Genomic DNA, 144,179 nt, shown 5'->3' on the forward strand with positions numbered 1-144,179 from the left:
GTTCAACCTGTGGAACGGGAGGAGGGCCAAAAGAGACAATCCCATGATCAAGCTCCACAACCAATTGGGCCAAGCTACTAGATCCCGAAATAACTTCTTGCTGCCCCAACTCATCTAGGACTTCAAATCTATTAAAGGTATCCTCCTCCTGTCTCTCCATCATAGTCCTCTTGTGACCTCTATTACGATTGTGAGCCTTAACCTGTATAAAGCCCTCAACATCCTTTTCCTCTCCTAAATTTGACTTCTTCCCTTTATCAACCCCAAAATTGTGACGAGGAGGGGGCGGAGGCTGCTGATCGACCGACTTGGCCTTCGGGCACCTACGCAACAGGTGACCATATTCATGACAAAGTCGGCACCGGAAGGGAAGGATCTCATAATCAAGTTGCTGCACCCAAGAATATGGCCCTGCGCACATTTCAACTTCATCTGGCAGTGGTCTACTCAAATCAAGCTCCACACAGATTCGAGCAAAAGTCATGACCTTCTTCCCAAGGGTTTGGGTTGAGGACCCTACCGGTTTCCCTAGCATCGAAGCAAGCATATGGAAAACATCCTCCCGACAACACTCTATTGGAAATCTGGGTAGCCGAACCCACACTGGAACCCGATTCGGAAGCTCCTCAGAAGGGTTAAATCCTGCATGCCATGGCTTGACAAATAGCCCAACCTAGTTGTAAAAATATGGCCCTCCTTCAAATACCCTATTACGATCTGACATGCAAGTGAATGTAACCATGAAAAAGTTGTTCACAAGCAACGTGACCTCCATTTCACCCTCCGGCTCCCAGATTCTCTGAGCCCAATTTTCCAAAAATTGAAGGGATACTCTTAAACCCAGAAATTTACAGTACAACGAATGCTTTGAATAGTACTCCACATCCTCAGCAATCATCTCGTAAGGGATTACCAATTTAGGTCTTTCTTTACATCTCTCCAGGCACCCGTTAATCTTTGTGATCCGGGAACTGCTGAATGTGTTCGGTACTGCAACCCCAGAATTCTGAGCAAAAAGGGCATTATCAAACACCCTCTCCCCTTGATTTGGCGGATGCATGTCCTCCGCATCATGCAAAATGATGTCCGGTGAAACCCTAGATGGCTCACCCCTCGACATCCTTCCCCCAGCCTGGATTAGACACCGTGGGGGACCCCAACCCAGGCGCCGCACAACCCCCGGTCCTCTCTGCCCGTAGAACAACCCAAGAGCCGAAATCACCGGGCCAAAATGGCGTTACAGGCCAAACACCAGCCCTCCCGCCGATTGCAACCTTTCCCCCCACAGGCGCACGCTCAAAAAACCTTGAACAGAGCTAGGGCACGACTGCCCTAGCTCGACGACCTCGCACAGACGCCCATCCACCAAGCCATCTCCGTCTACCTTCAGTTTCACTTTCACCCACTAGTCAAAGGTGGAAATCCTAATTCTTACCCCAACCCCTTCTAAAATCCTATAAATAGGAGGGAAATTCAAGAGGCAAAAGACCAAGTTTTAAGCATCTGCACTATAGGCACATTTTGATTCATAATTTTAGCAATATCATTCTAGCAAGTTCATAGCATTTTAGCATTGTTTTTATGTCATTTATCATCACTTATTGCATGTTAGATCATTGTATGGCCATTGTCATAGCATTTTAAGAGTTGTTATTTTCATATAATCTGCATTATAGTCATAGATCTTGCATGCATTCTAGTAGATCTACATTCTAAGCATACTCCCATTCTAGAACTATCACTGAGATGCTAGTCTGAGAGCTTTCTTAGCAATTATAATTAGGGAACACATGAGACGCTTGTAGAATTTACATTTTGATAACCATTTCTTAGGTCTAGTCTAGCTCATTGTCAATCTATTTGCATTCTACATTAAAGTTTCATGAATACACGTTTACATCGTGTACAGTTCATAACAATTTTTTTATAATATAATTTTTACACACACTTAAACTTTTCCAATATAATGAGTTTTGACATTTGTTTATTTTTTAAAGTTTTATAACTTTTCTAATTTATATTTTATATTACTATATTTTTGTTTTGTAAAGTCACTTTTAACAAGATTTTTTGAACATATAAAAATAAAAATAAAGAAAATAAATTAATTTTTAAAATTAATTTAACATACAAATTTTTTAAATATAATTTAAATTAATTAATGAATGTATTAATTATATAGTAGTAAACTATTAATAATAAATTTAATAAATTAATATGACTATAGTTTTTTCTAATATATATCATACATAAATAATAATTAAATTGTTTAACAATATTTCTTACTATAATATAATTTTCACTTATTTTCAAAAATTTAACACTTTTAAAATGTATATATTAATTAAGGTATTTTTACTACTAAATTTAAATAGATTTGATTTATGAATATAATGAATTTTATCTAGCTTTTTTAATCTCTATCTTCTATTAACATTCTAAATATTATATGTGATTTTTATGAACTGTAACAATTTCTAAATATCAAAAAAATGTTACAATTTATATAAATTTAAGATTTAAAATACACCAACTAAAAATAATATACTATAAATAAATTTTAACATATGATAAGTTATTAAATTTGACTCATATTATATTTAACTCTAGTCCCATTAATTTTGAACTAAATTTTTTATAAGAACATTCACAATGAATCATTTTTCAAAATTATGTGATGATTTGACAACTATTATTAATTATACTAATTATACTGACCTAAGTGACCAAGAGATGATAGAAGTGACCAAGAGATGGACTGATAATGTTATGGTATGAGCGTGGGGCATGGGACATCCAGTGACGACGACGATAGTCATGGTATTAGTTATATTTAAAAATCAATATACTTTTCATTTCTTCAATTGTTTGAATTAAGAATGTTATTTGTTTATTGACAATTTAATCTACTTCTATTTTACATGTTCACTAGTTGCAATGAAGAGACAAAAACATTGTACTATCCAATTTTGCACACTTACTTTTACTTACATACAATGTTTCTATAAAACATTATGCATGTTTCTAATGGAAATATACAATTATATTAATACACTACTATTCAGCTTCAAAATAAACTTTATTGTATTTGCCGTAGGCAATATACTATTGTAATCAGTTATCTATAACTAGTGATTATTCTTTTCTACTTCAACCAATCAAATGCAAGTATTTCTACTTTCAAGTTTAAGTTTTGAATTTTGTAATGTTTAAACGTATGATTTTTAACTTTGAAAATCATAAAAAATATTTTCTTACAATTTGATTGGCTCATATATTTGGGGTGTTATAGGAGCGGATTTGTCGGAACCACTACCCAAAATTTTCGAATGAAATATTTATTGAAGTTTAAAACCAATATAATAACATATGATAAATTTCATATTTGATTTTTCTACCTTAGAGCTACCAATTCTTTTCTAGCATTTCCCTGATAAGGTTTAAATTCAATAATAATTAAAATTCTTCCTATTTCAATTTTAAATTTTAATGTTTATGTATGATTTTTAATTTCTAAAATCATCAATTTATTTTACTTGGTATTTTGAGTCTTACTACTCTATTGATATTCTTACTATTATAACTAACAATACTATTATAACTGACAATAAAACATATTATAACTAACAATAAAACATATAAAATAATTTGTATTATAATAATAACATTACATTAATATGAAATGTTAATTAGATTAAATACTATTAATATTATCACAATTATTGCTTTCTAACTATTAAATTTTTAACTTTCAACTATTAGAACTTTAGGCAAATACATGTCACTATGTGGCACTTGTTATTATTTCATGACTAAAAATCTTATATATCATAATAAAATTATGTTAGACTCTTTAATGCTCTATTCAATTTCATACAATGATAATATTCATAAAAATATTTTATCCACTTAATTACAAGTGCTAGTAATTATTAAAATAAATTCTTGCGAGTTAAAAGCATTTAGAAATTAAAACTGTTCGAGGGAAAATCCAGCCATTCCGGGGCGGCCCATTCCTTCCTATATTCCACGGAGCTCCCGCGTATCTCTGTTTTTCAATTTAATTCTTGATATGAGATGCAATCTGGATTTAATAGATTTAATAGAAGAGAACTTGAATCGAAGCCATTGAATTTCAGTGAACCTATTGAAGTTCCGATATCCTAATAATCTACAATACCCATGATGGGTGAATCGAATAATAATTTAACAAAGAGAGTACAATCACTGGGATGGCTTACAGAATCAGCCACTCTACCCAAAAGGCAGAAGGCTATAGAAGGAGTGGGCGTGTCATCAATAGTTGAACTGAGGGCTCAGCTCTATAATACGCAGGAGGAAGCAAAACGTGCGAAGGAAGGTGCCTCTGATAATGCCGATTTACACCGTGCGAGGAAGAAGCCTGTGACTAATGATGTCTTCTCCAATAAAAATTCTGGTGTTGAAGTTCGTTCTCACAGGTATAGATTTCTTGCCCTTAACTAGGTTTCATAAAATTTGCATTATACCTTTATCAGATTTGGTATTTCAATTTTAAATTCTGAATCTAGGATGTCTCAATGGGCTTTTAATTTGCACCCATTACTGCAATATTTTTTCCACAGTTCATGTTTCTGCTCTTTAAACCCTATAACCACGAGATTGCATATTGACAGATAAATTACCACTTAAAATCTTGCTAGTTTGGAGTGGAGTAGCATTTAACTTACACCCTTTTCATCAAGATTATGATAATTGATTCTTAGATTAAATCCACGCGTCACTGTGATTACCCAGGGAGCCCTCGGCCTCACCACGTCAGAACAAACAGAAATAAATTTTGAATCCATGTATGAGGAATCTATTTTTCATCAAAACTCCCGGGGAACTACACCCAGAAGTTGGCATAGACATCATGCTTTGTATGCCTTTAACTCGCATGATCATCATCATGGCATTTTCTCTGCCTTAAAGTTTACAGGGGCTATCTGTTTAGAGTTGTTTTTTGTTACTCTTTTGGTCTGGGACAATCGATTTTGTTAGTTATGGTGTTAACAGCGTTACAGTGGTAGTATGACCAATTTTTTTTGGACGAGTTTTCTAATAGTAGGAAAAAGCAGGACACAAGTTTTCCTGGCATAGGTGATAGTGCAAATTTCAGGATAATCACAAAACATGTCATTTTATGATCACAATAGATATAAGTATGAATGCCATAATTGCCAGGCGTGTTATGGTGATTTTTGTGAACCATCTCTTGGGATTTCTAGTAAAGCCTTGCACATTTGCCAGTGGTATTTGTTAGGCAATGATGAATCTCTATGCCTGAAATTTTGTTGTAATGCTTTTTTGTATTTGCGATGAGAGTCAAGTTAAAAAGACCCACTATTTCTCAGCTAAGTTCAGATGAGTGTATATAGAGTGTAAAGCGCAAAATAGGCAAAATGGCTTTAAGGCTGAGTCACATGCATTCTTTGTTTTTTAATATTTACAGCATTGTTTAGAGGATTTGTTGTAGAAATGCCTCAAATTATCTGGTTCACTACTATTCCAAAAAGGATTGAGGTATGTGTATCACTATGCTCCAAGTTTTGGGGACATGGATGGCAGGGTGATGGGGACACAACCCAAGCACAGAATGGACACAACAGAAAAGGGGAAATTATATTAACTGAGAAAATAAGCTAGTACAACAGTACAGAGAAAATAAACTTCAAAACATGCCCTAAGGGCTTACAATAGCATAAATTTGGAGATAATTTCTCCTTTCAGTACCTCCTCTCAAACTCCACTCCGAACTGCCTTTTACAATGCTAGAAATCTCCTTAAATAGACCCCGGAGGGTTAAGGACTAGGAGTACATTCTAGAAAGTGCTAGTAGGCATCCACCGACCAAATAGAAGATTCCAAAAGCTGCGTTAGAAGTCGGAATCTTGAAGAATCTAGAAACGGTAATCGAACTTCTGGGAGGCATAACTTTTGAACCGTAGCTCCGATTGACGAACCGTTTACATTTTCGAAAAGCTCTCGAAGCGCTCTATAGCCCTATGGACGAGCGAAGCTCGTCCCCCATCTTTCGGCCCTTTTCGAGGTCATTTAATGCCCCTAACCTGACTTTGAAACATTTTTAGGAGGTCTCCAAAACTCGAAAAACTGCAATAACTTTCAAACTGTGGGGCCTTTTGACCTGATTCTTTTTCTGGAATGCTTTAAATTACAATTACATTCATCTGGCCAATTCACACCTTCTAGTTCACCAAAATGATGCCCCAATTACATGCTCCTATTTTTTCGGGATTTTTTAACACACTGATAGTGGAACTGTGAGAGTTGAAACCTTTATTTGACCCAAATGGGTGTCCAAAAATGAAAACACATGAAACAGAAACTAAGTCTAAGTACATTTTTTTGGGTGACACCGGATTGCCCTTATACCTCTGGATGCTCCTGCATCAGACACCCAGGGTAGATTGAAAAGTGACCCTGTCACTTTATGAATGGTAGAGGAAATCCCAAATGGGAAACCTCAGCTGCTGAAATCCAAGTTGAGTCCTCGATCGGTCGTCCTTTCCATTTGACCAAATACTCTTCATACTGCCTGTTTTTGGTACTCCTACCCACACGATGATCTAGAATGTCTTCTATCTCCTCCTTCTTAGAAGCAGGAATTGGACATGGCTCTAACACTAGCTCCTCATCTGCACCATCATCATGATACTCTGTTAAATTTGCAATGTTGAAAATGGGAGAAATGTGAATACCATCTGGCAGCTCCACTTCATATGCATTTCCTGAGTCATGTTTCTTCAAAATTTTGCAGGGGCCAAATTTCTTCATTTTCAGCTTGTTGTAAGTACCGGCTGGAAATCTTTCTTTTCGTAAGTGCACCATGACTAGATACCCTACTTGGAATTCTTTATGTCTTCTCCTTTGATCAGCCCTAGCTTTATACTCTTGATTCATCTTGGTAATGTGTGCTTGAACCTCCTCATTTAGACGCTTGATATGTTCAGCAAATTCTTCCGCTTCAACGCTTGTCCTCTCCCCTTGCTCTATCTTCCTCAATTTTGGTGCAGTCCTTGGGCTATTCCCATATACAATTTGGAATGGTGATTTTCCAGTACTCCTATTTATAGAGTTATTGTAAGCAAACTCTGCTTGTGGTAGAATCAAATCCCATCCCTTGGGCTTATCCCCAACTAAACATCTCAGCAAATTGCCCAGACTTCTGTTTGACCGTCAGTTTGTGGGTGATGCGTGGAACTGAATTTCAAGTTTGTTCTCAACTTCTTCCACAATGTCCTCCAAAAATACCCCACAAATTTAGTATCTCTATCAGAAACTATACTCCTTGGAAGACCATGTAGTCTTACCACCTCTTTGAAAAACAAGTCTGCAATATGGACAGCATCATGAGTTTTGTGGCAAGGAATGAAATGTGCCATTTTGGAGAACCTATCAACCACCACGAATACTGAGTCATTACCCCTTTGTGTCCTTGGCAATCCAAGAACAAAATCCATACTTATGTCCTCCCATGGCCTTGATGGAATAGGCAATGGCTGATATAGGCCAGTATTGTGACTAAACCCCTTGGCAATTTGACAAACCTGACAACTCTGTACAAACTTCTTCACATCCTGTGAAATTTGAGGCAAAAATAATGTTCTCTAAGAATGGCAATGGTCTTATCTCGACCAAAATGTCCTGCCATCCCTCCACTGTGTTTCTCCTTAATCAGATTTTCCCTCATGGAACTCCTTGGAATGCACAATTGACTACCCTTGAACAACATGCCATCCTGAATCAAATAGTCTAACCACTTGGTTCTATCTACAACAACATGTTCTTTACAAGCTTTCCATGCTTCAGCAAAATCAGGATCCTCGGGGTACAATTTCTTGAGTTCATCAAACCCAACTACTTCAACCTACATTACTGTAAGCAACAATTGTCTCCTACTTAGTGCATCTGCAACCCTGTTAGATTTTCCACTTATATGCTTCAACACAAATGTATAGCTCTGCAAGAATTCTACCCACTTCATGTGCCTCTGATTCAATTTACCTTGACTATTTAGGTACTGTAATGCTTGATGATCAGTATACAAAACAAATTCCTTTGGCAATAAATAATGCGTCCATTTCTTTAAGGCTTGAACTATTGCATAGAACTCTTGATCATAAACAGAATACTTCTTCTTTGCATCATTCAATTTTTCACTAAAATATGCAATAGGCTTACCTTCTTGGCTTAATACAGCCCCAATAGCGCTGCCACTGGCATCACAATCCACCTAGAAAACCTTTCTAAAATTTGGAAGTGCCAACATAGGCTGTTCTGTCACCTTCTTCTTCAGCAATTCAAAACTTCTCGCAGCTCCTGCAGTCCATTTGAACTCTATTCTATCCCCTCTTATTGTATCAGTTAGGGGTGCACATATGCCACTGAAATTCTTAATAAACTTCCTGTAAAAACTAACCAGACCATGAAATGATCTTACCTCAGTAGCAGACCTTGGAGTAGGCCATTCCAAGATGGCTTTTACCTTCTCTGGATCCATTTTGAGACCTTCAGGTGATATAACAAACCCGAAATAGACTAACTCCCTTTTTGCAAAGATACACTTCTTCAGATTAATTAACAGTTTCTCTTCCCTTAGCCTTTCAAGGACACTACGAATATGCAGTAAATGTTCTTCCAAAGTCTTGCTGAAAATTAAAATATCATCCAAATAGACAATAACAAATTTTCCCAATAACTTCTTAAGTACCTCATTCATGAGCCGCATGAAGGTGCTTGGGGCGTTCGTCAATCCAAAGGGCATGACTAACCACTCATAAAGACCCTCCTTGGTCTTGAAGGCTGTTTTCCACTCATCTCCTTCTCGAATCCGTATTTGGTGATAACCACTCTTCAGATCTATCTTTGTGAAGTACTGAGCTCCACTCAAGCAGTCCATAAGATCATCCATCATTGGCAAAGGAAAATGGTACTTGATGGTTATCCTATTTATAGCTCGAGAATCTGTACACATCCTCCACTCTCCATCCTTCTTTGGTGCAAGTACTGCAGGTACTGCACATGGACTCAGGCTCTCTCGAATCAAGCCCTTCCTCAACAGCTCCTGAACCTGTCTATTTAGCTCCTCTGTTTCAGTAGGAGTCATCCTGTGAGCAACCTTGTTAGGCAAACCAGCTCCTGGAATCAGATCTATCTGATGACTAATTTGCCTTACTGGTGGCAATCCATCTAGAACATTATCAGAGATAATATCTCCAAATTCCCCTAGTAAATCTGAAACTTCAAGTGGTATTTCACTACTACCTTCTTTATCTTTTCTAGGAATCAAAGCATAGCACGTATGCTGATGTTTCATGCCATCTAAAAACTCTCTTTCATCAACAAGACAAATCCTAACACTGCTACATACCTTTTCACCTTCCTTTTTCATGGGCTTCAATTTGTGGCGAACTCCATCCTTTGTTAGAGAGTATGTGTTTGCATGTCCATCATGTACTTGCATGTCTATCAAACTGCCATGGTCTACCCAACAATAGATGGCAAACATCCATCGAAATAACATCACAGAGAACTTCATCATGGTAACTCCCAATTTTGAATTTCACCAAACATTGTTCAGTTACCAGGACTTTATGATCATCTTTTACCCAAGCAATCCGATAGGGCTAGGGATGTTTCTCCCTCTTGAGCTTCAGCTTAGAGACCATCTCTTCTGATACCAAGTTATCAGTACTACCACCATCAATGATCACATCACAACATTTATCCTCACACTTGCATCTGGTATGGAACAAACTCCTCCGTTGTCCTGGTTCAATCTCACCACTTAGTAGAACTCTTTCATTTACCAAGGTCTCTCCTCTTTCTGCATCCTCTGAATGTGATGATTGTGCATCCTCATCCACATGAGCAACCCTAGCTTGGCCCTCAGCTCTCCTATCTGTTCTTCCTTGTCGTTGAGGGCATTCAAAGGCACGATGACCTTCTTCATTGCAATGGAAACAGGTACCATGGAAGCCGCCTCTTCCTTGTCCACGTCCTCTACCTCTTCCTCTCTAAATTCCAAAGTCTTGATCATGGGAGCGATTGAAACCCTCATTCCTCTGGTTCTTGCTAGTACCCACATCTTCATTTTTCTTTTGGGTTTCATTGCGGCCTCCAGATGATCTACCGCTTCCCCTTCCTCCTTGACCGCGCCCTCTTTGTCTTCCTTCCAACCTTTTATTCAGCTTCTCTTCAACTCGTAGGGCAAACTGGTATGCCTCTTCAACGCTGGTCATTCTTACCAGACTTAATTCCTCCTGGATGCTAGGTCGCAACCCACTGATATAACGAGCAACCTTCTCCTTATTTGCTTCTACATGCCCTGCTCTAATCAAGAGTCGGTAAAATTCCTCTGTATATTCTTGGACTGATCTTCCTGCTTGCTTTAACCCATGCATCTTCTTAAACAAATCAAGGTCGTAGTCCATAGGAATGAATTGCTTCTTCAATTTGTCCACCATGCGATCCCACCTTGTGATCTTCTCCTTTCCTCTTCTGTTTCTTTCCAATTGAACCTCTTGCCACCAGATTTTTGCATGGCCTTTCAGTTTGGCCTTTGCAAACTTAACCCTATCTGGGTCCCTGATATCCTCATACTCAAAGTATTCTTCCAGTTCATTGATCCAATCGATCAACTCATCTGGTTTCAGATTTCCTGAAAATACACCCACTTCAATTGTGGGTCTTTTCCCAAACTTAGTAATGGCCCTAAAAAGCCTTTCCTCTGCATGATTCAGAACTTCCCCGTCAAACTCCCCTTCTGGTCCAATTTCATCTTCTTCGTTGTCATCTTGACTTTCATCACCTGCAGCCACAATTGTTCCTCTACGGAGCTCCTCCTGCAATGCTTGTACCTGCCTTTGGAGGGTTCTAACCTCCTCAGGATTAATAGCTTTGGCCCTTCCACCACGCTCTCTTCGTGGAGGCATCTTCTTAACTCAAACCCACAACCACACAGTCCTGGTGCAAACTGCCTCACAATCGGCGCTCTGTCTACACACTCAGGAAAACCAGCTCTGATACCACTTGATGGGGACACAACCCAAGCACAGAATGGACACAACAAAAAGGGGGAAATTATATTAACTGAGAAAATAAGCTAATACAACAGTACAGGGAAAATAAACTTCAAAACATGCCCTAAGGGCTTACAATAGCATAAATCTGGAGATAATTTCTCCTTTTAGTACCTCCTCTCAAACTCCACCCCGAACTGCCTTTTACAATGCTAGAAATCTCCTTAAATAGACCCCGGAGGGTTAAGGACTAGGAGTACATTCTAGAAAGTGTTAGTAGGCATCCACCGACCAAATAGAAGGTTCCAGAAGCTGCGTTAGAAGTCGGTGCAAATCTAGAAGAATTCAGAAACGGTAACCGAACTTCCGGGAGGCATAACTTTTGAACCGTAGCTCGGATTGACGAACTGTTTACATTTTCGGAAAGCTCCCGAAGTGCTCTATAGCCCTATGGACCAGCTTCGCTCGTCCCCCATTTTTCGGCTCTTTTCGAGGTCATTTAATGCCCCTAACCTGACTTTGAAGCATTCTTAGGTCTCCAAAACCCAAAAAACTACAATAACTTTCAAACCGTGGGGCCTTTTGACCTGATTATTTTTCTGGAATGCTCTAAATTACAATTACATTCATCTGGCCAATTCACACCTTCTAGTTCACCAAAATGATGCCCCAATTACATGCTCCTATTTTTTCGGGATTTTCTAACACACTGATAGTGGAACTGTGAGAGTTGGAACCTTTATTTGACCCAAATGGGTGTCCAAAAATGAAAACACATGAAACAGAAACTAAGTCTAAGTACATTTTTTTGGGCGACACAGGATTGCCCTTATACCTCTGGATGCTTCTGCATCACAGGGGATGGCGGGACATGTTTCCAATATGGGGTACTTTGGGCAATTTTTAAGGTGCAGTAGGGCACGGTAGGGAATGGCTATTTAAAAATAGAGAAATTTTAATTATTTATATCATAAAATTGTTAAAGCATTAATCATAGACATTGTGGAAGCTTAATACATAAGATTAGACTTGAATTGAGATATCACATGAGCATTGACAATCAAATTAAGAAAACTCAAATGCTTTTGTTGTCAATGTGCATGCATATTATACATGAATCATGACAAAATGCTAAAATGCTCTAGGTTTCAACAATAAGATCACAAAGACATAAAAAATATATGGCTTTCCCTAATTAGAAGATTCAATTGGTAGGTCTGTATCAAAACAGGAGCTCGAGATTGAATCACTCCTAGTTTAAAGGGCTATCTTAGGCAAAGGAACCCCAAGTTCCCAATTTCCCAAATCCCTGAAATGTTTCAGAGATGGGGACAGGGATACCAAGGTAGGGGATGAGTTCCGGTGGAGCACATGATCATGGAAAACCAATGATCAAAATCATGGGGTACTGAATTTTCTAACTTTTAACCAAATATCCAGTGTAACCCGGGTCAAAACCTCGGTGCACCCGGTGCGGGTGCGTCACACACCCGAGTACCCCTGTCGGGAGTTTTCCCGCTGCCGCACCGGTCAAGCACCCGGGGGGGACGCAGTGCTTGGGTGCTTCCAGGGTACTTGGGCGTGCGGGTGCTTCTTGGTTGCTCGCAGGGTGCTTCTTGGGTGCTTCCTGGGTGCTTGCGGGGTGCTTCCTGGGTAGTCACTTTGATATGGCTATGATACATTATTATTATTTCATTGTTTCATGCTATTCGGCTCATTGTCATCATGAGCATCTTTATGATATATGATATTCATAGAATCATATTTGAAGAATGAATTTTGAATCTTGCAACTTGAACTAAGTTAATTTGTTAAATGGTCATTAGTAATAGTTATGAGGTTTCAAGTTTCAAGTTTGAACTTATGGTTTGTGAATCACATTTCAATTTTCTCTATTCATTATATTCAACTATATTTGTTATGTTAATGTTATATAATATATTGAAGTATCATTTCATAATTAGCATTTTCACTCATATATATTATATATATACTCTACAACCCCCTCCCTCCACTCCCCCTTGTCCCCTACCCCCCCACCCCCCCTCCGCTCCCTCACTGCCGCACCCCCGCCATCTCCAAATTGGGGCTATTTTTTTCCCGCACCCGAATCTCATCCCGACGGCCCCCACACCGCCGCACCCCCGCGCCGGGGTAACACTGCAAATATCTCAGTAACTCAGCTTTTAATCATTTATAAAATTTGTGAATTGTAACAATATTTGATCTATAAAAAAAGGCAACACTTAGCTGTAAATTTCATAGCCCACTCTTCTTGGAGCAGAGATCTTCGTGGTATGATAGTGCAAGGGAATTTTGAGTTCTTGCGTCCCCCTGTTGACCAGGCTGAGTTCATCTCCCTGTTGGTTGAGTTCATATCTAAATCTTCTGAAATACCTGAGGGTATGTATCATGTTATTTATTAGACATGGAATATTTCAAAGTTGTATTTTTCCATGTTTGAAAGGTGAAGTTTCAATATTCGAGTTTTTGGACGATTGATAAATATGGAGCCTATAAATTAGCTTCTAGTCTTTGGCTTTTTCTCCAGGGTGGTGGACATTTAGTGTGTGGCTGGCTGTCTTTCCGGCCTCCGGTTGTTGTCTTTGCTTTTTGTTCTGCTTTTCCTTGAACACTGTTTGGTGTTCCTGCTGTTGGTTGGTCTCTTTTGTTGTACCTTGGCAGTCCCTTATATCCTCACGGTCTCTTGTTGAACATCAATAAAATTATCTTATCTTATCTGCTGAAGGTCTATGTTTTACTAACTCATTTTGTAGTGGTTCGGGGATTTTATGTTTGTTCTTTATATGAAATGGGATGGGCAGGATTCTAGAAACAGCGTAGAATTCGGTCATTATATTCCTGAACATTTGGTCATTTCTTTTTTGTTTTCATAGGTATCTTCTTCTAAAGATATTTTATTTTTGTTATTTATATGAAATGGGATGGGCAGGATTCTAGAAACAGCGTAGAATTCGGTCATTATATTCCTGACCACTTGGTTATTTCTTTTTTGTTTTCATATGTATCTTCTTCTAAAGATAATTTAGACTGGGTTACCCATTGGCACAAGTGGTGTTTCCATATGAAGTTCACTTAAGAAATGTGCTAGCTTGTATAAGGTATCAAACTGGGGTACCCACTGGCATAAATAGGGTGTGCATAGAAAGTACACTTTACAAGTGTGCCAGTTTGTATAAGGCATCACTATCACATGATAGGATGGTGAGAATTTACTTATGAAGTTATGTCCTCCATGCCCTCCATGAAGTTACAAGAGAGAAGATAGGAAATACAGTTATGAAGTTATAAGAGAGAAGATAGGAAATTCAGTTATGTTAATGTGATGAACGGCAAAATTCTATATTCTTGTAATGTTTAAGATAACAACGTGAGATTTACCAAAGTTAACTCCCAGTCTTTAATACCACTGCTTTTGCAACTCCTCACTTCTATTGCATAAGTTTTTAATATCAAGAACTTATGGAGAGGGATTGATCATCCAAAAATTCATTGGCTGGACAGAAATCAACCTTTGCCATCTTCGAAATGCAAAATGAGAAGCTTAAATTTGTCATGACCATTGATTTAATCAAATTAGATCTTTGATGTTAAAGGTAAAAGGTTTCTAGAAGTCATAGTGATGGCAAAGCAATGGAAGATGTGATGCAGAGTGCCTAGGAAACTCAAACAATCTCATAGAATCTAACCGATCCAATCTCCTTTCAATGAATTTTCACTGTCCTAGAGGCATAGTAACACCAATTGAATGGATCTACAATGACCCAAACATCAATCTTATGGAGGCAATTAACAACATTAGTTATCTATCGTTCATAATCCATCATAACTGTCAATGAGATCATTATTAGGATTTGGCAAACATCTTATGCACAAATAACACTAGTCCACTTCAAGGTCATCTTCACAACATAGTCACTGTTTCAAAGTTTAGGATTCAAACCTATTAGTTCATACTGTCAATCATCTATCAATTCACCATCTTTTGTCATGTAACCTTTTCCATTCTTCATTGCTTCTTGAGACCTACAATCATCATTAGTTCACAATGTAGAAAATGCATTCAACAAGCAAGAAACTTGGTTCACGGTTCCCATATTCTGTTATACAAGTTGCTGCTTGCAATAGTGATACTGTCTACACACACCTTTGCATAGCACTCCATGACTTTGCATTCAAAATCCAAGAGATTCAGTATATCCATAGGCTTCAACTACACTTGCAGGGCTAATCTTGTTGCTATTTCGCAAGCTTGCATAAAGGCGACTTGCGAAATAGCAAAACAACATGCTTCAAGGGACCTTTTACACTGTCTCGAGTCTTGACTGTTTACAACAGTAAATAGCATCTTGTTATCCTATCTAGAGTGACTTCTACACCGTACAGGAAATGTGTCCACATTCATGAAAATCTTCTTCCATGTCACTGAATACAAAGTAAACTTCATCCCACTAACAATTAAAACACTCATTTCGATGGTTACAAAATTAGTACTATGACTTCAAGATTTTATATCATCTCTTCTTTGATACCTCTGCAAGTCTGTGCATGGTCTTCTAATGATGTTTGGACCTTTATTGACTCTTAAAAACCAAGACCAATTCATCCAAAGCAAAATGATGGACGAAGAAACAAATTGACTGTCTAAAGCTCAGAAAATGCACATATGCTGTCCGCTAGGGCATCACATTTCTTCCTTCCAAAAACTTTGAATGAAATACCAAACCCAATAGTTAGCACTTGGCCCTATGAACATATTTTAAAACAAGATAGGTTTTAAATTTTTCCATTGGATAAATCAAGAGAAAATTCTAACCCTCTGTCAACTAGTCTGAGAATGAGGGTTTGAGAGCAGTTTACAAAGAATCCATTTAATCTTCTACTTCTAGCCAAGGCCAAGTTTCCAGATGGAACCAAAACAATACTATGGCATTCTATTCATCCCTAAATCATTAAATGAGTACATGCGATCCATTTACATTGCACGCGAGCAAGAAAATCAGTCTGAGAACGTGACTGTGTCATAAAATGCTCACTAAAAACTGTCTTTCATTAAAATAACTTACAAACAAATCACAACCTTCATTTATTTACATGGAGGCAGTGTGCCTTACAAGCCTTCCATCTTATTTTCATAGAGTCTTCAACTCCATTCCATGCCAAATTGTTGTGACTGCCTCCTATCTGCAGATTTGGAGAGACAGTCAGAGGTGGAATGAATACAACTTTATTTCAAACCTCCAACATGCCTCCTTCTCAAACTTGACCAAAACAATGCTATTTAAGGACTCTTCAACTTCTTGTGAGAGTTACAACCCAACTGACCTTACAACTTCCCATTTTGCTTGCAACTTTTTGCAAAATTGCAATTTTTGCAACTTTTGTCATTTTGGACATTTTCCAACCAGTGACTTAACAAACTTGTGTAAACTATCACAACACATCTAAATGGACATTTTATAGCCTTTCACATCATGGCTACCCTTTCATGAACAGTTTTACAACATTTGACCATATGATTAAACTCAGACCATTCAGGACCTACTATGACAAGTTGTGCAGCTTTGTAACAAATAAATTTCATGTGGACTTAAAAGAGACTTCCAATTTTTCAAATACATTCATTCGACTCAAATATGATTATTTTGTGGCCCTATACACTTGGTGTGCATATACCTTGGGTGCTGCTGCACCATACTCCTCAGCTTGAAAGTTTTCCAGGTCTCTCGGAAATGGGGTACAATGACCTGCAATTTTTTTTGAGTGAAATCTCCGCTTTTTGCTTCATTCATCTTTGGCCTTGCCTCTATATTTCTCTAATTTTATTCTCTTTCAGACTTCTTTCATTAGGGATGCCTTTGCTACACCTTCAAGCAACGCTTCTAGTGACTCCATCCAATGGAGTTTATATGGCTGCCATCCATGGTGCTGCTACCACTCACATGTTGATGCAGGAGAATTCCCAAGGGAGATGTCCTAGCCTCCAACAATTAACCACACAGTGGACTATAAACAATAACACAAAGATTTAGATCCAAAACAATGACAATTCTCATAATAGAAACATAAGATTTACATTCAACATGCTTGATTGTAAGGCCTTTTGGGTTGCGGCCAAATACAAAACAATTACCATAACAATTATGCAAGACTGCACAAGATCCAACCACCAGCTAGCCCAGATCCACAATCTTGTAGAAAACCCCAAGAAGAATCTAAACTTGTGCTTGCAAGCTACCAAATAACCTTTTTGTTTCCCAAGCCCATACTTAGCTACTAGCTTTGCTAAACTTTGCTCCTCTCAGATACTCCATGCTGAATTGAATACTGAATCAATCAGGAAACCACAAGACCCTCTACTTATACTAAACCAAGCCACAAGTCAGCCTAGCAAGTTATATTAAATAAACACTTACATTAAATGAACTCTCAAGCCACAAGTCAGCTTGGCAACATACATTAAATACTTGAAATAACTAAATACCTAGGACAAACCCCAAGTTTACAATGAATAACTAACTCTTATGACCAAATAAGAGCACACACTCTTAGACATAGGTCCACGTGCCATCCAACGATCCAAATCCAAGAGCGCATAAGCCAAATCCCATGGATCAAAGCTCGCGGAACAATCTCCAAGGTCTACCAATAAATCAGAAACACGTTACCAGCAACCACCGAAAAGGCTCTTACTCCAACATGATTACTCCAATCACTATGCACACTTAGGACAAGGTTCCCGAATGTGCCTTGAACACATTCCCAACTGTGCGAACCATAAGTCCACAAATCTGAGCTCAATGCTCCTGCATACAGGATTGCTGAATACCTACCTTTGGTGTGAATAAAATATGTTCTTAACAGCTGGAAGAACATCTTTTGGGATTCAACGCATAAACCCGGAATTGGTTCTTCACATGCATGTCCTCCATGGACATTATCCACTTATGCACTCTTGCCTTTGTTCCACTTCTGCAACTCCTTTCCTGCAACTGTTAACTGTTTTCTCTGATGCTTCACATCCTTCCTCGATGCATCATGCTGATATCTGCCCCTTTGAGAATCCTTCAACTCAACTTTTGTACCAAAACTCAGGTTCCTTCTACCAAGCTCTGTATTCTGCAAAGGAATCAAGGAATGCTTCCTGCCACCCTTCTCAACAGTAAACACGTCCTTAACACAATCATGCACTACCCTATGATCATACTGCCAAGGTCTACCAAGTAATACATGACAACTACTCATGTCCACAATATTACACAACACTTGTCAACATATTGTCCAATCTGAAAATTAACAAGATACTGCTTCCTCACTTCCAAAGCATGTTCATCTTGCAGCCAATTGATCCTATAAGGACAAGGATGTCTCATTCTCCTTAAACCAAGTTTCTGAACCATTTCCTCAGCATCTAGCTTATTAGTTTTACCACCATCCACAATTACATTCCAACATTTGCCTCCAGACTTGCAATGAGTCCTTAACAAATTCCTCCTTTGACAAGGTTGTAGTTCCTTCTTACCAAGCAACACTTGCCGAACCAACAAGTTCTCCTCCACTTCAAGCTCATTTACTGAATCCACATCCTCATTTACCACAACTCTTTTATCACCAGCCTTCTAGGAACATTCAAAAGATCAGCAACCTTCTCTGCATCTGAAACAAGTACCCTTAAATGCACCTCTATCTGTTCTTTTCCTCTGTTCAAAAGGTTTTTGGTTGATCCTCAGCAATCTGTTTACCTTCATTGTTGGTTCTTCCCCTAGGAATTACCTTGATGTCTTCTCTTCAACTTCTCTTCTGTCCTTAGAGCATACTGTTAAGCATCCTCCACATAATCAATCTTCAACATGCCAATTTCATCCTGAATATTGAATTTCAAACCATTAATATATTTTGCCACCTTTTCTTTAGAAAGTTCTCTATGTCTAGACAAAATAGTCAACTTATAGAGCTCCTCCGTATAATCTTTTATAGACATCCTTTTGTTTCAAAATTATGCAATCTTTTAAACAATTCAAGTTCATAATCAGCAGGAATGAACTTAGCCTTTAGTTTTGTCATCATCAATCTCCACCTAGTGATCTTCATTTCACTTTCCTCTTTTCTATCTCTTTGCAATTCTTTCCACCATAAAGCAACATGTCCTTTCAACTTAGTTTGTGCCAACCTCACTAGGAACTCCAGTATCCTCTAACTCAAAGTAGTCTTCCAACTCACCAATCCAATCAATCAGGTCTTTAGGATTGAAAGTACTTGAGAAATTAGAAGCATCCAGCTTGTGCTTCAACTTCAACTAAGCTCCAAATCTATCCAACCAACTAGCGCTGTCTTGTTGTGAAGTTTTCACACCATCGACCCAAAACTTTGGGGAACCCCTTTGTTTCAATCGCCTCGGTGATATATAATTTTTGAAGTTGTCCAAAAATTTCTTGTCTTAGAAAATTTTACTTCTTGGACGCCTTCGGGTCAAGAGGGACGAGGTTAAATTTATTTTTCACCCGGTTTTAAGCTTGATTTTCCAGAACGACTAATGTTATCCTTAGCTGAACAAGTTTCAAAGAACAACACTTGGCAAGATAAAATTGTAAATTTTGTACTCATACGATTTTTTTCTGAAAATTTGGATATAATTGTATAAACTTGAGAAATTTTCAAAAAATGAAATTTTTGTTTGATTTGCGTTTTTTGGAAAATCTTGAATTTTTTCAGTAAAAAAATAATTTAATTTTGTGATAGTGAAATCAAATTGTAGAATCGATTTTGGATTCTAGAGAAATGATCTATTTTTGTTAAAAAATTAAAATTGCATAGCAAAATCGATTTGGATTCAATTGCAAAAATTGGCATTAAACGGATTAAATCTACCTTGAAGATCTTAAAATATTTAAAGAAATTAGTAATTTAAAATTGAAAAAATCAATTTCGGCTTGCCAAATCCGATTTTTAATGATATATTAATTACTAAATCGTCATTAAATGAAAATGTTTAGCATCTCCAAGGCTTTATTTATTTTATTTTTGCAATTTTGGTCTAACCGGCAATTTAAAAATGCAAATTTCATTGTGGCAAAATTAATTTTTGGCTTATCATTTAATTGGGACTAGAGTGTGCACTAATTAATGTTTTTTGTTTTTTTTCCTCTCCTAGGTGCAAATTGGCCAGCTAGGGAAGGCAAGTGAATTTGGTATAAGAAGCCTCTCCTTCCCCTTGTTTCCTCATTCTTCCATCTTCCTCTTCCATGCTTGGAGTAGCTCTTCCTCCTTGGACAATTTTTGGCAAAGGGCAGATTTGCATGTCGGAGCAACTCTTCTTCCTTGGCATTTTTTTTATAGGGCAGTTCTCGACGATTTTTATAAAGCAGACCTGATTTTCCTTGCCCTAGATGACTCTTGATTGATGTCTGATTTCCATAGAGAGCTGTGAATTTTGTGGAGCTGCGAATTTTGTAGAGTTGCGATTTTTGTGGAGACGAAATTTGTGGAAATTTGATTTTCTTGAGGAGTTGCGATTTTGCATCAGATCTGGATAGTATTATTTGGCAAAGGAAATAGGTGATTAAAGGTTGATTTTTTTTGCACACGAGCAATTTCAAGTGGCCAAAATTCTGATTTCTTCAGCTAGGGCATCAATATTTGTAAGGGGCTTGAAATTCTTAGGTCTGATCCGAAATTCAAAAAAAGACCCGACCATTGATAAAGGTAAATTCAATTCATTTAGAGTTGAAAGTGGTCCTTAAGTGGATTTCGCTCTTTTGTTCTTATCTAGTTTTGTTTCTCTTGGTTTTTCTTGCATTCATCATCTACCACTTCATCATCCCATCTTAGGTTGAAGATTGGAGATTGATAAGGGTAGAATCCATGATAGGACATTTGAAGAGGCAGAAATAAGCTAGACCACCCTAGGTTGAAGTTGGGAAGTCCATCCTAAGGGAACGGCGAGGCAAAAATAAGTGTTAGTCCCACTCTAGGTTGAAGATTGGAGATTGATAATTGCAGTGATAGGACTTGGCGAGGCAGAAATAAGTTTAGAATCCATCGATAGAAAGAAGGTTGGAGATCGATAAGGGTAGTCCATATCACTTAGATTGAAGGGGCAAAAATTAAGTGTTTAGGATGATAGATATTAGTGTAAGCAAGAACCATAAAGGAATAAATACTAAGAAAGACAAAGAGGATATGATGCTCAAAACAACTTTCTTCTCGAAAATGAGGCGAATAATCGATAACAATGTCGGTATAGTAAATATGATACAGGTAAAGGACAGACTAAAGAAATGACAATCCCCCATGGCAAAGAAGATAAATAGAAGTGGAATTGTACATGCAACAGCTTTTCCTCCTAACTTGCCTTGTTCAAAATTGGTTATGGAGTGCGCATCTAGGTTTGATCTGATCAGTAAATCCATCATTTTTTATGGAGGGAAAAGGGTGTTGGCCAGCATTGGCGGACATGCAATCGAAAAAGCATGTAACATTCCCCAATACAAGAGCATGATAGTAGTGATGATGGATTAGGCAGCCAAATCATTTTAGGATAACCAGGAAGCTTATTTCACACATCTAAAACAAGATTGGCTACACGAGGGAAAAAAAGGAGTAACCAAATCATCGAGGCTCATAGTGGTGGATTTCAAATCAGAATATGGTGATCTCATTGTGTTTCTTAGCCGGATCATTGGCCTAGCTCAAGGTATGCAATTCGAAAACTGAATGTATTTCTTTATTGATGAAATTGAAAAAGGGAAAAGAAGAATTGATTGGGCTAGGATCATAAGTGAGAATCTAGAGTTGCAACTTAGAACCATACAAAACCAAAAGCAATTCTACATGGGATCCTATCTGTTTTACCTAATTGCTAGATTGTATAAAAGTTCGAGACTTAAGGCCTTAGGAGAAATTGATAGTGGGCCGGGGCAATATTTGGTGCACGAATGCTATCCACAACTTTATTTGCACAACAACAAAGATTACAAAATGTTTTGTGACGCCTTTGCCATGAAGACAATAAGGGTATTACAAGGGACACCTGCTAGGAGACTCTCATCTGAAGCAGAAGCAAAGATAAAGAAGTATGGAAGTTGGTTCATCCAATTTCCGCAATTCACATACATTAGAGTAGCAAGAAGCACAGTTTGTCCCAAGAGACTTCCAAGATACCCACCCGACAAGGTAGTTTTGATGAAATTGGCTAGGCAACTTGAGCATTATGGCAGAATAATGAGACTCGAAGGTAAGACAGGCATTACCTTCTCATTCAAAATTGGCAATGATAGTTGCCCCAATCGTGTCACCTTTATAGCCGCGGAGAAGGAATTGGAATGGTATCATCTAGGATGGTACAGAGCAAGGCAAGGATTCGATCCTAATGATCTTATCAAGGTATCTCACGGAAACGCATTTAAACATGTTCCCACTATAGAAGACTTTTGGGCCAATGCCAAGGATGACTTTCATGTGAGAAAGCTAGCTTTCTCAAGGTTGTTGGTGAACATGATGAGAGATATCAAATGGAGAGGCCTATTCCCGATCAACTGAAAGATGATGGAGATGTGCTGAGAGAAGATTATGATACAATAGAAGGAACAGAGTTGAATCCAGTAGATTGGGATGATCATCAGGATCCTTCCTTGGAAGCAGTCATAAGGACAGTAGATTTGCATACTGAGTCGTGGTATAATGAAAAGTTAAGGAAACTACAAAGTCAAAGGATACCCCTTACTTATGAGAAGATGAAGCCAAAAGAGGGTCCAGCGGAATTAGTCGGATAGAAGGGTAAAGGAAGTAGTTGGCAACAAGAAACAGTTAGGAGCAAGAAGAGAGCTTTGGAGGTTGAGAAAAGTAAAGAACATCCAGAACCTCCAGCAAAGAGATAGCATGCAACATCGTCAAGGGAAAGTATAATTGAGGCTAGAGGCCAAGAAGATAACACAAGTGAACAAAGGACTGCGGTAGAAGTGAGCTCTGATTCAGAGTCAAGTGGTTACAATAATAGCACCGAGTACTCTCCTCTCTTAGAAAATCAACATGGAGATGACATGGTAGTTACTAGTGAAGAAGGAGATGGGCCGATTGATATTGAGGCAATAAGTCAGACACCTGAGGCCATTGGTGATGCTTTGTTAGTCAAACCGAATCCAGATTTGGGGAGATGCACCACAACACTATGGTTAAGGCAAATGCTTATGCCCAGAGGCAAGGTAGTAACTGCCGGAACAGTTGAAGACATCCAAGGACTAATAGAAAAGGGTGATAGCAAGAACCAGAAACAGATTGCAAAAACAGTGGCAAAGGTGATTAGGAGCGATAGTGATGGTCACCGAAAGGTTCAGATTGCTATACCAACAGTCAACAAGGCATTGGATGAGATTGCGGCCCATGAATACAAGATAGTGGAGCATCACTTGGGAAGAAACATAGATGACGAGGAATGTGAAGAGATCCAAGAGGGCATAGTTTCAATAAGAGAAAGATTGAGGAAGGCAAATGAAAGGATCATAAAGTTGGAGGTCGAGAACAAATATTGGAGAGATTGCTAACCTATCCAATAGTTGCACCAAGCAACCCTTCCTCAAGACAATGGGAGCGACCTAGAAGAGATATCGGCTCAGCCACATGAAGTCAGGCATTGGATCCATGATACAATCCAAGATGGGCGAAATTTCTTGCCTTCCCTTATCTCGACATTCCGATCATTAGTGACCGTTAGAAACAAATTTAGAGTATTTGAAGAGGAGTGGAAGGATTTCTTTCCAGTCGAGGATTTAGCTATTCCCAGGCTACAAGCGTTCATTGGGCTACCAGAGACATATTTGGAAAGGGCCAAGTTGGTTGATGAAAGAGGATTGAGTACGGTTGAGTCTTGGTTTGTTGCCTTGACTGCCAGATTGAGAACACTCGAGGAGTTATGTTGGAGAAAATTGTTGCATAAGATAATGCCAAAATCGCTTTTATTTCTCATTGTTGTGACTTGCACGGTGATTAAGAGCTTTGGTATTGTTGCATGGTTTCTACTTCCACTAGTTAGAATAAGATTTCCTTTAAAGTTGCTAAAATAGATTTCATTTCAAGTTGCTAAGCAAGGTTAAGAGTAGATGGATAGTTGCATGGTAGCATTAGTGGATGTTTGATAGGGATCAATAATTAGGCCACTAGCATCCTAGCGGCTTGTTGGGAAGCCTTGTGTGGTAAACTAGTTCATTTTCCTTTGAATCATTGCATCTATGAAGGTGGAGCCATTGGTTAACTTTCATTAGATTCAATCCTTGTGCATTTGCTAATTTTTCCATTCACAGGAGTAGGAGCAGAATAGCAAGTAGTTAGGAGTTTGAGTTTTGAAGAGGAAAGTTAGAAAGGCGTAAGTCATAAGAACATTCACCCTCCATCAACATCACCTTCTCCATCAACATCATTTGGCATTCACATCGAACCACTATCACCATCATTCCACCAAAGACCAAGTTATCTTCGAATGAATAACGTAAGCCCGCCTACGTGATTACCAGCAAATCACATCGATATACCGAGTTAGTATCCACAGGTGTAAGGAACATTGGAGTTATTCTCATATCCCATGAGAATTAACTTTTCAAGAGAGGAATTGTGTATTTGATGCTCCGTATCAAATATTCAATTGCTAATATGTTATGTGGTATAAAAACTGACATCAACATGTCTTCCATAGGTCTCTCCATCCGATCAGCTCTGTCTTCACCACTAGATCCAACAACCTCAAAGTCTTCAACAACTTCCTCATAACCATCTTCAGTACCCACATTCTTGGCAAACTATAGCTCTCATCATCAATAATCATTCTTGGCAAACTATAGCTCTCATCATCTCAGCGACCATATCATTCTTGATCAACTCCATCTCATATCTGAAATTTGCTCTAATCTTCTCTGAAATCTTAGTCTCGATTGCATCACATAGATCTGCAATCGCCCTAGGGTCCAATCTTCTCGGAGGCATTTTCCAACATCTTCTCAAACCCAAAGCAACAAATCCACAAGATCGACTTGCTCTGATACCACTTGGTGCAGTGTAAGGCAGGAGAATCCCCAAAGTAGATGTCCTAGCCCCCAACAATGAACCCCACAATGGAATATAAACAATAACATAGAGATTTAGATCCAAAGCAATGCCAATTCTCATAAGAGAATCATAAGATTTACATCCAACATATCCGACTGTAAGGTCTTTGGGGTTACGACCAAATGCAAAGCAATTACAATAATAGTTCTGCAAGACCTCGCAAGATCCAACCACCAGCTAACCCAGTTCCACAATTTGATAGAAAACCCCAAGAAGAATCTAAACTTGTGCTTGCAAGCCACCAAGCAACCTTCTTGTTTCCCAAGCCCACACTTAGCTACTAGCTCTGCTAAACTTTTCTCCTCTCAACTACTCCATGCTGAACTGAATATTGAATCAATCAAGACACCACAAGACCCTCTACTTATACTAAACCAAGCCATAAGTCGGCCTAGAAAGTTACATTAAATAAACACATATTAAATAAACTCTCAAGCCACAAGTCGGCTTGGCAACATACATTAAATATATGAAATAACTAAATACTTAGGACAAGCCCCAAGTTTACAATGCGTAACTATCTCGTATGACCAAATAAGAGTATGCTCTCTTAGACATAGGTCCATGTGCCATCCAACGATCCAAATCCAAGAGCGCATAAGTCAAATCCCACAGATTGAAGCTCACAGAAACAATCTCCGAGGTCTGCTAGTAAATCAGGAACTCGTTACCAGCAGCCACCAAAAAGGCTCTAACTCCAACACGATTACTCCAATCATTATGCGCACTTAGGACAAGGTTCCCCAATGTGCCCCAAACACATCCCCAACTGCGTGAACCATAAATCCACAAATTTGAGCTTGATGCTCCTGCATACAGGATTGCTGACTACCTTAGGATACCCCTGCATCACATGTCCACCTCTCCATGCTGCATCGACAACTACCTTGTGCCTCATCAGGGAGTCCCTTCCTTGCCTCTCACCCCAGGCCTCTTGGCAACCAATTGACCATCTCCTATGGCCCTTGATAGACCTTCAGTGCCTGCCTTTTTTTGCAGCTAGATGTATGAGCACCTGCAGCCATAAACCATTAACAAAAACTACTTAACAAAATCTTCTTGGGCTAGGTTTTGGAGTGAGTTGCCACTCCTCACACACCCAAGATTTTCTAGCTTTGATACCATTTGATGCAGACCACCTAGGAAACCCAAACAATCTCATAGGATCTAACTGGTCCAATCTCCTTTCAATGCATTTTCACTGGCCTAGGGGCATTGTAATGCCAATTTAATGGATCTACAATGACCTAAACATCAACCTTATGGAGGCATCTAACACTGTTACTTATCTATTTTTCATAATCCATCATAACTGTCAACGAGATCACCATTAGGATTTGGCAAACATCTTATTCACAAATAACACTAGTCATTATGCTTCAAGGTCATCTTCACATCTTAATCAATGTTCCAAAGTTTAGGATTCAAACCTATTAGTTCATACTGTCAACCATCTGTCCATTCACTGTTCCCATATTCTGTTATACAATTTGCTGCCTGCAATAGTGATACTGCCCACACACACCTTTGCTTAGCACTCCATAACTTTGCATTCAAAACCCAAGAGATTCAATATATCAATCGATAGGATTCAACTACACTTGCAGGGTTGATGTTGTTGCCATTTTGCAAGGGTGCATAAAAAAAACTTGCGAAATAGAGAAGCAGCATGCTTCAAGGGATCTCTTACACTGTCTTGAGTCTTGACTGTTTACAACAGTAAATGACATATTATTTTCCTATCCAAAGTGACTTCTAAATCATACAGGAAATGTATCCACATTCATGAAAATCTTCTTCCATTTCATTGAATACAAAAGACATTCATTGCACTAACAATTAGAACACTCATTTCGATGGTTACAAAATCAGTATGACTGTCCTCTCATGACAGTTCCAAACAATGGCTTTAAGATTTGATATCATCTCTTCCTTGATACCTCTGCATGTTTGTGCATGGTCTTCTAATGGTGTTTGGACCTTTATTGACTCTTAAAAACCAAGACCAATTCATCCAATGCAAAATGCAAAATGCTGGACAAAGAAACAAATTGACTATCTAAAGCTCAGAAAATGTACATTTGCTGCCCACTAGGGCATCACATTCTTCATTATGTCAATTTTTTTTGAATGAAATTCCAAACCCAATAGTTGGCCGGATGGATATGTTTCAAAATGTAATGGACACCCCTGGATGTCCCATAAAACTAAACCAATTTGCTGAAATGAATTTTGTCAAATAGTTTGCATGCAACCTCTTAAAACCCCTTATAACTCTGGAAATCAAACGTTTATTTGTTTGTTGTGTTTCATGCATGGAATTGGTATCATACAACATAAACAAGCAAGAAACTACAATAATATGCAAAGTGGAAATGAACTGCTGCTAATAAAATGTTATTTTCAGAATTCATAAAACCAAATACATGGCAGATTTATCAACTCACTAATTACTTCAGCAATATTGTCATAATAGTCCAGCCCATGCTTACGAACTTGCTGCTACAATACTTTGTCCTCCAATCAGTCCACTACCTTCATAATACCATTCCCTCCAAGCGGCATAAGCGTCGGACAAGTAGTGAAGAAGATATGAGCAAAATATCAAATCTGCCTGTAGCCGGAAATGCAACTAAACTGCCTGATAATGAAGCCAATAAGAAAGAATTCCAAAGGCCAAACTCCAAGGGAATGACGTCTAGAATGTTACAAGAGAGGATAGACGTCCTCAAATGCCAAGAACAAAGCTGCAACTCACACACCAATTTCTTCTCATATTCAACCTGTCTAATGAAGCCACAAATGCTTCCTTTTATTCTATTCCCACGGGTCCCCTCAACTCATATGGGCAATGTGGGATAAAAGATGTGTAATATAAAACATATATTAAAATACCCCTTATGTCTCCCTTGGGTACACATCACCATAAAATAAATATTAAAGTAACACTTTAATATTTTACAATTAAATTAGACGTTACTTTAATAAAACTTCAGGCATTAAAATGTATTAGCAATCGGACTCCGAATAATGCGAGTGATAGCTCATCAGAAAGCTCTCACCGAGGAGTATCGAATCCAATCACCAAAATTGACCTGCACTGTGTCCTGCCGACTTACTAAAAATAGTAAGTATGCTTGAAACTGAGTAAATCAACTTCGTTTTGGCCCAAACTGGAAATGACTGGGCCAAAACACTCCAAGATCCCATTAAACCTTTTGTTAGCCCTCGGGACCATGTAGAACAAGGCTAACGCGCACACACTTGGTCAACTGCTAAAATGGGGACATTACAGTCTGCCCCCCTTGAAATTGCTTGTCCTCAAGCAATCTCAGTCCAGCCTGCTGAATAACCTGCTCACTCTCCCATGTAGAATCTTCCTCCGGCAGGTCTTTCCATTTGACCAAATACTCCTTCACTATCCTGTTTCTAAGCTTCCTCTCTCTGGTATCCACAATAGCCTCAGGTACTAACACAAGCTTCCCCTCCTCATCCAAAGGGGGTAAATCTGCAGAAGGCACTACACTCTGACCAATGGCTTTCTTAAGCCTGGACACATGAAACACATTGTGCACTCGATTGCCCTCTGGAAGCTCAAGCTCATAGGCGACTTTGCCCACTTTGCGAATCACCCTGTAGGGACCATAAAATCTAGGTTTCAACTTTTCAGCTCCGCTCTTCTTGAGCGATGACTGTCTATATGGTTGTAGCCTCAAGTAAACCATATCCCCTACCTCGAAGCTACGCTCTATTCGGTGCTGATCAGCATACAATTTCTGTTGATTCTGGGCCTGTTGTATATTCTCTTTGAGCACTTTCAGGATGTCCTGACTATCCTGCAATAATTTTTTGGCTTTGGGCACTCTACTGTCCCCCAAAACTAAATCCATGAAGCTAGGTGCTTCATAACCATAGAGTGCCATGAAAGGAGTCATCTTGATGGACATATGATAAGTGGTGTTATAACAATACTCTCCCATATGCAACCATCTGATCCAAGCCTTTTGTTGTGTAGTTACATAGTTCCTCAAATATCCTTCCGCCCATTTATTCACAATCTCTGTTTGCCCATCTGTTTGCGGATGATAACTAGTGCTAGGTGTAAGATCTGTACCACACAACCTAAACAACTCTTGCCAAAAAACACTCATAAACTTACTATCCCGGTCGCTGACAATGAATCTGGGCAGCCCATATAACCTGAATATCTCTTTAAAGAAAAGATCTGCCACCTGTGCTGCTGTGTAAGTGGACGGAATAGCAAAGAAGTGAGCAAACTTCGTCAAGCGGTCCACCACCACATAGATGCAATCCCTTCCCTGCACTCGTGGTAAACCAGTGATGAAGTCCATCGAAATACTTTCCCATTTCCTATCAGGAATGGGCAAGGGCTGTAATAAACCTGCAGGAAATGTGTGTTCTCCCTTATTCTGTTGACAAACCATACACTCCCTAACATACCTCTGAACATCATCCTTGAGCCCTTTCCATGAAAACCGCTCTCGGATCTGCCTGTAGGTCTTGAAGACCCCCGGATATCCTGCTGTGGGTGCATCATGAAATGCCTTCAATATCGCCTCTCTCAAATGTGATGAAGGAATCAAATAAACCCTGTCCTGAACTCTGATCAATCCATCTATCACCTCATAGCGATCATCCTGTATGGTACCTGAAATCAATCCAGAGGCCCAAGCATCTCCGACATACTCTGCTATAATCCGATCTCTCCAATCTCCTGAAATCTCTGCCAGAGCACATAAGTGAGGTCTCCGAGATAAGGCATCAGCCACCACATTTTTCTTACCTTTGACAAACTCTATGTCAAAGTCATAAGCCTGCAATTTAGTCACCCATTTTTGTTGCCGGTCATTAAGATCACGCTGGCTCATGAAGTATTTAATACTGTTGTGATCAGTCTTGATCACAAAATGTCCACCTACCACATATGATCGAAATTTGGCCAATGCATGCATTATGGCCAACATCTTCCGGTCATAGACAGAATAACTTTTCTCAACTCCTCGGAGCTTCCTACTCTCGAATGCAATGGGATGCTTCTCCTGCATCAATACTGCTCCAATCCCATCACCTGATGCATCACACTGAAGCTCAAAAGGCTTTGTGAAATCCGATAGAGCTAGAACTGGACATGAAGACATTACCTGCTTGAAATGCTCAAAACACCTCTGTGCTGCCCCTGTCCACACGAAGGCTCCTTTCCTGGTAAGATCTGTCAAGGGTGTAGCAATCTGTGAGAATCCCTTAACAAACCTTCTATAAAAACCACATAAACCAAAGAATCCCTTAAGCTGTGTAAGGTTTGTGGGAGTAGGCCACTCTACAATAGCTCTAATCTTTTCGGGATCAACCCGAACGCCATCTGCACTAATGATATGCCCCAGGTAAAGGAGCTCAGTCATGCCAAACTCACATTTAGATTCCTTGGCATACAATGACTCTCTCTCCAGAATAGATAACACCTCCTCCAGATGATGTAAGTGCTCCTCCCAGGTCTTACTGAAGACCAAGATGTCATCAAAGAAGATCAAGACGAATCTCCTCAGCTGCTTCCTGAATACCTGGTTCATACAACTTTGAAATGTAGCAGGTGCATTGGTTAGACCAAATGGCATAACCATGAACTCAAAGTGGCCATAGTGACATCGGAAGGCTGTTTTCTCAATGTCCTTTGCTCTCATCCTGATCTGATGGTATCCGGATCGCAAATCAATTTTGGTGAAGAAGCATGCCCCATGCAACTCATCAATCAGCTCATCAATCCTAGGAATGGGATACCTGTTTTTAATTGTTTTCTTATTCAGTGCCCTGTAATCGATGCACATGCGCATTGTCCCATCCTTCTTCTTTACCAATACTACTGCTGAAGCCAAAGGGCTCTTACTGGGCCTGATATGCCCCATCTCCAACAAATCCTTAATCGCCTTCTCTATCTCATCCTTGTGTTTCTTAGGATGACGATAGGGAGTAATCATAACTGGTTTGGCTCCCTCCTTGAGCTCAATAACATGTTCCATCCCTCTGTCAGGAGGAACCCCATGAGGAATATCGCTAAATACTTTAGCGTGTCTATCAAGTATCTTCTGGACATCTAGTGGATGACTCTTTTCTTGTGGCTCTAGTGAAGTTGGCATAATGTGGCACTCTGTCGCCCACTCTATGTCATCATGACGAAAAAGTCTCTGCATTCTCCTCAAGGACACTATTCTGCAACCTCCATCTGAAAGCCCTCTAAGTACCACAGTTCTCCCCTCATGCTGGAATCTCATCTCCAATTTCGCTAGATTGAGTGTGAACTCAACTAGTGAAGCCATCCATGTCATGCCGAGGATGACATCATAATCTCCCATGTCCACAACATAGAACTCATCTTCCAACTCGTAGCCATCTCCAAACCTGATGCAAAGATTAGATATCTTTCGAGTGCATAATAACTTATCACTGTTAGCCACCATGACTCTAAACCCATCATGCTCCTCTGTCTGTAACCCTCTCCTGGCTACCAACTGTGCATCTATGAAGTTATGTGTAGCCCCAGTGTCAATAAGAGATATCACTTTTTGCCCCTGGATAGTACCCCTGACCTTAAATGTGATTGCCTTTTGGGCCCCTGTCAAGCGTGCCAACGATCTATAATCCTTAGGAATGTTGCTCTCCTCTATAGTGTTACCCTCATCTGAATCGGAGTGCTGATCCTCCCCTTCTGACTCTGACTCTTCTGCTGAAAAATACTCCATTTGATTTGCCTTAGCCTTGAGAGAACATTTATGAGATAAGTCCCAAGGCTCTCTACAATGGAAGCACAGCTTCTTCTTTCGAAGTTCATTCAAGGTTTCATTGTCTAGTCCTTTTGATCCTTCTTTGGGTTTGCTATACTCTTTCTGAAATGATTTTTTGTCTTTGTCCTTGCGGTAGGAAGAATCTGTTGAATGGTTTTTTCCTTTGTATACCGAAGGGGCTAAATCTCGTGCCTTTTTAGTTGCTTCAGCTAACGTGAGTGGATCATGTCCCTTCACCCAACCTCGTAATGGATCAGCAAGACCATCACAAAATAACACCACCAATCTCCTAGGAGACATATCAGTAACAAGTACAGACAAGCGCTGAAACTCGGCAATGTAAGCATCCACAGAACCTGACTGTTTTAACTGTGCTAGCTCCTTGAAATGTAACTCGGGATCCTTAGTGTCAAATCTCCCAATCAATGTTTCGGTGAATTCCTCATAGGATGTAATCTGATTATGCCCCAAAGTCACCATGCCATGATGCCACCATTCATGTGCAACGCCATCCAAGTGCATAGCCGCATACTTGATAGCCTCCTCCTCAGGCATAGGATTAAGTTGCAAGTATGTATCTACCTTCTGCACCCAAGCTCGTGCAGTCATCTTCCCTGAAGCATCATAATAAGGTAAAGAAAGTTTTCCAACTTTCTTCCTCAGCTCAAAGTTTTGATTCCTCCCTCCTGCTTTAGGCATGTGTCTCATCCTCAAGTCCATATAATCTCTAAGAGAAATATCCGCCTGAAACTCTGGTCCACTAGCCTCCCAGTCCCTCCTGAACTGATCCTGTAACTCGGTAATCTGCGGTTCGTTTACTGGATGAACCGGATCTCTGGGTGGAAAAGTGGGTAGAAGAGGTCTCGAGCTCACAGTCCGTGCTGGGCGTGCAACGTGTCTAAAGTTATCAGCCTCATTCCCATTGTTGCCGTGTCCATTATTACCATTAATGTTATTCTCAGGACCATTGTTGTTGCCTTGGCCTTCATGGTTATTGTTTCCCCCGTTGTTATTGTTTCCCTCGTTGTTATTGTTTCTGTTGTTGGCATCACCTGGATTAATATTGACACCCATCTGTCTAGCCATGAGCTGCAACATCATGTCCATTCGCCTATTCTGCTCCTGCTGCATACGCTGCCCCTGCTCTAATGTATCCAGTAACTGTCGGAACAGTACCTCCCCTTGATCTGGACCAGCATTTCTGCCTCCGCCTAATCCTGTATTCCTGTCATCTCGATCACCCATATTATTGTCCTGATCACAGAATATCTCCTCTGTGTCTGTATGGTTGAATTCAATGTCCCCCTGCACGGATGTACTAGACTGTTTGCTTTGCAAGTCTGAAATCCTATTTTGTCTTGCTCTGGTATCGCGGAAATTATAAGACCCCTGTCGCATGCTCAAACATAAATGCTTAGCTTGTGTTTTTTTTACTTACTTTTTTCCTCGATCCGGCTGTTCCAAATTCCCTATAAGACCCCCACAGGATGGCAGGACTTATAGCTCTGATACCACTGTAATGGACACCCCTGGATGTCCCATAAAACTAAACCAATTTGCTGAAATGAATTTTGTCAAATAGTTTGCATGCAACCTCTTAAAACCCCTTATAACTCTGGAAATCAAACGTTTATTTGTTTGTTGTGTTTCATGCATGGAATTGGTATCATACAACATAAACAAGCAAGAAACTACAATAATATGCAAAGTGGAAATGAACTGCTGCTAATAAAATGTTATTTTCAGAATTCATAAAACCAAATACATGGCAGATTTATCAACTCACTAATTACTTCAGCAATATTGTCATAATACTCCAGCCCATGCTTACGAACTTGCTGCTACAATACTTTGTCCTCCAATCAGTCCACTACCTTCATAATACCATTCCCTCCAAGCGGCATAAGCGTCGGACAAGTAGTGAAGAAGATATGAGCAAAATATCAAATCTGCCTATAGCCGGAAATGCAACTAAACTGCCTGATAATGAAGCCAATAAGAAAGAATTCCAAAGGCCAAACCCCAAGGGAATGACGTCTAGAATGTTACAAGAGAGGATAGACGTCCTCAAATGCCAAGAACAAAGCTGCAACTCACACACCAATTTCTTCTCATATTCAACCTGTCTAATGAAGCCACAAATGCTTCCTTTTATTCTATTCCCACGGGTCCCCTCAACTCATATGGGCAATGTGGGATAAAAGATGTGTAATATAAAACATATATTAAAATACCCCTTATGTCTCCCTTGGGTACACATCACCATAAAATAAATATTAAAGTAACACTTTAATATTTTACAATTAAATTAGACGTTACTTTAATAAAACTTCAGGCATTAAAATGTATTAGCAATCGGACTCCGAATAATGCGAGTGATAGCTCATCGGAAAGCTCTCACCGAGGAGTATCGAATCCAATCACCAAAATTGACCTGCACTGTGTCCTGACGACTTACTAAAAATAGTAAGTATGCCTGAAACTGAGTAAATCAACTTCGTTTTGGCCCAAACTGGAAATGACTGGGCCAAAACACTCCAAGATCCCATTAAACCCTTCGTTAGCCCTCGGGACCATGTAGAACAAGGCTAACGCGCACACACTTGGTCAACTGCTAAAATGGGGACATTACACAAAACAAGAGAGGGATCAAATTTTTTCCATTGGATAAATCAAGAGAAAACTGTAACCTTTTGTCAACTACTCTGAGAATGAGGCATTGGGAGCAGTTTGCAAAGAACCCATTCAATCTTCTACTTCTAACCACAGCCAAGTTTCCAAATGGAACAAAACAATACTATGGCATTCTATTACATCCCTAAATCATTAAGTGAGTACAAGCAATCCATTTACATCACACGCAAGAAAGAAAATCATTCTGAGAATGTGACTGGCTCACAAAATGCTCACCAAAGATAGTCTTTCATCAAAATAACCTCAGTTACCGAAGCGGCCTACTGGAGGTTGGATTCAGAAGCCAATGTGAGCGGATGTGGAAGCGAGAACTGATGCATTTGGAAGCTGGCCGGATTCCATTTCTGCCAGCCAGATGTGGCAGGAAGTGTGGCTTCCGGTTGCATCCGGCCAGCTTCCCTTGCTGTTTGCTCAGTTTTGGCATTGAAGTCCTCTTGTTTGCCTTCGTTTTTTTCATGTTTGGAGATGCTGGGTTGCGTTTTATTCCAGTTTGCTTCTAGTCCTGGCTGATTTCTTCTACCTGTAGCACTCTTTGTGGCTGTTATGTTGATTGGGCACTCTTCTATTAGCAATATTTATGGCTGATCAAAGTGCACACTGATTTGACAGTTCTTTTGCTATTTTTGGATGTTGGGCACTTAGGGAATGATATTAATTTTTTGGCCAGGAGACTCTAATTATCATAAGCCTCTTTAAGTTTTCATGCTTGGCAAGTGGGGTGGCTGCCAGGTCTAATGTTAGTTGGATGGTTTCTGATGCACTCTCCTTTTTTGAGCCAATCCCATTTTAAAGGGGATGCAACAGGGGGGAACAAGTACAACACATTGAAACACCAAGCAGAATTTGCCTACAATAATTCAATTGATAGAAGCACCACCTTATCTGATACTGTTTGTTGAACTATATTTTGATTTTGTAGTTGTGATGAATTGCTGATTTGCACTGGAGTCATAGACGCATATGGTATTCATATTCCTTTGTGTATATATATATATATATATATATATATATATATATATATATATACGCCCATCCGCATCCACCTTTCCCCCCGCCCCCCCAAAAAAATAAAAATAAAAATTCTGCATTCACTTTGGAATATGCATCAAAATTGGTAGCTAAGAAAATAACTTACAAACAAATCAAAACCTTCATTTGCTTGCATGGAGGCAGCATTCCTTACAAGCGTTCCAACTTATTTTCATTGTCTTCAACTCGTTTTCATGCCAAAACTTCATGACTGTCTCCTATCTGCAGATTTGGAGAGACAGTCAGAGGTAAAATGAGTGCAACTTTATTTCAAACCTCCAACATGCCTCCTCAAACTCAACCAAAACAATGCTATTTAAGAACTCTTCAACTTCTTATGATGGTTACAACCCAATTTACCGTACAACTTCCTGTTTTGCAAATATTGTGCAACTTTTTGCAAAATTGCACTTTTTGCAACTTTTGTCATTTTGGACATTTTCCAACCAATGACTTTACAAACTTGTGTAAACTATCCCAACACATCTAAATTGACATTTTATAGCCTTATACCTCATGGTTACCCTTTCATGGGCAGTTTTACAACATTTGACCATATGACCAAATTAAGACCATTCAAGACCTACTATGACAACTTATGTAACTTTATAACAAATACATATCATGTGGACTTAATGCGACTTCCAATGATTCAAATACATTCATATGACTCAAATATGATCATTTTGTGACCCTATACACTTGGTGTGCATATACCGTATGTGCTTCTGCACCAAGATGTTATCCACTATCTGCTGCACTTTCTTACATATGGCTTTGTTGTCCCTAATACCCTTCTCTCCAGTCAGTTGGGAGGATCAACATTGATGGTCAAAGAATTGAGCTTAAAATTTTTAGCTGGAGCTAAATAAGGTCAGATGGCTGGTCTAATGCATGCCTAGAAATAATCTATTAGAAGCATTGCAGCTCGATAGTGATTATGAATTGCATGGTGCCAGGTAGCCTTGGATTCATAAGGACAGCCTTCAGCCAACAACATTCAGCCTCATTTAAAAAATATGGTGAATTATTATGGTAGATTTTCAGCAGCATATTTCTGAATATGGTGAATAACATTTGGACATGTAGGGAGAAAAACTAAAATAACATAATCATGAGACATCAAAGAGTACAAATAGGAAGAATATGCTACTTTACTTGTCCTCTACTTAATAAATGGCCTTCTAGAAATAGGAGTAAAGCAAGGGCAAGAGGGTGGCAAAGAAGCATGTATGGGTAGCTGGCATATTTCATTTTATGAAAGAGAATCATAGACAGCCAAATACGGGGATCAATATGAAGAGAATTCTAGTTTTGTGGTGAAGGAGTTCACCGGAAAATCTTAGGAGGGCTATCAACAAAAAATAAAGCTTGTTTTTCCCTGGCTGTTGCAAACTTGTGCTTCTTATGTCTGAGGGAACCTTCATGCTCTGGACTTGGTAGTAGCAGCACAAATATATATGTTTAAACTTTAAGTCATTTAATATTTTTATTCATTGCTTTTTGGCCACCATTCTATAATTTGTTCAAGGTTCAAAACATTTATGAAATAGAATCATTGACAACCAAATATGGGGATCAATATGAAGTGAATTCTACTTATGTGGTGAAAGAGTTCGCTGGAAAATCTTAGGAAGGCTATCAACAAATGATAAGCTTGTTTGTCCTTGCCTTTGGAATGTTTGTGTTTCTTGTGTCTGAGGTAGCCTGCATGCTCTGGATTTGGTAGCAGCATTTGAAGTTTATGAGACTAAACAGGCTAAACTGTCAAATAATCTTTTTAATGATTTATTTATTGCTTTGTGGTCTTCATTGTACAATTTGTTCAGGGTCCAAAACGTGGAAGGATGAATAGGTTTGAAGAAGTAAACTATATGAGGAAAGGGCTCCAACAGGCTTTCCAGAGATTGGATTATAAATTTTGATTTGATAGGTATTGGAAAAAGAGGAAAAGTTCATGTAGTGATTGGACCCACAACTCACAAGCTAAATTGCAGGAGTAATCAGACTCAATTGCAACACAGCAGAGAGGAAGCATTGGTGTATGAAGAGAAACCATATAAGGTCAGGCAAAGGTAAAGCCAAAAAGGCACGGTCAGAAAATAGAATTACAGACTTTTGAAATGAAAGACAACTTGTCTAGACAGTCATGTACACTAGAGTCTTTTACGAGGAGGACAAGGTAAGTTACCATAGTTCTCAAGGTCAACCTCACCGACCCAAACTTGTCTCTAGAAAGTTCAGGAATTGCGATCTTGTAAGTCTCACTTTGCACATCACAGACTGCAGCATTGTACTGATAGAAAACAGAATGGAAAACCTTATGATTGGTCACAATAAGAATTAGCAATTATATGGACAAGGAAATGCTTTAATGGAAATAAGAGACAGTATGAAGACATCCTTATAGGGTAACCTTTTGGAACCCAGATTGAAATTTTACAGGCTGCATGGTGGCCATCAGAGGTAATTCAAGTGGCTGTAGAACACATTTTTTGATTAAGACAGGAATTGCAATTCCAACCTATATACATGTAACCTAGAAAAGATCAGACCTCGTACTGTATACATTACGCTGAAATTGGAGAGAAATTGTTTAATATCTGCAGGTGGCCAAAAGCATTCAACAAGGCTTATGGTATACATAAGATATTATCTAGCTTGGGGATGATAAAGATATTTGTAGTGGAAAAACCAAACATATGATAAAGACAAGGCAAGGAATACAAATTCTTGTAACAATGTTTCTGTGCATACTGCATAGTATGGTAACTGTATCCTTGTTTAGTAGTGACTGAGCAAACTGCCTTTTCTCATATTAATTTGACTGACAACATGAGCTTGTGAGCAAATGTTAAAAGCTAAGTTATCGATTTGGATGCGGAATCAGAAGGGGATACAGGATTTGGGAGTTTTTTTTGGGGTACGGATGTGTTTGGAAATGTCTATATATATATTTATTATAATATTAATATAAATCCAAAGAATTTAAGAAACTTATAAATACAAAAGCTTAGAGTTAGAAACTTAGAAATATACAAACATACATCATTGATAGTATCATATGATACTTCACCATTAATCAAGATTTTAGATATTTCATATGTCAATCAAATAGTTCAAACTTCAAATTAAAACTTCATAGGCACAAATATTCATGTTCTAGACTCTATGTCCAAACTACAAAATCAAAAACATAGTTCATGATTCAATGTTCACTAATCAGGATCATAAGTTTTCTCAGGAAAATCTGGATCCTCCTCATCTCCAACTGCTGCAAGGTCCATATCGTTTGAACCAAGAATGGTTTCACTTGCACTAGATGCACCATGTGTCATGGAACTATCATCACCATCATCCATCATCGTAGTAAGATCATGAAATGTTGCATCCAAATTTGCACACTCAGGGAGTACATCCCAAAGTTTGGCTGCTCCATCCATGTATTCATCATCCTTACATGACAAAAGACGCAAGTTGGTATGAAAGTAGACCAAGTCCTTAGCTTTCTTTGGCCCCAACTGGTTGCGCTTCACTAAATGGATATAGGAGTATGTACTCCAATTCCTTTCAGCAGCAGAAGAACGTGCAACTTGCATTGTCCTCACAAATTTAATTTTTAAACATACAAATGAAAAGCAAATGACAATACGACAAATGTTTACACTAGATTGTAGAATACAAGTTGTAATCTAAAAATAAAAATCAAAACTAATTTGTGAGAGGATTTTGATTGCAAGAGGTTGTAGAGACTTGTACGACTAACCATACATGTACCACCATGTGATTGCTCTCATTTTATTTTGGTCCTTAATTGCAAATGGAGTAAACCTTGCTCTAGAAGCAAATAAGCCAAACTCTAGCCTCACCTTTTCATGTATCTCATCATCTTGGAAGATTCTCGCAAAAGCTTTGGAGCATCCATTAGCAACCTCTTCATCAACACATGGTGCAATTCTATCCAGCATAGAAAGTACCACCTTGCTATAATACCTTAGAGATAAACCATATGCAAGGAGGTGCAATGGGGCAGTCATCTTCTCCTAACGATGAAGAATTATTGCTTCCACTTTATTGCATAAGGCTTGACATTCTGTACGGTCACTCTCATTTGCTTGTATAGAATATTTCAGCTTCTCAACCATGGTGTCCATGCCATCATACACATCTCCTAAGCAAGGTGTATCTATATCGGCAAAGCAAAGCATAGTCATGATGGGCTTGGTGATATCCAATACATATTGTACACAAGCCCTCCAACTACCATCCAAGATCACACCCCTAATCTTTAGGGCTCTTTCGGTATTTGAAGCCTTCCATACCCCATTGTGGACAAATGACCATTTGGCTCAAAGCATATTGTACTTTGAGAAGTTGTCTCATAACAATAGTATGAGATGCAAAACGGGTCTCAACAACCTCAACAAGTTAACAATATGTCAATTGACAATAAAATTATAAATATTAACTAAATCACACTTCCATTAAATTTAATAATTACAAAAAATTAATTTACCTTCAGGAACTCCAATTTTGAGTATGTTTTAAAAATGGATTGTGACATGTTGTGGTTAGTCAAACATTTTTATGCACTCTCCCTCTTCGTATATTTGCTTCACCCAGTCTATTTGAGTGCTAGTCTGTTGCATGATCAAGTTGAGGGAGTGTATAGTGCATGGTGTCCAAAAAATATGGTCATACCGACCCTCAACCAAAGCACCAACTCCCCTACAATTTTTGGCATTGTCTGTAACAACTTGGATCACATTCTCACTACCCACCATATCTACGGCCTCAATGAGAACATTAGAGATGAATTGTGAATCCTTCACCTCCCCTTGACAATCAATTGCCTTTAGAAACATTGCCCCTTTTGGGGACATTGCAATCACATTAATTAATGACATGTTTCTTGTATCTTTCCAACTATCAGACACAATTGTCACACCCAAAGTTTTCCAAGCATTTATAATGGGTTGAAATGCTCTCTATAGAAACTCTCTCCTTTTGCAAGAGTTTGGTACATGCCTTTTCATACCCAGGATCTATGTAATCATCTCGTGCTTCTTTGATGGCTCTTACCATTTCCTTCCATTATGGTGATCTTACTAGGTTGAAAAGAAGGGCATTAGCATAGAGGCGATGTGCAATAGCTTCATCAACACGGTCTTTTGCTTCCATTTTAAATGCATAGTGCAATGGGCCTTTTTTTTGGGCTGATGCATTATTTTCTACTTCTTCTTGCCCTCGTGGTAGAGACACTTGCATGAATGGATGTTTGGAAGATACAATTGGTTTTATTTGAGCGGGTGGTTGCATTTTGTTCTTTTTTGAGGAAGGAGGTTGATTTATAACTTTTTTTTTAATCTTTTAACCAAATGATCAACAACTTCTTGTTCTTCTACAAATGAAGCTATCTGTGCATCAGACAACTCCTTCCCATCTGCACCTTTGCACATTCCAAAACCTCTACCAGCAAGGCCCATGAAATGAAAGTTTTACCAGGGAATAAGAGCTATCGAAAGGCTTTTCTTTGTTACTTTGACAATAATTACAACTCCAAATACAGGAGCCACTACGTGAAACCTGTCATATGCTCGTTGTATGTCTCCATAGAGGAGACCCTAAATCAACTTTGAAATTATCCCCTCCTTGCCCTGCCACGGAACTCTGACCTTGCCCTCCTTATCCCCTCAATAAGGTTTATATAGTTTGAATTTTGACTTTAACCATAAATACGTCTTTAGAAAGATAAACCTTGGAATAGGTCCTCCAATCATGTAACAGAATTCCACCAATATTGCAATCAGGGTTAGGTGAACATATAAATGCACATATATTATTAATTATTTCAATCTATTTAAATAAATCATTTACAAAGTCAAGAATCAATAGCTCCTTTCCCATTATCAACCATAATAGGGGTTGGAGAGGAAGCATGTTAGGGTGCCCTAACTTCACCACAACTAAGCACAAGAGTGTAGAGTATCCAAAGCCAACCTCTTGGCCCCAAGGGGCAGGAACTCTTATGCATCCAGCACAAGGTGGGCTACATAGAAGGGATAGACGTACCTGCAACCCTATTCATGACTCCTCAATAAGGCACCCTAACTTGACCATATCTAAACCCAAGAGAACAGAGTACTCAAACTCATCCTCTTGGCCCCAATTGGCTAGAATTCTTGTCCATCCAGCATGTGGTGGGCTACCTAGAAGGGGAAGGCACACATGCTGACCTTATTGAGGTCCTCCCTAATACTAATGTGTTGGTTTATAAGAGATTTCAACAAATAATAGATTAATTAGTATAATAAAGGATAGATATAGGTCATTTATACACAATCACAAAATATTTGTATATTATCTATTTATAATAATCTTGCATACCAAAAATAAATAAGATAGTTATTGTCTGCAATATATGGCAGTTTCTGATCTGATCAATCTACATGCTTGATTAATGCTGACTTGTAAAACTGATCTCTTTTCTTTGAGTACCAATTTGCTTTTATTGATTGATTCCTCAATTGATAATGAATGATTAATATAGACTGATTGAATTGATTGTTGGTCTTTTTTCTTGTTTCCCAATTGATGTTTGATGGGTGATTGAATGATTTCCTTTGATTTGATAATTTGATATATTAGTGAATGATGATTGACTGAGTGCTGCTTTAATATATTGGTGAATGATGATAGATTAAGTGATCCTTGAATGCTTGTAATGATGTTTCTTTTATTGGTGAAAGGGTCGCCACCTTTCATAAGAATTGAGTCACCACTTTTCATTGTTGCCTTTGAGAATACATATTTTCCCCCAAATTGATCTCCTTTGGATGTCGTCCTCAAATGACCTTTACATCTTCTAATACAAGAGAGAGTGACACATCTTCATCATGTCTGCCCTTTGCAAAGGTCACAACCTTTCGTCATTGCTGCTCCTGAGAGTCGCAACCTTCATAATTGTTTTCTGTTGAGGAAGGCACAACCTTTCATAATTACTGCCTTTAGAGAGAGTCACAACCTTTCATAATTTCCACCCTTCGAGAGAGTGAGAGTCTCAACCCTTGATCATTTCTGCCCTTTGAAAGTGTCACCTCCTTATTTATTCCCATTTCTTTCTTCTTCCATTAATCCTTCCTTAATTCCTATGCTCCATTCTTTTTTTGTTCCTCCATACGCCTCCTTCAAATGAAGTTCTTTTATCCTTTTTATATCTCATGGTTGAGGGTTTCACAACTTTTTCTTTCGTGCCTTTTGACCATTCATCAATCATAATTAAATTTTAATTATGTTATAATTTAATTTTATTGTTTTATGCTTTTAATTTCAATTTAATTTCTGTTCATTGTTCATTTTTTTAAATCATTATTGTATATTATTAAATCCTATTTCGAAAAGAAGACAGTACAGAAAGGTGGGCACAATTTATGGAAAAACAAATTCCACTTTTGGAATGGGTAAAAGTGAAAGTCCAAACCCATTATTTTCAAACATATCTTTTTTTGTTTTAGCCTCCTAACCCAAAAGAGTGTAGTTGCGGCAGCAAACAAAGACCCATTAGTAGAACTAATGAACAATGCTGACTTAGCATAGTCCTTCCCATGTGTGATTTGGACTGGTCACCTCTACTAACTGAATAGTGCAAAGTGTAGGACTGCTACCCGAATGCCCTAGATATCACTTTGCATGGTTTGACTTGTTATAGATAAAGTGTTCGACTTCTGATTGGTATGCGGTCTATAATCTCTTTTTAATAGTTTTAAATTTTGAAATTTAATATTGTGTACTGTATTGAATATAAATTAATCAATATGAAGATTAATCATATTTATATGCACAATATTAAATAATTGTGAATGTTCACGAATAAAGAGTAATATCATTTGCTGTTAATTTAATAATTATTAATACTGTATTATTAATAATTATATAATATATACTTTATAATCTTGTTTTCCGACTACAAATATGTATAAATTTGTAATTTTTCTATGTTTTCTATATGGGCATCCAGATTTACCCATATGCACAACTCTGTTTTGGCAACTTCATTTAGCAGTGTTGAAAATTCTTGTTTCTTTTCAGTGTAAATGATTAGGATCCATTTTTATTGACTTCAAAGTAAATACAATGCCACCCTGTGTGATGCAGAGTAAAAAGAACTGGTCGGTCATGATGCAGCTAATACTTGATCTGATTCTTTTAAGGGAAGCAACTATCGTAATTTAATGAGTTTTTCCCAATTATTTTATTCTTCTTGTAGCATCTGTTACTTGTAATTTCTGGACACTCGATGATCAAAAACATGCTCCAAGTTTCCTATGATCAATATCACATTAAGTTTAGCAACCTCCAGCAACTTTAAAACTGCAAAAATAATTGTATTGAATTAACAGAAGGATCACAATACCAGGCAACGTGCTTCCATGAAATTCTCAACAATGTTTGACAAATAGCCAATTTATGGAACTTGGTGATGTGATGCTGCAATTCACATTACATTGTATTCAGAGTGTTGAGCAAAACGTTGAAAAATAGGAGTTGAATAAATGTTTGAGACCTTATTTAGTCAGTGTAAAAACTCTTTGTAAGATTTAAAAGTTGGACATAAAGCATTCCTTATCTTGAAAGGCAGCTGGATCTCAGGAGAATACATAATCTATTTATTGTTTAATAGACCTGAAGCCTCCTAGAAGGGAATTGTAGCAGTGGTCAGTTTTTACAGATAACAAAGATTTTTAAACCTCTATATGAAAGTTTTTTACAGACACACTCAAGCTCAAAGCTCGCTTGAAATGGGAAAACAGCCAAATTAACTAAATAAGAAGAGTTTTTGTGTTATCTGCATGCCTTTAAACTTCTGCTTGGTTCAATAGACTTGTACCATCAACAAAATTTCATGTTTGACATATAGTTTTTTTTGTATCCTAGTTGTAATTTAAATTGCAGAACAGTGACTAAGTTGTGATTTTTTCTTAATAGAGATAAACTTCAGTTGAAGGCTGTTAATGATGGATCAGCTAGCTATGCTGCTTTGGAGAAGAAAGCAGAGCTCTATTCAAAACTTGTGCGAGGTGAACTTCCAGACGAAGAAGACAAGGAGAAATACTGTGTGGATTTTCTCAGCAAGGGTGTTTCAGAGGACACAGAACGGTTGGAAGTGGAAAACAAAGATGAAGCCACTGAGAGTGGCAATAGAACTGATGATGCCATTTCACTTTCATTCTCAGATGGAAAACGTGCTGGCATTGGTTGGACTGGATATTCAGGAGTTGGTGAAGAGCATAAGAGATTAGTGAGGTGTGTCTTGTTGAAGGATGTTATTTCATATTTCTGTATGTTAGGTTCTAGGATTGTATTATTGGTAGAAAACAAGGTGCTTTTGCATTTGCTCTTCAAAACATTATAAGCAATGTACACCATACTTTGTTTTCTTTGCAGGGAAGTAAATGAAGAGACTACTGAAGCCAGGGAAAAAGCTTCTGTTTTGAAGCAACGGCGGCAGATTCAAGCTGAAAAGAACCGTGAGAAATTGCGGCAGGCATTCCTTAGGAAGCAGATTGAGAAATTAAAAGCTGCCAAAACAGAAGAAAATACTCAATTACAAGATTCCTAGTGCAATTCTAGCATAGGTGGTGGAAACAACTACTTAGTGTCTGAAAGCCAAATTATTTCAACGAAATTCATCAATGAGCTTGTACTATGAATATCTATATATATGCTGTGTCTGTCTAATCAAGATGATCCAGCAAGACGGGAAACAAAGATTATCAGTGGGAATCTTGTATTTGATCATTGTAATACACTACTTGATTGTATTCACCCTTTCTGTTCTATAAATCCCAAAAGTTCTGGGTTGCTTATTTTGAACTTAACAAAACCCAGTTTGCTCATCTTATATATGAAAACATAAATAAATGTTATGCTCTCTTAAGCTAGAGTATCGAATAACATTGCAGGTTTTGAAAGGGTAAAGAGGGGTTACGGGCCCCCCACCTATTACAAAATGTCAAATGGCCAGTATGGTTATTAATCACATTTTCATTTCATTTTTGGCAGCCATCATTAATCTCATACAAACTCCCATTTACTTATCCATTTGTGGTACACATTCATGCCTGAAGTGGACATTCTCAAAAAAAATTGATAATATGCTCCTAAACATAGGAAATACACATTGTACTCTTCATCTTGTAAAAAACAATATGATTTTAAACTTAGGTGGTGTATGAGAGAACCTTGGCTATTACCATTTTTTTTATTTTATAAAATCTCAAAACACATGTTTACGGTGTTGGCACCCAATCTGAGATAACCTAATCAATCAGGGAAATGGCTATCCAACTCATAAGATTCACCAATTCATTAGCTACTCTCACAGACATAACGCATACATTAATTAGAAGGGAAGTAAACTCTACACACTATGGTGCCCCTATGAGCCCTTATTCAATTATTGATCAAAGTGGGCCGTCTGATTTGGGCATCTTTTAAATGGTCATGTTGCAATGGTAAATGGAGAGTGGTGGCTACTAAATAATACATGGTGATTTGTCTTATTTAAATTGGTTAGTAGATGTCTACATCTTTATTGAACCGATAGTCCTGCCGAATTGTTCTGACCGCCTGATTGTTCTGACAATCCGGCAGTGATCAAATGCCTGAAAAGGCAAATCAGTGCCTGGGAAATTTGAACGGGTCCAGTGGATGCGGGTGGTTAGTTAAATGTTTTTTTGGCGGCGAGGAACATTATGGAAGTCGGAATGTAATAAAGGAATGCGAGAAAGAGAACTATTCAATTTGTTTATCCGTAATTGACATACTGTGATTAGACATGACATCAAAGTTTTCAATCTTTCTAAGGAGCATGAAGATCAAGCATATTTGGGGTCAGCTATTAATGGTAAGGCTAGGATGTTAATTGCTTAGTTGAGGACTGGATCACATCATCTTAGGTGCAAGACTAGTAGATGGGAGAAGCCTAAAGAGGAGTGGGAGGAGAGGATCTGCAGATTTTGCGAAAAAGGGGTGTTTGAGACGAAATGTCACTTTCTTACCGATTGCAAGGCCCAATACAGGGTCATTGTAGGGGATGGCATAAGCTTACACAGTTTGTTCAATAAGATATGATAGACCGTTGGTTTGATTGTCAAGATTCACAACAGGAGGTTGGATTTGGAAAGGAATCCAAATTAATGCTTCTAATTTGTGGTCCCTTAGACCGATGGTCTCATTGACATCATTAAAATCCTTCATTCTGTCTAAGTGGAAAGGCATGGTGACACACGGTGTTTGAATTTAACTTGCCTCAAAAAAAATTCATATAATATGTATAGGGAAATAAATTGTTATATAATGAATTAAAAGTTACTTAGACTCAAGATTACATGAAGAACCCAATAGGACCGAAATAGAGCACTTGATGTTGGTAGCGGTGAGATACATGTTGCTTTCTATATATTTTACTAGCTAGCGAATAATAGACTGGGATGAAAATACCAATTCAATAATTGTACAGTTGACCTTTCCAAATGCTTCGTTATTGAAATACATTTGGATAATTTATATAATTTAATTATCTATTTTAAAATGTAATACAATTTATTTAAAGTTTATCTTATAAATTGTCATGTCCCTTGTTCGGACAAAGAGGCAGTGGATACAAGATCGTACGCCAAACTTTTTGTGAATACGGAGGGACATATGAACTGTGGCATATGTATGGTGAAGAGGACCCTAGTACGGTGGTTGGTAGTGGAAGATCAAAATTGAAGTATGAAGGGAATGGAAATGTATGGAATATGAATTGCAGAAGATGGAAGTGTATGGGGCGGGGGAGGGGGGCGTAAGTACAACTGATAGATAGAGGGATGAGTACAAATGGAGGGGGTAGTACAACAAATGGAGAGGGAGGTATGTATGGAAGATGTTGGGGTTAAGTATAGATGGATGGAAGAGTACAAATGGAGGGAGGTAGTACGATAGATGGAGGGAGGAGTACGAACGAAGGGGAGGAGTATGAATGGAGGGAGGTAGTATGATGGAGGGAGAGGTACAGAGGGAGGTGGATGGAGGAGTACGGATGGAGGTCGTACAATAGGAGGGAGTATGAATGGAGGGAGGTGGTACGACAGATGGAGGGAGAAGTATGAATGGAGGCAGGAGTACAGATGGAGTAGGATTGGTGGGAGAGGTCCAGAGGGAGTTGGATGGAAGATGGTGGAAGGAGTACAAGGAGTACAAAGGGATGGAGGAAGAAGTACGGAGGGGTGGAGGGAGGAGTACAGAGAGGTGGGTGGAGGAGTACGAATGGAGGTATGAATGGAGGGAGGTAGTATGACAGATGGAGGGAGGAGTACGATTGGAGGGAGAGGTACAGAGGGAGGTGGATGGAGGAGTACATCGGGTATTTTATAGAAATTGGAAAGAACATACAAACTCATATGCAAATCATATTAGAACACAACTCCATCAAATAAATCTCGAGCATGAATAGATATTGAATACTGATATTCTCCAATTAATACTCACAGACAAAGATGGTGCTTCGATTTGCTAGATCTGAGCAAAGTATTACAAGCGACGGAATAGAGTGAGGGTTGAATCTCATTGAAACCGGAAAACCAAGTAAGGAAGATCTTTTACTTTTGAAATGGTGAACAATAGAGAACTTCAACAAGAATTCACAATACAAAGAAAAAAATTCAAATAGCATACCTACGACTACCTACAAGTCGTGCTTAAATACCTGTCGGAAAAAACCTTTCCGAGGGTGTACAAAGATAGCCGACAACAACATTTATCAATCGAAATTAAAATATAAATAGGTTCGAGATATATTAAATCAATCGGAATCACAAATACAGATATTAATTTGGGCCCCATATTAATTAATTAAAGTAACTAATTAAAGGTTCTTTTATTATATTATTTAAATTTTGGGACCAATTAATTAATTAATTAAATTTAATTATTACATTAAAATTTGGGGACATGACATAAACATTTCTTGATGTAATGCCCTTACATTAGGCATTATCTAAAGGTCCAAGAAATTACAAAAAACATTTCCTTTCAAAATGAAAATATTTTCAAAAGTGAGTTTTGGAAGCACATAGAAAAAAACAAAAAATTTCAAAAAATGTTTTTCGTTTTTTTCATTTAATTTTTAATTTTTTAAAACAAGATTTTTCTAATAATATATATTTTAATAAAATATATTTTTTGATATAAATTTTAATAAAGATTTAGTTGACTAGATATATTATTCTAAAGTCTAAATTTCAAAAATAAATCTTATATGAATAAATATTTTTTCAAAAGATTGTGTTTTGGAAATACTTTTCATTTTTTCCTTGTATATTTCAAATTATGTTTAAATTTTTCCAAACAAGACCTTTTAATAATATACATTTTAACAAAATATATCTTGTAATATATATTTTAATTTAAGTATAATTTTAGACATTGAAAAAGATAATATTCAACTTTAAAAAGTTTAGCTTTATTTAATAATTAAATATATTTTCTAATATATAGTTAATATATAAAAGATGACCTTCAACTCTATTAAGAAATTTTGAAAAAGATGATCATCAATTCTACTAAAGGAAGTCTAGCTTTCTTTGAGAAAGTCTAAATTGATCTGATATATGTATGTATGTATGTATGTTAAAGTTTTAATTCTAAAATTGAAAAATGGTGAAAATAACTCATAAATAAACTAGATTGCTTTCTATTGTTAAAAATGCTTACCAATAGAAGAATAACCTATACTAGAAATATATGCATGGAAAGATGATGTTCAAAAGAATTAAAGAATTCAAAACATGGTACATCTAAAATAAAATTGAAGTATATATCAAATAAGTACACTTCATAAGTAATAGACAAGAATTACCAAAACTAAATTGATAAATACATTGATAAGAGATGAATATATATTATGATTGATTGAAATGTAAATTATTATGTAAAATAACTAACACAATTAAATAAAACATTTGTAAAAGGTAAAAAATAAAAAATAGATCCAAAAGAGATAGAAGAAAGAAAAATAAATATTGAAGCTTATGGTAAGATTTACAATTATATTAATATGGTTCAAATATGCTTATAATTAGTGCTTACAATTAAATAAGGTTGGGATTAAGGTTAGGTTAGGGTTCAAAAAGGGAATACTACTTAACATAAGGTTAGGGTTAGTGGTCAAACCAAGTTTATTTAGTCTTAGATTAAATTTTTGGTTAGATTTAACAAAGTTCAAATATTGAAGTTTGATTAGATTTAAACTTATGAATGGAGTAGACTTAGGGTTGCGCCTATTTGTATATTGAATGTTATATTTACCGTTGGCTATAAATTAAGGTTAAGGTTGGAGTAGGGTTAGAGTAGGGTTATGATTCAAGTTATAATTCAATCAAGACAATGTCTAACATTACTTTTCAATTTTTACTAGGGTTTAGATAAGATAAGATAAGATAAAATTATTAATGTCCACGAAAAACCAAAACGGTTTATGGGACTGAGCATACAAATAGAAGAGCCAGCCAAGCAAAGGCACCAAATGGTGACTGAAAAGAAACAAAGCAACAAGAAGAAAGAAAGACAAGGAAAGGACTAAGGGTCCTTCATTGTCACAAAGAAATTTGTAACAGAGAGGTACATCCGTGGACAATCCATAGTCTTCGGATGCCATGAAGAACCCCTATAGGACTGATGCTGCCTGTAGAGACTGGTACAATGTCTGACAAATCTGGAATGTGAAGTAGTGGAAGGCCTTTTCAAACCCCGCGGAGGAGACAAGGGAGAGAAAAAGGTGGTAATGAGCTGATCAGAAGTCCGTCTCTGATGAAAGGACTGCAAGGTAGTAAAAGTTACAATCTTACATCCAATCAAAGTTAAAATTAGAATTTAATGTTGGTTATGGTTAGATAGAAGGTTCAATTTGTATTCAAAGTTCAATTAAAGTTAACATTTAGTTCTAAAAATTAGGATCAAAGTTAAGTTTTGTATGATTTAAAATTCAGATTGAATTAGGTAATAAGAGAAACATTTGATTTAAATTTTAGATTAATACTTTCAATATTTAAATTGTATTCCATTGTTATCTATTTAAAGTTGGACAAAGCTTTGCCATTCTCTATGCAAAGTTAAATAATACAAAAACTAAAGATTTCAAATAAGTGTTTTATAAGCTATATTATAAATTTTAGAAAATATTTGCTTATAGTATTTCAAAAATCAACTTTTAATAGATTTTAAATTTGACCATTTTAAAATATATTTATCTATAGTAAAATTATCAAGAATTATCTTATAGAAAATTGTATAAATATTTTTAATTTAAAAAAATTGAAGTAAATTTATAGTATTATTTTATTAATTATTTTGTTTGATTTTCTATTTTAAAATAAACTGGTTTATTAAAACAACGTTATAGTGTATCTAGTGTTCATCTTTAGCTTTTAATAATACTTCATATATTTAATATCTTCACCCAATTGTGATAAGAATATGTCCTTCAATTCAAATCAAAAGAAAAGTTAAAGTGATAGTCATTAATATATTTATATTCATATGAATTCTATATTTTAATGAGAATTAAATAAAACATAAATTTTACATAAATAAGCTTTGAGCATTCTTATGAGAAAATATTCAAAGACAAAATTAGGAGTTTATTTCCATTTATACATTGAAATCAAGGTCTTGTAGTTTGTTAGAATTTGGATTAAAATCACAATTTTGATCTTTTCGACAAATAGAATGTTACTCAAGAATGTACCTCAAACTATCAAACAACACTATGATTTCTAAAAGGCACTCTAATGAAAATAGTAAACATAGGTTTTCAACGCTAAACAATATAAATTCCATGCTAAGAAGACTATTCCAAGTAGAAGAAATTGTATCCTTATGGTTAGGGTAGATACAATATTATAAGTAACCCATTCTTTTGGAAGATAGCATTAAAAATCTTGCATAGTTGAAACCTCTCCACATCACATAATGAAATCATTTGACATATACAAATCTATCAGTGTAACCCTTGCTTCCTTTCAAAGGTGCAATTGCTAGTTTATTTTGGGTACAAATAAATGTCAGTTGCTCATGTCTTGGGTTCCTAAGTTTGGTGGGAATGCTACAACTCTGTAGTGGGTGTTAATTGTGATGGTTTTACCATCACTTTGGACCAATGTGATCAATTTTCAGGAAAAATGTTGAAGGTAGTAGCCTGTATGTTTTGGTTGTGTTGTTAGATTGATCTACACCACCTTTACAACTCCAAATAGATTTACACATGCCAACTCTAACAAATGTTAAAATCCTTAGGTGGTTAGCACTTTCTCTAATTGCCACGTAGCCTTGGATTTCTCAAAGGCTAGGAACAAGTACCCTAATGAGAATCAAGTTACATTCACATAAAGCCCTTGGTTGTGTTGTTATATTGATTTACACTACATTTACGTCACCAAGATGTTTTACACCTACAAAGTCTAATAAATCATAAAATTGTTAGGTGGTTAGCACTTTCACAAGTGCTAGCTAACCTAGAATATTCTTCAAAGGCTAGGGACAAGTAACTTGAATAAGAATTAGGTTACACCTACTTAAAGTTCAACAAAAGAAAATATGTAATGCTTATTTGCCTAGTACTTAGTTCACTTTGTTCTTACAAATGAAAGAAGATGGCTATTGCAAAGATATTAGGTAAAGGGTATCAATTATCATCAATATTTCAATAATTATATATTTAAGCTTATTTGACCTTTCAATACACTTTTATAATTTTAGTAAAAAATTGCTAAATAAATGACCTAATAAATATTTGTCATAGATAAATATCTATTCATTAAATTATATGTAATTGAAGAATAAAAATAAACAACTATTTCAATTCTCAATACACCTAAGGTGCACAAAATTATATAAATTTTCATCCACATAAATATTTTAGTGTTTACATTTTTTACCATATGCTATGATTTTTTAATGAAGTGCAAATATGCACCACTTATAGTGACTACTATATTATAATTAAACCAACTTTAGACTTAATGTACTTTCAATTGCACATTCTCCCACACTTCCTTTAACATTATAAAACAACTTCATCTACTAGTGGTACTTGTAAATACTTGCAAATATAGTAATGATGTAAGGCTCTCCAGTTAACAAAAGGACATTAAAAAAAAAAATGATTCTAGTCAATAGAAATAAAAAATAAATTCAATGAAGTGCAAATATGAAATGATTAATTTTTTCCCTTGTTTATTCAAATTCCAAATGAACAACCACAAATTAGTTCCCTTCATTTTCCACATATGAATTATTTTATGAAAGAGAGTTTTCAACTTTATTTTCATTACATTTTCTCCTTATTTTCACTAAATATTCTCAACAAAATGTACAACGTAAGAAGGTAATTTGTGCTCAGTCTTTGATTGAAGAGCTCTTATTTAGGTTGATACACCCTAATTTCAATGCCATCACATATGTAAATATAAGTGCACAATATTTTGACACTACTTAATTCATGTTTCAAAATAAAATAAATCAATAATAATATATGTATTCAATGTATACATTATTTAGTGGCATACAGTTACAATGTTTTCAATTAGCTATTAATAATCATAACAGTCCAAATTTAGAAACAACAATATTTCCATTTCTTTAATGTGACATCTTGATTCTATTTAATTAATGTTTTCATAAATCAAATCATTGTCAATATGTATGTATACAATGTGCACATTATTTAGAGGTATTCAAACTATATTGTCTTTAGTCAACTGTTAATAATCATAATTGTTCATGCTTTGAATCTTGATGAGGAGGTTGTGACAGAGATCAAAGATTGTGCAGTCACTCTCTTTGTGGATGCTATTATTTGTAGGTTTAGGGGCTATTGGCCTACTCTACCGAGGCTCCATGCTTGTATTTCTAAGTATTGGGAACACATTATTATAGATTCAATTCATATTTTTCTATTGGCTAAGGGATTCTTCATAGCTAGATTTGATAATCTGGACAATAGATGGATCATCCTATGTGAATATTTTTTCACACAAGAGAATCATTTCCAACTGATGGTTAAACCCTGACACCAGGATTTCAATCCTTCATCAAAATATTTCTATAAGTTGTCAATCTAGGTTAGACTCCCTTACCTCTCACTTCCTCTGTGGGTGAACTCTGTTATTTTTTATTTCGCTTATGCTCATTTTCTTGTAGATATTGATGCTTCTAAGGGACTACCCACAAAAATTAATCTTATGTTTCCAAAGGGTTTTAGAATCAACCTTTAGACAATGAAGCAATCCCCTTCATATGTAGAAGGTGTTTCAAGATTGGTCATGTGGCAACTAAGTGTAAGTTAGAGAGATTGAAGTCTAAATAAGCATTCCTCTTGGTGGAAATGGTCTTTTTCCTAGAACTACATGATACATAAAAACTCCCCTCAAGTGGTTGAGAAGCATCCTACTATCAATGTTGTTTGTTGAGATTCTAAAGTTTTTGGGTTGGTGTCAGCCATGGATTTTGGAGTTGATGTTATTGGAGAGGCTCCTATTGCTAGTTTTGTTGCTACTCTAGCTTTTGCTTCATTTCCCTTTGGGTCAACAATTGTTTCATATAAGGTTTTGAATATTTTTGTTGGCTCACTTTGCTAGGTGGAAAGGTTGCTTGTGTGTCAGTTAAGTTTGCCTAGTATTTCATTGATTTTCTCTTTATTAGTCCTTTGTAGAGTGATGGCCCATCCACGGGTGTTGGATCTTCTATTTTGGACCTACAACCTTGTGTAACGCCCCGCCAAGGGATCCAGAAGAATTAACCTAGAGTTTCACTAAGTTTGCTAAACATTTTTTTTTTTTTTTTTTTTAAAGTAAGAATGTATAACATACACATCAAACACATAGTAGCGGAAGCAATAACATGTAATCATCAACAAACATACATCACAAGTTACATTCCTTAAGGATCCCAAGACGTTGAGTCACATTTAAATTTAATTAATTCTAAGTCTAACAACTACCACATACATATGAAAGAATAATCAGAAAGTCCAATGTCCATAATATACATTTTCTCCGAATGCCTCTTGGCAATTTAATTCGGAATGCTCAATCATCCACTGTACATCTCACAGGGTATGAAAGGCTTAAAAGAATATACATATGTAAAGATAAAGATACATCATCCTCAAATCCATGATACAAAGTACAGTAAAATAAATGAAACTAATAACATACCTGATACATCCATACATCCATAATGATAAAACATCTATCATAAAATCTAACCATCCATCATAATAATCCAAGAACATAGTGAAGGTAAATGCCAACCAAGAAAGCTCCAGCCACGGTGACCACAGACGGATCTCAATGGTAAGAGTAAAAAGCACTACCACCCGACCACATGGAACCTAAATGGTCCACTCCCACCGCGCTGAGGAGATAGTCTCAAGTCCCAAACAAGGTATCAAAACACAAAACACAAGTACTCTCTAAGTCTGGGAAATCCTAAAAGTATACTAACTCAAAGGTTCCAACATAGAAAGACATCTAGACCCAGAGGCACCACAAAGACACGTAGGAAACCTGCTATGCAAGCGGGAAAGTGTCATCACAAAAGTCACATAGAAGTTACCTGAGCAATCCCTTAGGAATCCCGGGTCCCTAGTGATTCCTGCGGCCACTAGTATCCTCTCATACTGACGAGGCATACTGCAGAATGCAAGGTCGTAACCAAGCGTTCTCTCTACCCCATCCTAGCCTGTACTAGCACTCATGGCATGGGAGAGAACATACAATTATCTTATTAGGTTCATTTAAGTCAGTATTTAGGTGAGATGTTTTCACTTGTTAAAACAACTTACAATGGGTTACTCCAGGCAGCCTCTTAGGGCCCCGATCCCCATTGCAAGCCACTTCCCGACACTACACATAGATAACCTACCCTAGGCTCATGAAATCACAAATCAAAGAATCATAATAAAATCACCTCAGTCCTATACAAGCAACTGAAAAACATCATAAAAGATAAGCCACAAAATTACATCACTTCTTCATGAGCAACAGATAAGCATCAAATAATAATCATATGGTCACAACAGTTCTCTATCAGCAAATGAAGGCATCAATGATAAATCACCAAAATCCAATGGTTCTCCAATGAGCAACCAGAAAGTATCCCAATAATAAATCACAATACTGATCAAAGACTCCAAAATGGTCAAGTCAACACATGACATCATCAAGAACATATCAAACACTTCAGTCCTCTCAAGCAACTGAAAAGCAATCCAAGTATAACTGATCAAGACTCAAAAATGGTTATGAAATATAACTGATCGAGACTCAAAAATGGTTAAGTCAGATATCTCAAAAATATACACCCCAACGTCACATAAGAAGACAGAAAGCAATAACAACTAGAAAATACAATCATGTCATAGAGCATACCATCACATTACCAAGGTCGGGTATAAAAGATCGAGACTAAAACATCATGACATCACATTCATATAACCCCCGAGCCTTTGGTAACAACCTGTAACTGGTCAAAACTAAGCCAACCCCCAAAACTACAAAATGTAGACAGCATAGAAACATCATAATATCATAATTCGGTTTGATTTGAAAACATGTAGTTGATTTAAGTGTGAGCTTTCAGTTTTCTATTTAATGTAAGTTTCAAGTAGAAGAGGTTCTCAATTAACCCTATAATTCACGAAGTCACCCCCATTAATTTGAATCAATTTTCTAAAAATAACCTAAAGATAAGTTATTTATTTAACTTATTGAATTAAAAGTAATTAAGATCTAAACAACATTATTAAAAAATAATATTAAAATAGATCTACAATTTTATTGACAATATCCATTATTAATTAAATTTTAATTAAATTGATTAATAATTTAACTAATTAAGCACTCATTTCCATATCTCATAACTATCATTATTATTATTATTATTTTTTTTTAAAGTTTTAGCAAAACTATAATAATTCAATAATTTCAAATATCTATACTCAAATATATTTTATGATTTAAAATAACTTCAATTTACTATCACTTAAATACAATTTAATCTTAATTGAATTTAATATTCAATAACTATAATTTATTTATTTATTTTAAAATAAACAATAATAAATAAAACTATATATAAATTATTAACTTTTTTATTAAATCTATTAATAATTAATACTTAAATATCAATTCAATATTACCAAAATCCTAAGCCCAAAACCGAAAATCAATATCTTGCTCACGGCATGTAATAAAGTTTATTTATATATTAAAAAAAAAAAAACAATGGCACAATATATATTTGCCATGCGATTAGACTAAAAAGAACAATGGCAATTTTATTTATATTTGCCATGGCACGATATATAAATCGTTGGCCTTTGCAGCATACGGCTACTGCTGTCGCAGTCGTATGACTGCGTTCAACAGCCACCTGCGATTGCAGGTCAGTGGAGGTACTTTTGTATTTTCCCCTTTAATTTATATTTATCTATAATTATAACATTTACACAATGTCTTCTCAATTGTGTAAAAGAATATGTGATATTTTATTTTAATTCAATTTTTTTTTTTTTTTAATAATAATAATTTAACAAATAAATAATTTATGAATTAATTATATCTCTTTTCTATAAACGTATTTAAATTTTTTATATTTTATTAAAAACAATAAAATTAAATTCAAACATTATTAGTATTATTTTTAATAACAGTTGCAATCATAGCCTAATAGAAAAAAAAAAATCATTTATCCATCTGAATTTTCAATCTAGGATTTCCAATACCAAATTCAATCTCTTTTCAAATTTAGATTTCTTAATTCCATTTAACTCAAACCCCAAAACTCGATTTAATTCCAATAAATTTCCTTCATCTAAAATCTAATGGAAGAAAAGATACGCTGAATAAATAATAGAAAACCATATACAGAATAATTTCCAAATATCCAGACAATCATCTCACAAATACGAAGAAGACAGGAAAGATGAAAGCATATTTAAATTAAGCGAAATTCACAAGTGTCTACCTGGACACTGATGCTAAATCGCCACGCCCCAGAAAAACTGTAGCGAACAATCCCCTTTCAGATCTCTCTTCTTTCCGAAAATCCCCCCCCCCCTTCTCGAAAATTTTCCGTCCAAAAAAAATTCCCCTGTCCAATATCTGCGGTCCCCCTAAAATGAACCCCTAAAGTTGTGATAAGGAGTCTTCTCCTCAAATCGGGGCACTAATTGTGCGTTCACCCGAGAAGACTCTTTGCTCAACTGAGTTAACTCAAAATTATCTTTTATTAATCTTTGCTTTATCTTTTTAATGCATATTAAATGAATCATTAAATAACTTTATTTAATTTTTCCGCTTGACTTCTATTTTTAATCTTTATTACTTTTAAACCCATGCGCACTTTATGAAATTAAAATAACATTATAATTTTCTCTTATTTTATCTTTTTAATTAATTTCTTTATTTACAACACATGCTCGCATCATGCAATCTTACAACTTTTAATAATTAATGTATTTTCACTTTTTACTTTATTTTAGAACTTAATTGATAAAATATTTAATTAACTTAAATAACAATAATATTTAGCATTTATTTAAAAATGAACTCTAAATATATTATTATTAAATTAAATAAATATTATAATGTTGTAAATTATCCTTAAACTTTTATCTCCAAATTTAATTCTTTTTATTTAGTTAATTTCTCAATTAATTAAATATAATCAAATATTAAAATATCATAATAATCTTATATTAAATTAAATTATTAATTAATCGTTTTAATTAATTTCTTTTATATTTAAACTCATGCTTAGATCATGCGATCTAGAAACCTTTAATAATTTAATATCTTTCCCACTTTTAATTTATTTAAGAAACTTTAATTGATAAAATATTTATTAATTCAATTAATAATAATATTTAGCATTTATTTAAAAATGAACTCTAAATATATATTATTATTAAATTAAATTAATATTATCACATTCTAAAATTATACTTAAAATTTTTATTTCCAAATTTAATTCTTTTTATTTAATTAATTTCTCAATTAATTAAATATAATTAAATATTAAAATATCATAATAATTTTCTATTAAATTAAATCATTAATTAATCCTTTTAATTAAACTTAATTAATAGAAAATACATCAAGGACTCATAAAGCAACATACGAAAACCCATCATAGAAAAATACATACTAAATCAAACAAAAGGGTTATAATCACGAAATAACATCATTTGATGCATTCGGAGGGTACTTAACTCAGATACTTGCCCTAATTATCAATTAGGACAATTGGCTAAAGGGTTTAGGAATTGGACTTAAGAGTTTATCTCCCCTCTCTTACCATTGAGATAATGCGATAGGGTACGCTCATCCTGGCAATTCAGGGAAGTCGATACCCGATACCTGCAACCTGCATAAAATCCACGCATGTACAGACACGATATTCTAAGCTAAACAGGCAATGGCAGGAAGTGGTGCATCGTGTAGATCCTGACTAGCAGGTGACTACGACTCCCTTCCTTAACCACATCAGAAACACCATACATAAAGAAAACAAACACGTACACCATACACATGCAGTATGGGGTAAGTATCCATAAGAAAGCACATGTGATAATAAACCATATATCTAATCATCATTGATAATTGAAAACATTGAATAATCATCATACATGCATGAAATATAGAGTACCAAGTCATCTCATCATATAATAAATTGAGTGTAAAACAACATCTGATAATCTGAAAGTAATGTTACTAAACATCAAGTATAAAACTGGCCTAAAAGAGTTTGGCAATTAAAACAAAATGTGAACTAGGGGTAGGCACTACACCTTGGTAGGATGTGACTACCAAGGTAGAAGATTGCTAGATTCTATTTATAGGTAAACACTCTAAGAGGCCTTCACCCTCTTTCAATATGACCCTTCATTCCCATAAGAAGGGTGCCAAAGGGAAATATTAATTGGTTCCTTTTGTGCCCTTATTTTGTCAGGTTATGTGAGCCTAATCTAAAAAACATTGGGGTAGTTTGAACTTGTATAATCTTTTGACTGCCCATTTGTGGCTCTTTTGTTTTGTAGGTGCTTGAGGTTATTTTGTTCCTTGGTAGAGGTTTGTGACTTTTTTTAAGGCTTCCAAACTATTAATGCTCTATCAGTGGCAACATTTTTTCATTGTGGGGCTCATTTTCCCACATTGTTTGTATTGGGTTATGGGGCCCCTTCAAAATCAATTTTCACCTAGTTCAAAAATAATGTCATTATCATTTCTTTGATCATATCACAATTACATCTTGATCTCATGCATCTTAGCTTTTTTGTTAAGGTTTCCAACTACATCAATTTCTTGTTACAAATGCAATATTGCAAGTTTATAAACATCAATATTTTCATTGTTCATAGTATCATACACATGCACTCTTTTAAAACTGTATGTATGCATTCACCTATATTTTTTACATCTATATATATATATATATGTGTGTATGTAAATGCATGTTCATGTATATAGGTACACATAAATATGCATATTCATATATGTATCGATGTACACATATAAAAATACATGTGCATGGCTTCTTATATAATTTTAAAAAAAATATAGATAACTTTTTCTCACTCCTACTTGCAATTTGTTGTCTTTCTCCACCATTTATGTATGGCATCAATGGTTTTTTAATGAAATAATTTCTATCACTTTATACCAAGGCTTGGCTCTATATGTAATATGCCCCATATAATAGTAGGGGGTAGAGGATGGGTGGGTCCATATTGTGTATGCAACACGGGTGGAAACTCTAGAGAAATTGCAGCGGTGGGTGGTCTAACTAGAATCCCCTCCCACCCCTTTAGAATTGTAGGGGAATTCTAGCCTTGACCCCAAATGTAATAGTAGGGCCCTACAATTGTAGGGGTCTCCTAGGGAGGAACCAATACCCCCTACCAAACCCTTCCTCCAATGCAATTATGAACAAAAAGTGCATTTCATCCCATCATTTAGAGAGCATTTAAATGTCACATCATATGATTTAAATAAAAGTTCTTTTAGTTAAATTAAGGTACATCTATATTCACATTACCCTACCATTGAGATGCATTACATTTAATTTCATCACCATTTCATATCATTTAATTAGAGTACACTTAGGGTGCATTTATTGTTATTTAAATTGCACATTGCATATATGGTGCATATCATTTAATCATCACTTCATATTACTTCATTTAAGTGTATTTAATTTTACTTAGATTACATTAATTTCATTTCATTTAGAGTGCATCAAGATTACATTAATTGTATATCATATCATTTAGTCTCACGTCATTTCATTTAATTGCATTTGTAATTACATTTCATTAAGGTTCATTTAATCACATCATCAAGTACGTTAGTGTCATTCATTATCAAGCATCATTTAAACCCATAAACTCATTTCTTAAAGTGCATTTTAATAATATTTGCATTCATTTTTTAATTACATCCATTGTATTTAGTATCATTATGCATCACATTGCATATCATTTCATTATAACATCCATCTAGAATCATTTTAAAACCATCAAACATTATCCATACGCTACATATCATTTTATCTTTCATATATAAAAAACAATTAGGATTATTTTTACAAATCTCCAACATTACATCATATACACATAAAAATACAAATAATTCATAATAGATTACTCCTATACAGAAATAAAAATCATCATTCATCAATATAGGTACACTAATGTAACATCATTATGTCATACATCGATCACATATATAATCATAAAGCATCATCATTTAAATGCATCCGTCATATAAAAAACATAAAATGCATCTAGAATAATCATATAGCGCATCTATAAGATCATAATGCATCCATCACCTAAACATATAAAATCATAAGTAAAATCATCCTCATGTGCATACACCCATAAACTACATAACCAAAAGCATAAAAAACAAAAAACATAGGAAATCATTAAGTCCATCACTGCATCTCAAATAAAAAAAATGATCGAGTTCCATGACATAATAAAAGCCAATAGGGATCATGAGGCAACTACATCAAGTATAAGAATGAACATCATCAAAATATACAAGTGCATGACATCAAGCCTCAACAATAATCCAAGCATACAAAGCATTAATTAAACTATGCATGGCTACCATCTAACTTAATGGACCTTGTCATTAAGCCACCACCCGTGGCTAGTGGCTATCCAACTAGTAAAACATTTTATTATATTAGTTTTGACAATTTAAAAATAAAATCAAAGTGTCCCCCTTTCGTATGATTGACATTTTTTTGTGCCTAAATAGCCGTTGCCCCACCGGTGGAAGGTTCCATACCACCTTACTTGTACTTGCACCTATACTAACCACTTCATCTTGATCCTATGGTGGTTTAGATGTTGAACTTGTCACATCTCGAGCATCAACTTGTCACCCTCTGTAATGTCCTCTTCTATCTAGCACTCCATACATATGAGGGTCTCGACTGAGCTAAAGGAACATGTCCAAAATATAATTATCAACAAGAGATGCAATGCATCAAAGTTCCTACCAATAGTAAGACGAGGCGAATAGAGATATATGACGGAAATGAAAATAAAAAATGAGAAAAGATGTGATGAGAGGGTTAAATAATATCAAATTTTAATTTAATATGATTATTTTATATTATAATTTGATTGTTTTATATTATAAAACACTACTTATTAAAATAATTTTAATTTTAAAAAATAAGCATATAAATATTATTTTTAATTTACTTTCTCATCATATCTTCTTTGATATTCTATAATTCTTGATTTAACTTAAATTCATAGTTGATAGTTTGAATATTTTTTAATAAAATTCATGTATGCTCTCATTAAATAAAATTACTAAAGCTAAAAACTTGTTTGATTATGCAAGCTATGACACTTTAAATATAATATCCATACAAATCTAGAATGCATGTTGATGCATATTTGCAAACATTTAAAAAAGAAGAAGAAGAGTTTAACCGTAACTTAAATAATTCTATAGAATAATATGATTTTTTTTCTATTTACTATCTTACCAATTTTTATTTTCTTTAATCCATATTCTTGTGCATAAATATAGTTACAAAGTTTCATTATATTTATTTGTCTATCTAGTTACAAAAAAAATATGAAAAAAGAGGGGGATGAATATATATAGAGGGAAAGAGTAGATGAGTGATTAGACAAGGAATATGTGTGCAATAGGTATTGACAAAAGAAGAAAACAAATAATATAGTATAATTTTTAGATTACATATATAAATTTGATTACATCTAATATATAAAATTAAATTTTTAAAATTTAAATTGTATGAGAATTAAAATATTTGAAAAATAAATTATGTTTGAAGTGTTGAAAATTAATATTGACAAATTAATTTTACTTATTAAATTTTTTAAAATAGTTATAATACAATAAATAAAATATATAAAATTAAAGCATGACAATATTGAATTAGATTATCAAAATGATATATTTGAAAATAGAGCACATGGCCTGTGAAAAAATTAAAAAATTAAGAAAAATATTTTACTAGTAAAATTTCAAAATTTCAAAAATCCCTCAATTCCATATTCTATATATTTGCAATTGATTTGGTTATTCTAAATGAATTTAAAAAACTATTGCATTTGTGCTTGCAACATAAGCCAATAGATGTTTACTAATATTTTTTAAAACTACAATTTAATGTACATAAATTTAGTTTAAATTTTAGTGATTTTTTTAAAAATAAACACCATATATATTATTTATTTATTTATTTAATTTATCATATACTAATAAATTATCATCTAAATAAATCTTCCCAAACTATATTATGAAAGATTAATAGGAAAATAACATGAAAAAATAACAAGTATAAAGTGAAGAGCAAAAATTAAACTAATTTAAAGTAAGCTTAAATATATGAATACAATAATCATTTAAACAAGATATTCATCAAAAAATCTATTATGAAAATTTAATATGACTTATATATATATATATGAAAAATAATAACTTCTCCCACAAATATCCTATTGGGCAAACTAAACATCAATATTTAAAAAATCAAAAGTTAAATAAATATGAAGAAAAATATGAGTTAAAAGTGGAGATAACAACTAATTAATTTTCTAAATAAATAGAAGAAAAACAAGAGCTAAAAGTGGAGATAAGTTAAACCCATCAAAAAAAGCAAAGATAAATTAAGCTCTCCCACAAAACTTCCAATACGTTTAATGATTTGGGTGTGAATCAATTCTACTAGAAAGTTCTTTATTACCAACCAAATAAGACTAAAACATGGAACTTAGACCACTTTCGTTGAAATTTGACTACCATTTAAAGAAATTAGTTTACTATAGCCTTCAAAAAAATATGCTGGCCCATATAATAATTCATTCTTAATACTTCTATTTTTATATTGCATATAGATCAAGTTACTAGAGAAGAAAGTGATTCCTAATTGATTGCAAAATGATTCACGAAATCATTCAATAATTTTTGGCATTTTCATTATAGGGCCATTCCAAAAATTAAAGCGGCTAAGAAATTTACAGTGGAAACAACATTCTCTTGTGTGGCTATTTCTAATTATAGTTAAGTTAGTATTGTTGTCCTTTCTATTGATGTCGCTTGCTTGTGATCTATATGTTATGATATCTATTGGTGGGGTCTCTGTTATAATTTCCTCTTTATCGCTAAACTTGCCCCTTTTTTGGTGATGCATTTTGACTATATCTACTGCCTATGATGTGAATGCTTTCTATTTTTTTTCTCTTCTATTGATTCCATTTTGTTGCCAATATTGTTGTTTGATCTCTTGCTTAAGGACGCAACCTTACTAAGAGGGGATTTTGTGGATGTATTCAGATTTAGGGTTCTGACCATAGATTCTGGGATATTCCTATTTATGCTTAAAGGGTTTATATTTGCACTTGTATCATTTCTTTTTTCCCTTACTAGCAGTGGATGCCCGCTTCTTCTAGATTAGCTTCTATCCCTCCTCATGGACATCTTATGATGTTTGGTCAGGTAGGGAACTTTAGGGGGATCACTTATGCCCACTCCATTCACGAAACCATTTCATGTTCTAATTGATCGAGTAGAGTTTTTGTTGTTTACCTAGTTTATCTAGGATCACAATTTTCACTTTCCTCTTTCTTCATAGAGTTTTGAAAGGATCTCAAAGATATTTTTGCAAAATATGTTGTAGTCCTCCTCTTTTTGAGGTTTTCTATTTTTGCTTGTGGTTTTGGTCACTTGGGTTGTCATGCATTTAGGAGTAGATCCTATCTTGTTTATAGTTATGTTGCCAACTCTATCTAATTTTTTTATTAGCATTATTTCTTTCCAAATTTTAGTAGTATAAATGATATTCTTCTATCATATTCAGTGAGCCAAAGATAGTGTATATTTCAACGAAAATGATCTAAACCATTTTTAGTCTTACCTGGATGGATATAAGGAACTTTTTAGTAGAATCGATTCATACCCAAATCATTAAACATATTGGAAAATTTGTGGGAGAGCTTAATTTTTGGTATTAGAATTATATTTTCTTAATTTTTATATTACAATTGACCTTAAAATTTACAAAATTTATAAGTAAACTAATAGAAATAACTATAATTATTTACCATAAAAAATTATTTAAAAGGAGTAGACCAAAATAACTACATCTTCTATCTCAATAATTTATTGTCAAAATTTATAAATACTAAATAAAAAATATTATTAACATGTAAAATTCAACATAACTTCTAAATAAATAAAATTGAAAATTTCTAAAAAAGATTGTTATTAACGTATTAAAAAAATATATAAAAAATTTATTAAAATACCACACTTTTACTTTAAATCCTAAATAAAACTTTAAACTTAAAAGAAAATAATAGGTGAAAGATTCTAAAATAATAATAATACATTGTTCTAATAGCCAAACTGGAGTCATTTGAGCAAAATGTTTCATTAACATCTATATGATTGATATCAAAAGTAGATTGTGATAGGCACTTCATTTATTTGAGCTAACTTCGATAAGAATTTTTTCCCACAAATGAGAGCCTTTAAGCGACGTTACTTACATTTTCTCTTCTTATTACATCTACAAGTTTGCAATTATGTGGAGAGATTCTGGTAGTTGGTCATCAAAATATTTTTCATACCTCCTTTGGGATGAACGAGAGTTCTATGCCCAAGATTGGATAACAAAATGTGGGAAGGGTTCACTCGACAGTTCTCAAAATATTAAACCATCAAGCAGTTAACTGCAATATGTGAAAGGATGCTTGGGGTTATGCCTAAATCAATTTTTTTGAACCCGATAGTTTGTCACTTCCAATCATCAAGTTTCTTATGAGCAAAGTAAAGAGTGTTGAAACTTTAAAAGGAAAATCACTCTTGCCTCAATACAATCATGACAAATGGCAAGTGAGACAAAAAAACTTGGTCTTAGAGGCATCCTTCAATGTCACAATGAAGGAGAATGGACTTGATGCTCCCTATAAATTTGAGAAGCAAGATAGTGCATGGTGGTTTTTTTTGGAATTTTCACCATTTGAGCAAGTTGAGATACCCTTCCTTTTCTAAGTTATTAAGTTATCAGGTCCATCTATCATGACAAGAATTTCTTGTGGAGTAACCTATCTATTGGGTAACTATGTTTTTCATGCCATGACTTCACGATCTAAGAAATCTCTTTAATTAAGGAAAATGATGCACGCACTAGGAATTACCTAGATAACCTGCTCAATTTTACACAATTGAGCATATAGCTATTTAAGTTAAAACATGTAAAAAATTGTCTAATGGCAATTCCCTTGCACCTCCTACGATGCAAGTGCTAGTAATACATTGCTTTTGATAGCCGAATTGGAGTAATTTGAAACAATTGGAATAGAGAATGATAGGATGGAAATTTGTTGGTTGTATAACTATTGCTCTATTGTGTGCTTGTGTCGAGATTATTGAAAATCCCCAACTTTCATAACAAGTTTAATCAAGTTATTATTTTTTGACAATGCCTTCATGCATTTATGAAAGCCCAAGATAAGGAAAGTATTAAATATTCCAATGTAACATCATACTTATTTTTACCATTTTTTGTTTTAGAAAATTAAATTTTACACTTACAAAAATTAGTTTACTACAATCAAATCAAAGATAAAAGATATTATATAATCATATAAAATCGAAAATAGATTCAAACTTTTAGAAATTGTGGTTAAGTTTTTAATTTTTGTATCATGATTGAATAATTTAATTTAAAAAAGGAACTCAATAGATAAGATAGTATCCTGCTATCTAATATTAGATTTCCATAATCCATATTATTAATGAATTCTTTGTGTAGATATGATTGTGTTATACAAAAAGGAACTTGTACTTGTGCACATCTACCCTATAGAACAACCTGAGCACCTCTATCTCGACGATCTATTGGGCTCTTGATGACAATTTTTATCAATATTTAAATGCTATTAAGTCCTATTTATAATTCAAGATGTGAACATTTGGCTTTTGTTTAACCTAATTTGTTTTCATTTTTGGTCTCCGATGCATGATCTCAGATGTGTCATGGTATTTCAACATCAGATAAAAATTTTTGCACAAGTTTGTTATCTTTTTAGCAAATAAAATATTGAAATGTGACTACCCAAGTTAAATGGCTAACTACAATATAAAAGCACATGTAATTACTCTAATATCACTAATTATCATACTACCATCCAGGAAGATGAGAATAGATAAAACGTAAAAATAAATATTTTAAACCATATTATCCGATGTGGTGTGTGGACTGCAAGGGCCATCCGATGCATCCTCTTTCGGAAAACCTTCCCTACCTCAACCACACTCTCGTTGCATCGAATCCTGTAATCACTCAAACACTCACAACAATAAACGAGTCAGTATCCATCATAATCTAGTGATTTAATTTCGAAAATTAAACATTAACATAACCATGAACATCATATCATGAATCATCATAGCAACATCATATAAGAAAAGAAGTGATATCATCATGACAACTTATATGCATCAATTAATCGCTTAATCACACCAATTAATGCTTCAAGACAAATGAATTAATCAACTTAAATTCCTTATCTATGTTCAAACAAAGGTTGGCTGGTCAAAGTCGACCATATCACCACATAAGCAACAACTAAACTTGTCGACATACAAGACGTGACATGGGCAGTGGCTATGCACCACCAAAGGACACTCAGTATTTTTTCTCAAAAGTTATATAATAAAAACTAATTTGTTGACTGAATAGCCACTACCCATCTCCCACTGTCATCTCCGGTATGTTTCCTCATCATCAAGGGTAGGCTTGGTATCATTAGGATATGTCAATCAGGGAAAGGGGTGAGCTGTAAACCAGTGCTGATATTGCAGTCATCTCCGCATCCACAATGTCCTACAGTAAGGGCAATGGTTGTGGTCCCAAGTGTACATTCTCATCATATGGATAATCATAGGAGTCAAATATATATGAGGTTGGAAGAAAAACTAAATGTCCCCTTATAAGATATTATGTTCCATCCATCATAGAGATATGAAGAATCTTGTACACCTCCTCTAACGTCACTGTAATCTTGCCCATCAAAAGATGGAATATATTATGATCACTATGCCAATGCTCGGCTAGTGCTGTGAGTAATCCCCTATTGATCATGTACACTGATAACTGTAATGTACCGATGATATCACAATCAATCTGTGATAATCTTGAAATCATGACAAACGTGCTAGGGTACTGGCCCCTGATCTATAGTATATCTTGGTCCTCCTATCAATACATCATACATATCCTATAGTTCAATCCAAAAGCACATGGTCGAAACAACAAAGATTAAAAAAAACATTAAATCAAACATCAGTAGCACTTTGGTATCATCAGTTATTGTGATCCTCATCTACCATGAGATCACACATCGAAATTAGCAAATCAACCAACAAACATGATCATCCTTATCAATCATCAGAAAACATCAAGCTCATACATGCATCAACATAACATCGAGTGAAGATCAAAATGACGAGACATATATCATAACTCAAGAATAACATTAAAAAATGAATATCACAAACATAGCAAGACTATGCAAAAATACACAAAAACTAAAGGTGCTGAAACTTTTGTGGGAAGCACTAAAAGTCTCCATGAACGCATTAAAAGAAATTGGAAAAGCTCTAAAAGTTGTACCAGAGGCACTAAATCTATCAAGGCACTAAACTGATTCCTAGGCACCAACTTACACACCTATATGCTAAAATTAAGCGGGTACTAATCGACATCACAAAAGTGCTAACTCTAGACTCGTAAGTGCTAAAACTCTAGGCGCTAAACTACACGCTCAATGCGCCAACTAATAACAGTGAACACCAAGGTGCTAAAAGACCTAAAAGAAAACTAAGTAGTCAAGATCTGAACGTGTCTAAATGGGAATTAGAATTGGAATTCCAATTACATCTATTTTGGTGGAATTGTAAATTCTCATTTTAGGGTTAAAATGAGAATGTTAAAATGAGAATATAAATTCCAATTCCGTGCACTGAATTGAGAATTAAAAACAAATGCCAATTCTCAATTCCCTCCAGATTTGAAATTTCATCAAATTTGTGAAAGTCAAAATGGAAATTGGAATTGGAATTCCAATTACACCTATTTTGGTGGAATTGCAAATTACAAATTCCAATCCTCAATTCCAATTTGGCGCACCAAACTGAGAATTAAAAACAAATGCCAATTCTCAATTCCTATTCCAATTGAATCCTCACAAACAAGCAGACCTAAGGGCATGTCTTTTTACTAGAATTGAATAGGAATTGGTACGAACAAATTCAAAAAAAATGTAATCCTCGATTTGGATGCATCAAACAAAAATTGGAGTATGAGTTTCAAACAATCATTTTGGTTCGAAATGAGAATTTGTTAATTCCACCTCAAGGGGTGGAAATGGAATTAAATCAAATTGAAAATTCATTTTTTGCACTCAACAAAAACTCTCAAGCAAATTCTTTTTATATCCACCAATGAATTAAAATAGAGATTTCTATTCCCAGCATAGCCATAAGAGCAAAGATGGATTTCCAACAACAAATTCATTGCAAGAGATATGACTTTCAAGAACATAGCAAGGTAGCAAAAGCACAAGGTCGTGGCACTTCGAGTGGGCTCCAAACAATTGGTCGTGTATCAGTGCAACATAAAAGGCTACCAAGACACTTTGTATGTCTACTTCATCCACCAATTCTTTCATGAAGTTGATATCTACGACATCGTGAATTTCATCTTTGAAAATATTGTGGTGGTCATCTTGAACAACAATATCATGATCCAACGTCCCATGAACATCTAGAAGAACATGATTACTACTCAAGCAAGAGCTTATCAAAATAGAAACACCATAATTTTGATCTAGAAATGTGTAGTATCAATATGTAATGCCCCGCCAAGGGATCCAAAGAATTAACCTAAAATTTCACTAAGTTCGGTAGCATTTTAAAAAAAATTGAAATATGAAAGTTAAAACCATTCATAACATAGTAGCGAAAGCAATAACATCATTCAACTGAAAGTAAACATACATAACAGGTTACATTCTTCAAGGATCCCTTAACATTGAATCACATCTAAATTAACTATTAATGATTCCATCTAATACTACATCCACATAAAATAATAATGAAAAGTCCAACGTTCTTAAACAATATACTTTGTTTCCAAATGTCCCTTAATAAATTACATTTCAGAATGCTCAATCATCCACTGTACATGCCACAGGGTATGAAAGGCTTAAAATAATATACATATGTGAAAATAAAGTACATCATCATCCTATACTAACCCATGATGCAAAAAAGTAAATGAAACCAAATACCATACATGATACATCATCATAGAAGATATAAACATCCATCATAAAAGATAACCATATATCATCAAACATAATTGACTAAGTGCACGGTTCCTCCCAACCATGCCCTAGCCATCACTCCATGCATAACATTCCAAATCACCAAAGAGATCATCGGTATTATCATAGTAGGAATTTCACTCCTAAAACATACTACATCATATGCAGAAAGAAATCTAACATGTTACAATAAATGCATAAGAACTCTAATCAAGCAAAATAAAGCATAAGATAAGTAAACAACATCATCTATCATATGCTAATCATCAATATAAGGATACGTGTCCACCATCATAATCTATGAACATAATGAAGATAGATGCCAACAAGGAATGCATCAACCACAGTGTCTCAAATGGATCTCAAATTATAAGAGTGAAAAAGCACTATCACCCAACCACATGGAACCTAAATAGTCTACTCCCATTGCGTTGAGGAGATAATCTCAAGTCCCAAATAGGTTATCAAATCACATAGCACAAATACTTTCTAAGTCCAGAAATCCTAAAAGTTTACTAACTCAAAGGTTCCAATCACACATCGACATCTAATCCCAGAGGCACAACAAAGACATGTAGGAAACCTACTATGCAAGCAGGAAAGTGTCATCGCATGGATCACGCTAGAGTTACCCTGGTATTCTCTCAATAGACCCTGGCCCCCTAGTGATCCTTATGCGGCCACTAGTATCCTCTCATACTGACGAGGCATACTATGGAATGCAAGGTTGCAACCAAGCATTCTCTCTACTCCCATCCTAGTCTGTACTAGCACTCGAGGCATGGGCAAGAACAAACAATTATCTTATTAGGTTCATTTAAGTCAGTATTAGGTGTAATATTTTTATTTTTTAAAATAACTTACAATGAGTTACCCTGGCAGCCACTTAGGGCTCCGGCCCCCATTGCAAGCCACTTCCCAACACTACAAGTAGATAACCTACCCTAGGCTCATGGAATCATAAATCACAAAATCAACACAGTCCTATACAAGTGACTGAAAAAATTCCAAAATATAATCCACAATAAGAACATCAAATCTCCATGAGCAACTAAAAAGCATCCATAGATAATCATGACCACAACAGTTCTCTATTGGCAACTGAAGGTATCACTGATAATCACAATATCCATTAGTTCTCAATAAGCAACCAAAAAGTATCTCAAAGTAATACTGATCGAAGACTCCAAAATGGTCGAGTCAAAACATGTCACGGCATGACATGAACAAGACCAGATAAACAATTTAATTCCATCAAAGTGACTAGAAAGTAATCCAAATACAACTTGATCGATAACTCATAAAAAGGTTACATATATCACAACTTACACAATGAAGACTAAAGACAATATCAATCAGCATGCCATCACATCACCATGGTTGAGTTTAAAAGATCAAGTTCAAAAGACATCATCTTGACATCACAATCATAACCCCGAGCCTCTGGTAGACATCCTATAACTGGTCAAGAATCTAGTCAACCCAAAAACCCAAAACAAGAAGCATAGAGAAAACACAAAATGCAAGCACATGTTTTGATTTGCTAAAATTGCATAGTTGAATTAAGTGTGGAGGTCTCAGTTTTCGTTTTCAAATTTAGATCTCGAGTGGAGAAATTTGTACATTTTACCTAACCCATGTATTTGTTTGATAGATAAAAAGTATTCTCCCCATAACCCATTAAATCTGTATTTTAAGATGTTTCTAAGAGCATACAATATTTGAAAAAGACCCCCCCCCCCCATCATATTCCAATAAGACATTTAGAAAATTCAATGTTAACAAATACAATTCATCCTCATTTATCTATCCTTCATCTAAATTCGATTAAATTAAATTTATATTATTAGACTAAAATATTATAAAATGATTAATTTTAAAAGAAAGTAATAATCTAAAAGACAATTAATTATTAAAGAAAAACTAATAATTAAATTATACTTATAATAAATATAATAATTATTAATTATTAATAATAAAATATTTAATAATGTTATTATGAAAATCGAATTATGAAAAAATGATTTCATATATAACATAGCATAAAAAAAATTTAAATTAAATCAAAGGCTGACGTTTATTTTAAAAGGTCGCCGCCTTTGGAAAGCATGGCCGTGCGACCCTGCCTGCTGTCGTAGGGCCTACGACAGTTGTCGCAGTACTTGCGACTACAGGTACGGTGCCATGGCCCGACAGTGATGCGTATGGGGTATGGGGGGGTATATCTCGCCCCTCCCATAGTTATTATTATTTTTTAAATTTTTATAAATGTTTTCTAAAAATGTTTTTCCAAACAAAACAATTTGGATTTTTGTAAAATTTCTTCCATTGTGATTTTTACAGTGTTTCACATATACACACACACACACGCACACACACACACACGCGCGCGCACACACACACACACACACACACACACACGCGTGCGCGCACACACACACACACACACACGCATATGCAAATTTATAAATATATATGTATATTTTAAAAGGAAAACATTTACAAAAATGCTTGTGATCATGTACAGAATTTTTAATCAGAAAAAGGCTTTCCAATTCTATAAATTAAGAATTTTTCTTTAATGATTGTTCTCTAGATTTACCTATTCATCCTTCCCATAGGTTTGCCCATAGCATTTGAAACCCTAATCCCATAGACTTCCTCATATCTATGCATGTGGAATTTTTTCATATAGAATTTAACTAACCATGACAAGAATGCATACAACCAAGACATTCAGAACACACGAAATCCTCAGAAAGCATTTAGAAGACACGAAGAAGACAGGAAGTGCAAGAAGCGAAATATCATATGCAAAATTCACAAGTATCTACTTGGACACTGATGCTAAATCACTTCTCCTTAGAATCTGCAAAGCAAGCTCCTTCCTTCTCCAATGTTTTCGGGTCCTCCAAACACGCTCCCCGAGCTTCTAGGAGTGCCTGAATATAAAGAACTCTCAAGGAGCACCTAGAATGTCTCTAGAAACAACCAAAAGATGAGATAAGCATTGACAACTAAGCACAAGCTTTTTCCAACCTTCTAGATGAGTCATAAGGTTGTAGACACCATGTGCTTAATTTGTGCGCTAACTCCTGTGTTGTAGACATATGTGCAATCAAGAGGTGCATTTACCCCTAGGTAGACTTATAACTTTTATTTTAATTCTTTTATTATTTCTATTATTATTATTTATTTATTATTTTATTATTGTTATTAATTTTAATTTATTTTATTTAATTCTTTTTCTCAATTAATTTTTATTTAATTAATTGAAATCAAAATATCAAAATATCATTACATTATATTAATCTTCCAAAATAATTAAATCATTAATTAAATCTTTTAATTTAATGACTTAATTAATAGAAAATTCACCATAGACTTCCAAAATAAAATATGAAAACCCATCATAGAACAATCCATACAAAATCAGTCTAAGGGGTTAAAATCACAAATTATGTCATTCGACACATTCGGAAGGTAAAACATCTCAGATACTTGTCCTACCTTTCTAGGACAAATGGCTTAAGGGTTTAGGATTTGGACTTGAGAATTTATCTCCCCTCTCTTATCATTGAGATAGTGCGATAGGGTACGCTCATCCTAGCAATCCAAGAAAGTTGATACCCAGTACCTACAACCTGTATAAAATCCACGCATGTACATACTATGTATATGTATATGTATATGTATATGTATATGTATATGTATATGTATATGTATATGTATATGTATATATATATATATATATGCTAAGCTAAACAAGCAATGGCAGGAAGTGGTGCATCATGTAGATCCTGACTAGTAGGTGACTACAACTCCCTTCCTTAACCACATCGAAAATGCCATACAATAAAAGAACAAACATGCACACCATACACATGCAAGTATGGGGTAAGCATCCATGAGAAAACACATGTGATAATAAACCATCTAACTAATCATCATCAAAAATTGAAAGTAATGTAAGAATTATCATGCATACATGAAATGTAAAGTGTAAATAATCACATCACATATCGACTGAATCTATAGCACAATATCTGATAGTCTCAAAACAATGCTACTAACCATCAACATAAAACTGGTCTAACAAAGTTTGACCATGATAGCAACAATATATCTAGAAAAATGTAAATGAGGGCAGGCACTACACAATATCTTTTGATTTGGAAGCTATCAAAGATTCAACTCAAACATATTTGGGGAGGTCATGGAGGGAATACTCTTGCACTTCGTTTATGTAGTCTACTATGGGCGATCACATTGACTCAACAAGATGAATCACATTGACTCAACAAGATGGAGTAAATAAGGTTCATACAAATTGAATCAAATCAAAATGTCTTCAAAATATTCCAATTCTAATTCTAATTCCAATTTCAGTTTCGTAGAACCAAATGTAGAAAAAACATCTTCCCCGTCAAATTCCAAGTGAACCAAACAAATCTAACTAATTTTCCAAAATCCAATTATGAATATAAGACAAATGCAACATTTGTTAATGCCAAAAGGAAAATAGTCTCTAATAGAATCATTGCATGTGTTAGGATTTTTTTTTTTGATCGGTAAATGGCCATAGGCAATAATAATATTTATTAAATTAAATAAACAATTACAATAGCATTCTTCCATTCAAATGGGCACTAGTAGGAAAGAACGAGGAAAGAAAACCTCCAGTCTAGCCCGGGACCATAGTCCTTTATTGTTACAGAATAAAAGTGTCATACCCTAGTTCGAATCTCCAGAGTGAAATTAAAAACTTAGAAGTTAATGAGTATAATAAAGAAATTACACTCCTTAGCATTCCCTGCCACCTCTAACAAGGTTACAAGAGTTCTCTTACATATAGGAATCTGATAATATTTATCCCTATTTGATCACTTCCAAACAACCAGTTAAAAAATCATGATATAGCACCAAACCTCTTTATCTCTAATTACAAATAGGGAAAATCCTTTACAAGAAGATAGATGGAGAATCCACAATCAGAGTTCACCTAACTTCCATAGATACATATAGGAAAATAAAGCTTTACCCAATTATTCTTATAAGGAAATTAATAACAATACCAAATACCTAATTCAAATCATAACATTATCATAGTAGGTCAACATCATAAAATTTTAAAAGGATAAACCTCCCAAACCAAGGGGGAGGCCATAAATGATCATAGATGCTCAACCAAACCATTACAAACACCAATTACTTACCTAAGTATGGAAAGATGCCCCTACAGACTAGATACCATATCTAATTACAATCAAACGTAATGTTGTTGGTGCTTAATGATAGAAGGTGATTATTACTACTAAAACCATGTTGCCACATAAAAGCTATCTGAAAATAACCAAAGCATGAGAGATGCCAAAGCTATCTTAAGACTCAACATACATTAACCAAGCATGATTGCTCAAAACTCGAATGAGAGAGAAACCTTGATCATTTAATAGTAAATCTGATCTTACCACCTACATCTAACAAAACAAAATAGGGTACCTCGTCGAGCCACATTACCGACTTAATTGCAACCTACCCTATATTATCAATTATCATACTAAAAATAGAGCATGATAAAACTAATCAAACACCAATTTCATTATTCAAGAAATTGAGACTGGCAGATTACCTAAATTATGATCCTTTAAACAATATACCAAATGCTGCATCATAAAAGACAAGACACATCTTCAAACAAAATTCAAAAACCATCACCGAAATTGAGAGATATAAACCATAAAATTGAAGAGGCCTCTACACGAAAAAATATAATCGAGATGTTTTCATTATAATTTGCTAGTGCCAGATACATTTAAGGGAGTAACAAAATTCTTCTTATCATTGTTATAAAATTATTTTATATAGCATAGCATAGTTTGTTGCTATACATAACCATATATACAGATTCAGTCGAGAAAACTACAAAGATACTATAATTACTAAGCCAAGAGGCATAACTAATACATACAACCTACCCATTCCTGTCCACAAAAAGTTATACGACTTGCTACACTAATACCCTTATTTCCTATAAACCATTATAACCTCAAATACTTCATTAGGGTATTCCACTTGAAAATTTGGGGGGAATTCGAAATTAGACTTTGCCTTGCCTGTCTTCTCTGTGTTCGGCGTACAAAAGTCTAGGGCCTCCAAATTCTCAAAGGTAACCCCAGGTTTGATGTAAGCATTGAAGGCGTTGAGATAATTTGTTAGCCAATATTTGTTCTTGTCTTCCACAATATCCGAGTAGGAAATGAATACTAGCCTCCATCTTAGGCCATTCCCTATAGAATGCATAATTCTCACAAAAAATTAGAGAGGGACGTCGAAGAGTGACCTCTAGATCTGGAGACCCAAGTGGAAGCTCCATGTAATTCTCTGGCAACGAGATACATAGTTTTTCATCAATGCTTCTAACCACTTGTTCGAGCCCCTTCCTCCATGTCAAATTGAAGATGTTGAGACAGAGTTGGATGATTGCTCCTGGTTACACCCTTGCTCTCACCATACATCCAATAAAAGAACTGATTATGTCACTATTTTTCCTCCAAGTGAAGCTATAGTCGAAGACACCTTCTCTAATGACTCTACTCATGGCTATCCTAGCCATATCATCCACAGGGTTCAGAATTCTACTCCACCGCTTTGGCTTAACATTACCACAGAATGCCATGGTGCGGACCTATGTTGTGTGGAAGACATAAATGTTGGAATCCATTGCAAAAGGGGCCAAAGATAACTGTGAGCTTTGACAGTGACATGGAAAAATAAATAACCCAAGTTGAAAGATCTAGAAGCCTACTAGCATGACCTCATGCTATGTTGATGCTAGCAGGCCGAAGCACAGGCTAAACACATATAGGTGAGCTAGTTAAGTTAGATCCTTAAATGATGATTAGGCCACTTAGAAATTTGAAGTAGAAGGTTCCCACCTTTAACAATGATTAGCTGAGGCAGTGGACTATTAAAAAAAAAAAAACATTATGCGAGAATCTATAGACACTCTAGCATCTTATAACATTACAATTCTTTTCCAGAGAGATATAAATTCATAACGCTATGTCCTAAGTCGAACTAACCAATTAATAGAATAAAGTAACAAATAAGGAGAAGGTTTCACATAAATCCTAGGGCCATGAAAACTCAAAGCAAGTATACACTAAGATCCTTTAATTATCTGAAGATTTACACCATCCGCTCCTTTATTTGCTAATGCATTCACCTTCTGATTTCCTTCTTGAAATATATGGCATATCCTGGAATCAACAAGCTAGTCGATAAGACTAAGAACATCAGTAAGTTTCAAATTTAGTACCCAATTTGGGGTAGCTCGTTTTGTAATTGCATTGAGGATGATTTGAGAATCACCTTCTATAATGACTTTTGTCAATCCTATCTTGAGGCATAAAAGGAGACCTATTTCCAAAGCTTCTAATTCTGCCAAATTTTTAGTTGTAGACCAAATCGACAAGGCTTTTTAAGTAATCTAGTTGCCTGAATCATCATTTATGATACAACCAATACCCACCATTCTCGGATTGCCTCTGGCTGCTCCATCAAAGTTGAGTTTATACCATCCATGTGGGGGAGAAGACCATTTACAATTGATCCTAGCCTTCTTGTTGCTCTTGGTATAAACTAGAGGCAGGTTGATCATATTACTCCAATTTTTCTTCATGAATCCATCCCAAGAGGAAAAGGAACCTTCCTCTTTCCTAACCTTCCTAAGATGTGAGTTGGTTACTTCCACAATGCTAGCTTCTATTTTTAGTAATAATCCTTCTAGTTCCATTTTGGAGTCTCAAAAAATGCATTTCTTTCTCTCCTTCTAGATTTCCTAGGATACAATAGCCCAACATATGTTCCAAAGCTTGTTGTAGATACCCTTTAACATATTGGTAGGCCAACCTTTGAGGAGGTCAGAAAAGGATTTCAGCAAAGGGGAAGACCAACCTAACCTTCTTTTTTTCCATTCCCAATAGGATTGGGAAAATTGGCATCTATAGAGTAAGTGGTCCACATCCTCAGTATTATGTTTACATAAAACACACCTGGAAGGGCCTTGAAAGCCAAATTTGTGCAATCTATCTTCTATCAAGATTCTATTTTGAGAAACTAGCCATAGAAAGAAACCTACCTTAGGCAGACATGCAACATTCCAGCAGAGATTGAGAGGAATTTCAATATGGTCCCATCTTTGTGAATGTATCAAGGTATTGTACCCATTTCTAAAATTGTATTTACGATCATTTGAAGCTGCTCAAATAAGTTCATCTTTCTTCTCGATTTGCTTAACCCTCCTATCCATCAAAATCTTTTCATAGACCTCTCTTGCCTCAGAGTCTACCCCAACCCCATTTGGCTGATCTTTCCAAGAAGATTTTCATCTTATAGTCTCTTACTTTGTCACCCCAAATAGAAACTAATTTGTTTTTGAGGTCCAAAGGAAAGGGTCTAGAAACTATCGGGGGGAAGCCATCCCAAGAATCTTCCCAAAATAATGTGTCATCACCCACTACTACATCTTAGGTTAGAAATTTGTTGATAATGTGACAACACTTTGTCATGAAATTCTAGCTTTCAGATCCCCTAGGAAGGCTCCTCATTCTAAATATCGACGAAGGGTCATCCACATTGAGATATTTATTGTATAATATCCTAGCCCATTTTTGGTCTCTTTCTTTAAACAAACACCAGATAAGATTGGCACCTAAGGCTTCATTTTTCCATAGTACATTCTTAATCCCAAGACCACCCAGCTCCTTGGGTTTGCATATATTATCCCATTTGATAAGAGCTAGTTTTTTATCTTCTTCACAATCCTTCCAAAGGAAATTCCTAAGCTTCGATTCCAATTTGCCGAATGAACTCTTAGAAAGAGGGAGACAGGAGAGCAGAAGAGTAGGAATGTTTGATAAAATAGATTTAACTTTTATGCTTTTTTCGGCCTTAGAGAGTCATTTATCTTTCCAACTCCCAATCCTAGCATCAAATTTTTTAATAGTGTTCTGCTAGATCTTGCTAGATTTAGAGCCCTTTTCCAGAGTAATGCCCAAATATTTACAGGGAAACTGACCTTTCTTGAAACCCATCATCTTGCAGATTTGGTCTTCTACTTCTTTATTAGTGTTTAAGACATAGATCTCAGATTTGTCCTTGTTTACTTTCTAACTAGATGCTGTCATATAGGTTTTAATAATAGATTTAAAATTCAAGGCTTCTTTGATTGTACTTTTGCCTGGCAAGATAGTGTTGTCAGCATATTGTTGATGAGTGATATTGGGCAAATTGCTAGCCACTGTAATACCGGTGATTTTTTGATTATTGTAAGTATTTTTCATCGCTCTCCCAAAGGCTTTTGCCATAATGATGAAGAGGGAAGCATATAGAGGATCACCTTGCTTGACACCCCTAGAGATTTCAAAAAAATCTTCAGGCATCCCATTAATTAGGACTGAAATTTTGGGGGTGGAGATGAATTTAAAAATGAGATTTATCCATTGATGCAAGAAACCAAACGTTTCCAGCACCTTATAGAGTAATCTCCAATCAACCATATTGTAGGCTTTTTGAATATCAAGTTTCATGAATATACTAGGCTCTTTGCATTTAGAGGCAGAATGAATTGTTTCTTGAATAGTGAGGATGCCATTGAGAATAGATCTACCTAGAACAAAACCTGTTTGTTCCTTCGAGATAATTTTCAAGAGCAAATTCTTGAGTTTGTTTGCTAAGATCTTGGAAAAGATCTTATAAATGGTGTTGCAAAGAGCGATAGGTCTACAATCCCCAACTGTTTTTGGATCATTTTTTTGGGGATCAAAGTTAAAAAGAAGTAATTAATTTTTGATAACAGAGCTCCACCATTCCTTGAGGCTTTGATGGCTTTCCATAGGTCCTCTCCAATAATATGCCAACATTTTTTATAGAAGAAAGCCTGAAAACCATCTGGACCTAGAGATTTATCGAGGTTCATATTGAAAACCACCTCTCTAACTTCTTCCAAAGTAATGGTTTTATTCAAAAAAAATTTATCCTTAGGAGTGACTAATTTTGGAATAAATTTGAGTAAATTAGCTTGCACCTCCCTATTAGACCCTTCAGAATTATTTAGAATCCCTTGGTAATCTGTCACAAAGGTGTTTTCTATCTCACTTGGATTCTCAGTGAGGATTCCTATCTAATTTCTAATACTAGTAATTTTATTCTTCGATTTGTTGTATAGGGTAGAATTGTGAAAGAATTTTGTATTTTGATCACCTTCATCTAACCAATTCTCCTTGGATTTTTATCTCTAGAATATTTCCTCTTTGGATAATATGTCCTCCTGTTTAGCTACTAATTCTTTTTCTAATAGATACCGTTCATTATTCATGCCTTTCTTAATTACTTCCAAATTTGAATTCTTTACTTTGTCTTCTATATATAATTTTACTTTAAATATATTATTAAAATATTCTTTATTCCATTTAAGGATCCGTTCTTTCATCATCTTCATTTTTGAAACAAAAACAAACATCTTGGAACCTTCAAATATATCTTGATTCCACCATTCTTTTATTTTTTCCATAAAATTAGGATCTAAAAACCACATTTTTCACATTTAAATGGGTTTCTAGTTGGTTTTGATGGCTTTGTGAATTCCAGTCTAACTGGAAAGTGATCTGACCCAGCAATTGGCAAAATGGTAGAGTGAATGTTACAATTATTCCCATCCAAATTGCCTTTAAAGAGAAACGTATCTAATTTTTCTCTTATATATGCAAAATCTTTCCTCCTGTCATTCCAAGTGTATTCCCCATTATTAGTTGGAATATCAATCAAGTTATGTTTATCACACCATTCTCTAAAGTCTAGGGAGGATTGCGAGAGATGGCAAATGCCACCTACTTTTTCAGCTAGATTTAAGATAGTATTAAAATCACCACCTACTAGACAGGGATCATCCTTATGAATATTCATAAAAAAACCAATTTCATCTCAAACCATTTTCTTTCCTAAATTGCTAATTGGTCCATATACATTAATTAACAAGATTTGAAGATTAGATTTCAGACTTTGAACCCTAATGTTGATCCAATTATTACTACTGTCGAGGAGATCTATAGAAACTTTCCTAGGGTTCCAAAGGATACCTAGACCCCCAAACGCACCTACTGATTCTTGAAATGTGGAGCTCCAAAAACCAAGCATCTTTTTTATCCGAATCAAATAGTTTAAGGTTTTATTTTAGTAACCTTTTTTTGCTAGGAGCATTTAAGCTCCTAGCATTCCAAGTAGTAATCCTCATGGCTCCTTGGGAAGGCTCTTCCCGTTCCCCTTATTAAGTAGATGATCAATCTTTTGTTGTTCCTTGCTAAGTCCATCTACTTCCCTGAGTTCCTTCAAAGACCTTCTACCTCTTTTACCTTTTATTCTCCCATATTTGGGTGAGCTTAGTCCTTCTTGATTCATATGTATCCTTAGATGCTCCATAATATTCTGAGCACTTAAGATTTTCTCACAGTCCTTTCCTTCTATTTCATCAAATTCCAATTCTTTAATAATCTAATTTATTATGCCATGTTGATCATTATCTTCTGAATACAAATCTTCTTTGTCAATCTTAGCAATCCCTTTTCATTCTTGCTCTACATCTCTTTCATATTCTTTTGACTGAATCTGACCCTGCTTGTTATCCTCATCCTCAATCTTTTGCAAATCACGCCTTAGATCTTCAAATGTGTAATTGCTACCACCAAGTTTAAGAATTCTTTGCAAAAATTCCTCCTTCTTAGCTTCTGTGCTAATACCAATGTTCTCAGGGCAAAATACTTTAATTAGTTCCTCAGTAAGCTGCTCAAGAAACTCATCTTCTGATGTTTGAAGTGCCACTTTTGGTTCCAAAACACTATCCTTATTAAGAAAATTCTAGAACTCATTTTCCAAGGACCTTTCTACTGTCTTTGTGTCATGGTCTTCATCATTCTGGTGGTCAGCTAGAGTAAAAGGTGACCCACCACATTCTATAGGATTAGCCAAAACTTAGATTTATTCCAAGCCTTTCTGGTTGGAGTTATGTTTCTCTCCTCTAAAACTTGAACCTGATACTGCTCCCTTATGGATTCTTCCTCCAGATCTTTATGATTTCCTCCATTATTTGGATTTAATTCAAATAATAAGGAATTCTCAATATCTTCTATGTTATTTTGACTAGTCCCTTCTTCCTTGGATTGTTGATTGTCATTTTGGTCATTGTCCACTTGTGCCCTGCTAAGTGGAGTCTCTGGATCTTTCTACTTGTATCTAAATAGATTCTCTCCCCTCTCCCTATATTTAGATGGCTCTTGAGTGCATTATAATTTTATCTCACAATCTCCTACATATTTGTTTTCTTTTGAAACACTACTTTGCTCTGTATGACTCTTTTTGTCTACTTTTCTTCTCTTCAATCTATGTTTTGTTTTTGACTTATTCTTTTGAGACTTGTCTCGATTCTTCTCCAATTCCACCACTATAATTGATTTGAGTCTTGTTTTGGCTTCTAGATTAATCTTATTATTCTCCATTATATTTCTTTCCTCCTGCAACTCGGAAGGTCTCTCCTCCTCTTGCTTATACTGTGAAAGTATCTTTTGATCTACAAAGCTAATCCTCAATTTCTTTTTTTGAATTTTGATAAGAAAGTCTGAAGTAAGTGGCAAGGTTCTGAATCTAATTTTCCTGACCTCATTGAAATTAATGATTTCTGATATTTTCCCTTCATATGTTTGAAGATTAATGTCATAGGATGCTTTGTTGGTTATAATCTTCCTATGTGTTTGAATTGGTTGATTAAGCTTGGTTCTGATGAGCAGTCTTACATTATTATAGTACTGAAATGAGGAATTAATGCCTATCAGATCTCCCACTATTGACCCTAATGACCTAAGGATCTTGATTTGGAACAGCTCTAGTGGTAAGGACTGAATGTTGTACCACCTAAGACACATGATATCTATCCCCTCTAATCCAAAATTTGGACTCCACTCTACAAAATTAACTGTATACCCATTGAAAAAAAAATTAGAAATAGAAATAAAATCTCCTTTTATGGATTCATCCAAACATCTCAAATAAAGGGTTCTTTTCGAAAAGTGAGAGATACTTACCTATTCTTCGCAATTTTCTTCTAACCAATAAGCAAGGAGAGTAAGATCTTTCTTTGGGCCATTCCATATTGTAAACACTCTAATTTTTTGACATTCATTCCATAGATCTTTAATTTTGTATTGGAAATGTGGATGGGTTTATCCACAGTTATGGGGGACTCTTGAGGATCTCGAGCTCCACTAGGGTTTTATGAAATTATAGAGCTCTTGGGCACAGTCCTGTGGTGGGGGGGAACATATGAGCACCTATATGTTTTAGCAAGAAATGCATTAGGCTTAACCCTAATGGAGTGTTATGTAGTGAGAGTCACTACCAAATTTGGTCCAACTATAGGTGGAAGGGTTTTGCAATTGAACGGCTGAGCATACTTACTTAGGTTAAAAACCTTAAATTGATTGTCCAACTTCTTGATTGTGAAGATAGTCTGAGATCAAAAATTACCTAAAGCACCCAAATTAGTGTGAGAGGAAGCAACTTGGGCATTGTTTGAAGATAGTGACCATCTATTAGATTCTTTTGACTGAGGGGCAGCCGAATGCCAAATGTGTCGGGTTTGTTCTTCGAGATCCTCTAGTTTTTCCATAATTGAGAAGCTGTTCTTTATTTGCACTTTGAAGTCATTATGCATCCGCTGCTTGTTCGAGGGTCAGGGCTTAATGAATTTTTTTAGATTCATCCATGGGTTTCTACCTCTACCCTACCATGGTTTGGGGTTTTGACTTCTTTTCCCAAAATTCTACTCTACTTTTTTCACTTGAGCACCACAGTTCACCATTTTTTTTGACATAAGTGTGCATGTGTTAGGATATTATAAGCATGTGCTAAAAAAATTTAAAATTTTGTAATTGAGTTAAAAATATGCCAAAAAAACCAAACAAAAGGTCAACATATAGGATACATATTGGAGCGTCGCATTGGATAGCCTGTGGAATTATTAGATGCGCTCGAAGTGGTGTGTAGATGTACAAAATGACATCTTTGTACTCACAAGGTTAGAGAGAAGAGCCACAAACCCAAAAGTAAATAATAAAAAAGAAGGTAAAAGAATTGTTTTACCTATTTAAACCCCATTTTTCCCCCTTCTCACCCAAGGCACTTTATGGAAGAGTAAATCATTTTTCCCCTATGGGCTTTTTTTCAACAGATTTCTTCAAAAAATATTATTTTATCTAGATGAGTCCTAGTAAATGACATGGGGTCTAATAGCCATGATAGTTTTTTCACAGATACCCCCCAATTACTGTTGTCACAAAAGTTTGCACCCATGTCCAAAGTTTTTACCTAAGGACAACCTTGTGTAACATGGAAACAACCTCCAAGCTGTGGGACTTGAACTGTGAGGTTGAGTCTCTGGAGAAGGCTGGCTTCGTTTACTATCAAGGTGCAGCTAACTACTCTTGGAGAGGAAAAGGGAGAAGGAATGCATGAAAGCAAATCTACCTACTCTAACCTAAGGAGATGATGCACCAAAATAGAGTGTTCAAACCAATCTTTGCCCATACATGCACTATTGAACCATCATGACACCAAAAGATATACACATCCAGACTTGCTTTAATCTAACAGTCACATACAGATCAGAAAACCCAAATGAATGACACAAGGAAAGAGAGGATTCACTTATATACCATTCATAGGCCAAAAGAGATATAGTCATGCGAGATTGCAGATCTCTACAATACACCAATGAGAGGCAAATAGTTCTTGCACTTTACATCAATGGTTGGAGGAGATAAGGCATAATGTCATATAGTTTAGAGGCAAAGGGGATTTACATTGAAGTTGCAGAGCAATATCAAAGAAGTCAAAGAAGAGTCAACTAGAACAAAATCTACAAAATTGCATTTATAGCTCAGGCATAACTGAGATATTTTCTCACTGAAGTTACTCCACAACCACTGCCATTAAGTCTTATAGAGAATAATTATGCAGATTTAGGGAAAATCCAACCTTGGCACAGACCTAAGTATAATGAAATATGATATTCTATTGAAAACAAGGCCCTGAGAAGACAGAAACGACGCCATTAAACTATTCTGACTAGGTAGATGGATAGTATCAGAGGTGGTGGAGTGTTCTCCTTCATTCACTGAGTTCAACATTTACCCAAGAGTGGTTGGCATTGATCACAGGGATTAGATCGCACGGGAAAATTTGACTCCCTTCATTTTTTGGTTCATGAATCAACAGGGTCAGCAAGTCAACTAAACCCTACAACCAAAATAGACCATGTGGACCAATGATTTTATTTTGTTTTGCCACTCCGCAGAGTCTCCACGTTGTTGACCATATCTTTTCAACTAACTGTGCCACCTCCTCAAAACCTTGACCATGATGTAACTACCAACTATCAGCCCTAACTGTTAATGCCTTAGCCGAACCCACTGGGACACGTGTTCTTTAGGTGCTTCCCCACAATGTTTAATTTCCTTGCATCTTCATCTTGCAGGAAAGCACCGATCGTTGATCTTCATAAGATCAACAATTGTGAAAGATTTTTATAATACTGCGCTTGCCCCTTCAAAAATTCTAGGCCCACAAAACACTCAACATACACCTCGGCATCCAACTGGCACCATCCTGCAGTATATGAGACAATCCTGGCCCCATAAGGACATGCGAAAACAAGGCGCTTTCTTGTATTCCTTAAAATCCTTGCATCTTCATAATGCGGGGAAGTGCCAACCCTTGATTTCATTTGAATCTACAGTGATAAAAAATCTTACGTGACCATATACCTAGTCAGCTAGTTGGACCAATGAGATGCTTTCTTTGTACTCTGACTCACCTAAAAATGACCATGGAAGATGAGTTGTTATTACCTTCTGAGAGAGGTAGGCCCATGATGTCACACCGCACCATGCGTCGCAAGGGCGCATACCTACATTGTTTAATCTCCACGCATCTTTATATTGCAGGAATGCACCAACCATTGATTCTTGAAGATCTGACGGTGGAAGGTACAACTAGAAACATTTGATGTCGTGGAATAGGTGTCATCGGGGTGCTTGCCCGCGTTGTCAGGAAGTCTGACAAAACAAACAATGCGGGAAAGCGGGTGCCAATCAAATTGCCAACTCACCCTGCACCTTGTCTACCCTGTCTGCGACGGCTCAAAGAAGACGGACCCACCTACCACGTGGCTGAAAAGTGCTTCCCTGCAATGTTAGGAAATTTAACAGAACTTAGAATGTGGGCAAGTGGGTGCCAATAGAATTGCTAGCTCAGCCAGTAGCTCTCCCTTCTGTAGCCCACAAGAACAACAAGAACCCACTAATCCACGTGTCGCAAAGGGGCTTTCTCACATTACATAAAGGTAGTGCATTTTCAAAATGCGGGGAAGCACCCACCATAGATCTGTGCAAGATTTGACGGTGCAGAAAGTTGCGGGGAAGCATACTAAATTAGGAAATAAAGAAATACCATAAGGTTTTATCATTTCTTTTAAAAAAAATTCCCTTGATTCTTCTCCATAGAGGGCATGCATCATAATAGATTTCATATCAAGAATTTTTCAAAATTGGGAGATCACACATTGGAAATTCAAAATCATAATCAAGACATCAAAACTGGTCATTTGAAGTTTTCTATCAAAATTAATTCATCGCATGGGAAATAAGTGCATCATTCAAATTAGACAAGGACAATTCAATGATTTTAATTAAAAAATACTCTCAATCATACATCAATTTAAAAAGGTGCAAAATGTACACACATAAAATTTGACAAATTAAATAAAAATACTCCTTTAATTAATAAAATTCCTCTACTGCCAATAGTGGCATGTTGTGATGGTTAAGTTGTTGCGTTGTTATCCTTGCCATCCAGGTTCAAATCTCATGGGGATGAGGTCCCCCGTTTGTGGCCTCACTGGTTCATAGCTCCAGGTCAAAGCGTTGGTGGTACCGGTGGGCGTGTCGCGCCAGCGCTACCGGTCACGTTAAAAAGTTTACCAGGTGCATTTTAAAAAAATAAAAAATAAAAAAATAAAATTCCTCTACTATAGTTTAATTTAATTATTTACTATATACTTCACATTTCTTAACTATTCCTACACCCCTCATTTAAATCATTACATCATCTCACCTAATTAAATCAGTTTCGCCTCATCCACCTCACCCTTGTCACATGATATTATTTTCCTCTAATTTATTAAATGGAATCAAGCTACAAGGAGAAGGTATCAAGGTAAGAGGGTCATTTTTCATGTTCTTTTTCATGTTTGAACAACAACTCTCGACATTTTTCCATGCTTGTCAAATTGCAAGTCAACAAATTTACCAAATCGACTGCATGAAATACTATGAAGCTTTGCTAGAAGATGATTTTTAATGAGAGGAAGTTGTACTCTTCATATTCAAAGAACTAAGCCAAATCCACATATTAACAACTTAAGCTCTAGAAACTCCTTATATTCAAATATTATGCAATGTGAGTGGACAATCTTAAAAAAAGAATTGACTTGGAGTTGTTATTCCTGACAATTTTTGCATCTCTAAAAGCTTCGAGAATTGGAATTGACTGCAGGAATATAAAAAGAAATTCAGAAAATAACAATGATTGAGATGGTAACACTTAATGTTGATTGTTGTATATACACCACAATAATTATTTCTTACTTATATCACTTGATCCTCCAATGATCTCTTGCCAATTACTACTCGACCTCCCATATAATCTAGACACTCCATAAGCATTTTGGTGGATTCTATTTTACCTGCCCCACTTTCTCCACTCACTAGAATGGACTAGCTTCTCTTCTCTTCTTTCATCACATTGTATCCATATAAAAAGCTTAGTAATGATGCATCAAATAGAGGCTCTCCACGACTTAAGAAGATGGTAGAGGCGTTATCCCTATATGCAGCATTTTCCACAACATAAACATGAGGACTTAACTTATGTGTTGCCTCTTTGTGTCTTCCCATCATTTCACTACCATACAAGTGAGGAAGATTTTTAAAAGGATGGATGGCAATCAATGGTATGTCTGTCAAATAACACAAGGTGCCACCAACATAGGAATTATATATACTTCTATAGTATGTCTAACACTTAACCATCATTGGATTACTCGATCACTGCTATCATTTCTAGTCAACACATATACTAACACTCTCTCAATACTGATGCTCGATCAACACTACTTCTGCTCGGTACATATTAGTGCTCGATCGACACTAGCATCACTTGACATGTACTTTGAGTCCCTTAATCTTTTGCTCTTGTGCTTGGTCAAGCCTATGTATTTAGTCATTCTTTGATCACTTCTTCAAGGTTTCAAGAAACCATCTTCCTCAATTGTAGCATGATTGAACAATCACTTTATCTTGTCAAAATCTAACTAATAAAGTGCCCATTATTGTTTCCTCTCATAACTCAATGTTTCCTCTAGGTGCTTTTGTTATGACCAACTTCTCAAATCCTCTTCATCAATAATCTAGATATGGTACTCAAATAAGATAGAAAATTTTCTTACCAATAAGGTTTGACATCAATGACAACATAACATTTGTTCTAATTGTAGTTTCCAACAATCTCCCTCTTTGGCATTGATGGAAACACCTCTAGTTACCATAATCCAAAACATGTACTGCTTTGAGCAATCTCCCTCTATGTTTAGTAACTGGTCTTCATTAATATCCTTAGTTTCATTTTGTTTCTCATCCCTCTATCCAACAATATCTTTCTTTTAGTCTCATTCTGATTCTCATCCATGCAACCCACATAAGATCATCTAAGAGCATGAGATATGAACTCCCTCTTTGATATACAAAAAATCTTCTTCTTTGCAACTATTACATCCCAATTTTTTACCTAACTTGAAATATAGCCGTTGAGGTTTGCATGAAGTCAGTTGACAGTTTAATTTATTATAATCTGACGAAATGGTAAGATAATTAGTCGTTATGATTTCAAGTGAAGATGATATGTTAGTTGATCATTAATCACGAATTCATGTAATTGAGATGAAGGTTAACTATTATGATTATTTATGACTAAATAATTTATAATTTAATTACGAAGAAATTCCTTGCAGGAAGCATGTCAAAGGGGTGGAAGCATTGTCAGAAAAGAATTAGGCAAGGCATCACCATCACTAGGCAGACGGGTAGATGATCTAGTGATTTGAAATAGGATACATCTGTAGAATTGAATGAGTTATTTAAATAATTAATTTAATTAAAACAATTAAGTTAAAATATAAAACATCTCTCAAAGGATTTTAATTTATCTTTCATCATATTATTTTTAATAATAATTTATATTTGTGCATATAATATAAAAATGATTTGGTTTCATTATAATTTAATAATAAAGTGATGTTCGCATGTAAATATAAATATAAGATTATAATAATGTTCAAAATATAATATTCAAATTATTATTTTCTAACTCTACTCTCGTTTTTAATATTTTTGCTTTTTAACACTTGGCATGGTTAATTTATTTTATTTTCGGCAATTCAAATTGTCTTTCCAACTCATTCTTTTCCCTCTATATTTCTTTTTCATATATTATTGTATTTAAAATGCATTCGAAGTCTTCTTGTAACTGAATGGAGTTGTAGAGTCAAGCTTTCTCTATATTTTTGAGTCTCATATTTGTATCACAAGACATCTTCTTTCTTTCTCATTGCTGGCGGTGGCTCTCTCTAACTGAGATTATATTGATTGAAATGACTGCACCTCATTATTCTTCTCTTCCATGTCCTCTTCTGTGAAAAATAGAATCATTAAGTCAGCATAACCAGAGCATTCAAGGGTATATTTGTGGAGTTGAACAAGAGTTCTACTGAACCAAGTAATGCATTTTACGTTTTTCTTATTATTGAGTCTGTTGAAATTGCATGTCTCCATGATTATTACCTTAATGCTAAGTTTGAAGAATCACATAACTCCATAGTGTATAATCTTCTTAAAAGCTGAGTTTTCAATTGTGTATAATGCAAAGTCTATCAGTTTCATATTGAGTTCAAGAGTCGAATGCATCTGCCATAGTATCATGTTTGCATTTTATTCCATAAATCACACCATTCGTACCAGTTGAGTATTAATGCACAGAATTCATGATGAAGAACTATATTTACTTCAGACCAAGTTCCAAGTAATAGCATTTAGATCATAACGTATGGAATCTGATAAACTTTGAGGTTACCTGAACATATCAATCATGTGAAATAAATATCTCAGATTCAGAATTAAAAATAAAAATAAATAAATAAATAAATGAATATATATATGATCATATCACACAGAGATGGAAATGAAATCAAATAATTAAACACCCAAGAGTTCACCAGCAATGATTCATGTTAGAGTGAAGAGTTGTAAAGCAAAAAAGATTTATTTTGCATAACGGATATTGCAATCAAAACTAGAAAAAAACACACTGGAAAATCCTGTAGAATAGCCAGGAAGGCCAAGATGATATAAAATGGACAAATGTATAAACTATAATATCATAAAGACGAAACTTAATTAAGAAGATAAAAATGATTAGCAAGTTGAGTTGGTGGAGATAGGGTTTATAGACCCAAGTTGAAATCGTTGGCCAGGGTAGATATGGGCAGATGCAATGAACATGTGATCTTTGTTGATTGTCCAGACGCTTTAGTTATTTTGGGGAATAACTGTTGGGACATCAACCCACCCAATACTCAGATGGCAGGACCAAAATGATACATATGCCTTAACCTAGGAGGGAGGGTCATTCTTAGTAGAGAATGAGAGGATTAAAATGGGTCCCGATGTCGAGGCTTGTGCAATCCAAACACAGTTTATATAATCTTGATAAATTTTTTTTTATCAAAATCCATCATGATGGCTAAATAATTCTTTATGCAATTAATGATAGAAATAAATTATTACCTATTTGAACTTGAACTGAAGGAAAGTGAAATTATGAACCATGATCCTTTTTTATGTTGGTTAAACGACAATATCATTATGTGCTCCAGTAAGGAGTAAACACACTTGCATAATTGGAACTATCAATGCTTGTTTACAGATGTAAACTTTGACAAGATGGGCATGGAAGCCTAAATCATAGAAATGGAAAAGATGAATTTTCAAGTATTTACAAATGAATGATGAGAATCTTATGAATTGTTTCAAGTGCTTATGATCTTGATTTGATGTATGATGATCTTGCATAGTATATCATGTTTTTACCCTTGACACACTGCTATACATGTATAATACACATGCAATGTTGATTCTACATATTGAGCTATTGTATATTGCTTTGGAGATGAAGTGTATATTCTATCATGAAATGATTGTTACAAAGAAATGCAATTGTGATAAGATGGGCAAAGAGGCCAAGGTTACATAAATGGAAAAACATGGATCTAATAATCTTTTTCAAGTGATCTGTAAGTTTACTAGGATGATCTACCCATTAATAAGTGTTTTATGCCAAATTGTATGTATAAGTGATTTAAATTAAGATCAAGAACTTGCTAGTAGAAGAATTTTAATTTTGAATGCTTATCTTACGTTCAGTCATTGAACCCTAAAAATTCTCTTAAATGAAGATATCAATATGGAATCAAACTAATGATATGGTGAGTGCCTACATGAGTATGATAGGAACATGAAATAGAATCAACTCAAATGATGCTAAGGAAACCACAAGTATGGTAAAGAGAACTTAGGTGAGTACATGTTTAATTTTATGTTACCATGAAAGTATCTTTCTAGAAACTTTAAAGTAAAAATGGATCTTGAGTTTCGATTATGATTTTCATTCTGACCCAATTGAGAAAAGAAATGATATCACAATGTTATATATATATATATATATATCTTGATTTGGAATATTCATAGTGTCTAAATTGTAGAGGTCATCGAGGATGATGAAACACAAGGGGAATGGTACGTTACATTCCAATTTTAAAAAAATACTCCTTTATAATGTTTGTTACAATTTCAAGTTCATCGAGGACAATGAACCACAAGGGGAATGGTGTGTTACATCCCAATTTTTGACCTAACTTGAAATATAGTCGTTGAGGTTCGCATGAAGTCAGTTGGCAGTTTAATTTGTTATAATTTGGTGAAATGGTAAGATAGTTAGTTGCTATGATTTCAAGTGAAGATGAGATGTTAGTTGATCATTAATCATGAATTCATGGAATTGAGATGAAGGTTAACTGTTATGATTATTTATGATTAAATAATTTATAATTTAATTACGAAGAAATTCCTTGTAGGAAGCATGTCGAAGGGATGGAAGCATTGTCAGAAAAGAATTAGGCAGGGCATCACCATCACTGGGAAGAAGGGTAGAGGACCTAGCATTTTGAAATAGGATATATTTGTGGAACCACATGAGTTATTTAAATAATTAATTTAATTAAAATAATCAAGTTAAAATATAAAACACCTCTCAAAGGATTTTAATTTATCTTTCATCAAATTATTTTTAATAATAATTTATACTCGTGCATATAATATAAAAATGATTTGGTATCATTATAATTTAATAATAAAGTGATGCTCACATGTAAAATAAAAATATAAGATTAAAATGTTCAAAATATAATATTCGAATTATTATTTTCCAACTCTATTCTTGTTTTCAATAGTTTTGCTTTTTAACACTTGGCATGGTTAATTGATTTTATTTTCGGCAATTCGATTGTCTTTCCAACTCATTCTTTTCCCTCTATATTTATTTTTCATATATTATTGTATTTATGATACGTTCAAAGTCTTCTTGTAACTGAAGGGAGTCTTAGAGTCAACCTTTCTCTATATTTTTGAGTCTCATATTTGTATCGCAAGACATCTTCTTTCTTTCTCATTGTTGGCGGTGGCTCTCTCTAACTGAGATTATACTGATTGAAATGACTGCACCTCATTATTCTTCTCTTCCACATCCTCTGCTGCAAAAAATAGAATCATTAAGTTTGCATAACCAGAGCATTCAAGGATATATTCATGGAGTCGAACAAGAGTTCTGTCGAACCAAGTAATGCCTTTTATGTTTTTCTTATTACTGAGTCTGTTGATATTGCATGTCTCCATGATTATTACCTTAATGCTAAGTTTGAAGAATCACATAACTCCATAGTGTATAATCTTCTTAAAAATTGAGTTTTCAATTATGTATAATGCAAAGTCTCTCGGTTTCATATGGAGTTCAAGAGTCGAATGCATAAGCCATAGTATCATGTTTGTATTTTATTCCATAAATCACACCATTCATACTAGTTGAGTATTAATGCACATAATTCATGATGAAGAACTATATTTACTTTAGACCGAGTTCCAAGTAATAGCATTTAGATCATAACGTATAGAATCTGATAAACTTTGAGGTTACCTTAACATATCAATCTCGTGAAATAAATATCTTAGATTCATAATTAAAAACATAAATGTGTGTGTGTGTGTGTGTGTGTGTGTGTGTGTGTGTGTGTGTGTGTGTGTGTATCACATAGAGATGGAAATGAAATCAAGTAATTAAACACCAAGGAGTTCACTAGCAATGATGCATGTTAGAGTGAAGAGGTGTAAAGAAAAATCCAAGGAAATGAAACTTGTGAGCACCTAGGAGTCACCAGCTTGATCACCTGAATGGTGAGGAGGTGTAGGAGTCTGTACAAGCAATTCATGTGATTCTTGCTAAGTCCAATATGATGCTTGTTTAATCTTTCTTTACTCTTATTTCTCATTGTTGTACTAGAAGTTAGTGCTTTGCTTTATACATTTACCTTAATGATAGTTCATGACAATACACTGCTAATTTTATTGTTCCATGTCTTTTACATATGAGTGCATCAGATTTTGTTATTGTCATGTTACATAGGGTTGTTTAAATGATTTCCAACACTAAGTAAAGCATTGTAATTCTTGATTGTTTTTCACTGAGTATAATATCTATTTTTCTATTAGTACATAATAATAGGTCAGAGAATGAATCAATTATGTTCCAACTCTTTTCTTTTCTGATTGGATATCCATCCTTAGCCGGCTAGGCATAATAGTTGATAACTATATATATTCTAGTTGTTGGTTTCCTAAAGTACATAAGAGATCAATCTTCGAGAATCCTTGAGAATGCATCGTTTATGAATTTAAATAGTAATGTTTAAAAACTTGATTGTTTAAGTGAATCAACATCAATGCACATGCTATTATAGTTTTTTGAACAAATTTAGAATACTATTAGCATCAAGGAATTCACTAGCAAAGAAGCCGTGCAAATGGTGAGAAGGTGGAATTAATCTGCAAGAATGCGGTAGAGGAATCGATTATGATTAAATTAATTAAAATATTCAATTTTGAAATCTTTAAAGAACATAACTATGTAATCATAGTTTGTGAAATTTTGGATGCATGTATAATTGATAGATCAGGTTGTTCTAAGAATTCCTAACACTTGGGATTCACCCAGCTATGTAGCCAAGAAAAAGGGCGACGAGGTGAAAGAGAGGAATCTGTAATAATATGAATGAGTATCAGATATGATATAACAACGTTTATCATTTTTAAGAATTAATTAATAACTCATGCATATTCTTGTTGTTGTGATTTCTTGCTACCAAGTTGTATGGTGAGTTAAATACCAGGATGCCCAGTAGATGGCAAGATGACCCCTATCTATTCCGGGTAGGGAGGGCCTTTCTCATTAGAGATCGTGTGGGGATAAAATTTGGTCCAAGGTTGGGTGGTTAAGCCCCTAACAATGTTTCATCTCTCCACAAGTTATTGGACACGCATCATACAACGATAAGTCATACATTCAATTGGTTGTCGAAAATAGGTATTATCAATTTTATGATTAATATGCAAGAAGGTAAGATTAATTGAGTTATTTCATTATTTCACCTAGATGCAAGAGGTAGATTTTATGGATTGTTTTTCATTTATATGAATATCAAATATAAGTATATGTTCTAATCTTGTGTTACTATCACAGTTAAGTAATCAGAAGGAAAGGAATTTGAAGCCCTAATTGATTAAGAGATGACTCAAACCCTAAATGATATAGTAGTATCATAAACCCTTATTGAATTCGTGGTATTAGAAGCCCTAATTGAATCTATGGTATTGGAAGCCCTATTTGAATTAGTGGTATTGGAAGCCCTAATTGAATCCATGGTATTAGAAGCCCTAATTGAATCCATGGTATCAGAAGCTCTATTTGAATTAGTGATATTAGAAGCCCTAAAAGATTCTAATGGTAATCGATGCCCTAATGATTATAGTGGTAAGTGATGCCCTAATTTTATATAATGGTATTTAATGATAATTGTCATTTGATTTTGGTTTAACAATATTGGATGGAAGTCGTTTTGTGGTATTGTTATAGAGGTATTTGCGGACTAACCTGGGTAGTTGTAGAAGCATCCCTAGTTTGATTTCGATCTCAATTTTTCAAGGTATGTAGTTCTCAATTTCTTTAATAATTTCATTTGATGGTATTTCAAGTTTTTAAGCTAAGAGATTTTGTCTAACTGATTTTAACGGTAAATCTTAGTCACATGAACATGAATGATATAACTGTCTTCCTATGAAATGAAGTAATAATTGTATTCTTCGAGTATGTTAGATGTTAATTTAGACCCAGGAAAACTGAATGTTGTAGCAACATCTCTTGTTGAATACTATTGCTCCCTCTTTCATGTATGACTTCTCTTCAATGTTTTTTTAATATGGTAACTCAATCTCCCCCTTTCTCTTGTTACGACAAGGTAGTTGAATCTCTCCCTCTTTGAGAACAATGCCAATGACACTTCATTTATCTCATACATCTTGATTATATAGATATCCCAACCAGGTAGCAACAACATTCCACTCCTCTTGACCAACTCTGACCTCTTCTATAGTGATCATCTTATCTTTAGGATTGTAGCTTTTCCACAAGCTTAGCTACCTTCTCATTTGAATCACCAAGTTGCATTGTCAAGGGTAATTGATTTTGTTTTAATTTAAATAAAAAACTTTTGAGTTCATTGCTTTAAACAAAATCATCATCTTGTAGGAACTCCTAGGATTGAATAACCCTGCCATCCAACATTTTTGTAGCCATATCCAGCTCACTAGTAGCTTCTTCATTCTCTATGGTCTGACTTATCAAAAATTTCTACCTCAAGTCACCAAAATATTGGTCCTTTCCAGGCAAGATCTTTAGGGCCTTTTTCCTAGCCTTTAGAGCTATTTCAATCAACTTTTTATTTTTCCTCCTCCCTTGAGTACATGCTGATGTTTTTGATGGCCTTTCCTCTTCTTCATCTTCTTCCTCTTCAAGGAACACATTAGGCTTAGGGGAAATAGGGTTCACCATTTCTTCTTCTTGCCACTAGACTTCATAAGGCACTTGTGAAATAATTTCTTGATAATTCGTGATATAATTATTAATCTGTTTAAATATTTCTCCTTATGATAAAAACCTTGAAAAGAAGGGTCAAATCTCCTCATCTTAGCTTTAAATCTCAGTATATCCCTTCATTTTTGAATTCTATCTTTACAAATATCTTCAAATAAATAATTTCTTATCACATCTTCCTCCCACAATTGTTTTCTCAGAGGCAAATTATAACCTCTAATATTTCTCAGTGTTGTCCTGACTACATCTTCAAAATCATAGGTTCTAACAATTGAGGATAAAAACTTATAGTGTCTAAGGAATGCATCAACTTCATCTATGGCTTCTTTTTCAATTGTGAAGTCTCCTATCTTGATACTCCTACGTAGAAAAGTTCCCTTTCTCCTAGGTTGGTCTAAATGCTCCCTATCCATTAATATGAATTGCTAGAAGAATTCCATGATTCCTAACCTCTTAAGCACAAATCTAGGTAGAATGTAGGGGGGATGTGAGCACCCATATACCCTCATTAAAGTGATATTTCTAAATATGAATATAAGCCCCCAATTCTAATTTAATTTGAATTTATCAAAACATGGGGTGGGCCTAAGCAATTTTCTCACCACTCTTGGGACTCTTTCTATATCAGACACTAACATATTCATGATAGGAAAAAAAAAGTCATTATAAAATGCAACCAAATTAGAATAAGGATAAAATATGTTCCATACCTTGGTCCATAGTTGTATAGGGAGTGCTTCTCCCATCTCCTTGGTCTGCTCAATAAAATCTAGGCTGATTACCACATTTTCATTATGAATCATAGATATTATGTGTTTCACATAGTCATACCCCACATTGGTGTATTGGTCTTGTATATTTATGGCCATCACATAGGATGCACCAGATACATTCATCGTTCCATCAACACCTAATAACTTGTTCACACCAAAAACTGTATATTGAAAGTATCTGTAAAAAAATTCTATTGGCATGAAATTTTCAACCTTCTTGGGAATTTACCACATTTCTTTCTTACTCCTTGGGATATGTATCCTCATAACCTTACAAGTGAAGAAACTCTTTGTGACTCAAAAGTATTATCCAACTTTTCCAAATCGATTTCAAGGCCCATAGGTCCCTGGAGTCTGAATGCTTTAATGAACGTATCTCTGTCCAGTCGACACAATATGCTCCTGTCCCTCTTGTGAAATGAATGGGTGGTAGGATTATAAGATTTGATTAGAGCTTTGACAAGGTCCACATCAACAAACACTTCTAGTATGATTAATTTTCCCGTATTCCTCTCCCATGGGTTTCAGGTAGGAGGGTTTTATACCCTATTGTTGTAGAAAAACCAGAATAGTTCATTCCCATTTGTGTCCAGAACTATAACATCTTTGTAGAATGAGTATGGGTCCCTTAATTCATGCAAGTTGGTAGACTGTGCATTTGACGATCTGGGTGAAAATTCTAACCATTCCTCTATATAAGGGCTCAAATTCTTTTACTTGGCTTGATTGGAAGACACTGAAACCTCCTCTATGCCTACTTCATCCTTTGGAGAACCTTCTTTGCCCTTTTGAATTCAAATACTCACTTCTACAATTCTCATTGAAACACTCTTCTTTGCAAGTCCTTTAGCTCTAAAATTCTTTTACAATGGTGATCTTTATGAGCCATTCAATAGTGCTTTTAAAAGTTAGAACCAACATTTATGGAATTAAAACTCTACATGCACAAATCCTTTCAAAATTCTCAAAGTTATTTCATCAAAGATTTAGTGGCATTTGTACAACTGGACATAGACATTAAATTATTGGCTAGACCTCACCTATCTCTTCCTCGTAGGCTTGTTATGACTTTTCAATTTGAGAATTGCAATGTCACACTTTGCTATTTTCTTAACCTTTATCCCTCCTTTGCAACAATCTATCTCTCAATTCATTTAAGCCTTGTGAATTCACACCCTTTTATTTTCATTCTCGTTGCTACTTCTCTGCTAGGATTAAAATGTTACCTTGATTGCTATGATGTAGCGCTTAATCATTCACCTTAGCAGTTTTTTATCTTCTCGAGACTTCCCATCGTTTTATTTTCCCTTACTTATGTTCTTGTGAAGTCACACAATCCTTTATGTCACCAAGTCACAACCCTATTTGTTGTTAAACTTTATGCCCATGAAGCATTGTGACATCACAACCAATAATAACTCACCTCATACTAGACTCACGATGTCACACTTGACCCTTCTTATAGTTGATTGCTGCCTTGCAACCTTTGTTACTAACCAAGGAACTTGACCAACAATATTGCGCTTTCCTTAAAAGTCTCTTTTTGAAACTTTTCAATTGTTCTCTTATTAAATCAAATTAGCCTTGAGATGGTGTGATTAACATTTTTATGGACTGGTTGCAACTTCACAATCCTTTACTTTAACTACTTCCTTAATGTTTCGAACACACGCGGTAACCAAAGGGTGGCTCACATGATTTGGTGAGCATTAACCTTTACCGTTCATTTGCAACAATCTTTTGATCTGTCTCGTCTACATGGCAACAAGAGAAATCCATTATTTAGCCAACAAAGTCATGCTCTACCCATCTTCCCAACTTCAACATAACTATTACCCTGAACCATTGTGTTGTAGCTCTTAACCCCATCCTTAGGCTATCACAACTTTGCAACATCAAATCATGCTCTGATACTAATTGTAGAGAAGTCATGATTAACCACCATAGTCTTTATCGTTTCCTCACAACTATTTAACACTTTGTTCTCTTAGCTGTGGAGAAGTTGTGATGCATTCTCAAAAGGAGTTGTTGCTAGCTCGCAATGCTTTAATGCTACTTTGACTAACCTTTGCGATGTGATGCCAAGGAATGAAATGATTTGATCACAGCATCACAAGTCTTCTTTATTACCTTTGCTTGGTTGCAAAGAAGTTGTGCTTCCTTTGTAAACTACCCATTGCAACATTAGGTACACATGAAGTTACAAAAGGGCTAATTCGAACATAATGGCTAGGATTTAGGATATTTGAACATAATTTGAAACAAAAGGTATGACTACGGTTCTATTTTCAGAGTAAAAATGACAAAATGAAATAGAATAAAACCCAACTTGTGCATAATTCAACCATTTTAATTTTGAGTCTAACTTTTTTTAATAACCTATTGAATATAATTTATCATGGGATGGCTTTAAGGAGAGAAATTATGATTCCTTTGTTTTCTCACTTGGCCCAGCCATGAAACTAATTTCTATTCTTCAATTATCATTATCCAAATATCCATCAAGGCACAATTATAAACAAGAGCTCTGAAAAGCTTTAGTCCCGCCTTATGCAAAAGGATAGAGTGCAAAGATTTTAAGGTGAAATAGTAATGGTAAGATTAATAGTTATAATAAATGACATAAATATATGATGATGAATATGGTTTATAATAAATGAGTAAATTTATATAAGATTATAATTAAACAAAGAGAAATTATGTTTTTAAAGAAAAATGAGCAATTTAATAAAATATATATAATTGTTTGTTAAGTTTAATTATGTATTATAGAATTTCATTTTAAATAACTTGATTTGATTTTAGATTTCCTTAAATTTATAATATAATAAATCTAAGAAATATTAAGCAATCTTTAAAATTCAAAAAAACGAATTTTAAAAACTAAAATGTACCATTTCTAAAGAGAATAAATTTAGATAATTAAACTAATAAAATAATATGTTGACAAATCTATAACAAGTGCCATATAATAGCTTAGTAAATCTTACATCTAACTATGTCGAATGTATTGATTTTATAATCAATGCATAAAAAAAAATACAACATAAAAAAAAATATTAAATATTTTTTATGTATATAAATATAATAGATTATTGTATTCATTATTAGATTTATTTTCTACGGTGACATTGATCTCCTCCACTTTTCTTTGGCAGATTTTGTGGGTTCCTTTTTAAAATGCAGAGTTGTTCTTGTTTTTAAAATAATTTTCAATCAATAATTCTTGTTTTATAATTGGCCAGTGGCTATTTTGCTAGGGGTTATTTGTTTTTTTTCCATTCAGAAAAACAAAGAAATTCATGAGTTAAATTCATGAAAGTTGTGGATGTTTCTAACAAAATCCATAAGCAGCTTCGCCATAAAGTCCAATGATTTGCAATTCGCGTTCACGACGCCCTGCTCTTCAAACATAGATCAAACAAATACGAGACCGCCTCATTCGGCCTTCGATGCAGAAGAATCCCGACGACTCTTCAAAAAGCACAACCTAGCCATTAGGGCTGCGAAAGTTCTCATGGAAGATGTTAAGCAAGCCTTCGAGAGAAGCATCGATGGCGGCATTGTTGGAGTATTGGAGCCTAGAGTTTTGATCGATGAAAGGAGCTGGGGAAAAGCTTGCATACCAGAGGTTAAGCTTTACAAAGATGTAGTTTTGCTGAGATTGGATCATGTCATGGGCAATGTGGAAGTGCTGGAAGATGTTATTTCGTATGTTGCGAAGTTTAGGGGATTCCATCGCTTTGCAGAATTTACAGCAGAGGATGTTGGGACTACCGAAAGCGGGCTCAATTCCATGGTGTTGGCTAGCAATAATGAGATGGTGTTGCTGTCGATGAATGAGCCTGTGTATCTAGTTTTGTTTTTTCTGCCTGAATTATATTGAAGTCGTGGTATCAATCTGATTGTTGAATGACGAAGAATAAAGTGGTACAATATAGAAGTAGAGAAACCCTAAGGAAATTTGGAAGGTGGTAAACAAGGGTGGATGAGAATGGAGTTGTGGAAGACAATAGCATCAATGTTTCTTTATCTCCGCACGGATCTCTACTAAATGAGATGATGAATCATTCGTTCTAGTCCAATAGAACAAATTCGAAAGTGTTTCTTGTTGTGTCCATACTCATGGTGCCGACAACCCGTGATGAAATAAACGGCAACGAAATAGAGAACGGAAAGCCCCAACCCCATGTAATGTTGTTGTCCTTGTTGGGGCACGACCACCTCATTCCATTCATGCAATTAGCCAAAAACCTGGCAGCAAAGGGGCTAACCATAAGCTTCGTCACCACCTTTCACCAAATCCCTTCCTTGAGGAAAAAAGTCGAGGAAGCCCAAAAGGCCGGTTTAGACATCCACTTGGTAGAAGTCAAATTCCCGGAGGATCATTTAATGCTTGAACAAGTGAACAACAACAACGTTTAGTGGCACTAGCTATCGCCATTGTTGGCTGTCGGCGAGGGGCTCCAGCCCCATTTCAAACGATTTCTCCACCGCTTTGTCGCTGGGGAAACAACCACCCTATCGCTATCGGTGTGTTTGATTGCGACATTCTCCTCGGGTGGGCTTCTAGCATCGCTGAGAAGTTCGGCATCCTGCGGGTGAATTTTAGGAGACGAGCGGACGAAGAAATATGTGATTCAAAAAATTCTCAATTTTTGAATGGTAAAATTAAAGAAAACCCTAGCAAAAATATGAGTAACCAATCAGAAAATAGTAATAGTCTTCAAATAATTGAATGAAAAATAAAATCATTGTTAAACATTAGAAATCATACAAATTATTTCATATTGCACGGTTTTCTAGACGAACTAATGCACTATATTTCAATGAAAACAATAGTTCCGCCTATATATATATGGGCGGGACTAACAATAAAATAAAATAAAAGCTATGCGGTGGGAAGACAAATTTCATTTGTCAACAATAAACACAAAATTTTGGTCTCCGGAAAGTGACACCAAATGGCTTAAAGAGCCCCACACGAGTCTGGCAAAGTAATTAATCATAATTAATAACAATACTCGTGAAAGTGTATATGTCCGACAAAGTAGTTAATAATAATAATTAACAACAATACTCAAAATAAGTGTATATGCACGTGCATAATACTGACTATTTTAGCCATTTTAGCTATTATGACGTTTTTGAATTTAAAGTCCATGGATTTATGATAGCTAGTCCGAACTCCGAAGTTTGGATTTATATTATATACCACGTTTTAATTTATTTGGACAATGAAATAAACTTTTCTTCTGAAAAATTGGTGTTTATTTCATTATTATTTTATATTTATGTTATGATTTTTGAAAATTTGTTATGAGAGAAAAATATTGGTTAAAATTGTAGTTTTATGAAGAGGTTAGAAAAAGTGATGTTGAGAATTTTAAGGAGTTGTGATTATTAGAAAATCTTATTAATTTTAAAGTAATATATAGTATTAATTATCTACCATATTTTATTCTTAGTTAGGTAATTAAAAAAGTATAAAATTGATTGATGCGAATTCTAATTTCATTTTAAAGATAATTTTTAAAAAGGAAAAAAAAAGAAAATGAAAGATTGAACTAGAAAAACAAAATTATATGAAAATAATAAGAAAGTGTGCATATAAGAATGTAAATAAAAGGAAAAACAAAAATATTAATCATCTACTTAAATATTAAATTATATCATTTTAGATATAAAAGTTGAAGAATTTTTTTATAAGAATGAGTGAAAATGCAATATATTATTTATAAAAGGGTCAAGAAAGAATAACATAGAGTGCTCCATGCTCCATCTATAATAATATATATCAAATATAAAAAAGTTTAAAAAAATATTATTTAAAAAATAAAACTTATTAATAAACAAATTTCAAATTTCAAAAACTCATAAGAAATTTGATTACATTCACATGAACTCTGAAAATATCTTTAAACTTCAAAGTACAAATAGGTAACCTAAAAACCTAAAAACATTCTAAAGTTTAATATTAACATATTGACCTATTGTATCTTAAAAACATTATTATTATTATTATAATATTTTATTTCATATTTTTTCCTCGGTCAAAGTCTAATAAAATGCTACCAGAAAAAGACACCATGCTTTTGCAAGGAGACAATCGTTTTTTCCGAAGTGATAAATACAATCATGATAGAAAGAGACACCATGCTTTGTCAAGGAGACAATCTTTTTTCCGAAGTGACGAATACAATCATAATCTTAGACATCCGAGAAAGGAAACTAAGCTCGTAATGACAGGCCTGGCTGATGCTTTATGAGTTGGTGGTAGCTGTGCTGTGAAGTCGGACAAATAAATGACTGCAGCATGAAACCCGCCTTACAACTTTACAGTATTTATGATTTTTTGCTTTGTGGCCGCCCACGTTTGTGTCTAATCACATCATTGATGCACGGGCTTTCTGTTCAAATTCATATATTGGGTTCATATGTTACAATCAAATAAGGATTTGTTTGATTTGGGGATTCCCTGAGGATGCATTTTTATTTGAAATGTTAGCTGTATGTAGTTGTTAGATGAAGGCTTCATTTATTCCTTCCTTGAGATGACAATTTTGTTCTGCACCAGGTAGTTTACAACTTATATTTTCTTCTTTATGCATTTTCTGCTTGACCACATTGTACATTGAATATGTTTAGATATCAACTGATGTTCAGTTCATCGTGTTGCATCCAAGAACAAATCTTGTTTCAGTTTTTTTCAGGCCATAAATTTTTTTAGTGAGAATGGATTTGGGGATTACCTGTGTTATATTTTGAACTGCACATCTGTTGCTTCTCAATCCATCGTCGGTCGGTTATGATCAGTGATCTGAGACTACATTTGGTTCATTTCTAGTAACTAGACATCTTCTGTTGGCGAAAAAAGTGTTTGCTTTCTCAGCCTATCATCAGATGGAAATTGGAAAGATCTTGTCATTAACAATCAAACGCAGGAAAATGGAAATTCGATATTACAAGAAAATTTGTTGGTATTAAGTTAAAAACATATTTAAACCTTGGGCTAGGAGACATAGTATCTCATTTGGTCTTGAAGGTGTGGATGTATGCATTGTGCCCAATTTTCGATTTTTCTACTGGTAAACAGTCTGCTTCGGTATGGGTTTCATGTTCTTCTTTGGTGATTCTTCTGTTGGGAGAGACTACAATGAGTTAGAAAACACTTTACTACCCTATTGAAGATCCCTTCTTTGTTGATCCCTATCTCGCTAATTGATCCCTTCTTTGTTGATTTACATTTGAGTGTTAACAAGGTCGAAATCCAGATCAATGAAAAAAACAAATCTTCTCTTGAGGATGATTTTGTATATTTCCCTTCCTTGCTGTGATTTACACGAGTGTAAAATGATTTGATTTTGTGTTTTACTCTCTTCACATGTTTGTAGAAATGCCGCCACATATTTTTCAACAAGTCATTTGTTCTTATACATTAGAAGTGTTTAGTATGTCTACCACAACTTAGCATCGACAAATTATTATAGAAGCCAAATCCATCTCATCATGAGTTAAACAAGCCTTTTAGTCAATGCAGAAATCCAAGAATAATCATCTAGCCTTGAGAACAATACTGACAAACGATAGAGAGGCATCTTAGAAGGTTGAAATCCAGAGAAACGAAAGGAATTCTTGTATTAAACATGATTAGAGGTTAAAGTTTCAAAAGACATGGTCGGTTGTTGTCAGAATACTTAAATTTCTTTATTGGAGCACGACAAATACAATTAAGCCAATTGCAAAAATCTTACTGCTCGTCACAATGATAGACACAAAACTCCCAACAGAAAGGTAAGAAAGAGAATTTACAAGCAGCAAAGACAAACGCAGAGGAGATATCTACAAACTGAGGATTACACTCTTCATTAGCTGCAAAAAGTAGATGCCCACTAACAAGGATGTGTGCTGCCTGGATAGAGCCAAGGCAAGAGAATTTCTCCCCCATTTCTATGTGAGTTAATGAGACTATCTAATTAAAATGGTCTGAAAGAACCTCCTAGTTTAAGTTACTAGAACACTTGTGCCTTGATCGAGGTGCATGATGGTTCGCTTCTTGCGATTGGTCTGAGTCTGAACATCAACAGAAGCTAACATCTTCTCAAAATTGTAAATGATAACCTTGGGATGAGTGATGGAAGCATCCTTCTATAGTGAGGTGCCTCCTACAACTTGAGATGAATCGCATTGTAAACTTCAAAGATGCCAGGATTAAGCTCAAAGATCTAGAAAAACTCAGTGAGCTTGGTTTCTTGGAGAATTATGCAAGGCCCATGTGTGACGTATATCACCTGGTGAAGTTGTATTGTTTATCCAACTCAGGCAGGGGTCCCATGGAGATTTTTTTTTGTTGCAGAATTATTTAAAACCTTTTCCTGAAAATAGAAGCTTCTACTACTTTTAGGCTTGCATAATTAAGCTGGTTTTAATGGGGTGGGGCAAGAAATTGCCCCACTAGCTTAGGAGTTTTACCTGCCACTTGTCAAACTTTTAGATTTTTGTAAGAAAATAAATTTTGGAGGGAAAGTGATTATTTTAACATCGGTTTTTATATTACTGCACAAATGTTAGAAGACAAAGATATGCATTCATGGGATCGCCAGGATTAAAATATTCATAAAAACCCTCAAACAGCTCCAGCTCTATTTTTAAGGAAGCCCCCTCCCATGGGACCCAGCCTCAATCTATGTATGATCGTCAACCTGGAAAAAGATGAAATTTTCAATGAAGATTGCGAAGTGTCTTGAATCTGATTGGATGATGACCTGAAATTTAGCATGAAGGTTGAAAACATTCACTTGAAGGAAGAATATTTTTCCCATTTTTTTTTTGTTAGTGCGGTATTCGAGAGTTAGAAGAGCAACAGGAATCTGATATGAGACTCCAATTGGTGAATAACATGATGTTAAAATTATGGGAATATTTTCCAATAATTTTTTGCTTGTGGGGAGCTTTATTTGTTTGTAAGCAACATGGGTAGCTTGGCTGTAGCTATGCTGAATAACTTGAAGGTAGTCCTTCTACTTATTTTGCTGATGGTAAATGTAGAAAGCATGGAATAAGGCGCAATAGACAACCTTTGTAGTGGTGACACTTTGAAAATGAATAGAACAGGAGAAGCGTGACAGGCAACTAAAAAGTTTCCACATCTATCATCGAGAGTGATTCAGGAAGTACAAGTTATGATCTGAAACAATAGTGCGTCGTAGCCTAAAATTGCTCTGAAATGGCTAAAAAATAAAATAAGAAACCTTCAATCCAATTGTCTGATTTGAAAGCTTGAATTGACTGCAAGTTGAGAAGTGATGCAGGTCAAACTTGTTACTTAACTTACTTCTGCTATGAAGGTCAAAAAATGCAAAGTTAAAGGTGTTTAATGTTCTTGAAGCATGTCTAGGGGATTATCGTTTGTGACTAGGTGCACTCAGTATGTTTTCTTTGGCACCACTAAAGAGGGGAAACCTCAAGAATTATTTATTGAGTTGCACCTTCCCTCTTTGAGAAACTACTTGATTTGGTGCTTTATTTGGGACTCTTTGTCAGTGTAACAAGGTAGGTTATTGAACAATTTAGAACATGGCCCAAACTCATCAAATTGTTAATGGACTCAAAGGAAGAAGTCTTTTTGGCTTCCAAAAAATTGAATATCTTTCAATGAAGATTTAGTTTTTTTAGCTAGGAGCTTGTTAGAATAATTGGCAACATCCAAATGATGCAAATGAGTAAGACAATTTTGAAATGAAGTTGTTTGATGGTTGTTCTACTAGAGAAAAAGTGAGCCTTTTCTTGGAAATGAAAGAGTATGACAAAAATGAATAAATTGAAAAGAAAAGGATATATTCCAATACTCGACCAAGTTTCTGGGATGAAGACTATGAGGGATGGCTATTGATAATAAAAGGAAAATAAAAAATATTTGAAATTTCAAATCATTATACGAGAACATGATACTTACACACACATTATAGAGCCTTAATAAATAACTTTAGAATCGAACTAAGATTTTACATGAGAGTAGACAAACGAATTTATGAAAGTTTATTGCCTTTATTGTCAATGTGCATGTAATATAAAAATTACAATAAAATGTCCAAAGACTGTAAGTTTGAACTATAGACTGGCAAAAATATACAAATTTTGTCGTTGCATGTAATTGACAATTTAGCATCTACTAACACTAGACCAAAATTGGGGTCTAGATTTGAGTCACTGCTACTATGAGGGTGTGACACATCCAGTGAAAGACAACCTACCCTTGTGTCTTCTCATATTTTGTGTGGCATCATTTGGATCACATCCTAAGATGTAGTTTGAGTCTAGCTATTTCTAAGAGTCTATTTAACTTGGAGTTGCAAGGCACTACTCATTACGAACAAATTTTCCATTCATTAAGAGGTGAGCCAATTTCTCTTGATTAACTAGATGAAGCTACATGCAGACTAATTCCTCTTTTCTATATAGTAGTTGGCAACCTATGAAATGAGGCAAGTGGGAGATATCCTCAACTTTGGGTCATCCTTGCTACATCCAATATTCAATAGGGTCAATTTGAGCTAAAGCAACTCCATTTGTCTTTGCCTTTGGTTTGTTGAATGTTGGATAGTGAAATTTGACAAGGGCTATCTACTAAGTTTGAAGTAATGTAGATTCCTCATTTGAATGCTTTTTTTGAAGGGCCTTAATGAGCCCTTCTTTCACCTTTTCACCATGAGATAGGAGCACTCTCCTAGGTCTTAAATTACACCATTTGAGATTTAGAGCAGAGATTGCCATATAAATCAAGGTGTTCACAGTGTTCTACGATTGCGTTACAATGGGCTTAAAATACTACTCATAAAATCCCAAATTAGGACCCCTACTATGAATGGCTTGCTTTATCTGCCCAAATATGCTCTCAATTATTTCATAAATCTTTCCAAGGCTAGGAGAATTTGAATCAACATATTGTATGACCCATATAACAAGTGAGGTGAAGGAGCAAACATATAGGCAAACAAGTTACAAACATTAAAATCTAAATAAGAAGAAGAAAGATTAAGATTTAAATGACACAAAATGTTATTGCAAAGATTGATAATAATCATAAGTTCAAACCATTAATAAATGAACAATTTAATAATATAATAAGTTAGGACTTCACTATGGACAACTAATCATTGTCAAAAATAATTTGTTTCATGGTTGCCTCTAATTATTTACCCTCCCTATTAACCATCATTAATTATAGAGGCTCTTGTACCTCAACATCCTTTAAAAAAAAAAAAGTAGCAAGCATATCTAGTATCTATAGGCTCAAGGAATTCCATTTTCAAAAAATTATTGAAGAAAACGAGGTGTGGTAGTTGCAAAACTTAATTTGTATATCTAGCTTCCGCTATCGATAGTTTCAACCAATCTATCTTTGCAATGTCTTTTAATGTATGAACACAACATGGTATCCATAAAATGTTCTTGTTAGCACCCTCCACCAACAAGTCAACTAACTTGCATACATGGGTTGTATGCACAATATTAGAGGGCCTATCTCTTTAGTGAAATTTAAAAAATAATCTGAAATTGGGTTTTTTCGTCCTCTCTTCCCTAAATGATGGATAAATTGAAGAAAATAGAAGCTAGTTAATATGTGATGATGATATTGATAAGTAGTTAATCTGTCTAACCTTTGATGATGATAGAGTAGCCATTTGTTATCCAAGGTTGCCTCATTTCCATATCATTACACTCATCTTAGAATACTCTCCACCGAGGTGTGTGGTAGGTAGCTTATGCTCTTTAGGGGGCCCAAATGAGGAAAGAACATTAAAATAAGGAGAAGATGCCACACGAAATGACATGACATGGTTAATGAAAACATTAGTGATAGAAGCACAACTACTTCTCGTAATTGTGCATTAAACATCCTTGCAATAATAGAAGCCACTTTTTTGCTTGGTAGAACCCTTCACCTTTTGACTTTCAATATCTATCTTTTGGGTAGCCAATAACATAATAGGTTACATACTCTTTATTAACATTTCCTTATTTCTTGTCTCACCCTTCATGTAGGTAGCCAATAATATAATAGGTTGCATGCGCTTTATTGTTATTCTCTTATTTCTTGTCTGACCTTTCATATAGGTAGCCAATGATAGAACAGGTTACATACTCTTTATTGGCATTTATCCTGTCTCACCCTTAATGTACAACCTAGTCACCTTGGCCTTCGCCTATTGTAAATGTTGCACAGCTAACATAGCTATTCTAAACCCCCCAATTTTCCTTTTTCTTGTCTTTGTTTATGGCTGTTGCAAATTGCAAAAGATTTTTATTATATTAATGGGGTCCTTTGCATAAGTCTTGAAGAATTCTAAAGAGAGTTTAAATAGGTTAATTTGAACTCAAAGTCTCCACAACACCTCCATTAGTTCTTCTACGATCTCTTTGTTGAATTTGAACCTCTTCATCCTCACTACTAGTATTTTTGGTTGAAAATTTAAACCATTGTCGTAAGGGGAAACATAAAACAAAAAGAAACAAAAATTTCTTCCCTAAATTTTTAAATTTTGAAAAACAAAAAATTATTGTGCAAATGAGCAATGGATAGAAACTTTCCTTAGATGACATAGAGTTGATACTCTTGCCTTCTTCTCATTGTTTTTCTTTTCTCTTTTCACAATTGTCCTCTTTCTTTATCTACTTCACAATTTGAAAAATGACCATATGAGTTTGATTCCTGTTTTTACTTGGTTTATGGGTATTTTAGGTTTAAGGCTTGAATAAAGCCCAATATTGTTTTGTTAAAAAACTATTTTTTATGTTGTTTGGGTCGTAGGGGATGGATATCTCTCAATCATCTTCAAGATGAGCATCCCTCCCTTGCCGTCTCCTCAGATTTAGCCATTTGGAAACGTTTCTGATTTTTTCTAGAAATCAGATACAGAGTTCAGACCTTTCTAACCCATCTTTGCATCTTGGTATGTCCCTTATAGAGGATGGGTCATAATATGCAGGGGATGTTTCCAGGGTTACATGGGATATTCATAGAATCCTAAGCATTTGGAAGTTGAACCTTGAAGGGAGTATCAAGAAGGAAGAGAAAGTTGAAAACATGCAATTTGAAATGCCAAAATTTGCTCATGTAGAAGAAATTTGTGAATTTGAATTTCTCACTTTGTATAATCATTTGGCACTTCCTATGATGAATTTTCTGCTTCATCAATCTTCTTTAACCTAATTCTTTTGAAAGTCACAACGTTTGCATGTGGACTCAAAATGTGTTGTGTTTGTTCTAATTTTCTTTAACTTTTCAAGAGGATTCCAAACATGCAACCAAATTCAACTCTTGATTTTATCTATACTCTATTTTTGTCCCTTCAAGGAAACTGCACTTATTGGGCCAACGGTGAGTAGAATCTGTCAGATCTCTGCCACAAACAAACAGATTGCAGCATTAATAGTAAAATCCAGGCATTGTAATGTGTTTCCATGTAAATGGCTGACTGAGGATTAAAAAGCATTTAATCATTAATGATGAAATTAAGGAATCCAACCAGGATTAAAGATTTCTGCAGTTTCTTATAACTATCAATAAGAAAAGAAGTGCTTGAATATGAAGGATGCATCCCTTGCAATGCTAAAGGGTGTTTGTGCCTCCCATTTGAAGGCATAAAAGGGAGAATGATTCATCCGAGAAAGGCATCAATGGGTCATCAATTCAGAAATTAGTTGATAACCAACGGAGGAATTATTCAAATTTCAGAATATAAAGTTAGAGCAGCAATTGATATATTTCAGAAATTGATTTATTATTAAAGCCATTCGAGAATAAATCTATTAATTCATCAAGAGTTATTTAGTTAGAAAAAATATAGTAAATTTCTTAAGAATTCAGTTTTGATTTTGTGAATTGTACCTTGCAAAGAGGAACAATGGCGAGCCTTTCGAGTTCACAAGAGATGGACCCTGTTTCATGCTCTCATCAAGTTGAATTGGAGGTGGAAGGATGGTCAGCCTTCCTTGATCTTGGGTTTAATAAAGAACGGCCAGCCTCCAAGGTGGACTGAGAGGTGGAAGGGCAACCCAGCTTCCATGCTTTTGGCAAGTTAAGGAAGACCAGCCTTGAGAATTGCCGGTTTACAGGCATTTCTAAGAAATTCAATCTGATTTTCTATGAGGAATATACCATGTTCTGAATATTAATGATATTATGATTTATCAATCTAAATATTCAAATTTTCTTTAATGTATCGAGTTCACAAGAGATGGACCCTGTTTCATGCTCTCATCAAGTTGAATTGGAGGTGGAAGGATGGTCAGCCTTCCTTGATCTTGGGTCTAATAAAGAACAGCCAGCCTCCAAGGTGGACTGAGAGGTGGAAGGGCAACCCAGCTTCCATGCTTTTGGCAAGTTAAGGAAGACCAGCCTTGAGAATTGCCGGTTTACAGGCATTTCTAAGAAATTCAATCTGATTTTCTATGAGGAATATACCATGTTCTGAATATTAATGATATTATGATTTATCAATCTAAATATTCAAATTTTCTTTAATGTATTGATTTGAACATTATCATCAATTCTTGATACATATTTTACTAACATTAGTTTTTAGTGATTAATATGCTTGCAGTTGTGAAACCAGGAATATCCCAATTAGGGAGATAACAATTGTTATGAAAGTTTTGATCTTGCCAACTTGCAGATTAAAGGGAAGTATATACAATTAAGTCAAAGAGCTCAATGGACCTTGGAAAGAGAAAAGAGGAAACTAGAGGCAAGTAGCAACCCTATCATGGGTAATAAAATGGGTAATGATGAGGTTACTCTAAGAAATGAATTGAGAGCTTTCACGTGGAAACCTGAAAATACAACACAACTGATTCCTAAAACATTTAAAAACACGAACAATAAAATCAATACTCTTAGGCCTAATTATACCAATGGAAGAGATGTTAATTCCAATCATTTTGAGAATAATAATAGGACTCCACTTAGATCACCTAGATTAACTAGGTCTACATTCTTACCTAGAGAAGAGCGACCAAGAGAAGAAGAAGAATCCAACTTTGCAGCAAATGGACTTGATGAATGTGTAGAAGCATGTTAAAGAAAATACACTAACATTAGAATACATACCATTTAGAGAAATTGTGATGCAAGGACAAATAATACCTCAAGAAGAGAATGAGGGAAACCCAACAAAGATTTATAATAGAGAGTGAGTAAGACCAGTCTTCCCAATTTTGATCAATTAGGTAAGGTAGTACAAGCATGGACCCAAAAGCTCGACACATTTTTCACTTATGTACAAAAAAGAAGGCGCTATTAAATTTTTTAGTCTACAATTCGAAGGAATTGCACATGATTATTGACACAATGGAATTGCTGCAAAGGGCATCAAAATGTGACGTGTGATGAATCTGCTCTAAAAACTTGTAGATTCGTATGATTAGAGGCATCTTGAAAGACATTTCAAAGAGTGGACAATTAAAGAAACAAGGTTTGGTTTAGGATTATGTAGGAGTATTTCAAAGAATTTCAATCATGGTGCAACAATGTTATTGAGGGAAGGCTCACGTACCAATTTATTGAGGGATTTATAGTCACTCCATGGCTTGGTGGGCGCCCTTGATCCTACATACCTAATTTATATAATCCAAAAAGAGTTAAGGCTAGAAGTTACAACATCTAAGGAGTAGACCTATTCCAAATATACCATTAGGGTCACATTAGCAACCCTCTTACTAAAAAAATAGGCAACTAGAGACGCTACATCAATCCCACATAACAAAGGAATTCAACAAAGAGCTTAAGAAGAAAAGGTTGCGTTATTTTTGTAAGGAAATATAGAAACTTGGTCATTAATGTTTGAAAAGGGGACAACTATACAACTTAGAAGCAATGATGGGTGAGGAAATGGACAAAGAAGAATTTGAAACCAAAAGAAAAAAGAGGAAAAGAGATGAAGATTTCCAAGCAGTATATTGGCCACTATTTTAGGGGCACCCTTGTTTCACCCCTTTAGAATTCATTGTGTTTTACAAGGACACAACGTGATGGTCATAGTGGACAATAGTGGTAGACATGATTTTATTATGAAAGTTCAGTAATGAGGGGAAGGTTAAAAGCTGGAAAATTTGAAGGATTTAAGGTAGTCATAGCAGATGAATTCACTACTCTTTGCACACAATGAATTCAGCAACTAAGCATCACCTTGGGAGACATCAAATAACTGAGTATATGTACTAGTGGATATGGGAGTTATGGATGTGGTTTTGGGCCTCCAATGGATACATTCCTCAGGAAGATGTTATCAAGACCTTTCAAAAGGTGGAACTATGTTTCCAACACAATTGCCAAGAAGTAATTATCCATGAACTATTAGATGGCTCTCCTAGGATAGTGTCATGAAAAAGGATTGAAAGAGCTTTTAGGCATGGGAAAATAAAGTGGGTGACATGTTGTATGCTCCTTTATAGATCTTCATCCAAAGGAGGGAGGAGTATACATGTCGATATTCAATCTGTCCTAGACAAGCATAAGAAAGCTTTTCACAATATTCTATTGAGACTATCTCCTAAGAGGGGTTTTGTATGTATCACTGAACTAGAAGAGCAAAACATGTCATTTCCCACCCTACTGCCACTCAAAGAAATATAATGAAGAAATTAGAAAAAAATTAGGGAGTTACATGTGATGGGGTATATATGATATAGGTCAAGCAATTTTACTTAATCCGTAGTTAGCTACAAAAAAAATTAAAAATTCACTGAGGTGTGTACATTATAGGGAACTTGATAAAATACTCTCTAGAATAGATATTCAATCTCTAGGATGGGTAAGTTAATAGATGGACTTCATTGGGTAGTATACATCTCCAAGATAGACTTATATTCTGGGTATCATTGACGAAAAAGATGTTCCTAAAACAGCCTTTAGGTGTCATTTTGAGCATTTTGAATTTCTAGTCTTATTTGGAATGACTAATCTCCCATCCACATTTCAATCTTTTGCATGAATCACATATTTGGCAAGCAATTAAGGAAATTCTTTTTGTTGTTCGCTAACAATATATTAGTTTTTGGTAAAACTTGGAGGGATTGCTTGAGACATGTTGATGAAGTTTTGGGGATACTTGAGCAACAATCTTTATTTACTAAAACATCCAAACATGAATTTGGGATGTATGAAAGGTATAAAATCACTGTTGAAGGGGTTAACATGGATGACGAAAAGATCAAAGCAATCAGAGATTGGAAATGACTAAAGACTTTGACTTGTTTGATGAGATTTCTAGGACTTAAATGTGCTTTTACATGGAGTGAGGAGGCTCGATAAGCTTTTGAAAAAATAAAAAACATTAATGAGTTCTTGTCCTATGTTAGCGCTTTTAGACTTTCTCTTCTATTTGAGTTAGAATGTGATGCTTCTAGGGATATTGATGCAAAAGATGCACCCAATATTTTCTGAGAATCACAAGCTTTAAGAGATGGAAACGGACTATTCAATTTATGACTAGCAATGTTAGCTATTATAAATGTTCTTTTGAAGTTTAGGCAATACTTATTTTGTGGGAGAATATTTTCAAGACCGATCCTGATAGTCTAAGATTCTTTTTGAACTAAAATGATCTAAATGGTGGGCAATTGAAGTGGGTTAGCAAGTTGCAAACTTATGACTATAATATTTATTACATGAAGGGGAAGAATGATGTTATTTCTTATGGTTGATCTCAAAAACCTCATCTGTGTTCAATGATGGACATCTTTACAAATTGGAAGAATTTCAATACTAGTAGAATATGCCAAGGATGCATTGGCAAATGATATATTGGAAGGATAACTACAAGATGAAAAATACAAGGTGGTTGAGGAGCTCATTCTCTATATAGATTAAATTTATCTTGTCCTAGGATTAAGAATGAAAGAAAAGATTACGAGGGCATATCGTGATACTCCACTAGCAAGCCATCGAGGTTATCGCAAAACATACAAGCAAGTGAGAAAGATTTTCATCGAAAGGCCTCAGAGGGGATATTTTGATGCAAAGTAATGAGAATTGCTGCGATTCATCCAATTCAGGTGATTCGACTTGACCCTCCTGATTTTTCCTAACTCGTTGAATTGCATGAATTGCCAGTTTAGGCAATTCTGGGTGATTTTTGCCTAAATCAGCGAGTTATGTGCCTCATGACTCGACAAATTTTTTTTTTTTTGTTGGTTTCTTTTTTTTGGTTGCTTCTCAATTATGAATTTTGATTATTTATATTTTTTATTGTTCAATCAGCAGCTATTGGTTTTTTGGAAACACATCAAATATAGTTACAAATAACTTTGAGAATACCTTCCTTGATAGAACATACCATGAGCCCCAACATTCTTAGAAGATTAATTGGATCCTCAACCTCTTTCAATCATATGCAACACTTACAACCTTTCTTTAGATTGGATATATGATATGATATTATCAATTTCTATTTACTTAAGCTACAATTTACATTTTACGTATGTGATGGATTTATCATTTATGTTTCTTGTTTATGTATGTTAAGCTTCTATTTGATGATGTTATAGTGTGTTTAAGTTATATTCAATAGAGGGTGTATGAAATAAGTTTAAATCGTTAAAATCTTTAAATTTCAAGGGTTTTTTCACTTTGCCAATTCATAGGCAATTCACAATTTGAGTAGGCCTTGCCAATTCTGATCCGATTCCAAGTTTTGGTTCTTTGTTTTGATGCAGATTAGGGAATTTGGGATCTGCCAAAAAGGCAAGGTAGAGAAAACATTTTCAACTAGGGTGTTACAACCTTTGCCAATACCTAATAAAAAATGAAAAAAAGTATTCCAATCGATTTCCTTACAAGATTTCCAAAGGTACGAGGCAAGTATTTTATATTTGTGGTGGTGAATCAACTAAGTATGCTTATTTTTTATGCTATAATATCTCTTGAATATAGAGCACCATAGGTAGCCAAACTCTTCTTTAGGGAAATCTTCAAATTATACGGTCTGCCTAGGAGCATTGTTAGTGACAGAGATAATAGTTTTGAAAATTTGTTTTGGGAAGAACTCTTCAAGTTTGCTGGAAAGTGCTAGTTACCGCCCAGAAACAGACGGGCAAACAAAAACTGTAAACAAGTGGCTTGAAAGATATTTATGTTATGTCACAAAGAAACAAACAACACTGGTCAAGTGGCTACATCTCGAAGAACATTTGTAGAATACTACTCATAAAATGTTAATAGGGACAAATCCTGTCGAAGCTCTATATGGGTATTAGGCTGTATCATTTGAAGATTTGATCTTACGAATTGGAGATTTGATCTTACTAAAAGCAATTGAGAACAATATACTTTCTGCAACACTGATAGATATTCTAAACTCACTCAAAGACAACTTGCATCCTACTCAAAACCAACAAAAGATGTATGTTGATTGTCAAAGATATGAGAGAGCATTTGAAGTGGGAGACTTACTGCTGGTGCAATACAAAGTTAACTAAAACTTCAAATAGGATAAGTAAGGAGATCCCCAAAAACCCTCAATCATGGGAACTGATGATTGAAAGGAAGGCATGCCAACATCAGTAAACATTAAACTTTAGAGAATAAGACAATGTGGGGGTTTGAGGAATGAGGTACTTGAGGGAAAGGTACCAAGGTAAGGGAGATCCCGAAACCTTGACCAAGGCAGAAAATTAACTCAAAGGCCTTGATGCTTGTACTTATTTTGACATTTGGGTATTTAGACTCATAACAAAGACATGAAGGGAAACAAAGCACAAAACCAAACATTGAATGACAAAGGGACTCATTAACAGAATTCTTTCAACAAATGTCAATGATGGCCAAAATAAGGGCAAGGTAGAGAAGATGGCACAAGGTATAGGGGTTTTTGCATTTTAGGGCATTTACCAACATAATCCATGTGCATTCTTTCAGTTTCAAAGTTGTAGTCTTCCTCTATCTCACTGCTTTCTCATTATTATTTTTCCAAATGCATATTACTATTTGTGGACACTATGGTTGGATATGTTTGCTTAAGTTGCACTTTTGCTACTATTGGACATACTTCTAAAGTAGAATCACTTTTTTTAATTGTATTATATTATTACAGCTTGCAAGTATAGGAATCTATTTAATTTTTTTAAAATTTAAGTGTTATGTCCAATGCCAATCTAAAAACTAGAGTCATGTTACTATCATTGCTAGCCATTGTTATCGAACACCTTTATTTTGTTCGTTGGCTTGCAATGCCCTCCTATTGCTATAAAAAAGTATGAAACAGTCTGGTAGGAACTCTCTTTTTCAATGAAAGAATCATTTCCATTGACTCTTGTTATTAGGCTCTGAGCAATGCTTGCAATCTTCTTCTTAACAATCTATTAACTGGTCTTTAAGAAATGACTTGTAACATCACATGGGTAATATAGGTACCAAATAACAATCATGCCATAAATATAGCTTTATAATGTAGATTGGAATACTAGAACATAATACATCACATTCTTCATGTGTGCACAGATGCATACACATAATTTGGCAGGCATCCGTATGACCACACAGAATGAACATGGCACAAAGTCAGATGAATAATAATGTCTCCATTAATCACATTTGTAATGTAAATCTCCAACATACTTGAGATTGAAATAATTACAGGGCCAACAAGTACATATAGGGAAGCGCATGGTAGGTAAGACTGGTTTGAAATGGGTCAGCTAAATTGGACACGTAACAACCAACTAGTACATGATGAGCAAGTGGATGTAGATGATGGATGCCAAAACTTTTCCGGGAGGCACAAAAGACATATGTTCTCTTGAAATACTTATTTGGAAAAATTTAAACTTGACATCTACCAAGGATGTGCAAAGGACGGGAAGGCTGGGGGGCACATGAATTCCATTGATGTGACCAAGATGGATTGGGAAAGCACCTTCAGTTCTGTAGTCAAATTTTTCATGTTTGTGCAGGTAGGAGAAAGGACAGAGGGTTTAGTCTCCAAGTTTAAGCAATATCTTGTTAAAGAATTTCTTTCCATTTGATTAATAAATAATTTCATTTACAACTTTATGTGATAAACGAAACAGAAATCTATTTTCACTTCTTTGAGAAGGGCCATCTCCTAGCTAAATTCTTATCTGGGCATATCTGCATAAGTTGCACAAGTTCCTGTACCTATAAACATAGTTGAAGAACTTGGACTTGCAATAATTCTGCAGGCCCACAATTTTCAAAAACTCTGTATTTGACAAAAATTCAGGGAAAACTCAACAATAGCTCGGAAAATTGAGTATAAAATTGCTAAATTTATAGAACTTGTTACGGATGCTCATCATATACAAATCAAAATTAGAGTTTGATACATATCATAGACCAAAAAATGGGTCAACCTCTGAATGAGCTACATTGCCTCTTCCACTAGCCATTTCATATGTAGAAGTTGCCTCATCTAAAGATATTTTTGGCTAGCTGTGTGATAATAAAATCTATGTTAACATACTGAAGATTTATATTCCAATTCCTAGTCACTCACTCATTGTTATCATTCTCTTATTTGACAAGAGATCCCAATAACTAATGCGAATTTAGGAGTGAAGACCTTGATAGGGATAAAGGGAAATGCCCCTCATGGGATTTGGGGGCAACACAGCGCAGCATCCCTTGTGGGGACTTGGGGGCAATGCAGCAAGGTCAGGGAGGCAGAACCACTTCCCCAATGGGGTCAAGTGAAAATCTTATTTCTTTAATCACAGGCAAGAAAAAGGTTTTTATATGGATTTGGATGAGTTATGAACACAAAACCTGTCACTTTTTGCATTAACTTATGAGTTTCACAAGGAAAAAATTGCCACGAGTTTTATGAAAAACTGTTCGACAGTTATTGGGTGAGTAACTCGCTTGGCAATTTGGCTGGCAAGTACTCAGCAAGCTTTGCAACTATGCTGATAAGTGTAAATGTATTTGTGATGGAAAATAGAAATATAAAATCTAAAGGAGCTGATTGTCCCGATGGACTGAACAGACATCTATTTCAACCTCTTTAAGGAACATCATCCCGTAACTGAATTTCCTTTTAGATTTATGTTTTTCTGAGATGAATGCTATATTCTGTAGTAAGTTCTGAATTTGAATGCATGCACATAATGTCTAGCTTTTTGCAGTCATGTATAGCATTTCTGAGATTTCTGAGCTGTATATCAGTCAAAACTAGCTGTCTTTTTGTTGCACAATAATTTGCATGCTTTTTTAGATCCATAGTCAACCCCATGTTTGTGATTATTGTTACTGTTGGTTGGATCTGCTGTAAGAAAGTTAATCATAATGTTCTCAATGAAATTTACTTGGTCTCAACTTGTGCTAGGATGCTACATTGAAGCTCTCTGAATGCAAGTATTCTTTTCTTTCCACTAAAGTATAGTGGCACACCCATGGTAAATATCAGGTGTTCTTCAAAGTTATGCAATCTTTGAATGTTTCTTTCCATGGGACTATGGTTTGATGATTCAATCACCTGATCATATTGGTAGCTTGTGTTTTTGGATTTCACGCAGAAAACATGAATACACCTCATTTGTGGTTATATATCACCATATGTGTCCTGGCTTTTGTCACTTCAAAAATTATCATTGCTTTTCTGCTTTACTCAAGATGGTATCGAAAACGACGTGTTTGTGAAGACAATATGGCAGGTATGTCACCATTTCAACTACATTAGACTTTAAATTTGTTAGAGAATGTAAGGTGGTGTTTATCTTAATGAAATTGATGATATTTGCAATCACATATTTAACGCTTACAGATTTCATATAGGCATTATTGCAGTTTTGCAAAGGAGCTTTAGTATAATTGCTATATTTCTTCTAGACACCAAGTCCTTCCAAAGTGCCATTTTTTTTAATCTTCATGTTTATGGAGATGCAATTCATTGGTGAAAATTATAAAATAATATGAAGACTTTTAGTTAATGTTATTACTTTGATAGCAATGAAGATAAAATAAAAACTAGATGGGCCTATTAGTTAAACAATGGAAGTAACCTGAATAACTTCCTACAACTGAAATATGACTATTAACTTTTCATAATTGATGCATCTGATTCTGAAAGTTTCATTCATATATGTGCTGTGTAAACAAGCTTCCCATCTAAACTATTTAAGAAATCTCTTTTGAGGGATATTCGTTTAGGTTCGTTCTTCCATTTTTTTTTGGACAAGTCAAGATTCACATCCCTAGTGTTTATAGGTTAACCATGTTACTTGTCAGTTTTCTTATTTAATGGGAAAACTGCTTGTTTATTTGTGTCTTTCACTGTCAATAATCTCAGATAGGATAAATATGTTGTTCATCTAGCAAACCTGTTGCTATGTAGGGTTCATTATATTTAAACTCCATTAAGATGCCTTTTATGCTACTAAAGTTATTCACCTATTTAATAGATTGCAATCCTTCATGGAATTCATTTTCTTAAAAAAACTTCAGTCTTCTCATCGGTTTCATATGCAACTGTTTCTTTTTGTATATTCTACTAGATACCAATGCTTTAGTCTGTCATCGACAACAATATAGAAAACATATTAGCATATTCATACTTTGTGAGAGTTAGCAATAAATTTAACCATGACACTCTGATCTCTTATTTTGTTTGTCTGGATGATACCAGATCATTTCAAACAAAGTAGTTGCTATCATCTTCCTGCATTTCCATTGATCTTCTGTAGACCAAGTTGTAAAGCTAGTCAGTTCATACAGAGTGGGAAAATATTCAGCCTTACATATAAGGTCTCAAGAATCTATCTATTTTAATGGCTTGTCTTCAGTTCTTAACTTGTTCTTCTTTAATGATATCATTATAGAACCCATCAATGTGCATGGTTCTTATGTCTGTCATATGTATTACAGTATTACCATCATGAATATATATACCCAGAAATACCTAACTGCAAGTAAATCAATATTAATAGTCCCTTCTGGTTTGTAGTATGTACTTTATAGATCTGTTCCATCTGTTACAAGTACTTGTGAATTTATGTTGTTGCCTTTGGGAATTTTTTTGTTGCCTTCCTTTCAAATTATTTTAAATTTACCCTTGCTGAACTCTGTTGGATATTATTGTTCCTGTGATTGCACAACTCTGCCTTCCTTTCTGATTTGTGTCCAACTATATCAAATTTATGCAGAATTTTACAATTTTCTAAGGTGTTTACTCTTCCAGTTGTATCAAAGTTGTATCCTTTAGTCTTCCAAATCGCTGTTGTTATCTTTGTATACAGCTTACATTTTCTATTGCTTTTACTGGTTTTGTCTCCTAGCTTCTCTCGGCATAGAAGACCTTTTCAGTTTTCTCATTTATTCCATAACGAGTGCTTTTTTTGTGTTTTCTGTAAATGCCACTTGTCTATCCGTCTATCCAAGATGCTCACTGCAAGGATGCTACTTGGTGATTTAACGATAATATCTTTGCTTTGCTGTCTCTCCTGTGGGGTCTGTAATTGTCTTTATTTAAGATTCATGCACTGATTATTTAGTTTCATGCATTGACATCTGACCAAGTTAAACAATATAAAAGGACTAGAAATAGAATATTAAATAATTGTGCAGGCAGTTAACTATTCAAGAACATCAAAACTAAATCATGAATAAAGCTAGAGTAAATCAGTAAAGCTTAAAGTTCTTTGAGAACACTAACTGGATAGAAAGACAGGTGGTAAAATGGTACTGTTCAAGGCATCAGGAAAGGACTCCTTTACATCTGAAATCTTGCTGAAGAAGATACTGAATCTGACCAGCAAGGATATCATCGGTACAGGTGGCTTTGCTACAGTCTACAAAGTGGTCATAGATGAACATACAGCCTTTGCCATAAAAAGGCTTAGCAGAGGTAGCATTGATCAAGAGCGGGGCTTTGAGAGAGAGCTTAATGCAATGGGTGATATAAAGCACAGGAATGTAGTGACACTCCGTGGCTACTACAGTACGCCTCATGTTAACATTTTAGTTTATGAACTCATGAAGAATGGGAGTCTGGATACAATTCTTCACAGTAAGTTCCAACCTCAGTCCTTGCCAACTTCACTATTTGTTTATGATGCCTCATAATTAACAAAGATGAGCTGGCAGCTTGTATGGTGTTTCGTGTGTTTTTTTAAATATGTTTATATGGTGTTTCATGCGTTTTTTTAATATGTAGATTCTAAAGCGAGTTTTCACCAGGATTCTTATTTTGTTGCAGAAAGCTCTCCAAATAGAGTACCTTTAGATTGGTCCACACGGCACAAAATAGCACTTGGCGCTGCTCGTGGGATAGCATATCTTCATCACGATTGCATTCCACGCATCATTCATAGGGACATTAAGTCTAGCAATATTTTGCTGGATGAGGACATGGATGCCAAGATTGCTGATTTCGGTTTAGCAACATTGATAAATCCTCAACAATCACACGTATCTACTCTTGTAGCAGGGACCTTTGGCTATCTAGCTCCTGGTGAATGATAATCCTAATATTTTCATAATTAATTCTATCCAATTTTTTGTAGTTTTATTCATTTCTTTTGTTCTCTTATCAGGGCCATCAGGCAATATTTACATGTGCATTTATTATCGTCATGGCTTACTGTGTCAATTATCTTTGTAGAGTATGTGGACACAGGGAGAGCCACAGAAAAGGGAGATGTCTACAGCTATGGTGTTGTCTTGCTTGAGCTCTTAACAGGGAAAAGGCCAACTGATGAAGCATTTGTTGAGAAAGGGAATAACATGGTGGCATCGGTATATCTCTTCCTCTTTTTTTACCCATAATTTCGGACAGAAAAGGGCAATGAATGAAAGGAAAAAGATGGAAAAAATTGTTTGGAATGTTCTGCAGTACATATTGTTGTGGTCATAATAATAATTTTGCTTTTGTCGCGTCATTTATTTTTTCCTAGCCTTCTTAGGAAAATAAATAGAGGTGACAGATGCTGAATCATTTTCTTTAGTTGTTTGATCAAAATCACAACTATTAGAAAGTGCAAAACTGGCTATCTATTAACAACCATATTTAAAATTGCCTGGTCCCTCTACCTTAGCAATACTATGAATAGATTTGAACTTTTTTTTTATGAGCTTCTTTTGAGGGGTCTCCAACTACATGCTGCGCTTTATATTTTAATAATCTTTTGCTGCATAATGATTTTCCTTGAGGTATTTACTATTTATAATATGTTTCTTTGATTTTTGTAAGATCCAACTACAATGAACTAGTTATTTTGAAGGCCCAATGTTACATGATATATTCTTTGACTTGCAGCATGGCATTACATGGCTTTTATGTTTATTTTTTCAAATGTCATCAATTTGAACATTTTCTTCTAGAAAGGTCAGGTGTCAATACATTTTAATATCTTGTCAAGTCTCCTTGAGAGCATAAATTAGGCTGAGATATTTACTTTATTGTTTGCTATAAAAAATCAATGCAAGAAAGTGCATGCCAGAATTTTCTGTTGAACTATTGATTAACTGCTTGCTGCCTTTACAATTGGCAGGTGATCAGCATTTTTATGAGTAGATTTAGACTTTGTTTTGTGAGCTACTTTTAAAGAGCATACAACCTGTTGATTGTTAAATCAATAATCTCCTGCTTATAGAGGTTCTATCAAACATCTCTGATATTTTTTGACAGCCATTAATAAGAACAGTTAATTAAAAAGATCAAAGGTCACTAAGTTTTGTGTGATCCCTTTGAAATAGTACCATGTGTGCACAAAATATTATATTAATTTAGTCCAAGCAAGGATGCAATCCTTTAAGTGCATATATGTATATTGAGAAACCAACAAGAAGAAAAATGGAAGCATCAGATCACTCCAGAAAAAAATGTCTTCTTTGCTAGAGCAATGGAAACATGACAAATAACATCATCCTTGTATTATATGAACATATAACATATATGAACATTTTAAAATAGTCAAAACCTCAAAGTAGAACTAACATTCATGCACCCCTAGAAATACCATAACTTACAAATTTTGGGAGTCTTTCTGTTTGGAGAATATTGACAGTTTCACTCTAAACAAACCACAGCTTGTGTATTTTGTGAAAGAGATTCTGAATTGTTTTTGCCTCGAGTCCCACAAAGCTATCCTAGTCTATTAATTGTGCGCAGGTGCAGGTAGTGTATTATTTAGACAATATTATTTATATTTCCTTGTACCTTGATGCATATCAGTATCATATCCAGTTTGAGACATGACCTCTAGGCCTATTGTTATTCCTATCATGTCATCCACAGACCTTCATTTTCTTATTCAGGCATCATTTAATGATCACTGAGTATGAGATAAAGTAATTATGGTAGCTACAATGTACATCATAAAATGCAAATTAATCTGAGAATGTATAATATATGAAAGAGTCTGCAGGTTGACCTCCTTATTAGGGTTTTTCATGCAAAAAACTACGTATGCATACCAATTATCACCCTTGTTTCAGAGAGGAACATGTAGAAACAGCAAAAACCTACCATGGAATCAATGTTTAATTTCTCAATATGTGGAAATATTATGTCTCCAATTGTCAATACAATATTATAGTAGGCAGGGCCAAAGGAACTTAGTTCTTCCCAGTCAAGTTGCTAGACTGAGAATGCTAATCATTGATCTAAGGGGCTGATTCCCAGACTGTTACAGATACATACATTTACTGCAAAGCACCCATTGCCTTGTATGAGTATTAAAAGATGAAGGCATGCTTAATCAAGGACATCATGCCCTTTAATATGAGATTATGACCCTGACTGAGTAACTAGGTTGGCTTCCATTATCTTGCATCCAATAAAGCCCCACTTAGATCCTATTTATCAATGAAGAGATTCTAGTCAAGTGGCTTCTTGGATCATATACGTGGTTTCTTCACAATTATGTAGTTAATATTTTTTGTCTATGCGACCATCCTATGGTGATTTATTGCCATGTTATGCCCTGGAGTGTCTTTCCAAGGAAATGTCTGGTACTAAATTCTTTTATATCTCCATGTGATTTTCTGTTTATAATACTCCAGATGAATAAAATGCTGAACATGGTGTATTCAGTTATAATGGTTGAGCATCACGTTAGCATGAAAGATGATTAGTGTATTGCTAAATCTAACGTGTATGGTATGACACTTGAAGCTTTTGCACCATTTGTAGCCTTGCATTGCAAGACTAGGTAATGAAATAACGAGCTAATACCTATTTAGTATTCAGATGGCTTGGAAATGGTCCAGGGTCCCATCTTCTCTTGAAAGGGTAATCTAGTCTTATTAATGTTAGGATTCTTTGCTCATTGTTTTCTGCTTTCTAAATCATGAACGGTATCTTCTCCAAATACAATTTTTTTTCCTTTTTGGTTTCTCTATTCCGCTCTTTGTAGTGTTTTTCTTTTGCTAAATAAAGGGCCGAAACCAAATGTGTATTAAAATATGATAAAAACAACATAGTTTATAACCACATAGTTTCTGGAAGTAGTTCAAAAAACATAAAAGGAAACATATTCTAAGTTCTAACTGAAAAGTAGCAGCCTAAGTTTCAAATTGATGCCACTGGCCTAAAAACTTGATCTTGATCCATTGATAGATCAAACACTAGAAGCTACAAGATACTTTTGTGAAAAACTAGACAAAACAAAGTATGAAGATTTTTATCTGATAACCTCAGTCTGAAGAAGACAATTATCCTTTTTCCTCCTTGTCCTGTTGTGGGTCCAGTCCCTGGGAGTCATCTTACTCTTCCTCTGCTACCTCATCAATCTCTGACTCATCCTCTGCATCCACCTTGGTCTCTGCAATTTCCTGCTCCCTTTCTGCCTCGTCCTCTTCCTGCTCATTGTTTTCCTCTGCCTCTGCATCTTCCTCCACTGGTTCTTCTTCCTCATTCTCCTCTGAGAAGTCCTCGCTTCCCAGGCCCTCCAATTTTTATTCATATTTATATTGATAAATGCAGCCCAAATTCTCATCCAAATTGTTGCCATTAGGGGAATCTCTCCGGTCCATACGTAACAGATTATGAGTGTTCTTATTTATTTTCATCTTGCATTGTTATGGATGGATAATATTAGGGGTTTTTGATCTCTTAAAACAAACTTCTACCAGGGTTTGGGAAACTTATGTTTTTGAATAAAAATTCAGTGTGGTCCTAGGGGAAAGGACCCAGTACTTGAACAGGTTCCAATGATTGTGATGGGAGTCGTTGACTTGATACCTACAATATTTAATTTAACATCCAATTTTCTGACAACATTGCACCAATAGTTGTGACTTCAAAGTTGTTAGTACAATGATACTGCCCAAAATTGAATGAAATGTACCCTGATTTGTAAGAAGCAACCGATGATGTGATGCCACATCAGCTGTGCATATATTGGTACCATTTTTGCATGACCATTGGTCTCACTTTTTATTTGTGTTGTTTTGGACTACTTGGCAAAAAGTATGCTGATGTGCCATCATAATTAATGATGTGGACTTGAAACCTTAGTTATAAGCAAACAACTTGAAAAAATTGGCAGTAATTTGAAATTTCCACGTAGGATTTTGATAAGCACAAAGTTAGGGTGTTCGCGAGTCCTCTCCCCTATTTTCTTCACCAATATTACTGCCTATACTGCCTTGTTTTTTGTGTGATTTGGTGTCAAATACTTGATCTTTAATGAGAGGGAATCTCTCCACTCTTACAAGTGTTCTTATTTATTGTCATCTTGCATTGTTATGGATGGATAATAAATTGGAATTAATAATCTATTAAAGAAAACTTTTACAATGGTTTGGGAAACTTATGTTTTCGGGTAAAAATTCAATGTAGTCCTATTTTCTTCTCCAATTTTAGTGCCTATTCTACCTAAGTTGTTTTTTGTGTGACTTGGTGTCAAGTACTTTTAAGGAAAGTTTCTTAATTTATTTACCATCTTAAGTTAATTTATCATGATACAATCTTAAGTATATGGTTTATTGTCAGAATTTGGCATGTTTTCTGCGTGGAATCTCAAATTTTCTACCAGTTTACAAATTTAAGCTTATATTTATTTTAGTCTAAAATTTGATCTTTAATGTGATTCAGAATGTCAAGTTGGGAATCTTGCATAGAAATATGATCTGATTTCCCAAGCTTAATGTACAGGTAAAATCACTTATTGAAGATGGCTGCGAGGAGTATGCCTTCGACGCCGAGTTGACAGATTTATCAACACAGAAAGAGATTAAAGATGCATTTCTAATTGCCTATAAATGTTTAAATCTAAATTCAGTTGAAAGGCCAACAATGGCACAAATTGTCAAAATGCTTGAACAAATAAAATCAGGAAGTTTTACTTAGCAGATTTGCTCTTGAGAATATCATTTTAGAAAATTGAAAAGAGTAAACAACTTCTATATATTGGTTTAGTCGGGCACTTTTAACTAATCCAGTGACTAAATCATTTATATTCCTGATTATTAATTTGTATGTATTTTGCACAAGCTAATAACAGTCTCGGCAGTTTTACTTTGAGTCACGTTTATTCAACTGCGCAATAGCTAAATTGCATAACAAGTGAATAATATTTGTGCAGCACACTATGATTTTTTTGGCTAGAAAGCTATAATTTCACACATTACAATGAAAGGTCAAAGATGAAGCATCAAGGTTGTCCTTATATTTTTGTTTATAAGATCCTTATTGGTTAAAACATCTCAAATACCTGTAGTGGACACTGCATCAGTCATGCAGGTTTTAAAAAAAAGCCCACTCACCTGTTCCATAAATTGATTGTTCTTGTTCTAAACCCTTTTTTGATGTAGTCTAGAGGAGAGCTATTAAAGAGAAAGGCACTACAGAGAAGTATGACTAACTCGCGCCATGATTCAAGAGCATCCATAAGGGAGCAATACTGTGCGACTTCCTTGAGGGATATAAATATTCCAAATTTCTTGGGCTTCTACTAATTGATGGAAAATCTTGAAGGAAAAAATGTTCAAATTTTGTTTATAGAAACGAAGAGCACAAAAACAACAAACAAACCTCGAGAAAAGAGGAATTGTAATACATTTGTTGTTTGAACAAAGATTTTGGTGCGAAAGCAATCTGCTCAAGTCAAACAAGCAAATGGAGTAGATTAGGAAAAAATTACATCTAAAGCTTTAGTAATGATCTGATAGGGGACACTAAAAGAACATTCAATTTCAAATTACTCATTAACTTTGGGTCATTGGAGGTACACAAGTTTGAGATTATTATTTTTATTAATAAATTTATTTATTGCGTGTTTAAAATTTGTAATGTCAAAATTATACACTTGAGTTTAAGATATTGAAAAACATCAGTAATTGAAAATGAGGATTTTGCATAAGTTATGATTAATGACCTTTTCAGAAATGCTTTTGACCTGAAGTTATGAACTAGTGAGGCTTCAAATATGGGACAATTGTTTAAGTTTGTAATTAAGGATCATGTTGGTGATATGATTAAACAAATTATTAATAAATTTCCTTAGTATGTGTATAGAATTCACAAAGTCGTCACACACTTGAACTTGAGATATTGGGAAACATCACCAATTGAAAATGAGATTTTATGTGAGTTATGACCAATCAGCAAACCTAATGAAGCTAAGAGTTGGTGAGGTTACAGACACAAGACCTTTGTTGAAGTTTGGCATTGAAGATTTTGTTGGTGATATGAGAAAGAGAAAGTTGTGCACAAATTACACAGCATGATATTGATGTCAACATATTGATCCTTGAAGATAAGTACATTATTGACTTATGTTGTGATTACTTTGGCAATTTTGTGTTTTTATTATTCTTGTTTTGGTTTGTGTTTCTCTATAGTTATAAATATGGCCTTGTAGTTTCAACAATATACGTATGAATGCATATTTGTCTATATTTAAGTTATCATTGTTGGATGTGTATTGTCCTTGATGCAAGGAACAAAAATGGAGATGGGATGAGATATATTTATGAAGTCAAATGTTATTATTTAGCATATTTGAAGGTGCTTACTCGGTAGTGTCAAATCAAATGCCAACATTTAATTGAGAATGATTATTATAGTGGTCACTTGGCAACGTATGTTAAGGTGTGGCGACATCAACAAGGTTATGTACATTTATTGCTATTTACTTCTTATCTCTCACTAGTTTGAACCTCGGTTTTATTTGTGAACTTAAGACTAAGAATTCGTGAAGTAGTAAATGCTAGAAGGGGATTAGGAGAGATAATTGAAGAACATGACATTGTCTCAAAGGTAGTTACAAAAAGGAATATGGGAAAATTCTATATAAAGGATGAGCAAGAAAGATAAAGTTGTTGATGGTTGTTGATAGCCAAACAAGTACAAAAGAGTATACCAAGAAGAACAAAGCAAAGGAAAGCGTGAATCAAGTGAGGGAACTAATGTTGAATGAAGTGTGCGTCAATTAGCCAATTAAAGAAGATTGTGAAGAAGAGTATTGAGAAGATTGGAGATTTTGGACACGCAAAGGTAGTTGCTATTTCTATAGATCATTTCATTGTTACTCTCTAACAATGGCAGCAAAAAATTTCTTAACCAAGTGGATTAAATAGACCTATTTGTAAATCCTTTGTAAGGTGTCATTCTAAATAATGTACTAAGTCCTTTAATCATTCCACTCATGAATAGCGTGATAGATCTAGTTGATCTTTGGTGAAAATCCCCAAAAAGACCATATTTAACAATTGTATTTTGTTAGCTTTAATATGGTTGGCTCTTAACCAATCTCACTTTAGAAGAATGAATTTATTTGTGGGCAACAATTTCTATAGTGGTTTTTACAAAAAATAGGTTTTTACATTAAATACTAGTGTTAATGTGTGATTGTATGTGTTGCAAGCTATTTCATGTTTTCATATGCTTAAATTTGTAATCTATCGCAACTCAGTTAAGTGTTGTAACTGGCAAGTAAAGTTGTTTGTTGATAAGTTTAAAGGGGTACAATTTTTTTTCAAAGGACATGTGATAATTGATTCAGCCCCCTCCCAATTATCCAACATATATTTTCTATTTTCTCTTTTCTCTTTTGTGCTCACATATTATATTCTAGTTTCCTTCTCTTGACTCTCTCCCTTAGAAAATGATACTTAATAGCAATATGCTTAGTTTTTGAGTGTATAACTTGATTTTTAAACATGTAAATTGTATTTGTATTACATGATGATAAGTTCAAAGAATGTTATACCAATATTTCTTAGAATCTATTTCACCACATTAGTTGATTACAATTATTAATCGCTGCTATGTATTATGCTTCCATTGCAGATTGTGATAGGCAATATTTTTTCTTTCTCAACCATAAGACTAATCTTCCTCCAAGAAAAAATTATACCCCACTAGTACTTTACAGATCATCAACATTTCCTTTCTAATCAACATTAGTATAGGAATATATAATGTGAATTGATCTGATCTATCATGCCACAAACTATATTCCAAGGTTCCCCTCAAATATCTGAATATTTTTTTTATTGTTGCTAGATGTGTGGTGCAGGAGCACCTAGGTAGGCTAAAGGGTAGACCTAGGGCTTCTTTGTTAATTTTGGCTTGTAGTGATGCTAACCACATCACTAGAGTAATAATAGGATCAACTTGGTCCTAAGGTGAGTTTAAATAGGCTTGAAGAGTCCCGCAATGCACTATTGTTCCTAATTGCTCAAAAGTGCTCATTTGGCTCAATAGGGCATTTTTGAGTTTTGAGGGAAAAACAGGGAAAGCAAGTGTTTTAGGGTCCTTATTAGGTGTTTTAGATCCATCTTAAGCATTTTGGAAAGTTTGGTAGCAAGTAGAGAAAGTTTGGGTAAACAATTTGCAAAATTGCAAAAATTGCTCTTTTCTTGCAAAGTTGTCATTGACAACTCTTGCAACTTTTATGCAAGAAGAGAAATTTATTCATGGGAGTTCTTCAACCACCTTAGTTATTGGAACCGTACATTCCAAGTTTATTTAAGACCAAATCGAACTTGTTCTAAGGGTTGGAAGTATTAGAAAGGAAAGTGTACGAACTGAAATCAATAATTCCAAATGTACATCAGTTTCTTTGCTTTGAGTGTTTCAATGCTTTGTACAGATTAGATTTAGGGTTTTCTATGTTGGAAGTGTTAGTGGAGATTGTCCTTCATTTTTGTTTTTAGTGTGTGTGTGTGTGTGTTGTTTTACAGAGTTGTTCAAATAAATTATTTTGTGAGTTAGCAATTTGTTGTTTTGAACATGGCAACTAGCACAAAATGGGGTCTTAGGGCCATCTCCCACCATATGAAATGTATGACCCTTTGGGACTTGGAACTAGACTCCTTGTACATTATGTACAACAAAACAGAGCCCATGGAAAGCACAACAAGTGTTTTTAGTGTGATGCCCTAGGCAGACAAACCATGTTTGGTTAAGGATCACAAATCTGAAAAAGAGCATTTGGGGTGAATTAAAAGGTCCGATTCTTCAATCCAAGAATGTGGTGAGTAAGTAGATGGTGAGGGATAACTCTAATCTAGAGGAGGAGTCTTGATAAGGACGTTTAGGAGGTTTAAAACCCAAACAAGACCAAAACCCTTGAAACCCTCAAATTAACCCAGAAAGGTCATTTATTTTGGTCCTTGTTAAGGGATTTCTCAAGATATCTCAATTTTAATGGATTTGGAGGGCTAATTCTTGTAGCCTTTTTCCAAGCACCTAAGTACAAATTGACTTGTGGATTGCAACTCCAATAGGGTTTTCCACTTTTTTTTGGGTTTAGTATGTTGATGAGCAACCTAAGGCATGCCTATGTATTCATTTGACCATATGGAAAGGTCCAAGGAGCATTGGGGTTATTTGTGTGTTTGTGGAAGTTTGAGCAATCTTGTACTAACCTATTGATGTGCACCAATTGAAGAAGTGGGATCTCTTTGATAGAATCCTCATAGGCATAGGGTGTGAAAGAAGCCCTATTTGATTAGTTGGAAGACCTAAGAAGACCCTAGAGAGTTTAGGGTTTATGAGCAAGATTGGTTGTCACATCAGAGTGGTATCAGAGCAAGTTAAAGATTTGGGAATAGTTGGTGGATGCCTGCAGCTACTAGAGAGTCAATAGGTAAAACCAAGATGGTGACTAATGCATAACTACCCAAGGAAGTTGATGAAAAAAGGGAGAAGAACAAAGTTCTTGAAGAATCTCTAGTAGAGATGAAGGTTAAATTGGATGCATTTGCTGAAGTAGCCAAGAGGAAAGAAGAAGAAGAATATGAGAAGGGTAATATGAGAAGGGTAAAGAGGTAGTAGAGTAGGATGTAGTCCCTAAACCTGCCACTGTCTTGAATGAAGAGCCCTTCTTGAAGGCTATTAAAGCTCTAGGAGGAAAAACATTGGAAGGTGTGCCACTTTTTAGTGGAAAGATGGATATTGATGCAGTCATGGACCAAATAGATGGCATGGAGAATCATTTTGAGTGTGAGGGGGTATCAAAGGCACAAAAGGTTAAAGTTGCTAACTCAAGGTTTAGAGGCTTAGCTCTAACATGGTGAAGATATGTACAAGATGAAAAAATCGGCATGGGTAAGACACCTATAGCTAATTGGAAGGCCATGGTCACTAAGGTGAAGAAGAACTTTCTACTTGAAGACTTTGAAATTCAACTCCACAAAAGAAGACAAGGGCTAAAGAAAAAAGACCTAGATGTGACCTCTTATACTGAAGAATTTTAGAGGTTATATCTGAGATCCAAGCAGCAAGAAGAAGACCCAATCAAAGTGGCAAGATATCTAGGTGGCTTGAAGTGGAATATCTAGAGGAGCTCAGTTTGCGGGCACCTAACATAGTTCAAAGATGCCATTAGCTAGCTCTAAAGGTGGAAGAAAAGAACAAAATAAAAGGATATTCTAACTTCAAGGATAGAGGTAAGGGCAAAAATCAAAGAGGACAAAGAAGAGGCTACCAGTGTAGAGGTAATGAGTAGAAGAATCAAGGTGAAAGAAAGCTCATAGAGAAAGCTAGTGATAACTCCTCAAGAGGTGGTTACAATAGAGGGAGAGACAACCAAGGAGGATCAAATAAAGGGAGAGGATCAGGAAGATCCAACTCATACTTTGCAAGTATGAAATGTTATAATTGTGGCCAGTTGGGTCATCCATCCTATAGACGTCGAGACAAGCCTTCTTCCTCAAACCAAGAAAAAAGAATGGCATATGTGCAGGAGGAATGCAACAAAGAATCTAATGTGGATCACATTGAATTTGAAAAAGGCGAGAACCTCACTTTAGGAGAGTGCTTATCAAACAACCAGCTCTTGATGAACCTAAACATAAGAGGGCATTGTTTAGGATAAAATGCAAAATCTTAGGAAAAGTATGCAAAGTAGTGGTTGATTCAGGTTCTACTGATAATGTAATATCAAAGGAGGTTGTTACTAAGTTAAAATCACAGAAGACACCTCATGACAACCTTTGCAAGGTTACTCAAGGGACAAAGAATCTTGGTGAATGAGCAAGCTTGGATGGAATTCTTCATTACAGGATACAAGGACAAACCGTTGTGTGATGTTTTGCTTATGGATGCTTGTCATCATTTTCTAGGTAGGCCTTGGAAATTTGATAGGGAAGTTCTATATAATGGTAGGGAAAATGCTATAACTTTTAAGAAGGGAGGAAAGACCTTCAAAATTCAGTCCTTATTGGAAGGGGAAGAAATACAAGCAAAAGTACCTAGTGTGCTATTTTGTAGTGGGAAATAGTTTGTTAAAGACCTCAAGGATGAGGAATGTCAAAGTTTTGTAGTAGTGATGAATTCAGAAGCAAAGGAGAATGCAACCAAGGAACCCTTACCAATTGAAGTCCAAACATTGCTTGAAAAGTACAAGGACATAGTACGTGATGGTACTCTAGCTACTCTACCTCCCAGGAGAGTTATAAGTCATCAAATTGACTTTGTTCCAGGTGCTTCCTTACCTAATAAAGCAACATAGAAGCTCACTCTAGATCAAAACCTAGAAGTGGCAACGCAAGTCCAAGAATTGATGGATCAAGGCTTGATACAAAAGAGCATAAGCCATGTGCAATTCCTGGTGTGTTGACATCTAAGAAAGGGGGAAAATGGAGACTATGTATAGATTCAAGAGTTATAAATAGGATCACAATCAGGTATAGGTTTCCCATACCTAAGATTGAGGATCTCATGGATTGCCTTGGAGGAGCCAAAATTTTCACTAAGTTGGACTTGAACAGTCATTATCACCAAATAAGGATAAATGAGGGAGATGAAAGGAAAACAACATTTAAGGCTACTAATGGTCTTTATGAGTGGTTTGTGATTCCATTTGGTCTTTCCAATGCTCCTAGCACATTCATGAGGCTCATGAATGAAGTACTTAAGGACTTCACATGCAAATTTGTAGTTGTATATCTAGATGATATACTTATCTTCTGCAAGACTAGAGAAGAGCATATCAAGCATGCTGAGGTAGTTTTGAAGAGGCTTCATGAGGAGAAGCTAGCCATAAATATTGAGAAGTGTGACTTCTTCAAGGAAGAACTTGTGTACCTAGGCTTTGTGGTGTCTCAAGACACACTAAAGATGGACAAGGTGAAGGTTGCTACTATACTAGATTGGCCAACACTTACTACATCTAAGCAAACAGATTTCCACAATCCATGAATATTGTATTAATTTCTGGGGAAGATTGTGTAAGAGTTTTTTCATCAACATTTCAGAAACGTTGATGAAAAAACTCTTACACAATCTTCCCCAGAAATTAATACTTACTACATCTACTGAGGTAAGAAGTTTCCATGGTTTGCCTCAATTTTATAGGAAATTTATTAGGAATTTCAATGATATTTGTGCACCTTTGTTGGATACTATAAAAGGTGGAGTCAAGTCTAAGTTTAACTGGGCCTTAGAAGCTGAAAAGTTATTTGAAATGTTGAAGAAACAAGTAGCTATTCAACCTATCCTACAATTGCCTAGTTTTGAGAATTGTTCACCTTAGAATGTGATGCAAGTGGCTTAGCAATAGGTGGTGTTTTGAGTCAAGAAGGTAGACCGGTGGCTTTTTATAGTGAGAACATTAATGAGGTCAAAAAGAAGTATTCATCCTATGACCTAGAGCTCTATGCCTTAGTTCAATGTCTTAAGAAGTGGAGACATTATTTGTTGCCCAAGGAATTTGTTGTGTTTATAGATAATCAAGCTCTTCGCTACATCAACACTCAAGAGAATTTGCAGGCCTCTACCTTCACAATCAAGCACAAGAAGGGGCAGTTGAACAAAGTGGTAGATGCACTAAGTAGGAGGATTATGATAGTCCAAGAGATTCGACTCCAAAGCATTAGAATAAGGAGTTTCATAATCTCTACAAAGAAGATGAGGACTTTGCTGAAGCTTACAAGGTATGCAGTGATTTTGAGAATCATTTTCATAGAAAATTTTCAAAATATACCTTGCAAAATGGCTTTCTATTCAAGGGTAATTAGTTGTGTGTACCAAGCGGTTCCACGAGAGAGAACCTAATATAGGAGAAGCATAATGGCAACCTAATCAGTCATTTTTGTATTAGAAAAATCATAGAACTAGTGCAAAGGCTTTATTATTGGCCAAAAATAGCAAGGGATGTAACGAAGTATGTGGAGCAATGCACAATGTGCATGAAAGATAAAGGAAGAATCAACAATATAGGTCTATATCACCCTTTACCAATTCCAAATAGGCCATGGGATTGTGTAAGTATCGATTTTGTTGTAGGTTTACCAGAAACCAAGCAAGGGTATGATAGCATTTATGTTGTTGATAGATTCAACAAAATGACACATTTTAATCAATGTAAGAAAACTAATTATGCAAGTCACATTTCCCATCTATTTTTCAAGGAGGTTTTATGGATTCATGGACTCCCATTAAGCATTATATCAGATATGGATGTAGTTTATGAGCCATTTTTGGAAAGCCTTGTGGAAAAAGCTTGGTACAAACATGTCATTTGGTTTAGCTTACCATCCCCAAACTAATGGTCAAACTGAAGTGGTTAATAGGACCTTGGGGAACCTTCTAAGGTGCCTAACTAAGGAATATGGTCAAAGTTGGGATGTTATCATTTCACAAGTAGAGTATGCCTATAATGATAGCAAGAATATGACCACTGGAAAGAGTCCTTTTGAGATAGTTTATAGAATGCATCCAAGGGGTGTATGTGAATTGAGGAATCTTGGTGATATGGATTAGAGAAGTGGTCAAGTTGAAGACTTTTTTCAAACCATGAAGGAGATTCAAGAGCAAGTCAAGAAGACCATCTAAGATAACACTAAAAAACTCAAGGCCAAAGTGGATGAAAAGAGGACAAACATTTAGTTTCCTATTGGTGACTATGTAATGGTCCATTTGAATAAAGTGAGGCTTCAAAAAGGTGTTCCTACCAAGCTACAAATGAAGAGGGTAGGCCCTTGCAAAATTTTGGCCAAGTATGGAGAAAATGCCTACAAGGTAGACTTAACATCAAATCTAGGCATATCCCCTGCTTTCAATGTCCAAGACTTGGTGTAATTTAAAGGTACATTACCTTAGATTAGGTCAGATGTTCAAGATGACCTTGAACCTACTGCAACACCTAGCATCATCAAGTTGGAAGAAGTGAAAGTGTTAGACTCAAGGGTGACAAAGTCTACAAGGCCCAAGGTGTATATGGAGCATCTCATTTAGTGGAAGAACAAGCCAATTTAAGAGGCTACTTGGGTTGCTGAAAAAATGTTCAAGAAGGTTGGCATACCCCAAGACATGTTGCCATCAGTTGGGACTTAATTTTTTTGATGGGGGGAGTATGGTGCAAGAGCACCTAGGTAGGCTAAATGGTAAACGTAGGGCTTCTTTGTTAATTTTGGCTTGTAGTGATGTTAGACACATTAGTAGAGTAATAATAGGATCAACTTGGTCCTAAGGTGAGGTTAAATAGGTTTGAAGAGTCCCATAATGCACTATTGCTCCTAATTGCTCAATAAGTGCTTATTTGGCTCAATAAGGCATTTTTGAGTTTTCAGGGAAAAATAAGGAAATAAAGTATTTTAGGGTCCTTATTAGGTGTTTTGGATCCATATTAGGTCTTTTGGAAAGTTTGGTAGCAAGTAGATCAAGTTTGGGTAAACAATTTGCAAAATTGCAAAAAATGTTCTTTTCTTGCAAAGTTGTCATTGTCAACTTTTGCAACTTCTATACAAGAAGAGAAAATTATTCATGGGAGTTCTTCAACCACCTTAGTTAGTTGGAACCATACATTCAAAGTCTATTTAAGACCAAATTGAACTTGTTCCAAGGGTTGGAAGTATTAGAAAGGACAATGTATAGATTGTCAACAATTCCAAATATACATCAATTTCTTTGTTTTGAGTGTTTCAATGCTTTGTATGGATTAGATTTATGGTTTTTTATGTTGGAAATTTTAGTGGAGATTTTCCTTCATTTTTTTTAAGTTCGTGCGTTGTTTTAGAGAGTTTTTTGTGTTCAAATAAATTATTTTGTGAGTTAGTAGTTTGCTGTTTTGAACAGGACAACTAGCACAAAATGAGGTCTTAGGGCCATCTCCCACTGTATGAATTTTGGGACTTGGAACTATATTATTTGTAAATTATGTACACAAAAGGAGAGCACATGGTAAGCACAACAAGAATTTTTAGTGTGATGCCTTAGGCAAGCAAACCATGTTTAGTTATGGATCACAAATATGAAAAATAACATTTAGAGTAGATTGAAAGGTAAGATTCTTCAATAAAAAAATATGGTGAGTAATTATATTGTGAGTTCTAACTCAAATCCATAGGAGGAGTCTTGATAAGGACTTTTAGGAGGTTTAAAACTCGAACAACACCAAAACCCTTGAAACCGTCAAATTAAGCCTAAAATTGTGCTTGGGCTATACAGACAAGTTGGGGTCTTAAGAATGCCAAAATATTCAAGTATTCAAAAAAGGGTATCTAGAAAGGTGATTTATTTTGGTCCTTGTTAAGGGATTTATCAAGATATATTAGTTTTAATGCATTTGGAGGGCTAATTCTTGTAGCCTTTTTCCAAGCACCTAAGTACAAATTGACCTATGGATTGCAACTTCAATAGGGTTTTGCACTTGTTTTGGGTTTACTATGTTTATGAGTAACCTAAGGCATTCCTAGGTATTCATTTGACCATATGGAAAGGTCCAAGTAGCATTGGGGGTATTTGTGTTTGTGGAAGTTTGAGCAATCTTGTACTAACTTGTTGATGTGCACTAGTTGAAGAAGTGGGATCTCTTTGATAGAATCCTTAGAGGTATAGGGTGTGAAAGAAGACCTACTTGATTAGTTGGAATACCTAAGAAGACCTTAGAGAGTTTAGGGTTTGTGCAAAAGATTGGTTGTCACATCAATGTGATTCTTTAGGATCTTCCTAATAACTTGCCACAATACCAACTCCACTAGCTATGTCAGCCCTAGTATGATTCAAATAATGTAAACTACATATATATCTTGTGTGAATAGTACCGAGGGAATCACCATTATTAGTCAACTTATATTTTGTACTTGTAGGTGTTCCAACTGGTTTACAATTTTCCATACCGAATCTTACTAGCAATTCCTTAAGGTAGTTGGTTTAAGATAAAAAGATTACTTTCTTTTGTTTGAGTTATTTTCAATCTCAAAAAGTACTCCATCTCACCTATCATAGACATCTCAAATTCACCATTCATTTTATCAAAAAAATATTACTTAAACAATAATATCCTCCAAAAATGATCTCATCCAGAAAACTTCTATTGTCAATAATCCAGCTGAATTAATTTTTAGGTACATGTTTCTATCTGCATTTTTCTTTTTGAATTGTAAGTTTAGTAAGTGTTTATCCAACATCACATACCAAGCTCTATGTGCTTGATTCAATCCATAAAGTGCTTCTTCAACTTCTATACCATATCTTATTGTTCTGTCAATGGAAATCTATTAGGCTACTCAATAAATAGTTCTTCTTCTAGTTCTCCATTCAAGGAGGTCAATTTGACATCCATCTGATATACTTTAAAAAAATTATTAGCTTGATATGCCAAAAAATTATAACTTCTCCTGATTTTTCTATAGGAGAGACAGTTTCTTCAAAATCAATACCTCTTTGTTGTGAATAACATTTACATACCAATCTTCCATTGTTTCTTACCACTTCTCCTTGTTTATTCATATGTTTCTAAATGCTCACTTTGGTCCTAAAAAATTCTTGTCTTTAGGCCTAGGGAATAATTCCCATCTCTTGTTCTTTTCAATATATTCAAGTTCTTCCTTCATAACATTAGTCTAATATTCATCTTTGCATGCTTCATCAATACTCTTAGGTTCAATTTATGTAATAAAAAAAATCTCATTTGTCAGCCTTCCACTACTTGTTAGAATGATTTAGAATAACTGAGAGAGCGAGGGGGAGGAGGGTGTCAATCAGTTATCCTTATAGGTCTAGATCTACCAATTCAACTTCTAAACACTTCAAACACCTTAGATCTATTCATTAATTCACTCAACCTCTATAGAAAATAATTAGTAACATAAACTTGCAGTCCACTGTCCAATAGTAACAAACTAGCAAAATGTAAAATATTAATTGTTAAATATCTCAAATAACATCCATACAAGTTTCACACCAAGATTTAACCTGGAAATCCAACTTGGGAAAACCTACTAGTAATATGCTACCAATTTTTCACTCTTCTAAAGTGAACTCTATGAGGAGCCAACCTTGTTAAAGGTTACATTACACACTATTAGGTGTGAATCTATTAAAGGAATTAATCACCCTATTAGGAGTGTCCTAGTTAGAGGGCTTACGAAAATCCCATTAGAATATCACTTTGATGAAAGGATTTACAAATTGATTAAAGTATTTCAACTCATACAATGGTTAGAAAGTAACAATAGGTTGATTTGATAAATACAACTCAGTTTGCAAATACATATCACAATGTAGCTCGTATGTTGATCTGCTGACTGGCTTGCATTATCATCTATGTCTCTGATATGCTTGGAAACCCTTCAAGTGATCACACTTCTCTTTGAATCCATGCCTAGGAATGCACAAACATAATTTATCATCCATTAAATGCTCTAGATCATCCATCCTTATCTTCAACATGCTTTCCATATTCCAAGAATTCAATTATGCCAGCTAGGAATTAAGATTCCTTAACATGTCACTCGGTCAATACCGTCTTCTGACACTCAGTCATCATTGAAATTCTCGGTCATTACTAAAATATTTTTCTTGGTCATGTCTATCCAACTCGATCATTACTAAAATATTTTTCTTGGTCATTACTGGCATTCAGTATCAACTAACTCTATATTATTTTTACTAGTGCTCAACTTATACTATTACTCAACCACATCTATCATTACTTGGCTTCTACTATTTTTTTTTCACTTACTTCAACTTGTAGGCTTAGTCAATCTTGTGCATTTAGTCTTCAACTGATCAACTCTTCAAGTATTCAGTTTGAACTATCTTCTCCATTTAGTATAATGAATAAACAACATCATCTTGTCAAGGTCAAACTAATCAAGTTCCCATTATAGTTCCATATAACTCAACCTTTCCACTAGGTCATTTTGTTATCTCTTCTTCTCAAATCCTCTTCATCAATCATCTTGATATGACACTCCACTCAATTAGAAACTATCTCAAAAACAAGGTTTGACATTTGTGACAATATAACAATTATTCCAATTGTAGTTCCAACAATCTCCCTCTTTGGCATTGATAGAAACACCTTTAGTTACCATAAAATCTAAAACATTTACTTTCTTCAAGAAGCTCCCTCTATGTTAAGATCACCATTACTATCCTTAGTTTCATTTGATTCTCATCTTAGTGTCCAACAATCTCCCTTTGTAGTTTTATTTTGATTCTCATCCATGCATCTCTAATATGCAATACTTCTAGGTATAACATCACATAGGTCCCTTCTATCATATCAGAACGTGAAATCAATCAACTCCCTCTTTGATATACAACTCGTAAACTTATGAGTTCCTTGATTGATGACAACACCTTTCACTAATTTATCTCTTTTAATGTACCCTCTCTCTTTCTCATTATATCGATGGTAACTATATAAAATTCTCTCTCTTTGACAACAATGCCAAAGGCACTTAATCTTTATCATACATCTTCACCATGTAGATCTCTTCATGTGAGTGCTCTAAATATGATTCTCCATTTGTCATCTAGCTTTATGGCTGATACAACATCTTGTGCTTCTCTCTTCACTACTTTAGGCAGCCCCTAAAGTATGAATTTCCATATCAACTTGTAAGATATTTTCATCAACACATTTGATGAAGAGATCCATCTTATCTTAAGTAGCCTTAGCTAGGGGAATCACCCCTATTTTACCTCTTAGATACTTATGAGAATCCTTAGGTAAAGCCTTAGAAAAAGATCAACTATCTTCTCCTTAGTGTTCACATACTCTAATCTCATGTCTTTGTCTTGAACTAGATCCCTCAAGTAATGGTACTTGTTTCTTGGTCTTTGTATGAATCATAGGGTTCTTTGATATATTTATAGTGCTTGTATTATTACAGTAGATAAGAACTGGATCAATGATCTCTTTCTTAATCCCTTTCAATAATTTCTTGATCCACACAATGTTTGAACAATTAACTATTGCCACTACATATTCAACTTCTATTGTTGATTGTGAAATGTAGTTATGTTTCTTGCTTTTCTACAAAACTAGTCTCTTTCCTAGAAAGAAATCTCCACCACTTGTATTCTTTTTGTCATCAACATTTCTTCCCAATCGACATCTGTATACCCTTTTAGTTCAAACTTTCCATTCTTTTTGCAATATGCTCCATAATCCTATGTTCCTTTCACATATCTCCATATTATTTTCACTGCCATCATGTGATTCTTGTTGAAAAGAGATTATTTTGAAGTGAAGAACCTGTAATGGAACAATCATTATTTTGTCAATGATGTCAAACCTTCTACCTGTTCGTGAGACAATTTCTTTTTGGTTTGAATACTATCATGTGGTTGATTGATGAAGAGGATTTGAAAAGAGGAGATAAAAAGAGAACCTAGAGAAAGGTTGAGTTATTTGGTGATAAAAGGAGCACTAATACCAAGTAAGACATTGATACTATAGTGTATTTTTTATCTACTTAAAGTTTGAATTCAAAGATTACTTAAGAAAAGATTGGAAGAAGATCAAGTAAGAAAAGTGTTCGCCAAGCCTTGTCGAGAAGTCAATGCAAGCCGAGTGAATGTTAGTATATGCTGAGTAAAGTTTAGTTGGTGCCAAGCATCAGTAAACTTTAGTGTTTTCCAAGTGAACTAGTGTTGGCTGAGTGACAATACAATATAGATGCGGAGTGACAACAAACAATGTTAGATTGAAGATTTGACAAATCTGAGCCACCTAATTCAATTTCTTGAATTATGTGAAGTGTGTGGAAGATAATTATGATGAGCTGGTGAAACAAAATTCAAGGTATACCATTTTGAGGTGAATTCAAGGAAGATTGTAGAGGAAGTTTCTAGAGGAACCAAAATGGAAAAGTGTTTAGATTCATTGAATCATTCCTAACCCTAAAATGGACAATTATGGTTAAGCAACAAAAGATCTAAATTCTCTATTTAGAGAGATAATTGGTTAGAAGAAAAGGTTGTCATGTGTGAGAACCTAAGGAAGAAAAGGAGTCTAGGGTATTACTTCATCTAGTGGCCGAACAGAAGAGATTGTAGTTGGCATACAAAGAAAGAAGGCTTAAGGGGATGAATGCTTGAAGGGTGAACAACCTATTAGAGATGTAGAGTATGAATGCCAAGAAGAATGGAGGACTAAAATAGAGATTTTTAATATGAAAATAAGTTGTAATTTTTTATCAAATCAAGTCCTGTAGTTACTTTCTAGCAATTGTACCAATGTGGATAAAATCCTTTAGATTAAGGTTGACCTAACAATCATTTGTAAATCCTTTAACCAGGTGACATTCTAATGGAATGGTCTAAATTTCTTTGACAAGACTCACTCCTAATAGGGTGATTGAAATCCTTTAACCAGGTCACATTTAATAGTGTGTATTGTAACATTTAATAGGGTTGGCCTTTCACAGGGAATCACTTTAAAAGAGTGAGAATTAGTAGCATGTTACTGGTCAATTTTTCCAAATTGGATTTCCACATAAAATCCTTGAGTCAAATTGTGTGAATGTTCTTATGATATTTCATGTTTACATTTTTGCAAAGTTATTTTGACCTAGGGCAGTAAC

At 35.1% G+C, this 144,179-nt stretch overlaps 3 protein-coding genes across 7 annotated transcripts; all 3 read left to right on the plus strand.

Annotated features, from left to right (window-relative positions):
• Positions 1–3,966: 3,966 nt before the first annotated feature.
• LOC149578777 (uncharacterized protein At4g18257-like) lies at positions 3,967–45,581 on the plus strand. Its single transcript, XM_089831526.1, has 3 exons — positions 3,967–4,460; positions 44,684–45,001; positions 45,143–45,581. Exons 1-3 carry the CDS (start codon positions 4,183–4,185, stop codon positions 45,315–45,317), a joined length of 771 nt encoding a protein of 256 aa, XP_089687652.1. The 5' UTR covers positions 3,967–4,182; the 3' UTR covers positions 45,318–45,581.
• A 2,232-nt stretch (positions 45,582–47,813) lies between these two features.
• On the plus strand, positions 47,814–101,834 carry LOC149578778 (4-hydroxyphenylpyruvate dioxygenase-like). The gene is made up of 3 exons (XM_089801249.1): positions 47,814–48,016; positions 57,129–57,197; positions 101,303–101,834. The coding sequence occupies exons 1-3, from the start codon at positions 47,814–47,816 to the stop codon at positions 101,832–101,834; spliced, it is 804 nt and encodes a 267-aa protein (XP_089657375.1).
• Positions 101,835–104,226: 2,392 nt separating this feature from the next.
• LOC149578779 (Protein kinase superfamily protein) lies at positions 104,227–128,427 on the plus strand. 5 transcript variants are annotated; one of them, XM_089831559.1, is made up of 8 exons: positions 104,311–104,525; positions 116,666–116,806; positions 120,292–120,361; positions 120,482–120,619; positions 122,632–122,970; positions 123,160–123,414; positions 123,565–123,698; positions 128,062–128,427. In XM_089831559.1, exons 4-8 carry the CDS (start codon positions 120,487–120,489, stop codon positions 128,254–128,256), a joined length of 1,056 nt encoding a protein of 351 aa, XP_089687685.1. In that variant the 5' UTR covers positions 104,311–104,525; positions 116,666–116,806; positions 120,292–120,361; positions 120,482–120,486; the 3' UTR covers positions 128,257–128,427. The 5 variants fall into 5 exon arrangements, with proteins under 5 accessions (XP_089687666.1, XP_089687685.1, XP_089687675.1 ...); XM_089831549.1 differs by having other exon boundaries at positions 104,386–104,525; positions 116,666–116,799; XM_089831534.1 differs by having other exon boundaries at positions 104,410–104,525; positions 116,666–116,799; positions 120,458–120,619.
• Positions 128,428–144,179: the final 15,752 nt, after the last annotated feature.

Source organism: Cupressus sempervirens, chromosome 1, assembly GCF_028749045.1.
Source record: "Cupressus sempervirens isolate cs-2001-9-10 chromosome 1, ASM2874904v1, whole genome shotgun sequence".
NCBI classification, from domain to species: Eukaryota; Viridiplantae; Streptophyta; class Pinopsida; order Cupressales; family Cupressaceae; genus Cupressus; species Cupressus sempervirens.

Coding starts and splice junctions, on each gene's coding strand:
- LOC149578778 (XM_089801249.1), top strand. CDS start 47,814: ATGGAGGGAGGTGGTACGACAGATGGAGGGAGAAGTATGAATGGAGGC. Junction 48,017..57,128: donor GTGGAGGAGTACGAATGGAG/GTATGAATGGAG, acceptor TGGCCTTTGCAG/CATACGGCTACTGCTGTCGC. Junction 57,198..101,302: donor GCGATTGCAGGTCAGTGGAG/GTACTTTTGTAT, acceptor ATCCATAAGCAG/CTTCGCCATAAAGTCCAATG.
- LOC149578779 (XM_089831540.1), top strand. CDS start 120,487: ATGAATACACCTCATTTGTGGTTATATATCACCATATGTGTCCTGGCT. Junction 120,620..122,631: donor TTGTGAAGACAATATGGCAG/GTATGTCACCAT, acceptor ATAGAAAGACAG/GTGGTAAAATGGTACTGTTC. Junction 122,971..123,159: donor TCTGGATACAATTCTTCACA/GTAAGTTCCAAC, acceptor ATTTTGTTGCAG/AAAGCTCTCCAAATAGAGTA.
- LOC149578777 (XM_089831526.1), top strand. CDS start 4,183: ATGATGGGTGAATCGAATAATAATTTAACAAAGAGAGTACAATCACTG. Junction 4,461..44,683: donor GTTGAAGTTCGTTCTCACAG/GTATAGATTTCT, acceptor TTTTCTTAATAG/AGATAAACTTCAGTTGAAGG. Junction 45,002..45,142: donor GAGCATAAGAGATTAGTGAG/GTGTGTCTTGTT, acceptor TTTTCTTTGCAG/GGAAGTAAATGAAGAGACTA.